The sequence below is a fragment of the Anastrepha obliqua genome, chromosome 5, assembly GCF_027943255.1.
Source record: "Anastrepha obliqua isolate idAnaObli1 chromosome 5, idAnaObli1_1.0, whole genome shotgun sequence".
Taxonomy (NCBI): domain Eukaryota; kingdom Metazoa; phylum Arthropoda; class Insecta; order Diptera; family Tephritidae; genus Anastrepha; species Anastrepha obliqua.
In genome coordinates, this window is record NC_072896.1 from 44,770,844 (window position 1) to 44,915,022 (window position 144,179).

The window sequence follows — 144,179 nt, forward strand, 5'->3', positions numbered from 1 at the left end:
AAATTTGCGAATAACCCTAAATTCGTAACAGTAGATCTATCCTTGATTAGGCGATATGAGATCTTAAATTTTAAAGAAAATCGAATCATGAACTAGCTTTTCAAAGAGATTTTGCAGATAGGGCGATAATTTTGGACTTCCGACTTGCTTCCAGACTTATGTATCGGCATGATAAAAGGTTTTTTCCAATTATTTAAAAATTCACCAGAAGCTAGCGATTTATTGAAGATGATTGCTAATGGTTTTGCTAACGATGTAGCACAAATTTTTAATTATATACGAGGGAAGCCATCTTCTCCAGGAGCTGGCTCACATTTGTCCTAAGTACATCATTAATTGAGAGCTAGAAACCTTTATTTGTCCGTGAGCTGTCAGCTGTATATTCCGGTGTCACATTGACAAACATAAACAGATCGAAAAAAATCTGCTAAAAGGTTTTTTTTTTGTTTTTTTTTTTTTTTGTTTTTACTAGCACGTGCACTCAGACATTAATTAAAACCATTGTACTACACTTGGATTCCCTTTTAATTTTCTTTAAATCTACCCGATCTCCGAAGAAATCTTGATCTTGTGGTGCCAAGGAGCCAAGGTGGTCACTTCTTAACACATTAGCGCCAAAGACCTCAAACCTGATTCGAGCGAAGGCGGGGCACACACAGGAAGTGGTCCGCCGTCTCATCCTCCTCTTCACAAGCTGGGCAGAGTACACTGTCTGAGATGCACAACCTTTCCATGTGCTTCGCCCACAGAAAGTGGCCCGTCATCAGTCCAACCAGCCGTCTGCACTCCCTTCTGCTTAATGACAGGAAAGTTTACGACAGTCGATCGGACATGACAGGTAACATCAGTTTAGTCCATCTGCAGCCTCTCTCAGCCTGTCAAGCTCGTTTGTGGGTTGTAGTAACCCATTTGCTAACCGTGGCTTTGATGGCTGCAGGGAGGGAGTGGCAAAGAAGTTGGTCTCAGAGTCCATCTTAGCTAAGGAGTCAGAGGTTTCGTTTTCCACGATACCCACGTGTCCCGGGACCCATGTTAGCATCAGACTATTATGTCTACCGATATAGTTCAGCCTAGATTTACAGGACTCGACTAGTCCTGATGTGGTTGGGGGGCTGTCTAAGGCCATGAGCGCAGCTTGGCTGTCGCTGCAGACACATATAGATCTGCCTCTCCATCGGTTTTCCATAACAAAGTTCATCGCTTCTTGAACTGCGTACACCTCCGCTTGAAACACAGATGCATGCATTCCAAGAGCAAAGTGCAGTTTTGTCCTGCTGGATTCAACGTAGACCCCAGAGCCGGAGCCATGCTCGGTCCTGGAGCTATCCGTGAAAACAGAGTTTGCCGGGCTCATTCTCTGAGATTGACCACAACTGAGCCTCTGGCAGCACTACACTGTATCTCTTTCAAGTACGACTCTTGATGGCATGGAGTGAAGTGGCATGAAGAGAATCGTTGGATCGAAGTCCATGCCTTCTCTGTTTTCCAATGCCAGACAGGGGCGTTACCAGTTCCCATTGTTTTTCAGCCTGCAGATGACCTTCAAGGCCTCTCCTTGGAGGAAAGCATCAAGTGGAGGCAAACTAATCAGAGCATCTAATGCCGGGCCTGAAGTAGTCGGAAAAACTCTGGTGAAACAGATGGCCATAGTGCGTTGTAGTCTCAGATATTCAAGGTCCTTCTGACTCCCACGAGAGAGAGTTTAGTCATCCAGACCACTGATGCATAGGTGATAATAGGTCTTATCATAGCCGTATAGATCCATATGACCTCGCTAGGAGAAAGACCTCACGTTTTCCCAAAGACACCTTTGCACAGCCAGAAGGCTGTCAGTGCTTTGGATGTTTTTGTTTCAACGTGTGACTTCCAAAGAAGTTTACTATCGAGGATTACTCCAAGATATTTGATTTCTTTGAATAGCTGTATTGTGACTCCTTTTAGATTAGGCAGAACGAGTCCATCAAGTTTCCTCCTTATGGTTAAGAGGACAATACCAGTTTTGGTGGGTTACTAATGTTTTGAATGTCCGACAACGTTTCCCCCAAGTAATGCATATTATCCGGAACTCAAGTAGTTTTCTTTTTACCGTTAATGAACTGCCAAAAAGATTTACAATTTTCTTTGATACCACTCTCAACTTTAGAAATGTAGTTAGTTCTGATATAAAAATTTGTTCAGAACATCAAGATCTTTTTGCAATCGATTCTACGCTTCATAGAGTTTTGCGTTATTTTTTATTATTAGAGGTTGTCAATAACATCATAAAATTGAATTGATAAGCAAAGCATTGCTAGATATGCCCAAAGGTTTATATAATGCCTCTTTCAAAAGATATTCCAAAGTCAAAAAAATATAAAGGGTCTATCGAAAGTGATGCCTAGATGTCAGTAGTGAATAATTCCTATACGGTACCCTTTTTTAAATAATATTTGACAGTTGTGAAGTAGACAGATGTATAATTTTACACGCTGCGTTAAAAGTGTTCAAACTTATTATGGGCGCTCCTTAATAAGAAAATATCGAGAATTTCGTGATTTTTTCGTTGGAAATAATCGTTCGAATGAGTCGACAGTTCAAAGATTGGTGGAAGAATTTCAAGAAACTGGTTCTGTCGAGGATAAAAAAAGAACTGGTACATCGAAAACTGGATGTTATGCTGAGAATATTGCTGCTGTTGTGGAAAATGTTGCTGAGAAACCTTCAACGTAGATATCTCGACGTTCTCAAAAATTAGATATTCATGAGTCAACTGTTGGACCGATTTTACCTGATAAATTATATAATTCTTCACATATAATGGTTAAGAGCGGTAGTTTGCATAAAAATGGAGCAATCTGAAAGAATCTAAACTTTTACATTTTTATTTTAAAACAACATCCAGATGCATATTTTGAAAGACCCTTTCAAAACAGCAAAATGCATCACAGTTCTGAAGCACATTTTATCCATCTTTCTGGCTTTCAAATATACCAATTTTCATTTCACTTATAGCGCTGCTTGTTTACCCACCAAGATCCTCCTGTGGTGCTGTGGTGTTGAAAACTGCACAAGTCAGTAACAGCGTGTGTCCTGCGCCCCTTACTAGTGTGCAAGCAACAGAGACTCAACACTAGCACAGCCGTCGCTATTGACCCTACAAACAGCTCTCGCAAAAAAGGCGCTACCCCTTTTTTCTATGAAGCTACACCGAGCTTATGGCTAAGCAGCTCGTTGTCGTTGTTGACTGCATTCTGTCGGCAGACGCTAGTACTGTCATCAAATTTGGTTGCCAACTCAGCAAAACTCAGCGGGTAGGCACTCACGCACACACCAACTACTCACCCATACAAAGCCACCATTCCTTGGGAGACTTCTGCAGACTGAAGCTTTCACCGTTGTTATTTGCAAATGCTGTTACTTATTTCAAGTGTCAAAAGCAAAACTAAAGCCATTGTCAACATGACTTCGCAACTGGCAAACAGAAGAACCAACAACACCAATAACAATATTCACTTCTAATAAAATGGCGAGAGAATAGAAATGTTTTGTAGCGATAGCTATTATATCCGTTGTTAGTGTTGGTGTTGGCATTTGTGCAATTATCACAGCGTCAAGCGAGTCGTGAATTGTAATTTCTTGCTGCTTTTCTCCCTGTAGCTCTATTGTGTAACTCTAGTTTTTCCAGCGCCTTTCCGATGCTCTTACTGTTGGTGTGTACTGAAGGAAAGGACAATTTGTTTGCTGCTTTTGTAAATTTTGTATGAATTCAAAGTTGTTGGTGGGCCGAAAAGGGTAGACTTGTTTAGTGGATATTGTGTACCTAAATTCAAATATTTTATTTTATTTACAGTTGGTAAGAGATCTCGTAAATAAATTTGTGTAAACTGTTACGAATGGGCTTTGCAATTGCTGACAGATTGGAAAACTAAGAGAAAGGTATAATCTGATCGCTGAAAATCATGCAAAAAGCATAAACGTGTTTTGAGAAGATTCTTTGTATTGCGTGTTTACAATGCAGTGACAGTCAGGTGTGAATTTTCGAATAGTGGCAATACTGACCTAATACAGACCAACATTTTTTGGGCAGAAATGACTGATGTAAACTTAGAATTCCCATGGGAAAATTGCAGTTTTTCTTATATTTGGTATAAAATGATTATTGATTATAATATTTAATTAATTTTCAAGAATTCCCTACATTTAAAGAACACAAAATTTAACTATAGAAATATGCAGCGTGTGTGAATGGTCAGTCTTTAGTCGTCGCATAATAATGCGGTTGGTTCGCTAAAAACAACTATTTATAAGCAAATAGATAGATAATTGCTCAACCAACCGCATTCGTTTCTTCCTCGTGCTAACCGGCGCCAGTTGGATACAGTGAAGTCAAGTCCTTCTCCAATTGACTTTCCTAATTTAAAGAAGAACTTCCTTTCCCTCTGCTAACACCAGCAAGTACGACATCAATTACTTTCAGAGTTTAAGCGTTTGTATCCATCCGGTCGATATGACCTGCCTCGCAGTCACACCGTAACCGAATGGGTCGGTGTGTGACTACCAGTACGCAGGTTCAAGACCCTGGGCACAAAGCACCAATTTATAGAACAAGTTTTTTCTAATGGCAAACGTGCGACTGTCTTTCGCCTATGAAAAAGCTTCTCATAAAAACCTCCTGAAGTTCGGAGGCAGCGTAAAACCGCAAGTCCCTCCAATTGTTGAAAACATCAACACGCATACCACAAATAGGAGGAGGAGCTCGGCCAAACACCGATATATATATATATGTATTACCCGAAAAAAGAAGCGTGAAATGGAAACTATGTTGAAAAGCATTGAGCATAGGTTTCTCAAACCAGGCGATCCTGGACGCAGGGGGAGTAAGTAAGTATCCTTCTTAGGATGCCGTCTTGTCCCTCTACCTCGAAGCAATGCGGAAGCAGTCCCGGGTTGGAGGGAATAATCCAAGAGAAGAGGAGGGATATTTTGAATGGAATCACCACACACATAGTAGAGACGCTTACTATATGATGTGAAGGCATTTTTAACCCAACCTAACCGTATTTTACCCATAATTTCACTTTTGTACGATTTTTACATAGAATATAACGGAACTATTTGTGTTTTCTTTGATATATTGTTCGTTCAACGGAGAAGATACCGTGAGTGTATTTTATCCATTTTTCTTCGCCTATCATCATTTTCTCGATTGTTTTCGACAGGTGTAAATACACCAATAGCGCGTTGCAGAGCTGTTCTCTCTATGTTTCACCTCTTGCATTTAAAAAAGGTGTGCTCCGCATCCTCATACTCGGTATTTCCCACTTTTCCTATTCCCCACAAATACTTGCAAAAGGACCCATGTCCGGACAAAAACTGTGTGAGGTAATAGTTAACCTCCCCATGCTTTCTTTCTACCCTCTGTTTTAGATCGGGTATTAGTCTCGCTATCCATCTACCGTACCGTTAAGAGTTCCATCTGGCCTGCCAAAGTGTGAGCGTTTGAATTCTAATATCGGAGAAGCGTGGTACTTGGATTCCTGTGGCTCCTGTGCTAAAGTATCTATAAGGATGGTTCCGCTGATAACTTACACCGCTGCTTCAGATACTGTTCTGTATGATGAAGCCACTCAGAGAGCGCAGGTGCGTTGCACAGATTGCAGAGTTTTCCGCTGACATTGCACTTTTAGTGAATCTACCCATATTTCGCATCCATATAAGAGAATCGAGTTCGTCGTGTCCATTAAGGTCCAAGGTTTTTCATGAGCTTACCATAAAAAATAATGGATTTCTTTTGACGTGATAACGTCTTATAATTAGATTTAGCCGGCTGCACGCACGAAAAAATGTGTCGTTACCTTGCTCATTAGTGTTACCTTGCTCATTTGTCGTTACCTTGCTCATTTGTCGTTACCTTGCTCATTGCCGTTACCTTGAATGAACTGCAAGCGAAAGCGCGGAACGAACAAAGCAAACGAACGGCAACGTTCGACATCTTGCTCTCTCCTACTTAAGTGAGCGTATATATGTATGTATATGCGCATATGTACATATATAAATTCACGTATTTGTACTTGCATATGCCTTCTTATTGATTATTATTAATTTGATTTACTTGAAGAATTTAAAATAAAACCAAGTTTGTTAATAATACCTGTTGTTTTAATGTTATTATTATTAATTTTTTTATTATATATGAAGGAAAAAATGTATGGTAATATTTACCATATACCTTATAAGATATGTTGTATACTAATATATGTATATAAACATGCATATACATATACAATTTCGCGCAATTTTCAAAAAGAACAAATCTATATGTAAAGATGCATACAAATCATATGGACATATCAAATATACGAATCTATTCCGTACGCAAGCAAATGTAAGCTAATGTGCTTGAACTGCAAGCGAGAGCGCGGAACGAACGACAAAGAGCACAATCGGTCCCCGCGTTCGGCAACGTTCGACATCTGGCTCTGTCCTACTTGAGTGAGCATATATATGTATGTATATGCGCATATGTAGGTATATAAATTCACATACTTGTATTTGCATATGCCTTCTTCCTGTGTGCATGGTAATGAACCATTTCTCTGTTGAGAATAGGACGATGATAGAAAACGTAGGAAATGAAAGGGAGTGTTTCGAGTGTAAAGTATTTTGAAAAAGGCAAATCGATGATGGTGCCTCTTAGTGTTGTTGACTTATTAACGTCTGATGCACAATCGAAATTGAAGATATCTTTCGTGAATTTGATAAGTGTTTCGTCATTTTTCACGTTTGTGTAAATGTAACTTGACCTATTCCATTACAATTCCATTTACCTCCTCCTCTATATCCATACAAAATATCTATCAAACAAATAAAATTAAAATTTTGTTTTGAAAATTGCAACCATTCCATCAATATTTTCTTATGACGTTGTCACGTTAAACTATCGTCAGTAAACCGACTTTACAGACAACCTCTTTTTCCTCAAACTAATATATTTCAGAAAATGTTAAAAGTGCTCGCAGAGCTTAAAATGCCATTCAGTGCCTTTTCTGAAATAAATGTAACACTTTCGGAAGTAGAATTGGCAATTCTAAGTATATTTTATTCTGCACATTTAATGCTTCCCGAAATATAGTTGGAAAAGTTGTGAACCAAAGCACTGACCTTACTAGGAAAACTAAATACTCGTGATGATCGGCATAGAAGTAAGTAGATGTTCAGCAGACTGTTTTTTTTTTATTAGATATTTTAGACCCAAAGCTATTATTCACTCGAGGGCCTGCACACAATTGAACGTGAGTAAAAATTTAAAATTTCCTAAAAGAAATTAAGGAAATATTTTCAAAAGCGTAGTCACACAGGCTACCTAACGGTCAATAGGAATTAAGCTAAAGTGAACTTAAGTCATGTATGTAACTGTAAAAGCTCGACAACGTCTAATGCTGCCAGGATAATTGTCAAAATGAATGACAAGGATACTTAGGGATTTGTTAGCCAAATGTGCGTGATATATGATGTTGAGTATACGAAGATACTGGACACTAACACACAAACATGCACTTACAAACCTACACATGCATAAAACTTCGCACGCAACAAAGCAAGCAAACAAGATGATTAATGACTTTTGAAGTGACTTGCATGAAAAATAACCCAACGCTGTAACTAGGGAATATACTTATACATGTGTAAGGGCAAAAGGGTCTGCAGGCAGCAAAGAAGCTAGCTGGCCATTCGCTCAACGTTCAACGCTCAACCGGATGACGAATGAACCTAACGAGCCAAGGCAAAGCCAGTCGTTGAAGGTGGCGAACAAGAAAAGTGCACAAAGGAGTCAGGGTATAAATTAGAAAAGAACAAACGACCGCAGCCAACGAGTCAGCCGCTACCGACAGCAACAATAGCAACAACAACGGAAGTACATACTCGTACGCCATTACCTCCACAATGTTGCCATATCAATTCTCGACAAGGTCCTGTGCGCGTGTTTCACTCAAGACAGTCAACAACGACAACAACAACGGCAGCAACAACATTAGCGCTTCTCTTGTCAAAATGAATGGCAGTGGAACAAAGGCGGAGGCGAATACGAAAATGAAAACGAAAACGTGTGGGGTCGCGAAAATTAATGACTCGAATGACTTGGCGAAAACTGTTCTAAGGAAAGTGTTGTTGTGGTGAGATTGAAGAATGCGCGAGAACAAATGTGTACAGCTAGAAAAATGTCGGAGAAAAAAGCCATAATGTAAGTTGAAGAAAAATCACCAGAAAGTAGTCATGGGGAGTCATGGAGCTTTTTATTTGCACAATTTTATATTTGTGTGCAGTTTTTCTTCTTTTTTCAGCTTTTATTTACTCAAATATCCAACTCACTGCCTGGATTCGATCTGCATGATTCTTTACGCTATGGAAGGCGACGAATGAAGAAGCGCAAGGAGTAGCAAGTAGTCACGTGACGGCGATGACGTTGACAGCAAGATGACAGCAACAACGATTTGTGTGTGTTAATTGCAGTGCGCGTCAAAAGTCGATGTATCTAACGTGGAGTGATGATGATGAGAATGATGATGACGAAAATGATGGTGGTGATAGTGATAGCAGCTGATATTTGTTGCTGTGGTGTAGAGGCTTCGGATATATGTGGACAGATCACACCAGCAGACAGTAGCGGCGGATTGAGTTTTCAATGTGGGACTAACTGTGAAACATGAAGATGCTGGATTTAAGAGAGATAGCGTTAATTGTACTAGACAGCTCAAGCCGAAACTGTGAATACTTCCATGGCTATGCCGCATCGTTATTTTGATGGTAGGATGGTTCCGAAGACAAGGAACAGTCTAATAAAGAGAAAAGTATCGAAAATTTGAATGCAAGTCTTAGTAAAATCACGTGTCAAGCCCAATGGGAGCTCGCAGAATTGTTACCAATCCAGCAAGTATCAATTTCCAAACACCTAAAAGTATTGAGATTTACACATACGCAGAGAAACTGAGTGTCATATGAGCTGATGCGTTGCAACGTCACAAGGCGATTTCTCACATTCAAAAATGTTTCTTGAACGGCATTGTAACCCTAGGTTTGGCAGCCGCATCGCACATAGAAACAACGATGCCACTTAGACCACGAAATGGGTCCGTTGTGAGCTTATAACCCTAAAAGCAGGAAATCATATGTAAAACGCGGCCAAAGCGGTACATTGACTCATCAATTCAATGCACGAAACTGATACCGAATAGTGATACCAGAGAAGAGTGATATACTATGAACTGTGAAAATTTGAAAAATCACATGGTAGTTCTATAATCAAGACCTGATTCATTTGAAGAGAAGCATTGGCAGAAAAACAACCAGGAAACGGGTTTAGAAAGGAGTGTCACCGATGGGCCTCATGTTGCGACACAGTTAAAAACTATTAAAAAAATTGGAAATACAAACTCTTATCACAATCGCCGTATTCAGCGTCATAAATACTTCTGATTTTCATTTGTTTCGGTCAACTAGTTTGATTTTCTTTCAGGAATGTGATTCCCTTCTACTAAGTGCATTAAAAATTCAAGGATGACTGATTACTACGTTTGGCATTGGTTATGGTGAAAAATAAAATTGTGATAGTAACTTCGGCTGTCACTTTACCAGGTACTCGGCAACAGAATTCTACTCCCTCATTTCATATGCATTCGCAGACTCGTTCAATTAGTTGTTGTTCAGATGGCAACGAAACAAAATCAACTGTGTTAATTTTTTTCGTATATTACCAACACAATCTCAGTATTCTTGTAAACAAACTGGTTACGTCAACCAATCGACGAAATTGTCATGTTAACGGTCTGATGTTGGCCACACCTCACCATTCTGTACATCATCTTAATTTTTTTTTGATAAGATTTATGGATCGATACCATGGTTTGAAAAAATAAATTGACATATTTTATCACATTGCATAGTTCAATTGAAATTGGATAAAATCTACTAGTTAGAATGAGAATTGCCATTGGTCGAACTGTCAACTACGGGCGATAATAATTCTTATTAATACTGGGGAGTGATCAGACGACAAACTAATTACAATATCTGCTGATGTATATTTTTAGTTGCCGAAGGCCCTGGCAGCCAGTGCTCCTAATTTCGTGTAAAAATAATTTATTGTTTTTCCTTGATACAAATAAATAAATAAAAATATTTTTAGTTATAGCGAAATCTATCAAGTTTGGTATCTTTTCCCAGTCAGTAAACAAATTTGAAAATTTACCAAGATTCTGCCTTTTTAAAATCAAACATTACTTTCATAAAATTATATGTCAAAAAATGCATATTCATGGATATTAACGCTTAGTCGCACCCCCTAATAAAAGCTCCTTAAACTACCACACTGAGTCCTCTGGAATCATATATTTATTTTTCAATTATACCAAGTTAATAAAATTTTTAAAATAACTGAAAGACAAATTTGGAGTTATTAAAATGTTATAAAAAAAAGAGGTTGTCTGTAAAGTCGGTTTACTGACGATAGTTTAACGTGACAAAGTCATAAGAAAATATTGATGGAATGGTTACATTTTTCAAAAGAAAATTTTAATTTTATTTGTTTGATAGATATTTTGTATGGATATAGAGGAGGAGGTAAATGGAATTGCAATGGAATACGTCAAGTTACACAAACGTGAACAATGACGAAACACTTATCAAATTCATGAAAGATATCTTCAATTTCGATTGTGCATCAGACGTTAATAAGTCAACAACACTAAGAGGCACCATCATCGATTTGCCTTTTTCAAGACACTTTACACTCGAAACACTCCCTTTCATTTCCTACTTTTTCTATCATCGTCCTATTCTCAACAGAGAAATGGTTCATTACCATGCGTACACAGGAAGAAGGCATATGCAAGTACAAGTATGTGAATTTATATACAAATGTGCATATACATACATATATATGCTCACTCAAGTAGGACAGAGCCAGATGTCGAACGTTGCCGAACGCGGGGACCGATTGTGCTCTTTGTCGTTCGTTCCGCGCTCTCGCTTGCAGTTCAAGCACATTAGCTTACATTTGCTTGCATACGGAATAGATTCGTATATTTGATATGTCCATATGATTTGTATGCATCTTTACATATATGTAGATTTGTTCTTTTTGAAAATTGCGCGAAATTGTATGTATATGCATGTTTATATACATATATTAGTATACAACATATCTTATAAGGTATATGGTAAATATTACCATACATTTTTTCCTTCATATATAATAAAAAAATTAATAATTATAACATTAAAACAACAGGTATCATTAACAAACTTGGTTTTATTTTAAATTCTTCAAGTGAATCAAATTAATAATAATCAATAAGAAGGCATATGCAAATACAAATACGTGAATTTATATATGTACATATACGCATATACATACATATATACGCTCACTTAAGTAGGAGAGAGCAAGATGTCGAACGTTGCCGTTCGTTTGCTTTGTTCGTTCCGCGCTTTCCCTTGCAGTTCATTCAAGGTAACGGCAATGAGCAAGGTAACGACAAATGAGCAAGGTAACGACAAATGAGCAAGGTAACACTAATGAGCAAGGTAACGACACATTTTTTCGTGCGTGCAGCCGGCTAAATCGAATTATAAGACGTTATCACGTCAAAAATATATTATATATACAATGTATTCAAAACAATTAGTTTCAGATATTCTTCTTGAACATAACATAAATAACTACAATTAAAAGTTAAAGCAGCGTAAGTTACTGCACTGAAGAACATTCCACAAAGATCAAACCAAATGTAAACAGTTTTAGTCCTGATTTTCGCTATCGGATCTTTCTGAATAACTGGGTTTAAAATCGGCATGCTCGACATGGGAATATATTACAGAAATAAGATTTCATGAATATCCTGCAGAATCCGGGAAATGTTCTTTTAAATCGCTTCCATATTCATCTTCTTCGAGACATTTAAAAATAAAAGCAAATAATTGGCGCGTACGCTTCATTTCGAAGAAATATGGACCGATGTTGCCGCCAGCGTGTAAAATACACCAAACAGTCAATTGTAATGATGACTCGTTAAAGGCTAGAGTATGAGCTTTACCACTAAACACAATTCTTGGATAAAAAAAGTGCGTGTAGCGTAGTACACATAACAAAGGTGAAACTTTCAAGGCAGACAAAGAAAGAGAGAGACCCGAGAGAGAATGAGAAAGAAAGGGAGAAAGAATATATATCTAAATAAATTCACAACATTTGCAGAGAATACAAATAGACAGAATTTACAAAAAACGGCGGACACAAACCGTGGCAACAACGCGCACCACTCCGAGCGTTTATCACCCGCAGGACCGCAACAACGACACAAATTACCGCAAGGCAATACCAATAAATCCGACGCCGGAATGAATAGCACTTTATAAAGGGTGGTTAAATTTCAAGGGCCGATGTTGAATGTGAACCACACCTAAACATCAACGATACCGTTGGACTTCTTTCTTTGGAGTTATTTGAAAGAAAAAGTGTACATCGATAAGCCAGCAACAATTCAAGAGCTAAAGGATGAGATAATTCGGCACATTAACGGCATAGAACCTCAATTATGCCTCAGCGTCATCGAAAATTTGGACCATTGGATGGAGGTGTGCCGCCGAGGCCACAGCGGCCATTTGGCCAATATTTTGTTCCATACGTAATTAAGCCATACCAATATTATCATAATAAAGAGAAATGATAATAATTTTCTAAAAAAAATTTTTTTTATTCAAAATCAAACTTGAAACTTAACCACCCTTTAGTACGCACAAGCACTAGCCAGGAAACGGAAATAAGCACCAAAACGTAGGCACGAAGAAAAAAGACTCCAAAAAAATTGGGACTAAGAAACGCCCAAACAGCAGGCACCAAGGAAATATAACGCCAAAAAGTAGTCAACAAAAATATATTTCCTACAAGTTTGCACCAGCAAACAAGCGCCACTAGAAATTAGCAACCACAAGGAAAAACTCAGGAAAAATAGCCTAAAGTGTATCTAAAATATATATAAGGAATAGCTCTCTCTCTCCTTTTCCTCTACGTCATATCTTTTTTCTCTCTCGCGGAACGAAAATGCTCAAAACGTTGCATGGCCTTGAAATTTTACTCTCCATTCTCGCTCGTCCATCGACGCCTAAGAAGTTTCACTTCAAAAAACTCATCTTCGACCAGTTTCAAATGAGCCCAATCAACGAGGCTCACCCCTAATCTGTCTTCAATTGTGGCATGAGCTGTATTTGATGGTGTACAAATTTCCACGTAGTCAAAGAACGAGAGCCAACAAGTTGAGAACGACGTCATTTTGGCGCTTTCTTCAACACTTCGCCCTACAGCACCAATATTCTCTTCGGTACGCACATTTCTTTGCCGTATTGACGGTTTTGAATCAAGAAGAGTAAATTTAGTGCGAAAACTATCAATAACAGCACGAATTGCTTGCTCATTAAGCCGATTATGTTGACCGTGAAATGGACTAAGTGATCTATGAACTATGCGAACATTTTTTATTTTATTTTTTTTTTTTCAAAGTAAATTTCCACAATTTGGAAGCGATATTCTGGCATTAAACGAGTCATGATGAGTTGCCAAACCTTTTTTTCCTTGTTTACTCCTCTGGGGAGCATAGGGATTCGACAAGACTCTTCCATCGTACACGGTTTTGTGATGTTGTTTTTGCACCGTCCCATATGATGTCAGCATCTGCAAGTTCGCGCAGCATCGACTTTCTCCAAGTGTTTTTTGGTCGACCGCGACCTCTGCTCCCTTGCGGGTTCCCGTCCAGTGCCATTCTCGTGATGCTATCTGGTGGTTTTCTCAATGTGTGACCTATCCATCCCCACTTTCTGCGTTTGATTTGCCTAAAGATGGGTTCCTCATTCCTTAATCTTCACAGCGCGTCGTTATTGATGGTGTTTGGCCAGAATATTCTGCAGATTTGGATACCTCCCTTACGCGCTTAAGTGTGAGCGAGGAATAGGAAAGAGTATGAGCCTAAAAGGCAATGAAACAGCTTAGGGCATAAACAGTAAGGCATATACCGTCTTTTGAAATGGATAGTTGGTGTAGTTGTGAAATTGATCAACTAACCGACGTATGTAGTCCTGTCCTAGCCCTGAAAATGAAAAATTTCCATGTAATATATAAAGCAATAGTTCTAATGTGCAGAGGGTGCTAAGATATTGTGGTCTAAACCCCTGGTCCCTAGACTCTAGATCAAGAAAATCTGATCTAATTCCAAGCAATACACTTCTAACTGGGCTTTCAGAAAGATATTATATTATTTTTGATAAAGTTAGTTAACGTACCAGAAAGAAGAAAAAAACCCACTAATTTTACTTCTTCAAAAGGACCCCATGCAGTATTCATCGCAGCGCTGTATTTACTCGCAGTAACAATTATCCGGTTCCAAAGGCAGTCGGTTAAACGTTGCCAGAACGACCCGGATTTATATTCGCCCAGAGACTGTCATTCCCGCAGCATTCCCGGTGCAGGAATAGGAAATGTTTATGCTGCTACAATAACAACAACAATATCGCGCAACAACAATTTTAAAACAGTCTTCATAATACATAGTAAGTTTTACAACCCCTGTTATGCGCTGACTTTTTGAAGGCCCCTGTCAACGCCTTTTCATCTCTTTAACAGCCTTCCAACCAAAACTCTCGAAATTAACCGTCAGCGCAGCAGTCTCAAACTGCAAAGCAGCGCGAAGAGAAGCGAACGCCAACGTCAAACGCAGCAATGCTACATTTCTACCGCCAGCAGCAGCTCAGTTGGCGCGATGGCGTTGAGAATGATGGCGGAAATGAGCAGTACGAGTGCATAGCAGCTGTGCAACAACAAAGATTGATGCGTTGAGGAAAATAAATGATGATGGTGATTATTTCTCATTGAGTGTTTTTTTTTTGGCAGCGTTTTTGCTCACTGCTGCCAACGAGTCATGAGTGTAGAACTGTTTTAGACATGGCGGAGCTGAAATGTAATATTGGTATGACAGCAACAGCAACGACAGTGGCAGTGGCAGCGCCAGCAGCTGAAGAGCCATGGCCGTCATTAACAGCAACATCATCTATGAGTTGGCAGCATTGCTACTCAGTCACTCACACACATACACACACTGCCACTTGCGCTTGCACAGTCATTCATCTGTCCGTCAAAGCTTTAACTCCATACAGCTACATATCCGCCCATCTAGCCATCTACCCATCAGGCCATCCATCTCATCCATTGCCAACATCCATCTATTCATTTCAAAGCGAGCGACAGTCAACAGTCAGCAGTAAGCAATCACGAGTCAGCAGCAACAGCCAACAGTCACCAACATATTTTGTGTGATTTTTAACTTTTGACGAATTGGAATAGACAGTGGCAACAGCAAACGAGTCATTGTCGTCAGTAAGCGTGACGTTTTTGCAACTGCCGAGATGTGGTCCAACTGGCTTAGATACTCGCATTTAAACTGATACACACATACACACATACATACATACAATAGTCGTAAGCATTTGCAAGCGTGCCGGCTGACAATTTGTTACATTTGATGTGATGCTTCTGCCACTATACATACTTGTATATTGTTGCTATTGTTGTTGGAGTTTACGCCAAGCCTGCCTAGCAAGATGAATGAGTAAATATTTTTACTTGTAAATGATTTTAGTTTTTATACGGCTAAACGCCCTGTTCCACTCCTGCAACGATTACACAGCAAGTGACAGTGAATGTAGTCCATACAAATTGCGACGCAGCTCCTCGAGTAATCGTTGAGCTAAAAAATATATGCACCCATTTTTTTGTGTATTTTGTAAAGGACAACAAACGATTGCTATTGTTGCTGCAAATAATTGTTGTGATCATGTTTGCTAACTGAATTGATTGCATGGAAATGTCCAAAAAATCAATCTTATTGCGAGGACTGCAAATGATTACAAATATTTATCAAAGTTCAAAATGACGTACGAGTGACTAATAACCAGTAATTATTTAGATTTGGCTATTAGTTACTGGATAAGTGTTGACCAAGGCGGATAATAGATGGACAAACATCTTAATATCGCAACATTGCGAAGGTTGCCTTTTACATTTTGCACCCAATAATGGAAACACAGTAAAATAATAATGAGGATGGCTTTATTGTTTTTCAAAATATTCTCCTTGGAAATCAATTTTGCATTCGGCTGAACCAATTTTCAAAGCACTTTTGCCACTTAGAAGTCGATACCTTCCCAATGAACTGTTTGAAAGCTTCAAAAGTTTTTCAGACGTTGGAAAACGTTGACCTCTGGGAACAAAAAGAATTCATTGTGTATCAAATCAAGGCTGCAAGGCGTATGACGCATTAATTCGACCGACACGTGAGAGCTCGCATTAGCTTGCATGTATATATGACCATAAATTTTTTTTTCTTAGTTCAAATATGTAGAAAAACGTCCATATTAACATTTTGCATTATTATTTTTTAATTTTATATCTGTAAAAGCCTCGCCAATTTTCTAAACATTCCTTGTATCCATAAGGTTGTAAACGGTGTACGCACCAGACAAATAAAATTATTTTGCGGTTGTCTGTAAAGTCGGTTTGCTGACGATAGTTTAACGTGACAAAGTCATAAGAAAATATTGATGGAATGGTTACATTTTTCAAAAGAAAATTTAAATTTTATTTGTTTGATAGATATTTTGTATGGATATAGAGGAGGGGGTAAATGGAATTGCAATGGAATAGGTCAAGTTACATTTACATAAACGTGAAAAATGACGAAACACTTAACAAATTCATGAAAGATATCTTCAATTTCGATCGTGCATCAGACCTTAATAAGTCAACAACACTAAGAGGCAACATCATCGATTTGCCTTTTTCAAGACACTTTAAACTCGAAACACTCCCTTTCATTTCCTACTTTTCCTATCATCGCCCTATTTTCAACAGAGAAATGGTTCATTACATGCACAAAGGAAGAAGGCATATGCGAATACAAATATGTGAATTTATATACATATGCGCATATACATACATGAACGGACGATGGACATATCGATTGATCCCGAATATCACAAGATGGATAAATCGAAAGCATGGTCAGATAGATTTCTACCTGACCCAAGTACTTAGTGGGAATGGATGCTTTAAGGCTTATCTGCATAGATTTAACCACGAAGATGACCCGTACCTTTTGCGATAGTCTAGTTGAAGATGCAGAACATGTTTTCTTTGTCTGCCCTCGTTTCGAGCTGGAAAGAGTAGATTTGAGTGATAGGGTGGGGAAGCCAATAATGTTTAGCAACCTAGTAGATATCATGCTTGACTCAGAAGAACATTGGTCCCCTGTCAGTAACATGGCAAGGATAGTAATTACCAAGCTGCGTCGCAATGAACAACAGCGCAGATTGTTACGTAGAGGCAATAGGCCACACCCCCTCGCGTGAAGTAGTACCTAGTAATACTTAACGGTATTAGGAATCACCAAATTGCGTCACGCTGAACAGCAGCGCAGATTTTCAGGTAGAGCCAATAGGCCGCTCTCCCTCCTAGAATTAATACTTAATGATAAGTAATTACCAAACTGCGACGTGCTGAACATCAGCGCAGATTTTCATGAAGAGGGAATAGGCCGCTCCCCCTCCCGTGAAGTATTACCTAACGGTCGTCCCGCGGGAGAGAAACGGAGCTGAGGTGGGTTTTTAGTGGGTGAGTCGAAAGACAAGTCTCACATTTTTCGGCGTTCAATGCTTTTTGCCACCTCCATAAAAAAAAAAAAATACATATACATCCATATGCAAATAATGAGAACATTTTGAAACTTGTAATCTAGGATTCTACGATCCAGTAGTGCAGCGCAATAGTTCTTTGAGTTATCTTTTGCTGAGATTTTGCAAGCGGTTAGACTATCAGAAAAGATTGCATGGCTTTCTTCATTGTGCCTATGAGCTATGTATGTCAATAGCCTTTAGGATAGCCCAGAGTTCCCCGAAGGTAGACGAAATTACAAAGAATTTTTATATGCGGAATTTGTGTTCTGTCTCTCTAAGAATATCAAAAACGGCACAGCCGTCAGCCTCATGACCTACAGAAGAAGAACAGAAGAAGAATAAATAGAATATCATAAAATGTTAGCAGCTGCCCTTTTAAGGTTAGTACTAACTGAAAAAGAGGTGATTGCAATTAAACCAGTGCCATCTAGGTGTTAGGCCCGGGACTTTTCAGTCCATTATAAGTACTCAAGTAGGAGAGAGCCAGATGTCGAACGTTGCCGAAAGCGGGGGCCCGATTGTGCTCTTTGTCGTTTGTTCCGCGCTTTCGCTTGTAGTTCAAGCAAGGTAACGACGAATGAGTAAGAAACGACGATTGATTTTTTCGTGCGTGCAGCCGGCTAAATCGAATTATAAGACGTTATCACGTCAAAAAAAGCCTAAAAAATCAGGAGGTCATGAAATTGAACAACTTTTAACTACTTTCGTTGATACCGATATTTCTGACTTAGAAGATGAATCAGACGAATATGACCTGACTAAGAATTTATTGCGCTTGAGAGCTAAGAAAGTTGTTTATTAGAAGAGCTTTCTCGAATAGGTCTTTATGAGGCAAACATACAGGATATACTAAAGTTGTGGTTAAATTTTAAGGGCCGATGTTGAATGTGAACCACACCTAAACGTCAAGTTTTTCTGCATTTTATTTGATCTTTTTCAATTTCAAACTAACTTAAAGTTATTCAGGCTTATTATGAAAACGGGCGTTCAAATCAAAATGCATTACGCGCACTTCGTGATTTTTTCGGTCAATTTAATCGTCCAAATGTATACAATCGGAAAAATTGTGCAAAAGTTTGAGCAAACCGGGTCTATAGAAGCTGTGAAAACACCAGTGCATGCTCGTACAGCTCGTACTGCAGAAAATATTGCTGTTGTTCGCGATAGTGTGGTTGAAAAGCCGTCCATCTCGACTCGACGTCGTGCCCAACAATTGCACCTCTCACGCTCGTCGTGCATTTACACGCTTACAAGGTGCAGTTGACTCAAGAACTAAAGCCTCCTGACCATTTCAAGCGTCGTCAATGGTCTGAATGGTGGCAGGAAATGGCAACAGTGAATGACCAATTTTCGAAGAAAATCATCTTCAGTGATGAGGGACATTTTCGCCTGAGTGGATTCATCAATAAGCAGAATTGCCGCATTTGGGCGAATGATAACACAGGCCTACCGCATCTCAGACCCAGAAACCGGACTATATATTTTCGAAGGATTTTGATGCGATAAATCGAAATCTGGCCTCAAAATTGCTCTATCAGCTCGATATATCCTAACCTAAAAGTGCAAAAAACACGGTTTTTTCCCATATTTGAGGTTATATAGCCTTGCAGATGTTTTCTTTCACCAAAAAAATTGGCTGGCATCTTTAAATACAAGTTTTCTTCTTTCAAATGGCGTTTTGTTTGCTCAAATATCATTTTTTTCGCAGAGATATCGCATTTTGAAATTTTCATGTTTCTAAATTTTCCTACACCTGAAAATCGATTGAGATAACATAGACATGATATAGTCGATTACTAATTTTCTTGAATTGAGTCTTATTTTTCTTAAAATTTTGTCTCACACCATAAGTGTGCTAACTCACCAAACCCCTACACTATCTAACCCACGGGTACCGAGTCACACACAGCCCTAACCCCTAGACACCACCCCTGCTATACCGCAAGCAGGCTAACCCACTTAACCCTGGAGACAGTGAGTTCAGTCACATATCTTTCTTGAAAAAAATCTTATTTTTCTTGATGTCTCATAACACAAGTGGGCTAACCAACTTTACTGTTAACCATAATTTGATAATTTTGAGGCCAGATTTGGATTCATCGCATCATAAACCTTCGGAAATCAATAGTCTGGTTTCTGGGTCTGAATGTTGGTTAAATTTTGTCGGCCTGTGTAATCCAAGAGTGATTGCCGAAAAACCAATGCACCCACAAAGAGGCCTGCTTGGTGCGGTTTATAGCCCTCTTGAACCCGAACGGGTGGTATCACAGGCTTGAGTGGGCTCCATTAACACCCGACCTAGCCTACTCTGAATACTCAAATCGACTCAAATCAAAAAAAATAATCTCTAATACTAAATCTCAAGTTTAGTGGCTTGGGACTGGTACCTATAAATTACTGAATTTCAGCACACTTTTAAACAAACAAAATGTAATGAAATGGAAATGAAAAACTAATTTCGTTGTTTGTTTGAAATCTAATTCATGTTAGAAATTTCATTTAATTTTTCGATGTTCGCAAATTATAACCAATGCTCCTTAGCCGAGTTGCGAATCGCTGGCTTCTTAGCTACAGGGCGCCATCTATCTGTGAAGTGCACAGATTAGCGGAAAGTTATATTCACTGCTACCTGCAGTCCACCACTAGGTGGCGGAGCATCTTTACTTTTATGTGTATCGGCAAGTTGTTTTTTCTTACATTTATTGAAAAGTAAAATCGGACATAGTTTGAATAACTGGCTCGTTGGTCTAGGGGTATGATTTCCGCTTAGGGTGCGGGAGGTCCCGGGTTCAAATCCCGGACGAGCCCAAGTAATGTTTCTTTTTTTAAATTTTCTTTTGCTGAGACATGATTAATATGCTTTGAATAAAATTATAAAAAGAAAATTAAGTGTAAAATGGCGAAGCTCTGCTCGTTTATTAAGGGGTTAGGTGGGTTTCAGAGGTTGAAAAATAGAAGATTTTGACTATTTTTTTTTAGTATATAAAATCATATATTTTATTTAAGCAATTCACTGTACCTAAGATACATATGGGCATTTCTCCAATGTCGAATGCGACATTCGTACCCATTCAAAGTGAAAAAAACATATACCAAAACATTATTTTATTTTGACAAAAGGCGAAAGCTATAGCACTTGATTAGCACTATGATTGGTGCTAAGGTTGATTTTGGGAAATTGTTCGTTTTCAAGATAATTACAAAAAATCAAGCCATTCGCATGCGACAAAAACAGAAGTCGCTTTCAAAGCAAAAAAAATCAAACACTTTTTTCAGCGAAACCTGAAGAAATATATTAATGCGACTAATTTTTAAATGTTATGAATTGATGTATCTTAATAATGCTTTTTATTTTATTCAAAAATATTAAGTAGTTTATTTTTTATTTAATTTTAATCATTTGTTTCATCATACTCTTTATGTTTATTTTTTTACTTTTTATGTAATTAGACATGCAAAAGATGATTATAAATGATTTTTAATATATTCAATATATTTATTTTCACAACCAAAATTATAAACTTAACAAAATATCTTCAATAAAGAAAAACAAAAATAAGTATATTAATCTTATATACTATGTAAAAACAAAAAACGGAAACTAACTTAACTGAGAATAGTATTACTAATGTCAAATAAAGTTCTTTTAATGGAATATGCAGTCCTAGCTGCTTCTAACTGTTGGCCATCGCAACAAAACGAATGCAACTGGGATATACCTGGAATATTTTTCACTTCCTTCCATTTTTCGTCCAACTTATAATGAAGAGACAAATTTTCAATTTGAGCAGATGGCATAAAATACATTTTAATTTCATTTGTGTTGTTTTGTGCACATTGATAAAACGATAGTGCATCTGGTAAAACAACGTTTTTAGATTTTGTTATTTGCCACACTTTTCTTTTAATGACGGCTCCAACTCCATCAACGGCTCCCTTTCCGTGAGAACTGGCATTACTAGTCATTAACATAAAGCGCTTAGCTACTAATTTGCCTTCAATTATAATGGCGTCTTTCTTTCCCGAAGCTTGCACACTAATATTATCATTCTGATAAAAAGCATTGACGGCATTAATTAGGCTTTCTGGTACGGTTCTGTTTGATTGGTTAACGTTTTTCTTTTCATCAAACTGCTTATATTTTTTTACCAGGACTTCAAGAACTTTTAGCCTTCTGTGCATGTCTTTTGGTATCGCTTTCTCCACTTTTTTAACAGCTTTCGCCAAGGTTTGTCTACATTCGTAAGATGCGTTTTGGCTTTGACATGCGTATGACATTCCATTTTCTAAGAGTTTTTGGCGCCTCTCTCGTTGTCGTATGCGATTATATTTCCGTTTTTCTTGAATTATATCTTATTTGCCTTCAGCCAGTGCTCTCCACGTCTGTCTAGCTTTCCGCATTCTTTCCTTGTTTCTTAATTTTGTTTTTTGTTTGTAATTTTTTTTCATCATCCTTTAACCTTTCTCTCCACCGTTTACAGTTCGCCTTATTTTTCTCGCCGCCGTTTTTACTCATCTACATTCAAAAATTTTATATTTTGTATTTACATATACTAATAAAGATATTTTCGAACGAAAATTTATTTTGAATCTGTACATTTTACACTTACGATGTCGCACGCTACAAGCTTTAAATAAGTAAAAAGAGCAAAGCGCTGATTATTTTCCAAATTTTTGTTTATTTAATTAGCAATAAAAATATCTATTTGCTACTAATATTTGATGCAAATTGTACAAATACCTTCGACTCACTGATAAGAAATGTTCAAATGTTCGCACGCGACATCGAGTTATACGGTAAATCAAAGAAAAAATTTACCGTAATTGGCAATCGCATCGTTCCTTTTACATTTTCCTTACATTCTTTATATATAAACCGAGACTTAAAAAAGCAAATGTCACGGCATAATATATCTTATCAAGATCATTAATCAAAACAAAACATGCAACAGAAATGTTTAAAATGGAACTTTTGCACTGGTTCGACTTTGCATTCGAATATTTCAAAATGTGGTTTGTACAAATGTATAATTTGTTTACATTAGTTACATTTGATAGATTCCCTATAAAAATATGTTAAAACAACATAATTTTATAGACTTTGAATTTTTTGGCTTCGGTTGACATTTCTGTGGAAATGCCCATATATAAACAGTATTTTGTGAAATTTTTATTTAAAAATTTCGAAAACTCAGCCGTTGGTACCTCATCTTCCTTGACGTCTCAAAAAAAAATGCTCTTGCCGTGGACAGCATAGCTCATTATTGGTTCATCTAAAATCAGAAAACCAAACGGATTTCGTTAGTACATGGATAAATCTCGTTGTTGTACGAAAGAAAAAAAAATCAAAATTTAAATTTATGACAGGCTTTGAACCAAAAAACACATTTTTTAGTGAAATTTTCGACATACATTGGCTAAAAAAAAATTGTTGTAATTAACAAAAAAAAAATCCTTCGTTCAATAACTTGATAATGTTATTTCAAAGATTTGTACAAAATTTGAACTAAATCGCTTCATAACTTTTCGAGATATCGTGCCCACCGACTTAAAAAATGGAGTTTTGAGATAAACACGTATACGAGCGAAGCGCTCAACTGACGTGGCCTAATGGGCGGAACTTCTGAATTGTCTATCTCTTAGAATTTTACTCGGATTGACTTAAAATTTTAGGAGAGTATTTTAAACATACTGTACTATTTAATGAGACAAAAAACAAAATTCGATTTTTTGAAATTTTCAAACCCACCTAACCCCTTAAAGCTACCGGATGGTTTGAAAAGGAACACGTAGGGTAAGGATAAGCTTCAGTGGTATCACATGGACCTGCGAAAGGTCTGAGAGTGTCGCTACGACAACCACCCAACCCACTTACCTACCTATGTATGTGTAAACTCAAGTATTGATAAAAAACAAGTAGAAAACAAAATAAATACATGGATTTTCCTAAACTGTTCGTGCTTAATGTGAGAAACTAAATAAAATTGATCATACATTATAAATGTACATATTTTCTAACCTGTAACTGTATATGTCACTTAGGTATATCTTTTTACAAGTTTTTGGTTATTTCTATCGAAGAAGTACAGAAGAAATAAATACTTTCCATTTAGGTGATATATGTATGTATATATGTATATATGTTTGTGGGCATATAAAATTTATCAAATGGTAGCAAAGTACAAAAAACGAGAGCTAAATATATTCGTACATCCGTATATACAAGCATACATTTAAGTTTTAACAAGTTTGTCAAACATCTTGTGGGCCTGAGATATTTAAAAATATGTACATAGTTACATTCTAAGCTATTCGACATTTATGCAATTATTTTGCGTTTTTTGTTTTATTTGTATACCTACATATATTTGGCCTGTTATTCAAATATGTGTTTGAACAAAGCCATCTCAACTGGCTCGTTGGTCTAGGGGTATGATTTCCGCTTAGGGTGCGGGAGGTCCCGGGTTCAAATCCCGGACGAGCCCAAACTTCGTGGATACTTTTTGTTTTTATTTGCATGATTTTTATATTAACATCGAAGTAAAGAAATATCTATGTAGCAAGTATACACTGTTGGGAAAAATAACAGCAACAAATATTTTCATGTTATTTTTTTACTTCTAATTTATTTTTGAAAACTCCGGACATTTTGTGCCTTACAAGTTCAAACAAATAATGCAAATGAAGAAAATGATATTCTATGTAGGTAGGTTAGATGGCAGAAGTGCCACGGGTGCACCACAAGTAGCTCTAGAGTGCCGATTTGATACCTGCGAAAAATTACAAAACTTTATAAGAAGAAAAACCATCTACAGCCATTCAGTGCTGTTTATGCAGTGGAGGAGACAAATGGGATCTAGGCTGAAAAACTGCCTCAGGCTATTCCCAAAGGGCACACTAAGGAATCTCAAGCGCCTAGGCGTCACGCCAGACATTTACGTCAAATCCAAATGTTCTACAACATAATAAAATTTCATCGAGTTTAAGAAGCATTCACTGGAGAAAATAATGGAAACAAAAAGTTTTACTACAACAAATAACTACTTAAAAAAAATGTGAGCCGTCATGGGACGCCTGGCAGATGTGAACCATCTTGTGTGTACAAGTAATATGCGTAAAAGATAATATTATTACACGAATTAAATATAGCCTAATGAAAAAATGAAGTATTACGAATTTCTTACATAAAATGGTAACTTTATTTAATAAACATTTATTTACATGTGATATCAAAATTCGATATTAATATCAAGCCACAATTTAAATATTTTCATCTGTGACTTCAGTAATAGTTATATTCGATGTTTCCTCTGCCGAAATTACTGTGACGATTGGTCGATGATAACTAAAGTACGTTACAAAAGTTATCAAGATATCTCACAAAATATATATATGTATACCTCAGTATACCGTGGCGACCCGTCGCCACACCGTACACTCTACTACACATAAAACATATATATATATAAAAGAATATATAATGGGTTTTTTAATAGGTGCGCTTCAACTTTTTTCCGATAGGGAGGGCGAACGACGCAATATTTTTTATTTTTCGCTTGCCATTTGTAAACTTCATTAGTATACATTTCATCATGGAACGCTACACACTTGAGCAACGATTGCAAATCGTGCAAATTTTTTATGAAAATAATCGTTCTGTTGCTGCTACTTTAAGAGCATTACGGCCATTTTACGGTCCATTTAACAAGCCGTCCCGTTTTGGGGTTATGTGAAGTCATTGGTCTACAGTAACAAGCCGGCGACGATTTGTGAGCTCAGAGCCAATATTGAACGCGAAATTGCTGGAATTTCGTCCGATTTATGCAAAAGAGTGGTCGAAAATTGGGTTCAACGATTGGACTTCGTAAAACGTGCACGCGGTGGTCATGCAAAAGAAATCGAATTTCATACTTAAATGTATATGTTCAAACTTGATAATAAAAAAAAAATTAGTTAAAAAAGTCAAACCGTTTGTGTTTTATTCAAAAAAGTTCAAAAGTTGAAGCGCTCTTACTGAAAAACCCTATATTATAATTCGGCATAGAACCTCAATTATGCCTCAGCGTCATCGAAAATTTGGACCATTGGATGGAAGTGTGCCGCCGAGGCCGCGACAGCCATTTGGCCGATATTTCGTTCCATACGTAATTCAGCCGTACCATAAAAAAATTGTATTTTATTCAAAATCAACACCGGCCCTTGAAACTTAACCACCCTTTACAAAACCTGGCAACTTTCTACTTTTGCCGTACTACAAGTGCGCCGAAAATAACAACTGTTCAAGGAAAAACTTTTTTGTAACGCGCAAATTTTTATCGATGGTGCAGCAGTTTTTCTTAATCCACAGTTTGAAAAATTTAGGCCCAGAAGTGAAACTTCTTAGGCGACGATGGAGAATAAAATTTCAAGGCCATGCAACGTTGTGGGCATTTTCGTTCCGCGAGAGAGAAAAAAGCTATAACGTAGAGGAAAAGGAGAGAGAGAGAGCTATACCTTATATATATCTTAGGTACACTTTAGACTATTTTTTCTGAGTTTTTCCTTGTGGTTGCTAATTTCTAGTGAGAATAACACTGCCTACGTTTTGGCGCTTGTTTGTTGGTGCAAACTTGTAGGAAATAAATTTTTCTGCCTACTTTTTGGCGTTATATTTCCTTGGAGCCTACTGTTTGGGGCATTTTTTGGCCCCATTTTTTTTGGTGCCTACTTTTTGGCGCTTTTGTCCGTTTCCTGGATAGTGATTGGCAGACAATGGCAGTTGATTGCCAATCATTTGATATGCCCTTTATACTTTGCACTAGTTTATCATAATCTGAAAATGTCATCGCTCCATCTGCATCAGCAAAAAGAAGGTAGTGCCCTTTCACACTTAGCATTCCCAGACGAACAGCACCGCTTTTTCCGCGGTTTTCAATAAGCTCTAGTACTCGAAATTTCTCCACAGCGCATCGTTTGGAATACTTCAATGCAAGTGAAAGTGTTTCATCATTGCTGCCATCACTAACGACGATAATTTTGGAAGTAAACCTTTCATTTTTTAACTTTTTCTCCAGGTAACTCAAGCATTCATCTAGCATTTTGGTCATCTGCTATCGATGGAAAATCCACATTTTGTTTCGCTACTGGATCGAGCGTTTCCTCCTTACTTCTTTTTATAACTGGACAAAGTTTTGTAATCGCTTTTTGTACAACAAAGAGGGCAGACAATACCGATAAGCCGGTGCAAGCTCAATCAGACACGTGAAGCTTATATTATTTCAGAAGCGATTGATTTCAAACAGCATTACTTCAGGAAATAAACAAACAGTAAAGATAAAACGCCACATAATTCGCATCAGGATTTTTGACGATTTGTAAACTACAGCAATTGTTTTAACTGTTGTCAAAGAGCTGTCCTCGTGTCTAAGATTTGATTAAGATTATTCGCCTAACAGCCTGATCAATTTAAAATTTATTCTTGAAACTAGCAGAAAATCGCCGAACAAGCAAAGCTCTTGTCTTATTTATGCCTCTCACAAACAAACTAAACAGGCTATATCGTCCCCTTAGTATAACAATAGCCTATGTACTCATAGGCTATTATTTTTTTTATTGAATATTTGGACTCTCCATCGTCGATTTTATATGTGGTCAAAATTTTGTCAAATTCTAGTTCCACAAAGTGGGTCAAAACGTCAGTCAAAAAATAATAAATATTTACAGACATAACGAGATTTGAGTGAGAGCTACTTTCGACAAAAAGTTTGAAATTCATTTTCTCAAAACATCAAAAAATTTATAGGCTATTTTTATACTAAGGGGACGATATATTCGAGTCGAGTGACGAGAATGTAATATACGTAGCCCGCGAAATTTGAAAATTCACCTTATTTTCTAAACAAACCTGGTATTACTAAGCCATTCACTGCATTTTCACAAACATGTAATTTCTTCCAGGTTTTTTTTTTGTTCATTTGTTTTGTATTGAGAAGGGAGCTGACGTCAGACTTGCATTGGTTATATGTACTTCATAAAACTAGTATTTCAAAGCTCATTATTTTCAAAGCTGCCAAATCTCTCTTCAGATATTAGCTAAGTTTCATTGGATTTCGTTCATACAGGGTAAATCTTGTTTGCTTCAACTTTGCGAATTTTGTTCTGGTGTTACTCGTTATGTCCATACACCTTGCAGTTGTTAGTTTTGAGTCTAAAGTCAACAACAACATTGAGAAGAATGAGAACACAAAGGTATTGACAGAGCACGAACATCACAAGTAATGCATTGAAGCAACACATGTTGCCATATGTGAACGCGGTTTTACTAATACTCATTGAGTATTTGCACACAAATGTAATTTTCGGCAGCTCCTTTCCAGTGCTGCCCATAAATGGTTATTTATGGCAGTTGCTTGACCTATTCGCCACTCGCTAACGTGAATCGAAGACTCATATTATTAGAATTTAACCAAACTTTTTGGGGCACACTTTTTGTCGTAGTTTATACCTTCTGCTCAAATATGAACGAGACGTTATCAATAAAACGGTCCGCGGATGACATATGGCAAAAATAAATTTTTTGTTTTTTGGTAGGACACATCACGTCTTGTTCGCGATTATTTGAACAAAAATAATGTTAATATCGTTCCGCAAGCACCGTATTCGCCTGATATGGCTCCATGTGACTTTTTCCTGTTTCCCAAGCTCAAGTTGCCGCTCCGTGGAAAACATTTTGAGACAATTGAAGTCATAAAAGAGAATTCGAAGAACACACTCGAGCTTGACTTGTTTACAGTAGCACAGAAAACAAACTATGTGACATATCACGCTGAAATTTGCCATGTAAGCTTATAACAGTCCTACCAAAAAACAAAAAATTTATTTTTGCCATATGTCATCCGCGGACCGTTTTATTGATAACGTCTCGTTCATATTTGAGTAGAAGCTAAATTAATTGACACCAAAATTGTTATGGAAATGAAATTGTCTATATAGTTTATAAAACTCGATGGGATCTGAAACAAACCTTTCGTTGCTTGTGTGGCACGTAGCGCCGTCTTGTTAAAAATAAACGTTGTCCAGATCAATACCATCCAATTCGTTAATCATCTCTGGATAGCGCAACCCCCATTCACCGTAACTGTTGCTCCAGCTACATGTTCGAAAAAGTAAGGACCACTGACTCCGCCGGACCATAAACCGCACCAAACATGTTGAAGATAGAGAGGCTTTTCAACAATAACTCTTGGAATTTCTGCGCCCCAGATCCGACAATTTTGCTCGTTGACGAAGCCACCTAGGTGGAAATGGGCCTCACCACTCAAGATGATTTTTCGATGCAGTTACGGATCATTTTCATACATTTCAACGACCTAATCAGCAAATACTCAACGTTGTTGATGATCGGCCGGCTTGAGTTCTTGTGTTAACTGGACTTTATAAGCCTTAAGATCCAAATCTTTATGCAAAATACGGTGTAATGACGTTTGTGTGACGTTGAATGCCTAATTCCAAAGAACGACGAGGAATGGACCAACCTGGGTTTTCTTCAACATTTTCGGCTACAACAGCAATATTTTCGGCCGTTCTTGAGCGACGTGCACGGTTTCTTCACATCACTAACTTGTCCCAACAGCTCGAATTTTTTCACCAATTTCTGTATTGCGGTCCGACAAGGTGCTTCACGATGACCCAAAATTGTTCGAGTTTTACGAACCGTCTCCGCCAAATTTTCACCATTTTTATAGTGAATTTTAATAATTTCAATGCGCTGTTTAAGCGTGTATCCTTCCATTTTTTTTTAATGGCGTAGTTTCTACTTGTCAAATATCGAAAAATGACAGCTTCAAAAGTGACATCTACCGAAATAGCGGGCTATTCAAAATAACCCCTGTTATTGGAAAACCCTTTATATTAAAAATTGTCAGTCTATAGCTCGTTGGTAAGTTGCTTTAAATCGACCACAAAGTTTCTACTGAAATCTCGGACAAACAAGAAAGTGAGTAAACGAGGTAATACAATAATAAAAATGAGAACACTGGCTACGATAGGCAAAAATTCACAAATTCTGTATATATAATATATGAGACGGCTGACCATCGATGAGCAAAGCAATTTTATATTTTGTCTAATTTTCAGCGTTTTTTAGGGCGACACTTAAAGTGACACAATATTCGTCGACAACTTTCCAGAGCTTTTTCTCGTTTATAATAACGAAGAATAATCTTTAATTATAATTATTTAATTACACTGGTTTACAGCCAAAATGCACCAGAGACGCCGTTATGAAATTCCTATGTAAAATCACCGTCTGATTCCGAAAATCAAGGTTATTTTTTATTCTATGGTAACGTTTTTGAGATATTTACGAATTACCGTTATTTCAAAAAAACAAAAAATTGGGCCCACTTAATCATATATATCTCGAAAACGAATTGAGCGATTCCAAAACCGTTTAAAGCTTTTAAAAGGTAATAAAATTTCCTATAAACTGTGTGTAAAACACTTTTTGCTAGGCCCTGCAGATTCAAAGATAACGAACTATCATAACGGATTTTTTAAATTTTTTTAGTAAAAATATAAAAAAAATTGTACTTTGAGAGAAAGGATCTCGAAAACTTTTTACTTTTTCGTGTATTTTTTGTTTTCACTCTAAGCTCTGTTTTATTACAAAAAAAATAAACTTTGATTAAACAAAATCGATGAACTAATACAAAAGTTACAAGCATTCAAGTAAATATATCCATATAGTAAAACTTAAGTATCCTACAAATAATAGCATATGTACTGTATGTATTCTGTCTTAACTCTATGATCTTATTTTATAATTGAAAAAGTTATGTGTCTTGTTTTGACGCTTATTTATATAAGGATCGGTTTCTCTTATGAGAAACCAACAGTAGTCACCCATCATAGCGACATCCCAGAATCCTTGATACCGACTTTCAATCATTTTCATTTGCTGGTGAAACCTTTCGCCATGCTCGTCACTTTCGTCGCCAAGATTTTGCGGGAAAAAATTTAAATGGGAGTGCATAAAATGAATTTTTAAAGACATATTTACTCCTGAAAGAAAATTAAAAAAGGAATTAGATAAATACGTAAGTGACACATTAGCATATAATTTTCTTAGGCTGGGTTAATCTTCCAATTCAGAACAAATTTTGGTCGTTCTTGTTTGTTCGGAGCAGGGCAATAAATTTAGATTAAGAGCTATATATTCTCATGTAAATTTAAAAATTTGCTTTAAAATTTTTTGTTTAGTTTTAAAGTTAACTGAGAAAACGGTCTTATATACATATATATATATATTGTATATATAACGGTCTTATATGTGTTTTTTATTTACCCATTTCCGCATTGTTTTTGATTAAATCGTTCTCTATCAGCTCGAAGGACTTTTGTGTTTGCCTAAAAAAGAAGTAACGACCTTTTCAAAAGAGTCCCACGCCGCTGCCTCCACTGGTGACAATAGTTCTTTGAAATGGGTATTGACCATTATTTTCCTTATTTGCGGCCCCACAAAAATCCCTTCCTTTATTTTTGCTTCTGAAATCTGTGGAAAGATTGTTTTCAAATAATGAAAAGCTTCGCCTTCTTTGTCCAAAGCCTTGACAAAGTTTTTGATAAGGCCGATCTTGATGTGGAGCGGAGTATGAGTATTTTATGTTATCCACCCCAACTTGAAACGCGATTCGTTCTGGCCAATCCTTTATGATGTAGTGGTCTTGACGTGCTCGGCTATCTCATTTGCATAGAAAGCAACAGTATTTTGTGTATCCAGGTTGTAGACCACATAGCTTTCCAACGACTTTTAGATCGGTACATATTTTTCAATCATGTTCTTCGTATTTAATTAATTCAAGCAATTTTTGCATTGTCTCATATGTTTCCTTCGCATTTACTGCATGCGCGATCGGGATAGATGGCTTTTGGTTGCCAATATGCAATAATACGGCCTTTAAACTTAATTAATTGCCGTCTATGAACAATCGCCACTCTTTTGAATCATATGGTTCACCAAACTGTTTAAATAGACCAGCAATGTTTTTGCAATAACAAACACTGTCCTTCTTCGTATAGTACTGGGAGAATTGTTCGTGACGAGTCATATAATATGTTACCTTAACACCGGATGAAACAAATTTAAATTGTTGCATACGAGAGGCGTGTAGTTTGGCCTTTTCTTTTGACAATTCCAAATCCCTTATCCAATCATTGAGTTGTGCTTGTGACAAAGGGTTTCTTTCGTTTTCCGTTTGCAATTCAGTACAACATGATGCCGCGTAATCAGATACTGCTGTTGACAATGAAACTGGAGCCGAAACTAAAGTTAAATTTGATTCTGGCAATGTAGCTTCCGTTGAATTTAGTTCTGGTAATGACACTGTAGATACGCTCGCATAGGTTACTTTTCTTGACTTTCCAACCCCAAATACTTTTGTAGTACAAATATAGCAGTCCGTTGAATGGCAAGTTGGTTCCCTCCTCTTCATTGGTGTAATAAATTTCATATGTCGCCTAAATAGATAGTTTAAGAATCATATGTACATATGACAGAATCATATGTACATATGCTACTATTTGTAGGGTACTTAAGTTTTACTATATGGATATATTTACTTGAATGCTTGTAACTTTTGTATTAGTTCATCGAATTTGTTTAATCAAAGTTTATTTTGTTTGTAATAAAACAGAGCTTAGAGTGAAAACAAAAAATACACGAAAAAGTAAAAAGTTTTCGAGATCCTTTCTCTCAAAGTACAAATTTTTTTACATTTTTACTAAAAAAATTTAAAAAATCCGTTATGATAGTTCGTTATCTTTGAATCTGCAGGGCCTAGCAAAAAGTGTTTTACACACAGTTTATAGGAAATTTTATTACCTTTTAAAAGCTTTAAACGGTTTTGGAATCGCTCAATTCGTTTTCGAGATATATATGATTAAGTGGGCCCAATTTTTTGTTTTTTTGAAATAACGGTAATTCGTAAATATCTCAAAAACGTTACCATAGAATAAAAAATAACCTTGATTTTCGGAATCAAACGGTGATTTTACATAGGAATTTCATAACGGCGTCTCTGGTGCAGAAAAAAAGTTGAAATTTGTGATCCAGTGTTATTAATAATTTTATAATTATTTATTATTATTATTAATAATTTAAAGGTAAAAATGGGCTTAAAAAAGTAATCATTGGGCTCGTCCGGGATTTGAACCCGGGACCTCCCGCACCCTAAGCGGAAATCATACCCCAGTTGAGCCAGTTGATAAATTGGTGCCAAAAAATAGTTTCGATTTATGCATCCTTTTCCTATTGCACTTAAGTGAATGAACAAAAATTCCGTCCAATTAAATATTCCACTAGAAAAATTGGTTACGATCTTTCAAGTATTTAAAAACATAATACAACAACTAAAAGTAGCACTCCCATTTAATTTTATTAGGTATTTGTTTGCACAGTAAATGGCACTCAAGCCTCAACTGGAATTGTTTTGTTGTATTTGGCACCCTAATCCCATGCCGATGGGTCGTTCGCGTCCGGTGCTTCTTTCTCTATACATTCGGTCATAAAAATATCGGCAATTGTTCAATAAAACGCAAAATAATTGTTCAATCATCAAAATTTATTTTGACGCCTTCAAAATAGGCTCCATTCGAAACACAATACACATATGACAACGATTAGTCCGGTCATCAAAGCACCTTTTAAACGCATTTGAAGAGATCTTCTTCAGCTCCTTCAGCGAATTCTCCTTAACGGTCTCTATCGACTCAAAGCGGCGCCCGCGGAGTGGCAATTTAAGTTTTTGGAAAAGGAAAAAGTTACAGGGGGCTAAAACCGGTGAATACGGTGGTTGTTCGATGATATTTGACGAGTTTTCGGTCAAAAAGTGTTCACAATATGAGCCTTGTGAGACGGTGCGTTATCATGGCGCAAGATCTATGCGTTTTCTTTCCACAAATTCGGCCGTTTCCTACTCAAATTCGCTCTCAAACTTCGCATAACTTCCTAATAATTTACCATAGAACCATTTGGAATGAATTCCGAGTACGCAACCACATGATAATCAAAGAAAACGAGTAGCATGACTTTCACTTTTGACCGACTTTGACGAGGTTTTTTGTGTTTCGGCTCATGTGGATAGCGCCATTCAGCCGTCTGTTGACTGATTTGTATGTCAAACTTATATACCCACGTTTCATCACCTTTTGTGATGGGCTGTATAAACATTGGGTCCGAATTCGCTTGCTCAGCCACCTTGATGTCTCCAGCCACCTTTTGCCGATCTATTTTTTGAAAGAAATTCAACTATCTGTGAACGAGTCGAGCAGCCACGCGTCTTGGCGTCTCATGCCCAATGGATGGTGTCAAATGTTGCGAATTGATTCGTGAGACACGCTAGGGTCACGAGCTACCTCTGTCAAACTTAAATTTAAATGATTTACTAGCACCATTTCCTTCACTTTGTCGACAATTTCATATCTACAAGGTGAAGTCCAAAATAAACAAGACTGGCGTCATAAAAATGTTTTTGATCTCGTCATCTTTTTAATAGTGCGTTGAACCGAAATCATCGTTGAAATTCATGGAATCGGAACTGGTGATGAAACGTGGTGTTTCCAACATGAACCTGAACCTAAGCGCCAAACTGCCGAATGGAAGGTCCCAGACGAGTCACCACCCAAAAAATCGCGTTTGGAGCAGGCAAAAATTAAGTCGATGTTCATTTGTTTTTACGATTCCAAGAGAATTCTCCACAAGGAGTTAGTGCCAATGGGCCAAACCGTCAATGCAATTTTCTATCTTGGCGTTTTGAAGCGATTGTTGCATCGCATTCGTCGAATTCGCCCTGAATACCACGAGGGAGGAAGTAGCGCTTATTGATTGACTATAAATCGTATTTTAACCATCAATCATTCGTCTGATATGGCTCCCTGCGACTTCCACCTGTTTGGAAAATTGAGTTTGGCCATGAATGGAAAACGTTTTTCGTCCGTAGAGGCCATCCGAAGGCTTCTACCGACATCCTGAAGGACATTGCGGTCAATGACCTGAAACATTCTTTCGAAAAGCTTTTAGATCGCGCAAAACAGTATATGGACGCCAGAGGTGACTATTTTGAATAAATAAACTCGAAGTTGTCACAACAAAGCTCCTATCGATTCTATTTTAGCTCAGTTTTGTTTATTTTGGAATTCACCTTGTATAATGGATTTAACTTGTAACTTAACTTATGGCCGGTGTTGATTTTGATTAAAATAGAATTTTTTTAGGAAATTATTGTCATTTCACTTTATTATGATAATATTGGTAGGGCTCATTTACGTATGGAACAAATTACGGCCAAATGGCCGCCGCGGCCTCGGCGGCATACCTCCATCCGATGGTCCAAATTTTCGTTGACGTCGAGGCATAATTGAGGTTCTATGCCGTTAATGTGCCGAATTATCTCATCCTTTAGCTCTTGAATTGTTGCTTATCGACGTACACCTTTTCTTTTAAATAACCCCAAAGAAAGAAGTCCAACGGTGTTTCGTTAGCTGTGTGACAAGTGGCACCGTCCTGTTGAAACCACATATCGTCCATATCCATATCTTCCAATACGGGCCATAAAAAGTTTGTTATCATCTCACAATAGCTAACACTATTCACAGTAACTGCCTGACCGGCCTCATTTTGGAAAAAATACGGCCCAACGATGCCGCCGGCCCAAAAACCGCACCAAACAGTCACTCTTTGTGGGTGCTTTGGTTTTTCGGCAATCACTCTTGCATTATCATTCGCTCAAATTCGGCAATTCTGCTTATTGACAAATCCACTGAGGTGAAAATGTGTCTCATCACTGAAGATGATTTTCTTCGAAAATTGGTCTTTCACTGTTGCCATTTTCTGCCACCATTCTGACCATTGACGACGCTTGAAATGGTGAAGAGGCTTTAGTTCTTGAGTCAATTGCTCCTTGCGTATAAATGAAAGTCTTTATGCATAATGTTCATCAACGACGAGCGTGAGAGGTGCAATTGTTGGGCACGACGTCGAGTTGAGGTGGACGGCTCTTCAACCACACTATCGCGAACAGCAGCAATATTTTCTGCAGTACGAGCTGTACGAGCATGCACTGGTGTTTTCACATCTCCTACAGACCCGGTTTGCTCAAACTTTTGCACAATTTTTTCGATTGTACGTACATTTGGACGATTAAATTGACCGAAAAAATCACGAAGTGGGCGATATACATTTTGATTAGAACCCCCTTTTTCATAATAAACGTGAATAACTTTAACGCATTGCTCGCTTGTGTATCTTTCAATGGTTCAAATTGAGTTAGTCTGAAATTGAAAACTGTCAAATGAAATGCAGAAAAAGTTTGACGTTTAGGTGTAGTTCACATTCAACATAGGGCCATGAAATTTAACCACCCTTTATATTATTGAAATCCAATAAATGTTTTCTTTTTAAGAAGTTTATTTAAGAAAAACTTACCTATTTATTACCCTTAAGTTGTCCATTGTCCTCCAATATTGAAATATTAAGCACAAAAGATGTTGTTTTAACAATTTTCAAAAATGAATCTTTATTTTTGTAATTACATAACTTTCGGTAGATAGATTGGAAAATTGGTGTTAAATATAACATATGTGAATTAAAGTATGTATGTATATAAAGAATTAGAGGTAAAGGGAAATACGTACACTACATACAATAGAATTAATATAACATTTAATGAAAAAAAAATCAAAAAATTAAAAAAAAAAATTTAATTGAAAAAAACATTATGTGATTACGCATAGTTATTTATAGATATATGCATTATTTTGTAAATATTTGTAATTTTTATTGGTTACATGTATTTTCTGCAGTTATTTTTATATACATACATATAACTTTTTTATTAAGGTTAACACAAAATGCATAAAATATTTATGATTATGAGCATAATAAAATACACAATGCATACAAATTAAATATTAACATAAATTGTGTAAATACATATTTTTTATAGAATATTTTTCAAATAAAATAAATTTTCACAAATAATATAAAGTACTCGATTAACTTTAATTTGCCCAATATATGTATGTATGTATTTATAAAAGATACAACAAACACAAAAAAACAAACGGCTTTGATTTCAGAATATGCTTCAAAAACAAGAAAACAAATAGGGGCGCGTGAATGTTATTGAACGGCCTGGCCGTTAGAAGGTCAAATATTTGTTAATAAAAACGTAAAATTTTTTTCTAGTTATGGCCATCGGGTCGTCTCTGACTAAAAAAGTTGCTAAAGTAGTATTTTTTCCTCGCTTTCTGGTATGCATTTAATTTAATCATTTTAAAGTGTGGAATTTTCAGGGTAAAAACTACATTTTTTTCCACATATTGTAATTTTTTAAAAAGTAAAAGAATTTAGGTATTAAAAAACTCAAAATCGTATATTAATTTTTTGGAAATCCTTGCACTTCAACAAGAATGAAAAAATTTTCCCGATCAATTATCCAAAATTTACTATCCTCAATATTTGCATTTTATTTAATATTAAATGACACAACATAAATAATTTTGGCAAATTGGAAATTTATAAAAATCAAAAAGTGAATCCAAAATTTGTTTAGTAGTTTTTCTAGTCTTTACTTTTTTTTAATATAAATATGTATGTATGTATGTATATCTCATATTTTGGCATAAATTGTATTTTAGAATTTGAATGAATATTTTGAGTAAATTTTTATTTAAATTTTTTCAAGTAAATATCATTAGCTACGCTACGCATATTTGTATGTTTGTATGTATGTGTAGAAAATATGTGGGTGGCCATTTGTTAAATCTCCAATTCGAAACGGCGCAAATGCTTTTGAATTGCAGTTGTCGGCCTTATCGCTGTTGGGTTATGCGGCGTCGCTATCTTCGTTGGTTTGGAAATTTTCGTATGCTCCACAGCTTCACTTCCGCTCGAACCGGAAGTGGGTGAACAAAGGGGGGTGTGTTCGTGCGAACGCCTACCCAACACTGCTACAGATGAGTTGTATGCTTTTCTGTTGCTACTACTATTGCTGTTGTTGTTGTTGTTGTTGTTTATTACATTCTTCGTATTATTGTTGCCAAATGTTGTGTACTGCTGCTGTTTTTGTTGTTGTTTTTGCCACCTATCATCACCAACATCATCATCCTCAGCATCATCACCGTTGTCGCTGCCATTGTTGCCGCTTGTATGCGCAGCTCCTGGTTTGCGGCAAAATTTTATTTGTGTGCTTGCTGCGATTGCATCTCTTGGACTGCTGGTAGTTGTTGTTTTGCGCACAAAATCCGTAAAACTGTTCAAATTGATGGCATTGCGCTCGGCCACACACATTTGACCGTCTCTCGGCTTTATTACAGCCGGCGCCGTTTTGGTAAGCGCTGTGTTTATTGGTGTTGTTGTTGTCGTTGTCGACTGTGTGTTTACGGCTACATCCTTGCTTTTTCCAAGTTTCGTCATCATTCTGCTTGCCAAATTTTTGCTGTTGTTGCTGATATTGCCGCTGTTCATATTGTTGTTGTTGTTGTTGCTAATATTAATTGCACTAACACTATGTACATTATGTATGCTACTACTTTGATGAATAACATTTTTATTAGTATTGCTAATATTAAAATAATTTTTGTTTTTGTTGTTATTATTAGTATTACAGTTATGATTATAGATATTTTTATTAGCACTAGAAATCTTTGGTTGCTCCACTGGTTTTGTTGTTGTTGTTAATGGTAATGTTGTTTTTGTTGTTGATGAAGAGGGATTATTCGCTTGGCTTAGGTTTGTTATTTCTTCCATATTATTGTATGTTTTTGTTGTTGCTCTTGCTGTTTCTGACTTGTGACTATTGTAAGTATTTGCTGTGCCCACTGCAGCAACAACAGTTGGCGTATCAGCAATTAATACTTGTTGTTCATTTTTCTCTACTCGATTTTGCATTTCACTGCAAATATTTTGTTCTGGTTGCCTTTCAAAATTCGCGCTTTCCTTACTTTGCCCAATTTGCGACTGCCGTTGCTGCTTTGGGTCAAATGACCTGCTCTCGTCCCTCTCTATAGCCGCTTTTACGGTTGTGGTGGTTGTTGCTGTTACTATTGCTAACTTTGGTGTAAGGGATGTTGTTGTTGCAGCCATCGATGCGTGGTTGGATGATGCTGGTGACGATTTGGATGCAGTTGATGGTGCAGCTGTTGTTGCAGTTTGCGTTCTGGCAGCGTTCATAGCACATTTGCGTGAGGTTGTTCTCAATTTCTTGCCGAATGTGGAAGATTTTAAACCTGATTTGTGCGTCAATAAAAGAAAAGGTTGAAAGTAGGCAATTAAAAAGAAGAAAAAACATTTTTAAAGTATGTAAAAATATGTAAAGTTTTTTTAGTTTTCATGTTAGATGAAGCGATGAAGCCACAGCCGAGAACGGTATGAAGATGAGCTTAGTTTTAATAAGTGAAATTTCAGTATGAAAAAATGTTAAACGTGGTAACTGAAAGAGTGTCCTGGACTAACAAATACTTGATGAAATATATAAACACAATAAATTCACTTGCATAACAATTGTACATACATATGTATGTGAGTACATTCTTATATACACCGATGGCATTCTACAAGGTGGCGCGAAATTAATCATTCTATCAGAAGATTCATAATTTTTGCAAATGGCATCGTGAACTAGGCAGCCGCAGTATACAAACAGACAAGCAATGGCTGGTCACAATAAATATTTGAATCAGTCAAAATCATCTTTTCTTTTTATTTAGTCAAAAAGTTAATAACAAAAAACAAAAAAAAAAAAAAATGGATGATTAATTTTGTGCCACCTTGTATAACACATTTACAGTATTTTGTATTTGAAGGAATGAATTTAAATGTTTTTTTCGTCAGATACGACCGAAAACTTTGAGAACGATTGTGTCGAACGATCGAATACCAATTTTTTCTCCCACAATCTGTATAATTGTAAATGCGGGTATATTTCTTCTACGAGTAATAAACCCTAATATGGTTGCATAACACATACCATATGTGCATTAATATTTGTATGTAAAAAGAAAGAAAAAGCTTTATAAGTACGAGTTAAAAATGACACATTCGCTTCGCTTGGCGGTTTTATGGAGATTTTATGACGGTGAGTACAGTAAGCAATGGCATCGGTAACGAAAAGCCTCAAGGAGCTTCCATGAGTATTTACATATTGTTCATCTCTGTTACGGAGCCTTCTCTTTCATAACTCTACTAGAACTCTACGCAACACCTACCCATTTCATTTGACCACAAGAGAAATAAATACATATTCAGATAGCCAATCGGCCCTGAACTCATTATAATCACTTAATATTTAACTCGAAGACAGTAAAAGAATGCCAGAGCTATCACAGCACTTTACAATAAATCTGCTCTGTGTACTGGATCACAGAGAATTAGAAGGCAACTTCAAGGCAGATGAACTAGCGAGATTGGATACCAATGGACAATGGCTTTTGCTTTTTTCAGCGCCTCGAGACTGGTGAATCTTTTAGTTTGAACCTTGCTCTCCAAAGTGGCACAAAGAGAATAATCCATTGGATTCGCGTCTGTTGGATTGGATGAAGTTCAGAACGTAGTTTTTTAGCCATTCTTGACGCACTCGAGCTTTGTGAGATGGTGTCGAGTCCTGTTGAAACGTCCATGGACTGCCACCGAAATGTTTGTCTGCCCACGACTTCAAAGCAACCACCAGGATACTTTCCCGATAGTATTTCGCACTTACCTTAACGCTAGACTCGATGAAAACGATTGGAGAGCGTTCATCTGCGGTTACAGTGGCTCAAACCATTACCTGTGGCGGGTGCTGCCTCCTGGTGGCCAATCGATGACTCAAAAATCTCGTATAAGCCCTATCATTTTGGGAGTTTACGAATTGCTCAATTTGAAAAATTTTCTCGTCAGAAAACAGAATGTTCGGAAATTGACCGATTTCGGCCAAGCAAAGCAACTTCTTCGCTCTCTCAAGTCTGACTTGTTGTTGCTTTGGTGTAAGATCATGTGTCTTTTGGATCTTATAAGGCTTGATTTTGAGATCAAAAGTACGCGGCGAATGCTACGGTCGGACATTTTCAGTTATTTCGCCATTTGATTCACACTTCGTCGGGGATTTCGCACAAGTCGCTTCTTCACTTTTTGAACCATTTCACGTGACGTTGCAGTCTTTTGATGACCACCTCCATGACGTTTCGCTACCAGTATCATTGTAACGAGTAATGGTGCGATAAACAAGAATTTGGCCCCGTGCACGGGCACCAGCTGCGCAAACGGTCTGAAGTTGGTTTCACTTCGAGTGCCGGACCTTGTATTATAGGTCGAGTTTCAATATTGCTCATGTAGATATTTTCATTAATACTGGGGAGTGACCAGATGACAAAATTAGTCATGAAAGTCATAACATGTGCTGATATAAGGTTTCTGTATATATTTGCAATGTTTACAGTGAAATCTATCTATCTTTTCCAAGTCAGTAAGCCAGTTTGAAGATTTACCAGAAATATTTAACAGGGGTTTATTAAATTAGAGAAAAATTAACTTTTTGTAGACGAGTTAGAAAAGCAGTTCAGATAAGATAAAAAGTCACTATTTTATAACAATTAAAGAAGTGTCTTAGACTATGTTCAGACAGGCACCTATTGGGCTATTAAGATTTTTTCAGCAATTTAAGACTCAGTTCTAACCCAATTTACAAAACAAAAATTTAAATTACCAGTTAACAATAAATACTTAAATATCAATAAATTTATGTTAGATTCTCCATGCAAAGTGTGAAGCCTGTTTAATGAGAAAACGAAACATATTGGAATCGGAATGACATTAAAATCTGCTATTTAAAGGGTGTTTTGTTTAGAGGTTAGGTTTTCAAGTTGGCACTACTTTTTTCGTAGATGGTCTTTTTGACAGCTGCCACTTGATTTATGCTGAGTTTGGTTTGCCATTTCATAATGAATAGACTTACACCTGAACAACGTTTGCAAATCGTGCAAATTTATTATCGCATTGGAGTGAACATAATCCACAAGCCATTGCTGAGACGCCGTTACATCCTCAAAAAGTCACTGTTTGGTGTGCTTTATGGGCAGAGGGAATCATTGGTCCATATTTCTTTAAAAATGAAGCCGGCCATAATGTTACAGTCAATGGAGAGCGCTATAGAGCCATGATTAATGACTTTTTCGTGCCTGAATTGGACGATGTTGATGTGGACGACCTTTGGTTCCAACAAGACGGCGCTACATGCCATACAGCCAACGAAACAATCGATTTATTGAAGGAAACTTTTGGTGAGCGCATTATCTCGCGCCGTGGACCTGTGGCGTGGCCTCCAAGATCGTGCGATATAACACCGCTGGACTATTTCTTGTGTGGCTATGTGAAGTCGCTTGTCTACGCAGATAAGCCCGAGACGATTGACGTCTTGGAAGAGAATATTCGGCGCGTTATTGCTGACATACGGCCCCAATTGCTGCAAAAAGTGGTCGAAAATTGGGTCTCTCGGCTGGAATTTATTCGAGCCAGCCGCGGCGGCCACTTGCCCGAAATCAATTTTAAAACATAATGGCAACCCCTTATCTTTATAATAAAGCTAAATTCTTGGCCATAACATTAAATTATATACGTTTTATTTCATCTTGAAAACCTAACCTCTAAAAAAAACACCCTGTCAACAAAATCAAATAAAGAAGAAACAAGACAACGAATTTTCAATGCAAATATGTTTTAATAATAATAATAAATTGTTTACTGTTATTCTCTAACTAAGATTATTATTATTCAATTTATTATTTTGAGGGGGTTTGGCTTCGCGCCCAACTTTGCACTTTTTTATTGAGTTTTACTTCCTCCTCTGGTATCATTAGCGTTTTTGTTTTTTTGTTTCCTTGTTCACTCCTCTCGGGAGCATAGGGCCTCGACAAGACTTGTCTTGCGTTGGTTTCGTTAATCAATTTAATTTCTGACAGGGTAGGTGATTTTTTGTTTTGCTTATGCGTCAGTGCTGGACACGATCACTGCAATTGATTGGCGGCTTCATCTTCATCCCTACAAAACCTACTTGGAAATATATTGTCAATTTAGATAGATGATAATCCAATTTACAAAGCCCTGTTAGAATTCCTCTGATGATTCTCACATAATTGTTATTTAATTCCAAACGATCTTTAAATCGGTTGAGCTTAAAGCCATATATCATTAATTTTGGTAGATCTTCTTTGCCTTTCTTCTACTTCCTGAATAAAAGACGATAAGTTAGCCCAATGCGTTGGTGCATGACTACTATTTGGGAACATGAACATCACGAATATCATATATATAGTAGAAAAAGTTTCTTCTAAAGCAGTCGCTCCTCGGCAGACAATGGCAAAAAAGCTCCTCATAATCATCGTAGGATCTCATGGATCATCACAAACACACCATTCACGGAAACAGTTGCTCTATTTTTTTAAACAATCCATTTACTCCACTAGTCTTAAACCTTATCAAATTTTCATTTAAAGTAGTTGGACGTTTTTTCCTCATGCGAAAGCCTTGTTTAATTACACATGAAATGCATGATGATGAATTACATACGAGTATGTATACATACAAAGTGCTTTTTATAAACTTTACATACAAGGTAAACAAAAAAATTTATTCGGAGACTTATTTAGGAAATAATGTATAATTTGAAAATAAAAAAAAATCGCTTTTAATAATAATATATATAAATAAATATTACATATGTAGCTTAACTTCTGTTCAAAAAGTACCAGAAACTTATTAAGATAATACAGGGTTGCCCATATTCGATGGACCCATCTGGCAACCCTGTATCTTTTGACAGAGACGTCAGATCGCTTAATGATATAGCGCGTTGGAAGCGTCAGTCCAAGCAGATTTTTACAATGGAACAGTACACGCCACGCGAGCGCTCCCAAATTGTTGAAATTTTCATTCAACAACAGAAGTCAAAAGAAGAAGAAGAAGAACAAAATCATCATGTCCGATGAGGCTCATTTCTTATTGAATGGGACGATAAACAAGCAAAATTGCTGTATTTATGCCACTGAAAATCCTGACGATATTCAAGAGGTACCTCTTTATAACGAAAAAGTCACTGTTTGGTGCGGCGTTAGTGCGAAAACGATTATTGGGCCGTTTTTCTTCGAAAATGAAGATGGTCTAGCTGTTACCGTCAATCAGGAGCGTTATCGTGATATGATAACCACTTTTGTGATGGCAATTATTCGTCGAAAGACCATAGAAGAGTTCAAGAACAACATCCGTGAGGAAATAGCCGCTATTCCAGCCGAAATGTTAGCTAAAACGGGCACAATACACCGTACAGGCTCAAGGCGGCAATTTGAGAGATATCATATTCAAAAAGTGATGTCAACAAATCTACTTGATGTGTGTGTGTTTTTCTATGATTAAAAAAAACACATGGGTCCGTCGAATATGGGCAACCCAGTATAAGGGAAAAGGGCTAAACTATTCATAGGTATTGATTTTATTCCCTTCCAAGTAATCCCCATATTAACCGATACAAAAACGTCATAGGCTTATTTTTGAATCCCCATCGATTCCTTCCTTGAATTCCTTTGTATCGTCTCAACCTTCTCACAACGATTTTTGTAATGAGTCCGACTATGAGAATCAAGAAAGTCAATAAGACCTTGCTTTTTTATCGACTTTGCCATGGTTTTTTGAGGTTTCACTCTTCTGAAAAGCCGCATTCCGCTCAATGTTGCTGTATTTCGATGTCATATTCATATACCCATGTCTGGTTACCGACAATAAAGCCCAAAAGAAAGCAATCCATTAGAGCAGCAATGACGTTGTTGAAAAACAAAAAAAAAAAATCAGCTTTTCCCTCTGCATCGATCTGAGCAAGACACTTAAAGTGCAGACCCAATGCAGGCTGACTTTGTGTGCTTGGCTTCAATAACTGTCAAATTGAATACAACAATACTAAAATACATTTAATGATAACAAATGGCAGCTTTGCTTGAAGCGCTTGATGTACGGCAAAGTTTCAAATAACTCAATGTTCTATTTGATAGCACTTTTGAAATTAAGAATTGAACACCAATTGAACGACACCATTTATTTTAATTTGATTTAGCTTCATTTGTGAATCTTAGACAGATTAGAGACATGATTTATTTACACTTCTTTTTCAAGCATGTTTGAAGAAAATTTAATAAATGCCTTTGGGAAACTTAGATACATATACAGTATTGCGGGTCGATTTAAAAATCGCTCACTGCTCTGTGAAAATCGTATTCTGGGGATCAAAATAAGAAACTTTGCCGAAGGAACCATACCTCTAAAACGAATTCTGATGCCTCACAATTTGGGTCGAACGAAAAATCCCACTTTAACCCATTTAGAGTGCTCCAATCGAGTCCAAATGTATGACCGACCCTCACTAACTTTGGACGGCCGATCCACCCATGCCAGTGGCACACCCCCTGGAACTCCCCTGGGGGGCTCCTCATACAATCATTTCAAAATATCACCATTTTTGGCCTTTACATGAGAAAAGAAACTAAAAAGTCAGAATTCGTTTTAGAGGTATGGTTCCTTCGGCAAAGTTTCTTATTTTGATCCCTAGAATATGATTTTCACAGAGCAATGGGCGATTTTTTTACCTCCCCAGAAAAGACACTAAAAGGTCGACCCAAATTGGGGGACATCTGAATTCGATTTAGAGGTATGGTTCCTTCGGCAAAGTTTCTTATTTTGATCCCTAGAATATGATTTTCACAGAGCAATGGGCGATTTTTTTGCCTCCTCACAAATCGACCCGGCCTAATATACAGGTATCATTCTGGAATTGTTCCTCGTTTTTGTAAGCTTGCGCAAAGCTGAATGTGCGCATGTTTTGTCGATCTAAATATAATAATACAATACAATTCACGCACCCAAAACTTTCGTCGCTGTCGTGATTGGCATCTTATCTTGTACCTTTTTACTATTAAAAGAAAAAAATCGCATTATGTTTTACAGCTTCTAGTTAACAATCATGTTTCAAAACTGTATTATATATTTTTGAATATGGCTAACATCTCTACTTCCATTTTCTTTTTACGAATCATTTGATTGCTATGACAGCGTTCAAAGCGCCTATTTGGCCAAGCAAAGCCAGTCCTGCAAGCAAAGCCAGTCTACAATGGGCCAGCATCTTAATATCTGAGCAAAACTGAGGTCGAAGGACAAACTCCAGTACAATTTTCTTATACTTTTCAATGTTTTCATCAGACACAAAGGCGAGTTGGTGGACGGCCAGAATCCACTAAACAGCCTGCTTTAAACTCCTTAAAATACTCTTATATTTGTGTTTTCGAATAAGAAAAAGATAAAATAACGGCGAGATTGGAATACACGAACGAAAGTGGAAATGTATAGGCCCTACAATACGTAAGCCTGTGACTGCCATCAGCAGAATGTCCCTAGACTGGAATCTGCGAGGCTTTCGCCGAAGATGACCACCGAAGGGAACATGGAGTTGATGTCTATATGACGAATTTACTTTATCTGACTCCTCGCTCACTTAGCGGCAGATAAAGTCAAATGCTGCAAATCGACCCCAATGGAATTTATTTGTATCGGCACTTTGCGCCCACAGGCGGCGCAATAGCAAATAAAAATAATATTAATAATAATAATAACCGCAAATATTTTATTAGAAGACAAACACTTGGTTGAAATAAATTCGGCATAGTCAAATTTGCTAAATACACTTATCGACCAAATGTGAACAACTGACAGATATTTGAATCTTGAAAAGAAACAAAATTTATTTGACAACATCTCAAATACGGTGCGGAAAAGAGAAAAAAAATTGGACACCATCTCAACCGAACGATTAAGTGAGAAATTCCGGACATACTGCTGATTTGAAGGTGTATATGTGAGATCTGTATCGCAGTAGTTGACATTCGTTTGAAGCATAATGATCCTTTTTATCTGACGTCAAAAATGTCTACGTTCGTCCCGAAAAAACAGCATTTACGGTAATCGCGCTCCATCAAATACAACTTGTAAAGAGTGGTTTCGACGCTTCCAAAGTGGCCATTTCGACGTGAGTGATAAAGATCGCAAAGGAGCACCGAAACAATTCGAAATTCGAAGATACTCAACTGCAACAGTTAGTGGATGAAGAAGCATGTCGAACCCTTGATATGTCTAAAGAGTTGGATGTTGACAGATCAACCGTCGGACCATAGGTAAACATTTGCCACGTCAATTGAAGGAGGGGGATATCGAGAGACGTTTGGTGACGTGTGAGATGCTCCTTGAACAGCAGAAAAGAAAAGGTTTTCTGCATCGCATTGTCACTGGCGATGAAAAGTAGATCTTTTATGATAAATGATAACCCTAAGCGTCGAAAATATTGGAGCCTGCCAGGTTAACCGGGTCCATCGACAGCGAAAAAAAATATTCATACTTCTAAGATTTTGTTGTGCATTTGGTGGCATCAGAAGATGTCATCTATTATGAACTCCTTAAACTATCTGAAACCATCACTGGCGGATATTTATTGACTGCAGCTAATGCGTTTGAATCGAGCTCCGAAAGACTAGCGGCCGGAATGGGTCGATAGACATGACAAACTGATTTTGCTGCATGGCAACGCCAGGCCACACGTTGGTAAATCGGCCCACAAATATTTAGAGGGATTGAATTGAGAAATCTTACCCCAAGCGCCGTATTCCCCAGACATTGTACCTTCGGACTACCATCTGTTCCGTTTACCGTTTATCCGGTTCACTTCTTACGAGAGCATCGCAAACTGGCTCAATGAATGGATCAAATCAAAAGAAATCGAATTTTTCGTCAGAGGAATCCGTATGCTGCCGGAAAGATGGAGTAAAGTTGTAGCTTCTAATTGCACATACTCTACATAGTAGCAGGGATTATTGAATTGTTTAAATAATTCGTAAATTTGGCTAAGAAAGGATGGAAACTTATTCCCATATCCAATATATAAGTATGCTTATAATTAAATTTTAAATTGATATAGCATCGATGAAATAATTTTTTGAAATGAAACTTCTTTAGCGGCGGTCTAATATTTGAGCGAGAATGGAGAGTGAATTGGAAAAAATGTAACGTTTAGAGATTTCGTTACGCGAGAGAGAAAAAAAGATACAACGTAGAGAGACGGAGAAAGAGAGCCATACATTTTCTATACCTAAGACATAGGCTTCGTTGTAAGACAGAGTATACAGATATATAACATAGAGAGAAATAGAAGGAGAGCTATACATCATAATGTTACGCGACAGAGAAAAAAAAGTTGCTGGTCATGTTGCAGCGCATAATATCAGTAAAACAGCGGTACCAATCGGACGACGCACATCAACAATCTCGCTTAACAACAACAAAACGACGCTAACGCTAAATGATCACATTTACGATGAGTTTGTGCTTGTGCGACGACCACTCACAAGTCTCAGGGAAGCACGTATTCTGAAGTTGTTTACGAATATGATAAAAAACATTCGCAATCATTAGTTTACGTTGCTTTATCACGAGTCACTTGTATTGAAGGCTTGTGGATTATAACGAACGGAAATGATTTTACATTCTACCATGGTAGATGAGCATCAGTCAGTATGCCTCATTTACAAGATGAATTCCGGAGACTATCGTTAAATAGACTGGAAACTGTGTATAAACAAATAATCGATTTCATGACTCAGAGAAGAGGGCTTTCTGTATATACTCTTAATTGTCAGAGCCTACGAGCACATTCCGCAGATTTAACAGACTCTGTCATCCGCAAAGCGAGTATAGTACTTTTGTCCGAAACTTGGTTAAACGAAAACGAGGATATTAGTATACCAAAATTCAATTGCGTCATCAAATATAAGCGACTAAATGTTAGAGCTGGCGGTGTGGCAATCTACCACAATCAAGATGATGGCATAAATATCGTCACACCAAACATGGTCTCAGTCATATTCATCAACAGTCACACCAGTTGGCGATGTTTGCATTGCAGAATGTCAAACGCTGAATGGAAAAACTATTCTCATAGACGCCATCTATATCTCACCGAACCAAAATCTTGATGAAATAATATTATATATTTCATTCACCGCTTACTAGTGGTTTACAGCCACGCAGGTGCAAATGCACTTGGAAGAGGCGAAGACAAAATTCCATTGATTCTCGGGGGAGATTTCAACGTAAATTTCGGATCCAATGATTCTTTGCCGTTGATTCAATTTCTTCGAGAAACATTCGGTTTGCAGATAAACAGTAACCCTAAAGAATCAACAACAAAATCCGGAACTACACTAGATGCAATTTTCACACGTTATCTATTATAGATAATATTGAATCACGTACATATGTATATTTCATATTTCAGCTATCACAAACCAATTCTATCAGTATTACCAATTGAACCACCAACAGATGATAGTATAATGCATATATAGTTAATAAAATCGAATTTTGCTTACACACATTTTATACTGTTGTATTTCTTTTGAAATTATCCCTGTCTCCTTCTCTTCCTCTCTCGCTCTTTCTCTCGCTCTCTCTCCCTCTCTCTCTCTCTCTCTCTTATTCACACTCAATCACACACAGAAGTTTCACTTCTACCACGTGTACGATGCTGCACATGATTTTTTTTAATTAAAAAAAAAAAACAACAATGTTGTATTTTTAATGCTCGATTTTATTTATTTACATATTTTCAAAGTTCCTCCACCATTTGTCGATTTTCAAAATAAAACAAAAAAAATTAAAGTTGAATGGACTCACTGAATCTTATTGAATAATATTTTGAAGAAACTCCACCCACAGAAATACATACATACATACATAGCATGTGCACAAAGAGATTAAAAGTGTAGAGTGAAACACAGATGCAGATAAAAGAAACAGTAACAGAAACAAAGACAATGAAAGAGACAGAGATAGTGGTATGCTATTGTATGCCGTTACCTTCAAAACTCAGCCTACTTTGAAAATAATGCAAATTACTTTGCTTATAACATGGCTCATATGTATAGTAACTGGCATTAAATTCATCATTATCACCATCGGCATTATTATCAAGATTAAGCTCATCATCACCAACAATTTCGCTATTTCCATCAGCACTACGTTCCTCAACTTTACAATCAATATTTTCTGATTTCTTATTTAACAATTCAATCGAAGCGAATTGCTTGGTCACAGGCGTTGTTGGTGCCTCCATTAAAGGAGCTGATGGAGTTGTTGCATTTGTTATATCAATAGCAAGTGGAATTGTACATGTGGGTGGTGAGTACTGTGTTGACATCATTGGCACCGTCTCCGGCACCGCAAGTGCTACACCAGCTGCCATCTCATCGTCTAGCTCATGAAACATAACATGCGCATGCAATTTTGGCTATACGAGTGTCAAGGTTGTTGTTGTTTTTTGATTATTATTCGTTTGATTGTGACGAAATACATTCATAAAGAAAATAATTTAGATAAATAGCTACGTACATGAGTTTCACATTAGTAAATATTAAATTATTAGTTACAATTGCTTGCAAAAAAAATATATAAAAAAAGATTAAATAAATAGAAATTTGAAAAATAAAAATATTGAAGAAATTTAAAAATATAACTATTTTCAAAATTTACAGTACGCAGGAAAATCTTTTTTTTTTGTTTGTTTTTTTCTACAAAATATTGCATTTACTCACCTCACTATCTTCGCATGCGACACCATCGTCCTTGGCTGAGCATAAACCTTGCACAAATTTTGCGTCGGTTATGGGGTCTTCGGAGGCCAAATGTGCGCGAAATTGCTTGTTTCTACGCAAGAAATTGAAAGATATAATTTTTTTCCTAAGATTGATGAAATTTGAAGTTAGTTTGAATGGTACCTCAACTCCAGCTGCTGCATTTGCTGCAAATGCTTCAATTTTTGCGTTGTGCTGCGCAACTTTTCTTCCAACGAAGCATTTTCCACGCATTTTATCGAAAATTTCTCGGAGAATGATAGAATTTCTCGGCGCAGCTCTTCAAGTTCCTCTCTGGAAGAGAATTGAATAAAATATATAAGTAAATGGTGGTAGAGTAATGAGTAATGCAAAAACAAGGGAAAACAAGTTTTTTTTAATAGCGGGCGCGCCTCGGCAGGCAATGGCAAACCTCCGAGTATATTTCTCCCATGAAAAAGCTCCTCATAAAAAATATCTGCCGTTTGGAGTCGGCTTGAAACTGTAGGTGCCTCCATTTGTGGAACAGCATCAAAGGTACGCCGCAAATAGGAGGAGGAGATCGGCCAAACAATCAAAAAGGGTGTAATGAAAAAAAGATTATTTTTCAAGCGCAGATTGCTTTGAAGGAAATTTTGGCAGAGAAAGTGAAAAAAATTCGTTATCTATATATATTTGGAAATGCACCTTTTTGAGGCAATTGAACTATCGACTTTGTTATTCACGCCCACTAAATTAAGCCAACTTAATTAGCATTTAATGGCTTAAAATGTTTTGATTTTGTTTGTAAAAATAGAAAAATGTAAACTAAGAAAAGTTGTCACACTACCCTCATTCCGTCCCAGCTTCTTCTTCTTCTTTCTTGATTTTGATGGCATTTTTCGTGCAGTTGTAAAATAATTTTATAATTGAAAACAAAATTTCATAAGTTTTTCTTAATTTACTTAACATCAATTTTGCTTCCTCAGTCTCCACAGGGTTGCATGAATGGTAGGTAGGTAGGGGAAACGGTTGAAGCAGCACTAAAGCGCCGATTTGATACCACTTTGAGACCTCCAACGGGCAGATATCTACACCCAACCAGTTGATGCCAACTGTTGATGTAACAGAGAAGGTTGATGGGATGTAGTTTGGAGCTCTGCCCCAGCCTGTGAAAGAAAGGAGCACCCAGTGGCCCAAATTGTCTGGCTGCCAAGCCCGGTCATGTACTGAGAAATTACTTAATAGACTGCTTCTCTGAAAGTAGGCATTAAATGGTAGCTTTGCTGCGTGTGTGCCGATCGTCCAATGATCGCTAAGCACAGCTACAAGTTTGGAAATTGAAAGGCGTGGTGTCAACAGGACTACCTGCGTCCTGCATCTATTGCACTAGAGCCATAGCATTCTCGAAATACCATTCGAAGAAATTGAGCTCCATCTGATCTGTGTTTTTCTAAGAAATAAGTTGTGCAATTCCCCTTTAACAACAGTCAGGGGGATGCCGATGATCGGGTGAGAGACGTCTGAAACCAAATCAGTCGACCCCTTCCTGGCAAGCTCAACAGCAAATTCATTCCCTCTATGTACACATATGTTCCTATATCCTGGAATCCAGATCAGAAAAATGCTACCTGCACACCCAAGAGATTTAGTCTCCTTCTTACAGGAGTTGACCAATTTGGATCTGCACTATGGCATCGTCAGAGCCTTCATTGCAGCTTGACTATCGGAAAAAATGCTGCATGTAGAATCTGAATAAATTGTTGCGGTATTAAGTGTGAATTCTTAAAAAACCTCAAAAGACGTATTTGCCTAAACGCCTTAATGACGCAATTAGGGTGCATGCCTGAACATGGCATATGGGAATTATATCAATTCCTGGCCGATTTAGGGTCATAATTTGCAACATAAAGCGGAAAAGAGAGTCACTTTCACTTTCCAGTTCTTTTACTTACTCATTGGCTTTGGCAGTATAGGCGGAGTGTTCGCCCTTTTGGAATTGTTTAAGGAATTCCTGCTTGAAACGCGCTACCTCCCGTTGCACTTCGCTTTGATGAGCCTTACGCATAGCATCCAAGGCAGCCAAGGTAGCCTGATAAAGCAAAAAGATAAACATGTAATTAATTAACTCTTTGTCATAAAAAAGTCAAGCTGAACGCACCTGTGTCTCCTCGGCTAAGGCGGTCTCTTTTTCCAACAGTAAGCCCTCAATTTCCTGACGATGTTTCTCTTCCAAATCGGCAACAATGCGCCGATGTGAGGATTCCATAGCTGAGAGACCTTTTTCGCACAGAGTCTACGATCGCAAATACAGCAATAAGAAGTATTAATAAGTAAAGCTCTAAAAATAACGATCCACCAATCTCACCCTAAGCTGCTCGATTTCAGCTTGATAACGCTGCCGGAAGCTTTCATCATCGGTAGTTACGTTGCTAAAGTCCGGCGAGTGTGCCATCAACTGATCTCGGTATGTATCCTGTAGACACTCCAGTTGTTTACTGTGCTCCAGTTCCAACATTTCCAGCCTTCGCTCGAAACGCCTGCTACGCTCTTTCTCTTTGTTCAACTCCGATTGTAAATAGTCACGCTCCTGCAGCAACACTGCATATTCTTCATCCTGACGCGCACACTTCTCCACCAATGAATTGCTTTCCTCTTCGTGCACACGCACTTCCTCCGCTTGTTCTTCGAGCCGACGTAGCAATGACAGTTGATCCCCCTGCTTGCCACGCAGCTCCTGCTCTTTGGTCTGCAATTTGCCATTTACTGCCGCCAGCTCACTTGCGCGCATCTCCAGCAATTCATTGATGCGTTGCAGCTCGGCGCTGATAGCGCTCTTCTCACCTTCGAGTTTCTTGAATGCGTTACACTGATTCTCAAGCTGTTGCACGTAAGCGCTCTTGTCTAGAGCATGCGCCTGTTGCAATTGCGTTAGCTCGCTCTCATGCTGTTGCTGAAGTCGCAATAATTTCTCGTGCACCTGTCGGCAATGCTGACAGGGTGTGTTGAGCGCGCGGTGTATTTCTTGGCAGAGTTGATCGGCACGTTGCCTCAGATCTCCGCATTTGTGGCAAACATCTTGTAAACTTTCAATGGTGACGGTCGAGCGTGGCATGGATGTTGTGGAGGCGGAAGCCTCGCATTGCAAAGCAATTAGCGAGTCCTCCAGCTGACTGAGAAATGTTGAGATTTCTGACAAAACTTGGCGATCGTTAAAGAAATCGATAGTGTGTTGTTTATAGATGAATTCGAAGTCGGCATCGGCCAGTATATCGGCGGCGTTATTGATTTGTAAGTCATTTGAAAGTTCTTCGAAGAGACTCTCATATCGTTGGAGCGCAGTAATGCCAATTTTATTTGGCTGATTTGTACACTCTCTCTGAGCAAGTTCAGTATTTTCCTTAGCCAACTGCTGTTCGACGTATTCACCGCGCAGTACAATAATGCGGGCATCTACGAGTGCTTTGTGAGCTATTATGTCGGCGAAATCGGAAAGCAACTGCCGGCCTTCCGAAATTTTGCGCTCTTGCTCTAATTGAAGCCGCCACTGACCGCGTTTCATTTTCTGTATGGCCTCTTTGTAGCACTGTGTTAGCTGCGCAACTGCCAATTCCATCTCTTTACGCAGCGCATCGTGCACCGCATCAGCGAATTTCTCGAATGAAAGTCGCTCTTCAGCTGTAAGCGTATAACCGAATGAAGGTGTGAGGGATTGCTCAAAGCGCTCCGCATTACGTAGCATTATATGCGCGATCTCAGATTGCACTAGTTCGGCATTGACAGTCTCTTGAGCCTGGCGCCAGGCCTCTTGTACTGCGCCTTGCACTAAGTCGTTAGAAGAAATGTAGCTTAATGTCTCTGCGGCTAAGCCGCTGGCTAAATTTTCCATTGCGTTGTTTTTATAACGCTTGGCAATCAAGTTTATTTCATTCTGTTGTCTGAGCAGATCATCCATGATGTTCTGATCAATGGGATCGAACGATTCTTTACTACTTGCTGTAACTTTGCGACAGTTTGATAACATCAGTCTCCGTGCTAACACCCCCGCCAATATATCGATTGTGCCAGTGGACTTGAGCGCACATTTCCCACTTAGCTTTGCCTTGAGCATAGTTATGAGATGAGATGTCTCCGCTACTTCAGTGCGTGTCTGTTTCTCACCAAAGAGCTCTGGATTTTCTGCGCGCATGACCGAATCGCGTAATTTGCCGAAGCACACACTTTCAAATGCCACACGCTCAGCCAATAGTTCCATGTTCTTTCGTTCGGTCAGCTCGTTTCGCTCACGCAAAACACGACGCTGTTTGAGTAGTTCAGCGAGTTTAGTGCGTAGCTGTGATTCCAGCTGCGTTAGCGCTATCTTAACCGGATTTGAATCAGGTAGCAGCATTACATTAGGCACTGTGGATTTATCGCCACTTCCACTGATCACGCAGGTTTCGCAAGACTCACGTATGAGTTTAACGACTTCGCTAAGGCAACGTTCCACAAATCGGTAAGAGTCCTTGCGGTCAGTAATGGGTGAGACAGACCGACGACTATGCGATGAACGTAGATTTTGTAGCTGATGGAGGCTTTGCTCTAGGCGATCTCGACTTGTGACCAAAACACTTTCGAGGCAACGCAAACGGTCCATTAAATGCTCAGAAACTTTAGAGGAGTTACGCGTTACACTTTCGATAGTTGGCGTACTGCAAGAGGGTGTAGGCGTGGATGACGAGCTAATAGAACCAGCAACTGAAGTATCCTCTAAACGTTTTTCTAAATCATTTAGACGTAACATGAACTGTAGTGGGTCGCTATTGCTGGCGTTGCTTTCGAGTGAACGCCTTCTAGAAGATTTCTTCGAAATCGAACGAGATGTCTCCGAGCTTGCGCTGGTGAGTTTTTCTATCTCATCGATTTTCGACTCTAGCTCACATACCTTCAGTTCTAGCTCTTTGGGTATGCTCAACTGCTCCTTGCCCTTAAGCGAAAGTGATCTTCTACGCTCCGATTTGGCCATTTTCTGCTTCAATGTGCGTACCTGTCGCTCCGAACTACTGTATTTTAAAGTTAAATCTTGTATGCGCGCAGCCATCATTTGAACTTGCGCACGATCCTCCAGTTCTTTGCGCTCGAGGTCTTGCTTAAGTGACGCATATGAAATTTCTAGCGAATCAAATTGATTTTGTGACTCTTTCAACTCACGCTTCATTGCCCTAATCTCGTTTACGGCTTTCTCAAATCGTGTACGCAACTCGTTGTACTCATCTGCGAGCATATCACGCTCCAATGCAAAAGGATCAATATCGCCAATCTGCGTAAGGTCGCTCAACGAGTCCATGCGTTTTAGCTTGCCTCGATTCAATTGACTGAAACTGTTCAAACTGCTGCCTTCCAATTCGTGAACGCGCTTATAAAGTGCTTCATTCTCATCGATACCCCGTGCTAGCCGATCTTCAAGATCCTTTATCTTTTTTTGGCTCTCTTCCAATTCTTCCGTCAAACGGCCTACAATATCTTCCGCGTTACGTTTGGTCTCCTCAAGCTGCGAAGTTAGATTATCGCGGACAGCCTCCATCTCTTGTAACCGCGCATTTAGCTGTTGCTCGGTGCGCTCCAACGTTGTAAGCAATTCGGACATGCGCGTTTCGCGCTCTTTGGCTTCGTCGCGCAGCATATTACGCTCCTTTTCCGCCACGCTAAGGCGGAATTGTAATTCCTTGTCAATGTTGAGTTCCTCCTGTACGGGATGCATCGCAGGTGGTGGTGAAAGCTCATCCGAACCAACACTGTCCACGGTGCTGCGACGAGATGTTGGCGGTGATGAGTGACTGCGCTTGTGTGATCTTGTGGTCGTTGAGGCTACCGAGCGCGAATACAAACGTTCGCGATTTCGAAGCAACGAAGTTGTAATAGGCGGGGAAGGAGAAAGCGGTGAGCCCCAGTCAACGCTGTCGCGGCGGCCACCCTCAGAAGCCGTGCGATACTCCTCGTCCGAGGAAAAATGCGCTGTCTTTGGTGTAGATGGCGTTGTAGAGGCGCTAACAACTTTGACCGGGGTATTACTAACAGGTTGTAGCAGAACTTGCGGTGTGGCGGGTGGACTAGTTTCATTCAGGTGCTGATGATGGGCGGAAGTGTGCTTGGATGTTGTTGGTGGCTTTTTCTGCATTTCATGATTGCGTTGCGCCTTAATGAAGTCCTTCTCAATTTCACTCTTCATTTTTGTAGTGCCAGCACCGTCTTTAATAACTAACTCTACTGTAGGCGGCACATCACCATCTGTAAGTGGCGCGTTGCCGTTGCCCGAACTACTTGCTGGCAACAAGGCCGGCAAACCGGCAATATTTCGTAATATGGCGATCCAACTGTTGCGTGAGCTGGGCGAAAGACTCGCTAAAATGAGGCGCCGCTGATCCCAAGATGTCAGCTGAAAAGCATAGCTTTTGCTGGCACTCACTTCCGCCACATTAGTCAGACTATTCACATCCAACACGCCGTCCAGCACGCCACGCTCCTCCGACACCGGATCACGATAGTAGAAAAGTGCCGCACCACTCAACGAGAACCAATGCTTCGTCCAGTCACCGGTGCGGTTATCTTGCTTCATTAACCAACCCTTTTTCGCGTTGAGTGACTCTTCGACAGGCGGATTGACACGTAACTCCGCCGTCTTAGCCAGGTAGTTGGTGGAGAGATCGTCAAGATTACAGCCGCCATCCGGATCGCCTCTTTCGTGCGTCTGCTGTTGTTGCTGATTGTGGTGCTTAGGTTGCTGCAAATGTTGTTGGCGATGCTGATTGCTTTCGTGTTTCTGCTGTAGATTTTTCAATTGTAATTGCAATCGTGGACTAGATTTGCACTTATTACTGCTCAGACCAATACCACCAACCCCCTTTCCAATTTCATTTGTACTATTGTTGTTCTTATTGCTGCTATCATTTGTCGAAGTTATAATGTTGTTATTATTGGTGTTGTTAATATTGCTGCTGCTGGATGTCGATAACACTGGCGGTATCTTCTTCACTATGGCCGAAACAATGGCAGGCGTCGAATTCGCTGCCAATGGTAATGACTTTGGTCTCAAACTAGCAATACTGTTCTGTTTCTGTTGTTGCTGCTGCTGCTGATGATGATGCTGTAATTGTTGTTTGTTCGTTGGTCGATGGTAATCGGTTTCATCACGCGAATTTTTCTCTTGTGCCGTCGCCGCCGTATGATGCAGATGACTATTGAGTACATTATTGACAGCTGTGTTGGACCAGCGATTTTTCTGTTGACTTAGATTTGTTATAGTGTTGGCGATGTCTTTGAATGTCTTCTCGTCGCGTCGGATATCCTCGATGAGTAGACATGATGATGAGACTAAAAGTAAGGAAATGAAGAGAAAACAAAAAAATTCTACATAAGTGGTTTGTAAGTATAAAATTTATTGCAAATGCAAGCTAAAGTTAAAATCGCTCTGGGAATGAAACTATTAAAGGCGTTGCGAGCGAAGACAGAGTGACGAAAAGATTAAAGCAATCAGAACAGATACTTATACTTATATTAGAATTTAATGTTGCGAATATGTTCTAAATATCTTAAAACTTAATTTCTTTACCAATAACATTGAAATCGTGCAAAGAATGCCGCAAATGATGGACAATCTATTACTCCTGAAATATGTTCGAGTGCGATGAACGCGAAAAATGTAACTCAATTGCTTGCTAGTGCTTAACTGGATCAGTGAATCCTCATAGCTAAAATTATGAAAATTACTTTCCATAGACATATGTTTCCCAATTTTTTTGATGCGCAATGACTGAGTGACGCAAAAGGCATGCAATGAAGGCGGGCATATGATGTTGCTACCTATCCATGTGTTATTTAAAAGGGTAAAAATAATAGTGCGGCGCATAAAATTCTAATTCTCATTTGTTCCGCCTCCGAGTAAAAGTTTATTTTTAAAACTATTGTAAATGAAAAATATTCTAAACGAAATTCTCTTCAATATAAATATCTACTATATGGGAAAGAACAAGTATTTCTCCTTGCAGTTGCCTCAACTGGCAACGCAACAGAGAGTCCTGCCAACCCAATGATACCAGTATTGGCGCTTTCTGACTCCCCTATAACTTACGAATAGCTGAATTATTTCTGGTCCCTCCGTGAAAAGCTTAATGGACTTAAAAGGCGGCCACTTGGAATCGCTCTACGCTAGTCGGCAGCAAGATTTTTGAAATTAGCAGCCAAAAAAACTCTTGTAATTAAATTTGTATCTACGATACAACGATCAAAGATAAAAGTTAAATATATTGATTTATGAAGCTTGAAGAGGACTTACAAATAGAGAAAGCTTTACAGCACTTCGCTGGCTGTCAAAGATGGCAGCTTTAGAGACGCACAAAGTTGTTCACGTTGAAAGTTTTCTGATAAGGACCTTATTAGGCCCGCACCGCAGATTGAGTGGGTGACTACCATTTTTAACAGAAAATAATGCCAAGAGTGATTTTTAACATAGTCATCCCTCGGTAAACGATCGATGGCATTTCCTTCATGGAAAATCGTCGCAGAAAGATGATTGTCAGATTCAGAGACGGCATGAAACGGTAGACAAATCCACTTAAAGTAAAACAATAAGATGCATAACGCCAAAGAAAGATAATAATTTAGGCCAAATTTCTAAAAAAGGATTTCTGGCGAATTATATATAAAGCTTACAACGAGAATCGTATGAAGGCAATGCCTCTGAAAAGTTGAGAGGCCGTGACGCAAATTTTATAAAAACTTTTTGTATCCGCTCAATTCTTTTTATGTAGGTAATTGGCTCGAGGATCGCCAGATAAAAGCCGCATATTCTAAACGGGCGCTAACAAATGCTATGCAGAACTTTTTAAGCATATAAGGATCTGAGAAAAGTGTAAAATTGTGCCGGATAAAGGCTAACATAGCGCAAGTATTCGGAATTAAATAATCTTTATGGTTACTGAATGTGAGTTTAAAGTCGAAAAATATCCTTGTATCTTTAATTTTGGCTACAGTTTTCAGTTTAGACCCCGAAATATTCTATGGCCTTCGATTTTCTTGAACAAACTACTTGAAAGCATTTGTCTGTATCCAAATATACTCGTACACAATTTTTCTCGCATCGAGAATAAACTCTGTCCAGATCAGAGTGCCAAAAAACTAAATCTTCAACATTCAAGTAAATTTTAAATTAAAATTTTTAAATTCGGAGTAAATTTTAATATCATCAGCATAAATGAGAAATTTCGAAAATTGAAAACATGAACTTATATGATTAATAAAAATTATACAGAGAAGTGGGCCGAGGATACTATCTTGAGGAACACCAGACGATACCTGGATAGGACAGGACAAGAAGTTGTGTTTTCCAGTGCAACTAAGCTCGTCGTACTAGATAAATATGATGCTATCCAATTTAGGAGGTGAAATGGAATCCGAAATACGCTAATTTACTTTTATAAAAAATACAATTTTTATGAAGAGCCTATAAAAAGCCCTCGAAAAGTCAGTGTATTGTACGAGTAGATGGCATCTATTGAAAGCCAGCCGTAAACCTAACGATACAGTGCTCAGAAAAAATTGCAAGTTTCGAAACCGTAGACCTTCGACTAATAAAGTCATTTTGATTCGGGCTTATGAGCCTAGACATAACCAAAACCAGCTTCGTCTTTAGAACCATCTCAGATAATTTCGAAATTGTTGCCAATTCGTAATAGGTCTATAGCTTGTGAAGTCATTCTTATTCCCAGTTTTTAAGATTGGAGTTATGTGAGCTACGAGTACCTCCAAATCTTGTAGAAATAAACTAGCAACGAGCGTTTTATTAAAAGTTACCATTAATGGCTTTGTAAGCGAGAAGCAGTTTTTGAGGAGAACAGGCGAAAAAGAACATCAACATATCCGATTATGGTATTAAACTGTTTTTTATATTCTTGGTATTTAACTAATTTTTAAATTCCTGGTATTAAACTAATTTTAAAATTTTTGGTATTAAATTAGTTTTTATAATTTTGAGTTTTATTCGAAGTTAAAAACTATGTTGAAGATGAAAAACTATCTTCGGTTCTCTTTAAGGGGTTATGGGTTGTCAGAATTAAAAAACAAAATGGATTTTTTTTTTATCTTAAAAATATTGTGTGAAAATTTGAAGTGAATTCGACAAATACTTTTCGAGTTATTTAATACTTAAGGGGGTCTTCTGGTCGCGAGGCCCTGAAATGAAGGGTTTTTTTGGGGATTGATTGTGACAAATCCTGTGAATATTTAAAAAAAAATTTTTTTTTATTTTAAAGGTACATGTCTTGGCTTTTAAAAAATGGTTTTGACTTTGAAAAAAATTAACACCCGCGACCTTGAAATGGCGCTGAAGACGTCCACCTCCAAATGAAACAGGTCTCCATTTTGGTCACGGTTTTTCCACCTGGGTAATCAGAAAGCAAAAATTAGATATGCGTTGTCTTCAGAGTTGCCCTGGTTAAGTTTTCCCGTGACAGATTTTTTAATTTTTTTCAAAAGTTATGCAACAATTTGCAAAAAAAATTTTTTTTTGCTCATTTTTTGAACTTTAAAAGGTTATAAAAATGGAATGAAAAAAAATTTCAAAAATCGTACACGGGGAAACTTAGCGGTAAGTTTTCCGAACCTTTTAAGACCAAAACCATTGAAATCGGAGTATAACTACTATGAAAAGTGTGACCAAAATGCTTAAAAAACACGATTTTCGGGGAAACGCGTTTAAAGATAAAGTTTATGATAAAACGGCCGGAGGAGGGTACACTTCGGTGCCCAGAAAAATGTGAAAAAATGCGATTTTCAAAAAATCCTTTCTGTGGCGTATTCTCGCATACACATACAACAAAATTATGCAAAAAAAAAAATCGATTTTTTTTTCGCTGGAGACCAGAAGACCCCCTTAACAAAAAGCGCTTTTTTAAAAACTGTTTTTAACTGGTGATCACTGTAACTTAAAAACCGCTTGGTAGATTTCAATGAAATTTATACTGATTTATTTGAAAAACATAAAAAACTTCTGGCTGATTGAAGATTTTTTTTTTTAATTATCTAATTGCAGTTTTTTTCTCGATATTTCCTAAGGCCGCCATATTGTTAATTTTGAAAAAAAAGCTTCAATCAGGCACAAGATTATCTATTAATTGATTTTAGATGAATATCCAAGGACTTGTGATGATCACCGCAAGGGACTACTGCAGAAACGAGCTCCACACAAACAGCGATAACTTTTACAACTATTAATTATTATTATTTTTTTTTTTAATTTGCTAAAATCAAATCGAAAAATTAAGTATTAAAACCTTATTTTTTAATTTTTTTAAAATAAAGCAATTAACAAAAAAAAATTATTAAAAATCATAATATTTTCGGGCCTCTGACATCCCGTAACCCCTTAACATTTTTATAAAAGCCTTTTTTTTAATTTTTCGGACTTTTTTCAGAAAAAAATCTGTTTGGCCATTTTTCACAAAATATACCCCATCAGATTTTTCCTTATATTTTTAATAAAATCAGTAATCCCTGTAAGTTTCATAATGAGATTCTCATAACTTTTCGAGTCAGAGCCCTGTTAGCCAAGACTTAGGTAGGTAGGTAGGTAGGTAGGTAAGATGGCAAGAGTACCTCAGGTACACTACAAGTAGCACTTACGTGCCGTTTTGATACCATAATGTGGACCACTACCTGTGAAAGGATTTAGGGAGGAGAGAAAACCGTCTACAGCCATCCAGTGCTGTTGATGTAGCGGAGGAGAGAAAAGGGATCTAGGCTGGAGAATTTCATCAAGTCATCCGCAAAGGGCACGCTAAGGAATCTCAAGCGCCTAGCCGCCAGAGCCGGACTTAGTTTTCTTGGAAACTTAGAGGTTTATACTCTACAACCTGCACCACTCTAAGTTAAGTGGAGTTACGGGTAATTAGAAATACGTGTTGCCGGAATGGCAGGTTGGCCTAAGTTATGTAGAATTCTGTCTAAGTCTTGGCTAACACAGCACTTATATTCAAATACGTACAGCGAATCACAAAATTTCACTTTAGCTTTAGCGAAGCGAATCAGTGATGGAGACAACTCCAGCTCAAGCAAGTCATAGACATAAATATAAGGCCTCTTCTATTTGCCATTTTCCCGCTCGCTATCTCTATGTATGCTCGAATGCGTCTTGATGCCGTCTTGCAAATGGAGAGGCTTACAGTTTTATGCTTACTCCGAACAGTAGATGTTTTTGATGCGAAGTTTCTCCTTGCCTGCCTAGACCGCCATTGGAAAATACTTTTTTATTATTTGATGTTTCACCGTGGGTTTAGAAACCACTCTGCTACTGAATTAGAATATAGGTACGATTATGTTATGAAAAATGGTCGCATGAAAGCTCTCCATGTATGCCTTAAGCACTCAGTAAGTTATTTATGTGGACCTTAATCTAAAACCATATACCCTAAAAACGTTAAACGAATATTTTGTTCATAAATTGGCCCAATACTAAGTCGGGGTACATATTTTTTGACCCCAAGTTGCAAAGTGAATGGGATAGAGAAACAAATTCTTTAAAGAAGAACTTCTTTGAAGTTTGATAGGCTGCCTCCTTCTTTAAATATTAGACTTACATTTAGCATGCGTAGGGTCGTTATCACCTTTGAGCTCTAACACTTTGTCAGCTTTTCTGAACCAAATCAAGCAAATGGCATATACTCCTACCTACTGGTACATATAAATGCACATAACTCAGCGATTCATGAGTGATTGGATTGAAAATATTTTACATTTATGACAGGCGTTGGCTGACAAGGCGGCTTCTAAATTAAAAAAAAAAATGTATTCAGGTGCTATACGATGAGTGAAGTGATGGATAAAGCCAAAGTTTACGAAAACGTATTATAATGCTTTTAATTAAAGAAAAAAAGTTCATAAAAGAATTGGCTAGGTGCTTGTTCTATATTTATATGTATAAGTAGTACATTAGATTTGGCAGAAGCGCTTAAAAATTTGAGCAAATAAATATTTAGATATAATTTTTTATATTAGAACAAAAAAATTAAGTTAGCAAAGACTTTGAAAAGCGCGATTTTTTATAAGAGTAAATAAATTTATTTTTCATCGTACACATACAATTTTTGTTTTTTAGTTGAGCATATTTTTAATTTACGTGTGTCCTTTAAGCACGACGAGGCACTGAAGCATTAATATGGGTAAGTAGAAAAAATTGGAGTCTTAGTTAATAAATCTTAGGCACAAAATACTTTAAGAAACATTCAGTTTGCGCTATAGTGCTCGAATTAGAATGAGGGGAATGATATGGCGATGACAGAATAAATGTGAAAAAAGTGAGTGATTTCATGTCAAGCGATTCAAGTATTTTGGAGGTTTTAATATCAGACGAAATTAACTGCACAAATTAAAAAAAGAATATATAACTTTGAGATTTATTCTATATTGAAAATTTTGGTATAGAGCTTTTTAAAGCCAAATACTTGCAGTTCTTTTTAACACTTGTATGATCTTTTTTTACCAAAAATTTCTTGTTCAAAAAAAAAGGTTTTTTGTAAAAATAGAGAAAAAAATGTTTTTTTTTGTGATTTGAGAGAAGCTTAGATTGTTTCTTAATTTTTTCATTAATAGCTATGCTCAGCAATCCCGGAAAGTTTCATAGTGGCATTCGATTAACTTTTGGAGTTACAGTCGACTCTCGTTAATTCAAACCTGCGATATTTCGAACAAACCTCTATGAATTATTCACTACTGACATCTAGGCGACATTTTTGAAAGACCCTTTTTAGAGAAGAAAAATTTGGCATGACACAAATTTGTATGAATGATTTTTTTTACTATATCAAATTGAATATCAAAATACATAGAATTTAAATTAAATTGATTTTTATTCATTAATATCTATTTTGTCCCCTTCAAAGTAGTCCCCATGAGATATTATGCACAACGTTTTTTCCTATATTCAAAGCACTTCAAAAAATCATTTTTTTTATCTTGTTCAGCTCCTCCTTCGATGTCGTTTTTATCTCGTCAATCGTAGCATAACGTCGTCCTTTCATGGGCCTCTTCAGTTTCGGGAACAACAAAAAGTCACCGGGGGCCAGATTTGGGAAATACGGTGGCTGTGGCATCATTAGATTGTTGTTTTTGGCCAAAAAATCGCGCACGAGCAACGATGTATGAGCAGCAGCGTTGGGCGTTATCGTGATGCAAGAGCCCATTTTTGTTCTTCCACAAATCCGGGCGTTTCTCGTTTCTGGCGGATTGCTTTGCGCAAATTGCGCATAACTTGCAGGTAATATTCCTTATTGACCGCTTTACCCAGTGGCAAGAACTCATGATACACAACGCCCCTGCATCATCATCAATCGAAGAAAACGGTAAGCAAAACTTTTACTTTCGACCGAACTTTGCGCCCTTTTTTCGGTCTTGGTTCGTGCGGCAGCTTCCGTTGAGATGATTGAGTTTTGGTTTCCATGTCATAACCATAAACCCACGATTCGTCACCAGTTATGATCCTTTGAAGCAAATTTGGGTCGTCGTAGACAGAGTCCAACATCTCATTAGCAATGTTCATGCGATGCTGGTTTTGGTCGAAAATGAGCAGTTTTGGTACGAGTTTTGCGGCGACCAGTCTCATGCCCAAATCATTGAAAAAAATCGAATGGCACGAGCCAATCGATATGTATAGGTCCTCAGCAACTTCTCTAACGGTGATTCGACGATTGACCAATACCATTTTCTTTACTTCATCAATTTTTTCGTTTGCAGCGTTCGGGCGTGCGGCACGCTTTTCGTCGTTCACATCTTCTCGGCCTTCTGAGAACATTTTGTACCACCGATAAACGTTGCTTTGGTCCAAAGTAGCTTCTCGGTATGACACAGTCAATTCTCGGAATGCATCCGCTCACTTAATTTCATTTTTCACACAAAATTTGATAAAGGTTCTTTGATCCATCTTTTTGAATAGCTAAAAATCGAAGACGAGCCGAAACACGTGCAAGCAAAGCAGCTGTCAACAATTAACTGAACATTCAAAATGGCCGAACTCGTCGCCATGAGTGAGAGACATGAGTACCAACATATCGCTACAAAAAAATCGAAATTCGGATATACGTTACCTGCGAAAATTCAAAATTCGCGATTATTTTTGAGCACACCTCGTATGTGACATATCCTGGTACGCTTTACACGTCACGTAAGTCAAATGCGTTGCCGCAACGGGCCTTTTAAGCTGTTACTGGGCCAATACAGAACAAGAAAAAGACGAAGGCATTTGCTTCTTTTCTTCTTCTTGATTGGTGAGATAGCCACTTAAGCGATTTTGGCGGAGTTTAGTTATACAAACTTATTAAGTAATATATTATATTTATTTTTATTAATCCACATATCGCCCTCAAATTATTTATGTTTTTTATATATAGGTACAAATGCACATATGTGACCAATATACTGTAGGTATGGATGACTTAAACGGTTAAACGGAGTTCCAATCTTCTGTGCATAACTTCGTTAAACATGAGTCAGACCTCTTTATTTGCACGACATTTGTGCTTAACACCAAAAATCGGTTTTAATGCACTAAAGTTTTTAATTTTTTTTCCTTTTTTTTTACTTGAATACAGATATTTTCATACACAGAAATTATCAACTTTACGCCATAAAAAATACGCGCATGCGCATATTCGTACACTCACCATACTCTATTTACGACAAGTATGTATGCACAGCAAACTGCTTATGACTGCAAGCGATTCAATAAGATTTTCATGCGCGGTTGAATTTTAACAGGTCCGTGAAGAGTTAACAACAAATAAAACATCATACGCACTAAGTGGCTACAGGCGTTTACTAAGCGGCGGCCAGACAGACAGAGTGCCATGCTAACCATCCTAACTCACTAGCGAATGAACAAATAAAAGCAGTTCCATTGTACATACAAACATACACACACCTACTAAATGGGGAGGGAGTAGTAGCAGAGGAGTTGCTGGTTTATATTAGTGGTGGATGAGTTGCTAGCGGGGCCAATAAGCGGAAAGCTGAGGGGCCTAAGTTGACGGTTAGTCTTCCCTTAGCCGAGAGTTTTGAGAAAAAGCCAATATTAAAGCTCAACATTTCGACGCATTAAAGCAATAAATAAAAGCGGATAAATGTTGGTTTTTGTGCTTGAAGAAAACGACCATACACTATGGATTTCTTTATGCTGGTGCTGGTGCTGGTGCTGGTGCTTTACGCAACAATAAGCACACACAAAAATGTTTTGAAAAAGTCAGCAGTTCGCTAGACATCGCTAACTGGTCCATAAGCGCTATAGCTTAGCAGTCTAAAGGATGCGCTGAGCAGTGAACACTGAACGCAGAACATTGCTGGCATTGATCCAATACTAGCACTCATCAGTATTGTTGTTGTTGTTGTGTTGCCTAGTACACATGCACATACACACATATGTGTGTGTTGGTGGCGGTGGTGCAAATATGTGGTAGTGTTTCTGGTGCATACCAGGAGCGCGTAAATGCTATGTTTATCTTGATTGAGCAGCGCCTTTATGAGTTTAAAGTGAGTTGGCGGCAGAGTCTGGACAGACTAATTCGAGACTCATATTGGTGTCGCGTTGTGTTTTGTTGCTTTGCACTGTTTAGGGACGGTGCATGGCTGTTGGTGATAGTCAAGTTAGTGTTGCGTTATGCTCATCATCATGCTGATCACTTTAGGGTGGTACCACAGCAGCAGCAGCAGCACAAACTGCAACAACAACATAGATGAAGATTTGCAGTGCGAATGTGAAAAAGGTTCAAGGTTATTGTGTTAAATGAGGGGTATGCATTTAATTGGTGTGTCGGTAAAAGACTATGACAGCGATGGAATTTATGACGCTTGTGATATTTTTACGCCACACTACACTACACCACACCACACCACAGCACACAACTACTCCACTTAATTTTATAACCAGCTCAGCAGCAGCAGCAGCATCACCATCGCCATCACCATCAGCATCAGCATCATCATCAGCTCAAGCTACGAAATAGCATTGTGTCCTCTGGTGCATCAGTGCAGCATTCGCGTCATCAGTACACACAAATGCATGCATAGTTAAATATCTACTTAAATAGTTGTAAGCTCTATACTTATATTGTAAAATATACATATTTGCAAACATACCAGTACTATGCATTTTAACATTACATTGTTTCACACAAAAAACGCCTTCGCCACACAATGTATAGATAGATATACACCAAATGTATGTTTGTGTGTCAGCAAAGCCAACCAAGCATAAGGTGCCAAGTGTAATTAAGTTGATAACCATACACTTTTTAAGAGCCATAATAAAATGTAGTTTATATAGCTAATAGCTGATAATATGCGTACAGACATGAGAAAATTACCAGTGCGCCCTGCGCTTTTGTTGCAGCGATGATGCGTTCGCATGTAGGTATGAAACAATTTGCAGTTTGTGAGCCATTTGGAAATAGAAGTACAAAATACTGCAATGCTTATACTTAAACTGTGCAAATTCATTGAATTCTATGCTGTTGCCATTAACTGCAGATTAGGCGATTTTAGAAGTCATTAAAGGAGCATAAAAATTAAGAACGGACATAACCTTAATAATTAGTAATTTGTTTAAAAAATATGCGACTAAAAGAAAGAACTTGAAGTCGTACTTAAGCACTCACATATCATAGATAAATAAATAAATAAAATTAATGCGTGCATACTTCTTGTAAAAAGACAGAAACCTTTCCAACCAAGAACCCACGTTTGTAAGGACAAGAATGGAAATAATAGGTTTTCCAAACAGAAGTGTTATTTTGATTTTCAAAGAAAAATGCAATTTTTTAATATAAATGATCGAATGTTTATTGCATTATAAAGAGGAAGGTATGCCGTTAATAGTGGAAAATAACACCAGGCACCACGGCCACGCTTACAGGACAATATCCTTTTCATGAAATTTTCCATAACCGAATCGCCCTGGGCGATTGGCGTAGACCTTCTCTTTCACGTGGCTCCAAAGAAAAAAAGCCAATGGTGTTAAATCACAAAATCTCGGTGGCCAATTGTGATAACCTCTTCGAGAGATAACACGGTCCGAAAATTCTTTCCGTAAAAGATCAATGGTTTCGTTGCTTTTGTGGCACGTAGCACCGTCTTGTTAAAAATAAACGTTGTCCAAATCAATACCATCCAATTCCGGCCATAAAAAATCGTTAATCATCCCTCGATAGCGCAATCACATTCAAAATAACACCTGTTATTGGAAAAACCTTTATTATTAGTGACAAGCAACAAGTGATAGATAGATGGAACAAACATTTCACCGAGCTCCTCAACGAAAGTCATAGCAATGAAAGAGAGGAGATGCATACAGCCGAAATATTGATTGACGGATCTAGTATAATTGAAGTAACCACAGCAATAAATAAATTAAAAAACAATAAAAGGGATGGGAAGACGGAGTCCCGGCAGAGCTCATAAAATATGGAGGGCAATCCTTGCACAAGCAAATACACTATCTTGTAAAAACCATTTGGGAAAATAATAAAATGGGTAACAAGTGAATGAATGGATAACAAGTGATGCTTTCCATTTAAATTCAACCGGGCTATTCGGGTCATGTTCTTCGATTTCGATGTAACTTAAATATGTTGCTCTCTGGTCAAAATAATGAGACACGTATTTTTTTGTTCGCCCGAAAAAATTTTTTTTCAAGAGTTATCGGCAATTTTGTTTTTCGCCTCAAACTCGATTTTTTTTAATTATATAAGAAAATTTTTTTTTTAATTGCCCATAACTTAGTCAAAAATGAACCGATTTTAATAATTTTGGGTTCAAAATGATCGTAATTACATACACAAGCGACTTCATGTAGAAACAATTGCAAAAAAGTAGTTGAAATTTTTTTATTTAGCAAAAAAGAAAAAAAATTGAAATTTTTTCGAAATTCAATATTTCAAAAAGTGTATTTTTTTTTTTTTTATAACTTTTTCCAAATCAAAAGGACATCTCAAACTTTAATTGAGCTGCATGCCTAGTAGCTAAAATGCGTTGTTTTTGAGTAATGAATTTTTGAGTAAACACCCTGTTTCGCACTTTTTGTTTTTCGCAAAAGAAAAAATTTTCAACTACTTTTTGCAACTATTTCTCCATGAAATCGCTTATGTAAGTAATTACGGTTATTTTGAACCCAGAATCATTCAAATCGACTTATTTTTGACTAAGCTATGAGCAATTAAAAAAAAATTTCTTATATAGATTCTTTCCATTTCAATTCAAAAGGGCTTTTCGGGACATGTTCTTCGATTTCGATGTAACTTAAATATGTTGCTCTCTGGTCAAAATAATGAGACACGTATTTTTTTTTTCGCCCAAAAAAAATTTTTTTCTAGCTTTATCGGCAATTTTGTTTTTCGGCTCAAAATCGATTTTTTTTAATAATATAAGATTTTTTTTTTTTTAAATGCTCATAACTTAGTCAAAAATGAACCGATTTTAATAATTTTGGGTTCAAAATGATCGTCATTACTTACACAAGCGATTTCATATAGAAATAGTTGCAAAAAAGTAGTTGAAAATTTTTTATTTTGCGAAAAACAAAAAGTGCGAAACAGGGTGTTTATTCAAAAATTCATTACTCAAAAACAACGCATTTTAGCTACTAGGCATGCAGCTCAATTAAAGTTTGAGATGTCCTTTTGATTTGGAAAAAGTTATAAAAAAAAAAAAATACACTTTTTGAAATATTGAATTTCGAAAAAATTTCATTTTTTTTTCTTTTTTGCTAAATAAAAAAATTTCAACTACTTTTTTGCAATTGTTTCTACATGAAGTCGCTTGTGTATGTAATTACGATCATTTTGAACCCAAAATTATTAAAATCGGTTCATTTTTGACTAAGTTATGGGCATTTAAAAAAAAAAATTTCTTATATAATTAAAAAAAATCGAGTTTGAGGCGAAAAACAAAATTGCCGATAACTCTTGAAAAAAAATTTTTTCGGGCGAACAAAAAAATACGTGTCTCATTATTTTGACCAGAGAGCAACATATTTAAGTTACATCGAAATCGAAGAACATGACCCGAATAGCCCGGTTGAATTTAAATGGAAAGCATCAAGTGTAATAGTGCCAATATATAAGAAGGGCAATAAGACCGAATGTCGAACTTATCGAGGAATATCGCTATTGAACGTTGGTTACAAAGTGTTCACAAATATTGTGTACGAGCGTATACAAGTTTATGCTGATGAAATAATATAATAGATGAATACCAGTGTGGCTGTAGAAGCAAACGATCGACAATTGATCAAGGTTTGCTGGTAAACCAAATTTTTCAAAATTTTGGAGCATAACATTGCTATATTCTGCCTATTTACTTATTTTAAACAAGCGTTTGATAGTTTGATAGTCTAGTCAGAAAGCAAATCAAACACTGTTTCCAAAAACTTGGCATGCCGTTGAAACTGATTGAACTGGTCCACTGCACGTTGAAGAATACTACCTGCGAGGTGCTAGTACAAGGCGAAATGTCTGAACCCTTCCAGGTACTGTCTGGCATTAAACAAGGAGACACATTGTCCGCTCTGATTTTAAACTTTATGTTGCACACAGTTTTAAAAGATATTAACTGGTCCGGAACAATATTTGACAAAGATTTTCAAATATGTACTTATGCTGGCGACGTTCTCATCACGGCAAAAAGCAAAAAACAAACTAATTCGTATATTCAAGCTGCTAAAAACAAAAGCAAAAAGTATAGGACTGTATGTCAACGCCGAAAAAACTAAGTTGATGCTTCGCTCAGCACGTAATATGGATGCCAACAATTTACCTATAGATGTACCTAGTGTAAATGAATTCAAATACTTAGGATTCGTTCTATCAGCGAGTAAAGACACATCAATTGCAATAGATGAAAGAATTAAATCTGCTAATAAGACATATTATACAAATATAAAATTGTTCAGATCAAAGGTTTTATCACGAATGCAGAAAATCAAGATGTATAAAACTTTGATACGTCCGATTCTTACTTATGGTGCTGAAATCTGGACACTGAAAGTTAATGAAATAAACCAGCTATTGCGATTTGAAAGAGCCATATTGAGAAAAATCTACGGTCCTATTCGGCTTGAAAACGGCCAAAATGAAATTGAAAACCTTAGGGGTGGTGAAAATGTAATACGTTAATTAAAACGCAGCGGGTTAGATGGATTGGCCACATCGTAAGAATGCCCAACGAAAGAATCCAAAAAAGGGTCTTTAATTTGCGTCCAAGAGAGGCCGACCAAGAAAGAAGTGGCTTGATGGCGTAGAAGCAGACTTAAAAGCGATGAACATTCGTAATTGGAGAGAGAGAGGCTGAATTGGAGGAGGATTGTTGATGAAGCTATCGTCCACCACAGACTGTGAAGCTAAGAGAGAGAGAGATACTTCTTTTTTAGGAAATTTAGAATAGCGTCGCGCTCGTAAATAGTATACCACCAATTACACAAGTTTACAACCAAAAAATCCCAGAACAAGAAAATCCAATTCTTATGTAAAGTTGATAGCTGAGTCTGAAAATCCATATATTGGATACATTTTTTTTCTGTTATGTTTTTTTCGAGATACCACCAGATAATGAGTTTGGATTAAAGGAAAAAAAGGCAAAATCGGTATATTAACATATTAAAGGCAATTAAATTTTCTATCCTTTGCTTATATATACTTAATGTTTTGAACAAATCAAACGTTTTAAAGAAAATTTCAAAAAAAAGAAAAAAAGTTTTTTGTTTTTGCGATTTACAAGGTGAAGCCCAAAATAAACAAGACTGGCGTCATAAAAATGTTTTTGATGGTGCCATCTTTTTAAGGAGTTAGTGCGTCCCTACCTGACATCCAGTGAAAGCTTGGTGACATTCGGTTCAGTGGAAGCGAAGTTATTGCGTCTAAAGTGTCAGTATGTTTATGTCATCAGTACAAAAATGAGTTTCGAACAAAGAGCTAATATCAAATTTTGTTTTAAAATCGCTAAAACGTTTACCGAAACATTTGAATTGATGAAAAAAGTTTATGGCGATGATTGTCTATCTCGTGCCAGAGTTCATGAGTGGTTGACACGTTTCTGAGGTGGTTGTCAGGACATAAATGACAATGAATATACGGACCGCCCAAAATCAGTAATCACCGAAAACTCCATCAAAATTGTTCGTAAATTTATCAAAAATTAACCGAAATCATCGTTAAAATTCATGGAATCGAAGTTGAATATCTCCAAAGTATCGATTTATCACATCTTAACTCATCATTTGGGCTCACGAAAGGTACTCGTGCACGTTTCATTCCGCACAAGTTAACCGAGGACCAAAAATTGCTCAGAATTCAACATTCGAAAGACCTCATTAAAGAGGCGAGAAAAGACGAGAGCTTTCCTTGCAACATTATAACTGGTGATAAAACCTGGTTTTTCCAACATGAACCTGAAACTAAGCGTTAAAGTGCCGAATGGAAGACCCCAGACGAGCTACCACCCAAAAAATCGTGTTTGGAGAAATCAAAAATCAAGTCGATGCTCATTTGCTTTTACGTTTCCAAGCAAATTGTCCACAAGTAATATAGTTCGTGCCAACGGGCCAAAAGGTCAATGCCATTTTCTATCTTGTCGTTTTGAAGGGTTTGTTGCAACGCATTCGTCGAATTCGCCCTAAATACCGCGAACAAGGAAGCTGGCGTTCATTGCATGATAATACACCATCTCATCGATCCACTCTTGTGACTGATTTTTTGACTAGAAATCGCATTTTAACCATCAATCACTCGCCGTATTCGCCTGATGTGGCTCCCTGTACCCTTCTACCTATTCGGAAAATTGCATTTGGCCAGGAAAGGAAAACGTCCGTAGAGATGCGGCACAGATGCGGCAGCATAACAAAATAAAACAGATCTCAGAGCGTCACTGGCGGTTATTCCGGAAAGTTTTCAATCAAGGTGTTATAAATTATATATATTTATATATAAGTATATATAACTGGCGCGTACAACCTTTACTGGGTGTTAGGCCGACCTCTCGCAGGAGGAGGTGGTGTGGTGTGCGTCTGGATTTTTTTTTTTCACAAATGGAGTTTAAAGTTGTATACCGCCTCCGTCAGATTGTATTTGTTTTTTTTTATAAATACCTTGTTTAATGCAGTAATAAACTCGGTTTGCATTACCAGCCAAGGGGCGACTGCGATTAGAAAAAATCTCTTTCTATTATTTTGGTGTTTCGTGCCCACAGTGGGTTTGAGCCCGGGCACTGCGGAATGGGTGTCACTAACAAAACATTTGGCCCCGCTGGCCGCAAATTGCTTAGAGTAATACATTTTAATTACATGTCGCAAAAAAACCCATATGGATTTTTAGGCTCAGTGACCAATTTCGCATAGGAATTCGATGGACTGATTCTTGTGTAAAAATCATTAACTAAATATTTGTAAGACTGTATTACTAAACCGGAAAAAGGAAAATGAAGGTGAAAAGTCAGAGAGATATACATACGGATTCTGAATAGAAACTCCCAGGGACATTTTGCTCTATTTTCCTCCTATCACAAATGAATTCCAAAGAAGGGAAATAAGGTTTTGTGGAAAGACTAGATATTAAAAATGCAAAAAAAGGAGAATTTACACCAACTGAAACTGTCAAAAAAGCAGAATTGAGCTGCTTCGAAATATGAATTTCCCTATTCCAAAATTTTGGCGAAAAATCTTCTTGGGTGCTTAGAACTGGAATGCTTACAATTGTAGAAAAAGTTTGCCAGTTATATATCGAAATTCGCTTGTACCACAATATTATTGCCCTCTGTGCCTTAAGCATTTTATGTAATGATGACAAACCATTCAGTCTGAAACTTTCTACAAATTTCGCGCCTCTTATTGAGAAAAAGTTCATTCTCTATTGATGCCGATGCACTGCAGGAATATTTTCTTTGCTACTTTCAGAATCACTTAACCACAATAAAATGGCATACTCGTGGTGAAATACTTCACAACACTGAATCTACTCAGCGTTCAAGATAGGTAGAAAATTGTTTACAATTGTCAACAACTCCGTAACACAATTTTACAAGTGTTATGGAAAGATACTACAATTGTACACAAATTCAGGAATTACAAGTGCGTCGCTAGTAGAGATGTCAATCCCGGATTGACGGGATCGCGATATTTTTCATGTCACAAAAATCCCGGTAATTTCGGGCTTTGTAATTTCTTACGTAGCATATGGCGTGATAAAAAAATTCGCTTTTATATCAAAAAAGCAACACTGATAAGCACTTTGAATTTACAACACTTTTGTGAACGCAATTAGCTGGGAGTTTTAGTATTAAATGTTCGTGTTGTATCAAATAATATTAAAATAATATAAGTGAACGGCCGTCCACTTTTGGTATGTAGGACGTGGGCTGAAAAATCCCCGGCCTAAAAAAGAAAACATTTTTTTACTTTAAAATTAGCTTTATTCATCAACGTGATTTTCATCAGGAACAATGCGTTGCTCTATCATTTCAATATCTTTTTTGTAGAACGATTTATATTATCTTTTGCCTCAAAATAGGCCTCAGTTTAAGAGATCACCTCTACATTCGAGCAAAATTTCTTACCGGTGTGCTTTTTTTTAGGTCTGCGGGCAGCCAGTAGCCGCTAGGCGAATACGGTGAATGTGGAAGCAATTCGAAATTCAGTTCAGGTAGTTTTGCCATTGTTTTTACCGTTGAGCCATTGTGATGGTTTTTGATCAACAGTGAGCAAACGCGGCACCCACTTTGGACAGAACTTTCTCATAGTCGAATGCTCATGCAGTATAAAGTCAAGATGTTCTTTTGATATCTTTACGATAGCAGTTAGCTCACGCAACTTCAATTTTCGATCTTACAGAAGGATTTTGTGATTTTTTTTATGTTTTCTGGTGTTACCGCCTCTTTTTGACGTTCACTGCGTTGTGCATCATCGGTGTCTCTAAGACCACGTTTGAAGTCAGCAAACCATCGTTTTATTCTTGTTTCTGATGGAGCGGAGTCACCATAACAGTTTTGAAGTCATTGCTTCGCTTGAACGGTATTTTTCCCCATCAAAAAACAGTGTAAAATTTAAACACGAAATTATTTTTGATCCATTGTTTTGGACATAACCAAAGTAGCCTGACTCTTAGCACAATAACTCACGAACTAATGAATAGAATATCATGAAATTTTAATAGCTGTCTTTTTAAGGTTAGTACTAACTGAAAAATAGCTGAATGGAATAAAACTAATGCCATCTATGTGTTACATAAAAAATAAAATTAAGTTCCGGCACAGGTTTTGTTTCGCACAAAATAGAGTCAGAGAACTCCTTCTCCGTTTTAAAGTTTTCCTGCATCGGTTTTTTTTTGGATATACCAAAGGTTACTTTATCATATCAGCAATTTATGGAATTTTGTTGGAGTTGAGTTGATGTAAAATAATGAATATATAATCCCGAGATAGTAAAAATCGGAAACAATTACATCCCTAGCTACCAATAACAACAGTTAACTTTGTGTTACAGAATAACAACACTTGTTTCATTTACCTATTTGTATACTTGTTGCACTTGTAGTGCTTGTAAAATAGGCCCTTTGTAGTACAAAATACTCTATAGGGCGTTCTAAGTTGGCTTCCCGCTTGTACCAATATCTGCCGTAGTCCAAAACGGTGATGGCAACGTGGTTGAATGTATTTGTTTCGACCATACAGACCCTAGATTCTGGGCTGTGAACATTAAGCATCAAACAGATTTTTTTATAGCGGTCGTCACCGGGCAGATAATGGCAAACCATTAGTGAAGATCCCCACAAATTGGAGGAAGAGCTTTCCCCATACATCTTTGCAGAATATATGCGTAATTTTCGTACATACGCAAAAGTAGGCTCAGGTGAAAGAGCAAACCTTCCACTATAATATGGATATATTATTAGATATTTATATAGTACATATTATAGAGTACTTTTGTTGCAAGCGAAGTGCTACGAAGAATTTCTCTCTCTCTCTCGCTCAGATATCTTTTGCAAACAAAGTCATTAGTTTATAGAAACTTTTCTTAAAAACAACTCACCTAACTCTAACAACTTACCCAAAAATATTACCTTTTCATCACATTAGCGCATACTTATGTAGGTACAGGGTTCTCACAAAACTTGTAATATTATTAATGAAATAAATTTAAAAAATTCGATTTATTTCGGTATTTTATTACATTCCCTCCCATTATTTATGGAACAAGATTTCATTCGTATGGCTGCCTTGGTTTGCTTCCGCAGAAGCGAGTCCTGCCAACCTAATTTTCTAAGACTTTGGCGCTAATTTCTGACTTTAGTTCACAAATGGCAGCATGAAAAATGCTTAGGGAACGCGGGACCGATGGAGATGTTAACATTTTCTCTGATAGTCAAGCCGCGATTAAGGCTCTGACGACGTCATGGTGCAGAAAGAAATTAGTAAACTCCTGTAAGAGATTAAATCTCTTAGGCCTGCAGGCAACATTTCTCTTATCTGGGTTCCAGGACATAGGAACATAGAGGAAAATGAAATTGCTGATGAGTTTGCCAGGTAGGGGACTGAATTGGAACCAGGGACCTTCTACCCGGTTATCGGCATCCCCCTAACAGTTGTTAAAGGGGTACTGCACAAATTAGTTCTCAGGAAAGCGCTGAAAAGATGGAGCTTCATTTCTTCATATGCTATTTCAAAAACCCTTTGGCCCCAGTGCAATATACGGAGCACTCAGAAAGTCTTTTGGACTCCTCACCATTAAATTTCCAAACTGTTTACCGGTCATTGGACGATCGGAACACATGCGGAAAAGATAGAGGTACCATTTAACCCATATTGCAGAAGCTGTGGGGACCTTTCAGAGAAGGAGACTGTTGAGGATTTTCTCTGTAAATGTTCGGGTTTGGCAGCTAGACGATTAAGATCACTGGGTGCGCCTTTGTTCGACAGCCTGGGGCAGTGCGCCAACCTAAATCCCATCAATCTTCTCAATTATATCAACAGCTCTGGCTGGCTGAAGATATCTGGATATCTGCCTGTTGGAGGTCTCATAATGGTATCAAAACGGTGCTTTAGTGCTACTCAAGGAGGACCAGACTGGCACTTCAACCATTTCACCTACCTACCTGCAAATGGCTTGAACGATATCCGCTTTAAGGAACTGGATATTGTTAGAATTAAGAGCATACCATCGGACTCTCAGAACATTTCACGAAAATTTCTAACGAGATCAGCAGTTCCTATGTGGCCGAAAATTTGATGGGCTATGTAGCATGGCGCATCCTTCTGCTAAAATCAAAAATCGGCCAAGTTGATCTCTTCAATTTTAGTCAATAAAAGATGGGTACTCACTGATATGTAACTGACCCGTATTTTCAGTAAAATATGGCAATGAGGCTATTACTCCAAAAAGCATATAAATCTGTTAGTTGTTGCAGATGCTTTGGCTTCTGTTGTTGTTGTAACAGTTCACTAGGCTCTGCCATTGCGGTGTAGTCATCGATCGTCATCGTCTAACTCATCTAACGGTAACCCCAGAAGGGTAATGATGATCATTTTGAACCCAGAATCATTAAAATCGGTTCATTTTTGACTAAGTTATGAGCATTAAAAAACAAAAATTTCTTATGTAATAAAAAAATTCGATTTTGAGCCGAAAAACAAAAGTGTCGATAAATCTTGAAAAAAAATTGTTTTCGGGCTAACGAAAAAATACGTGTCTCATTACTTTGACCAGAGAGCAACATATTTGAGTTACATCGAAATTGAAGAACATGTTCTGAATAGCCACGTTGAATGGAAATGGAAAGAATATTTAAGGAATTGCAAGTAGAGTTTGAGTTTGATAGATCCGTATCCACCATGTGTCGCCAGGAGGTCTTTAGTCTTGCACCTCGCGAATTCCACCACAGAGTAGCCCTGCAAACTTCGCCGACATCTTTGCGCAAAGTATGGCCTATTCAGCCAAATCGTCTGCGAAATAAGACACGATTAAAAAAACAGATACTGTTAATTGCACCACCTTGTACTTGCAGATAAAACACATTAATATACTTTATATACCAGTAGTAACCCATCCACATTCGTTTGACCTCAGAAATTGCATGCTTTACGTATGTGTGTGTGTGTGTGTGTGTCAACACACATACATATATGTAGTATATAAGAAATATTGCACTCGATTTTATACTCATCTGTTATAAACCATATCTGGTCCTCCTTCAATTGAACCCGCCAATGCACGATCAATGAATAATTTTACGCTCATTCATTTGCTGAATTTTTCGCATTTCGTTATTTATTGATTTAATCAAGCGCAACGATTCGTTCAAACGAGCAGCGGATACTCTTATTTATGTGTATATGTGTGTGTATGTAGAAATGTGCTTTTAAGTATCAGCTTGTGCGGCAGGACTTGACATGGCGAACCAACCACCTCGACGATGATCAGCCTACGGCCGGCGGCTATAAGGTAAACCAGTGATCAGCAAAGTGCAGCAAGCGTGGAAATTTTGAAATCACATCGAAGCGGCGATACTTGCACAATGCCATGCAACAACACTACAAACTGCAGTCGATAACTTAAAAAATGTATGGCCATATTTAATGCAACATTTCTTTTATTAATGGCTGGCAATTAGTTTGTGTCAAATGTGGAATACATGTATGTAGTATGTATATATGGATATGTGCATACATGTTTCCATATATGTATGTATGTATGTATGTAAATACGAGTATTTTACAGCCGGGCGGTACCTACAAAGATGTGACGATTTTTGGTGGCTGGATGTACTGCGATGCACACGTGGTTCAATATCTAAAATACACATCTACATACATACATATGTCTGTATATATATTTGAATATATATATGCATTGTATATCTTAATATAAGGCCCAAGTGACCGGTTTGCTTGCTCACTTTGCGAATCGAATCAGATAAATGCGTGTATTTGTCAACTGATTTTCCAGTCATTTTTTAAATGCTGAACGGACTAATGATTTCATTGATGTTTCCAAGGAAAATTGGCAATTTCCTACATACATAACTTAATCAAGCAGATTTAGCAGAGATTTATTTGCAAACGTTTATTTTCAATGATTTTATACAAAAAAGCAGTAGTGAGGGGTTTTGTAACCTGCTTTATGAGTATTAATGATTACGGAAGTTTCTAAGGCAAAAGTAAAGCCCATTTTATGGGAGCATTTTGCAATCTTCCAATAGCAGATAGAAATTAAGCGACATTATTTGTCGTATGAATTGCGAATGATATGAAAATATTATATATATATTGGGTTGGCAACTAAATTCACTCATAGATGGCTTCAGTTCAATTTTAAGGTTTGCAGACGTAGTACAAATGTAAAAACCCATTATGTTATTTGATAGTTGGCAATTTAGCTGTCAATCAGTAAAAAAATTTTTGATCGGTTGCGTAGTTTTCGTTTAGCGTTCATTAAAAAATGGAAAATCAAAAGGAACATTCACTCAAAGATGAAAAACGCTCTGGTCGTCCAGTTGAAATTGATGACGCCCTAACCAAAGCAATAATCAATTCGGATCGTCACAGAACAACAAGTGAGATTGCAGAGAAGCTTCATGTATCACATACATGCATTGAAAATCAGTTAAAACAACTTGGCTATGTTCAAAAGCTCGATACATGGGTTCCTCATGAACTGAAAGAAACGCATTAACAGCTGTGATTTGCTAAAGAAACTTATGAAAATGTTCCATTTTTAAAACGACTGATAACTGGCGATGAAAAATGGATGGTTTACAATAATATCAAGCGGAAATGATCGTGGAGCAGGCCAGATGAACCAACTCAAACAACATTATCACCTGATATTCATCAAAAGAAGATTTTGCTATCAGTTTGGTGGGTTTACAACGAAATTGCCTACTTTGAACTCTTACCACCCAACCGATCGATCAATTCTGATGTCAACATTGAACAACTAACGAAATTAAACAATGCAGTTGAAGAAAAGCGGCCCGAGTTGACAAATCGAAAACGTATTGTGTTCCATCATGACAATGCAAGGCCACACATCTTTTGCCACTCGGCAAAAATTATAATTTAATATAATAATTATTGGAGCTTGGTTGGGACGTTTTGCCACATACTCCATATAGTCCTGACCTTGCACAATCTGATTACTTTTGGTTTCGATCTTTACAGAACACCTTGAATCGTAAAAATTTCAATAATGATGATGATGTCAAATCGTACCTGATTCAGTTTTTTGCTAATAAAAACCAGAAGTTTTATGAACGTCTGAAAGATAGCAAAAGGTCATTGATCAAAATGGGCAATACTTAACAGAATAAAGTCATTTAGTTTCATGAAAAAATCGTCTTTGATTTTCTAAAAAAAATCCGTAATTACTTAGTTTCCAACCTTATAGTTGGCGCTTACACTCTTTTTGGCTATTTGGTCGAGCTCCTCCTGCTATTTATGGTGTGTATCTTGATATTTTCACACAAATGGAGGGGTCTGCAGTGTTACGGCTCCTCCGAAGGCCAGTTGGGTTTTTATGAGGAGTTTTTTCATGGCAGAAATACGCTTGGCGGTTTGCCATTGCCTGCCTACGAACGACAGCTATTCAAAACAACTTTTTCTGTGATTTGGTGTTTCATTCATAAGAAAATATTACAGACTTTCATTTTGAGCAGCAATAAAAATATATGTAAGTATTGGTTGTGTGTTAAAAAGTTTAGTTTTATGAGTTCACTGTGCCATTTTAATACGTCTTTTGAAGAGAAACCGTATACATTTTGTCATTGACATTTTTGTTCTTCCACTCAGCCCTTATACATTTTGACATTCTTTCAAAATTTTCAGTAATTCAGAGCTGTTTTTCCTCACAATCTTAATATTTTATTTTAAAACCTTTTACGTATTATTTGTTTGTTTGCGCACCCTTCTTTTAAGGTGGACTCAACAATTTCCATTTATATTTAGGTTTGGCGAAAGCCTGAACCACGACAGCACCTCCAAATTCAGTTAGTTGAGGTGATAACGATCGCTCTAGTCGAATGACTAGGTGGATTGTGTTGCATCAAAAGTAATTATCTGAAGGCGGTGCACGATACCCCCAGGCAACCGCTCCATATGTTATCATTGGCCTAATAAACATGATGTAAATCCATTTCAGGATTCTTGTGCTACAACGCGAGAATTCTTCCTGAATATTTGCAAACCATGTCAGCCTTCGTTGCTTTAGATGAGGTTGTGTAAGCATGCCTCTTCTAGTTAGACTTGGCATCCAACGCCAGACAAAGACAAGATAAGGCAAAGATACTTAACTTCGCCGACCGTTCCAATAGCAACCCTGTCCATTTTAATCGCTCTCGTTCCTGGTAGAACTCTTTTTCTGGTGAAGGAAATGATAACTGTTTTGGACGGGCTTATATTCATATTCAACCCAGTACACGATCTCTTTGCCAGATTTAAAGCTCTTTGAATTATGTCGCAAAAGGTATTCTCTTACTTGCCTCTTCCTATGATTACAGCGTTATCCGCGTATACTTTGCAAACATACATACATACATACTTACTTACACACATACATATTTACATACACACATATATATAAACGTACCCACGAAATAATTACTCATTTAAGCTGAATTCCATGTTACGGGGACCTTTAATAACCCTGCAGGCCCCGTTCAATTCCTTTGCATTGCAGGTAATGGTCTATGGATAAGTTCGTGCGGTTTTACAACAGATGGCGTAACTTGATTATTATTCCATCGATCCACATTTCCAAACATTCATTGGAGAGCTACTGTCGTAAGGCACAAACGTCAGTATAAGTTTTTTATTTGAAGCGTAAACAACAATATTTTTACCACACTTGAAAATGTCGAATTTCGTGCCAAATAATGTGTTTTTGCGGGGAATTCTTTAATATGAAGAAAAAAGCAGCCGAAAGTCATCGTATCTTGGTGGAAGTTTATGGTGAGCATGCTCTAGCTGAGCGAACGTGCCAGAAGTGGTTTGCACGCTTTAAAAGTGGTGATTTTGGCCGCGCCGCCAAAGTTCATGGATACCGAATTGGAGGAATTGCTCGATCAAGATCCGGCTCAAACGCAAGAAGAGGTTGCAAAAACTTTGGGAGTTGATCAATCAACCATTTCCAAACGTTTAAAAGCCATGGGAATGATCCGAAATTCAAATTTCGAAAAAAACCGCACGAACTTATTCATAGACCTATTATTATTTTTACAGAATCTTAGCAGATCGTTATACTTTAGGAAGGTTACATTAATCTTGTCTACTCCTTGGGTAGGAGTTTCAGAAGTAGGAGGCTAGTCAAGATAATTTCTTAATCATGATGAGTGGCTGTAATATAAGGAGCAATCAAAGTAAATGGCCAAATAAAATCTCCTGTACCACCTTGTGCTTTGAATTTACATTATCTGTGCATCCATTGAGACTTTGTATTCAAAGTTACATTTGCTTATTATTTTCCTGTCCTTTGGGACAAAACTCTACGCAAGAGATGTCTTACGCTTAATAAGTAAAGTTCTTTCTTACTTCTAATATTCTTTGATATTTTTTTATAGACTGTTCAGTCGAACGCGAATGATCAGATTTCTTTACAGGTTAATTTTTCCCTGCCGAGAGAGCACTTTGCCTTTCACTGCCTACTTATTATACGTGGGCTTAAGTTATTATTTGACGGGTAGTTACCTAAAGAGGTACATCTTTTTACCGCTTAGAAATTGTCTGAATGATGTGAAATAAATCTTTTTTCCTTGGCGACAGAATAACTCGTTGGGAAGTATTGTCTCCCTCTTATTATAAATAAAAATATGTATTAAATTTTGGCTGTAATTACTCTTCTTCTTTATTTTGTCAGCAACTAACTAACAAACTAAGTCTCTCTCTCTCTCTTTGTCTTTCTTCTCATTTATTTTCGTAAACAAACTAACTTAACTACTTCGTGTTGTCATAAAAAAAGTGTAATACTCTCTATTTCTATGATATCAGAATCAGTTTACTTATATTACATTAGTCGGCAAGCAAATGTCGTCTCTTAAATAAACGGAAATGTTTAATATGGAAATTAAATTACGTGGTATTAAAAAATGAAGATCCATAAAATATTTCTCTCCCTCTATCTCGCTTACTAAGGTAGGCGAATACCACAGTTGTCAGCACGGGATCATAATTTCCAAACATTATCTTTGTCGTCGTTATTATCACTCATTATAGAATACAGCCGTCCCTCACATGAGAAACAGAAGCTTACCAGAGAGCCGCCCAAAATGAGCCCGCTGCGCTTGGAGTTTCGTATAGTTCTCCAAGCTCTGCTCACCTTTAACACCTTCAAGAAAACTCATAGGACATACTAGCTTTTATACCGCGCCCTCCGATTCTGTCGCTTTTCGTCGGGGTTTGCTTATTTGCTAAGAACATATTCCCAACGAACCTGCTATCTGCAATCTGCCATCCCCAACGATAGCTTAGAGTCCAGCTTAGTCGTCCGCACCCAAAGAAGCGAAGACCTCGGAGATGCTCGGGATATGTGAGGCCTTTCGAGCCGGGCCCCCTTAATCTCAACCCGGATTTTAGTCGCCTCTTACGACAGGCATGCCCTACCGTGAATGTATTATTTTCCCGGACCCGCTGGGCTTCTATAGATATCTCAATCTCAATCCCAATCTCTAGCTCTATTTCTATTTATATCTCTATCTCTATCTTAATCTCTATCTTAAGTTCTATCTTAATCTCTATCTCTATCTCTACCTCTATCTCTATCAATATTTCTATCTCTATCTCAATCTCTATCTTTATCTCTAACTCTATCTCTCTAACTCTAACTCTAACTCTATCTCTCTCTCTCTATCTCTATCCCTATCTCTATGTCTATCCCTATCTATATATCTAGCTCTACCTCTATCTCTATCTATATTTTTATCTCTATCTCTATCTCTATCTCTATCTCTATCTCTATCTCTATCTCTATCTCTATCTCTATCTCTATCTCTATCTCTATCTCTATCTCTATCTCTATCTCTATCTCTATCTCTATCTCTATCTCTATCTCTATCTCTATCTCTATCTCTATCTCTATCTCTATCTCTATCTCTATCTCTATCTCTATCTCTATCTCTATCTCTATCTCTATCTCTATCTCTATCTCTATCTCTATCTCTATCTCTATCTCAATCTCCATCTCCATCTCTATCCCTATCTCTATCTCTATCTCTATCTTCATCTCTATCTCTATCTCTACCTCTACCTCTATCTCTATCTCCATCTCTATCTTCATCTCTACCTCTACCTCTATCTCCATCTCTATCTCTATCTTAAGCTCTATCTCTATCTCTATCTCTACCTCTATTTCTATCTCTATCTTAAGCTCTATCTCTATCTCTACCTCTATCTATATTTCTATCTCTATCTCTATCGCTATCTCTATCCCTACCTCAATCTCCATCTCTATCTTTATCTCTAACTCTATCTCTCTAACTCTATCTCTCTCTCCATCTCTATCTCTAAAACTAGAACTAGAACTATCTCTACCTCTATCTTTATATCAACTTTGTGTTAGCTTCCATTCCGTTTCCTGATCAACGGAAAAAACGAAATCTCCACTGTAGCGTGCCTTGGAATCAACTAAGCCCAACTGTAGCATAATAAGCATTCTTAGACTGAAAATTGTATCCGCTAAATAAGAAAAAAATCACGTACTAACGACCATAGCTGCAGGATATTTGAGTTCATGCGAAATTTTTATACCTATTTATATTGTACATTCTGCTCTAAATTATAGGCTACAACGTTGTCTACTCCATTTCTCAGGTTGCACTAGCGAACCCACTCTGCAGTCGAGTATTAAAATTATGCAGCGAAAAGTGTTATTTTAAAAATAAATAATGAAGTGATTCCTAGCCAACTTGAAGGCGATCGGATTGTTCATGTATTCGACAAGTAAAGAGCATATTTTCATCTTATTAAAAATTGATATTTGAAGCAACGCACCTTTGCTGTTGGCCTCTTTGCTATCACCGCGACCTTTGTCATCCTGCTGCGTCTCCTTTTTGCCACTGTCCACTTCATCAGCTACACGCACACCAACATGAATAGCGTCGTCCTCCTCTTCCTCCTCGTCTTCGCCCGTTTCAACGCCATCATCCTCTTCTTCCTCATCGTCGTCGTCATCGTCTTCCTCATCATTGTCATCCTCCTCATCTGCAACATTGCGATAGTCAATGGTGCGAGGCGTCGTCGACGATGATGACGCCGTTGTCGTCACGGTGTTGGCTTTGCGCTGCGTAACGTTGTTGCCGCCACTGCCAATTAGCACGCTGGTCGATTGCATGGACGTCAATGCATCCTTGTGGTATGAATTATGGCGATTGCGTGTCGGTACGCCTGCAGCAGCAGCGGCCACCGCACTATACGCGTCTGTATTCATTTGCTGCAACATTGTTGTAGTCGCCTGACCGCCTGGAAATGTGGCATTGCGTTTATGGCGCCCTTTAGATTTTGGAAATGCGGCCAGTATATTTAGCCACCATTTGGACTCCTCAGGGCATGTGCCCTTCACGAATGTGACCCGATCCGGGGCGGTGATGGCAATCGAATTGGTATGGCCCGTCACATCTTCTGCCATGGCGACCTCGAGTACTTTGGTCATATCGATGCAGGCTTGTGGCACAGTTTCGGGCTGTGGAAATTTAAAAAGAAAAGTATATAAGTAGTAGTTATCACCACAAAGATACCAAAATAAAAAGCTAAAGTTGTTATGATGCAGATTTACTTACACATATACATATGTACATATACAAATGTGAGCAACTTGATAGAGCCAATATGTTTCTCGAAAGATTAAGTTTTCATGTCATATTGGCAGCCACCAGACCTACCTACCTACCTACGTTATAGAGACTTCAAATTCTTTGTAAGATACAGGGTGGCTGATGAATTTTGCTACATTAAGAAACTCAAATAACTTTTTTTTTAGTGTATGGAATTCATTTATTTTTTTTCAAGTTGAAGGTCATTAAATTTTATTAAATGTAGCTTAACTAGTTTTAAAAATAATTGAATTTAAATGCCCCCCATGCTCGTTGACACAAGTGCGGCATCTTAGTAAAAAGTTGTTCATTGCTGCTTTGAGAGTTGCGACAGGAATAGCCGCAATTGTTGCCCGAATGGATTGTTTTAGTTCATCCAAATTTGTTGGCTTTGTTTTATAAACTTCTTGTTTACATAAACCCCACAAGAAAAAGTCAGGTGCAGTAAGGTCAGGCGACCTGGGGGGCCAACGAAATTCGGAGTTTCTTAAAATCAGTTTATTGGGAAATTTTCGTCGCAACTCTGTCATAACAGTCCGGGCTATGTGAGACGTTGCCCCATCTTGTTGAAACCACACAGAGTTGAAAGGAATTCTTCTTCGGCGTAGTTCTGGATAGAAAAATTCTTTCAGCATTTTCAAATAACGGTCTCCAGTAACCGTAACGGTGTGACCATTTTCTTCAAAAAAATAAGGCCCGACAATACAGCGTGAAGAAACCGCACACCACACTGCCACGCGAAGAGGATGCAATTCCGTCTCGTGGAGTATCTGTGGGTTAGAAATACTCCATATTCGACAATTTTGTTTGTTCACATTGCCGTTTAAATCGAAATGGGCCTCATCAGACATGAAAAGGCAGTTTAACATGTTTTGGTCTTCTTCCACCATTTGCAGGATCTTCTGACAAAATTCCAAGCGAATCGGCAAGTCTGATGCATTCAGTTTGTTAACCATTTGAATTTTGTAGGGAAATAAGTCTAAATCTTTGTGCATTATTGTTTGCAAAGACTGTCGGCTGACACCAAGTTGAGCAGATAAGCTTCTTGTTGAAACCCTTGGATTGCTTTGTATAGCTGCAGCTACAGCAGCGATCGTTTCCTCCGTCCGAACTGGTGGGTTTCGATGATAAGGCCTTCTTGCGACTGTTCCTTGCTCAGCAAAATTATACCAGTCTCATTATGGTGCATCTGCTCGGGGGATCGCCGCCAAACAACCGCCTGTACTCTCTCTGTACCAAAACTACGGACTCCAGTGCGTGATAGCGGCGGATTATCCAAATTCTTGTTTGCGTGTCTCAGTTATCCATTTTAATAAATTTTAAAGATCAATCTGCAAATTAAAACAAAAATAGAACAGATAACTTAAAAAGAAAAAAAGTTATTCAATTTTTTTTTGGTAGCGGCTTTCATCAGCCACCCTGTATTTAGTAAAATTGGAGGCATTTTGAGTACTTTTGAAATTCATAAATTAATTTACAAATAAAATAAAAATTAATTATCCATGTAAGTAGAATATAATAATATCGAGGGTAATCGTTTAATATGGTTTATGGAGTTCTAACTTTAAGAACTAGGAAAATCTGAGTGCATTATTTTAACAAAGAAGTAGTGCGGGATAGCAGTCCACAAGCGGATAAAAGTGTAATTTTCAAATACTTCAGAATTCTGCTCGCATGGTTAAGTATAGGTCGGTATTTCCATATTAATAAGCAACTGACTACCTGCTCACTGTCATGGAAGCAAATATCTACTCCAACAGCCATGCGGCAATCAGAGCACTTGGCTCGAAGACGGTTCAGTCGAAACTGATTGGGAAATGCCTTACTGCACTTTCGATCGCATCCGAATTCTTTCATATAAGTCTCATTTGGGCACCTGGTCAAAGCGACATTGCAGGAAACTGCGATATGGATTAGCTGGTTAGGCAAACGACCTCTGTGTTAGTTTCCCCGCGAAATGAGAGGATTGGGTTCCCTTTGACTACCTGCGGTCTGCTCTTGGAAGAGTGGGCTTCGGATCAACTCAGCGAGCGCTGGGCAAGTACATAAACTTGTGAAGTCGCGCAATCATTTCGGCCACGTGTGCATCGGAGGCGTTCGAGGGATCTTCTAAGGTTGACAAAATTTCAGCCAGCTCTCGAATTTTATAGGTGCCCTTACAGAACACCTGAACACTGACCGCGAGGCATGCATGCTGTGAGACTCGGCACCATTTGGGGTCCTTTTTGCGTCAGTTGTATGGAGGGTGAGATGATATCATCTCAGTGTCTTCTCCTTAGCTGTCGTGCTCTCGCTAGACTAAGATTTAGCCATCTTAGTTCTCATTTCTTTGCTGCGCCTGCTAATATAGGCCTTAATATTAGTCCCTTAACGAACTTCATCAGTAGCATGAAGTGATTAACACAACCATAACCACACAAGTAATTTTTGTATTGCTTTTGGGACAGTTTTTCTGTGATGCTGATACAGATGGCTTAGTATCTCAAAATAAAAAAGCTGCGGCGTGCTTCTCATTTTCAAACTGATAGACTGCGTATACTGGCACTGAACCAGTTGTTATGCCTTCAATAAAGATTTTGCAATATGGAAGCCGTGTATGGGATCGAAAAGACAAGGCATGCTCAGAAGTCGGGCAACCAAACAATTTATTTGTTTTTGCTGTAAATGTAAAATTATATGTGAAAATATGAAATATCTTTGAAAAATATTGTCTACCACAACGGATTTGAATAATAGCACAGTTGGGCTTAGCAGAGTAAAATTATGACAGTTTGCCACATAATTTTTCAACTAAGAAGTAGTACTAAAATCTGAGGTCGGGCCTTCTTTTGCGTCGCAAAATATAGTACCAATTGTCTCCCTTCTCCAAAAGTAGGTTTTTCATGGATTGTCGTTCTCAGAAATCCAACTCAATAAAAACCATTTAATGCATTCTTTTCAAGCAAGTTCCGCTTGTAGAGGCTAAATTCGAAAAATCAGAGCCTTTAAGGGGTAAGGAGTAGTCAGAATTTTCAAAAAAATTTAATTTCTTTTGCATTTTCTAAAAGTATAATATCTTAAAAATATTATGTGAAAAATTTAAGTGAATTCGACAAATACTTTCCGAGTTATTCAACAATTAACAAATGAAACTAAAAAACTATGTTTTTTGAACTGGTGATCTGTGTAACTTAAAAACCACTTGGTAGATTTCCATAAATTTAATACTGCTTTTAAAAAAGATAAAAAACTCGCTTGATCGAAGGATTTTTTTTTAATTTCGACTTTTTTTAAACTAATTGTTTCTTTATCGTAGGTTTTTTTCTCGAAAATCTGAAAAATATTTCCTGAGGCCACCCTATTGTTAATTTTGAAAAAAAGCTTCGATCAGCCACAAGATTATCTATTAATAAAACTAATTTCTCTTGTCCGATTGATTGCAGTTGAATCTCCAAGGACTTGTGATGATCACCGCAAGGGATTTCTGGAGAAACGGGCTCCACACAAACAGCGATAATTTTTACAATTATTACTATTTTTTGTTTTTTTGGAACTTTTGCTTAAAACAAGTCGAAATATGATGTATTAAGGCTATGTTTTTATTTTTGTAAAAGAAAGCAACTGACTAGCAAAAAAAAAAATTATTAAAACAATCATCAATTTTTCCGGCCTCTGACTACTCCTAACCCCTTAATTCCCCTTTTGCTATAATATTAAAATAAACTGATTAATATTTCTACGAGCTTTCGTTTTACATCCGTTTTCAAAGGCAACAAACTAATTACGGTATATACCTATGAAATTCGACTTTTTTTCAATTTCAAACGTTTATTAAAAAAATGGTTACAAATTTAATTTACAAAATAATAGCCATTGCTAGCGACACATTTTCCCCATCTCTCAGGCAATTTGTGGATGCTGCGCCAAAAAAATTGGCCGTATTTGGCCGCAAACCAATCATCGAGCCATTTGTTGGCTTCTTCGTGAGAATTGAAGCGCTGCTCGGAAAGTGCGTGGCTCATCGATGTAAACAAATGATAATCGGAAGGCGCCAAGTCTGGTGAGTAAGCCGCATGCACCAGCGGTTCCCAATCGTACGTCTCCATCAATTCCCGGCTCGCTCTTGTTCGATGTGGCGGTGCATTGTCATCAAGAAAAAATACTTTGTGACGCCGATCGACATATTCTGGGCGTTTTCGGGCGTGTATAGCGCTGTTCAAATCGGCCAATTGTCGTTGGTAGCGTGCACCGTCAACTGTTTCACCTGATTTTAATAGCTCGTACCAAATCATACCACGCTGATCCCAGAAAACACACACCATTGCCTTGCGGCAGAAGCGATTTGGTTTGGCCTTTGTTTTTGGCTTGTGTCCGGGCGGACCATACGATCGTTTACGCTTGGAATTTGGGAAATAAACCCATTTTTCATCACCGGTAACGATTCGATGCGAAAAAAACTTCCTTTTGAACCGGGAGAGCAGCATTTCACAAGTGGTTTTTCGATTTCCGCAAATCGTAGGCACGAAATTCGACATTGCGACAAAAATGCATTGTTGTATGAAACGGAACAAACAATGAACTGAATATTGTTTACAGATGACATACGAAAAAAACAAGACATTTGGGAAGGTTTAAAAATACTCCTAGCGACATCAATGGACTATTAGCTGAGCGTCTCATTTCATAGGTATAAGCCGTAGAGTGGTGTCTCTTTTTTCTTTCCAACAGTCTCAAATAAATTGCAACTAAAAATATTTTCCTGAATTTTTGGGGAAATCATTATCGATTCCGAAATTTTCTTTTAGTTATTTTCTAATGGCCTTTCCCTTTCTAGTCGCACGACCAATAAACAAATCCAAAGCCAGCCAGCCAAGCTGCTCGTTAATATGAATTTATATGGCACGTTTAGTGCACTTTTCTTGCAACGACAATTGGGAGTGAATAGCTAGTTTATGCCAGTAGGTCCTTGCCTTTGGCACATATGAGTCTGCAGCATAAAAAATAAATCAAAAGTAAATAAATAAAAAAATAAAAACTATTTCGCTGCTGCCTGCTGCTGGCCTTCACCGCTGGAGGCACACAATGAGCAGGCCTAACAGCCACTAAAGAAATAAAAACAAAAACTTAGTAACCCGCCAACAGGCAGCCTAGTTAGCAAGGCCAACAGTCAATAAGCAGCGGGCAACGCTCACTTGATCAGCATACCTTCTCACAAACATACTTCCAAAAATATATATGCATACATATACGAGAGTACAATGCACGTGCATACTCGTTCCCAAATGCATGTATGTATGTGTGTACAAGTGTAACATACAACTATGGCACGCAAGCTTTGACAGGTGCTGCAGTGGGGTGCCAATTAGTATACAATTTCATAGTATTTTGTATAGGCCTCAATGTGGCCTTTTTGTATATTTCTTGGTTGAATAGATTTTTGCCACGCTGAATTAAGGTAAAGACACCCTTTTCAAAAAAGAAAAACCAAAAAAAGTTGTACCTAAACGTATGAGTGAGCGTCGAATAATGGTGGTAGCGACAAAAACACGACCGCCGCCAGCGAATGGTAATGAAATTGGTAAATCGAAATGGAAATGGTTTCATAGAAAGTGGCTTTTGATGCTAACTTTTTTTGTAATTTTGCTTATGTACTTTCAAAGCGTATCGAACGCGCAAACACAACTCGAAAGGGCACCAAAACGAATGCGGTTGCAAGCAATGGAGGCTGCAGCTAATAACAAAATGTTTATTGTTAATGTGTTTTTAACATTTATTGAGCTTCGACAAAAATTATGATCTTTTGAAGTGGGTTCCTTCCTTCCACACATTTGCCTCGTTTTCATTTGTGATTTGCAAGTAGAATAGGGAAAGCGGAAAAAATTTGTTATTGTAGGTTTTTAACAAACGACAGGTGTGTACTTGTGTATACATTAGGGTGGTTCGTAAAAAATTAAATATTTAATAATAATTATATTATTTTTTTTATGTTGTATAAAAAAAAGGTTTACGCAAAAATTTCAATAATTGAAGTAAGTTTCAAAGCTCGCTATCAAATCTGTTTCTGAATCATTCCCAAAGCATGCAATCGCTTGGAAATGGATTGTTGGGTAACTCCTAATACTAAAGCAGGCTTTTCTTGCGTTTGACACGGGTCCTCATTGAGGAATGCCTCCAATTCAGCGTCTTCGACGGTTTTTGGCCTTCTTTCACGCGGACGATCGTCAACAAAAAAATCACCGTCTTTGAAGCGACGAAACCAATCTCGGTACGTTGCTTCACTTAAAACCGCATCTCCATAAACTTTTTATAGCTCTCAATGCGCTTCAGCCGCCGTTTTTTTTCGAATGAAAGAGGAAAATCAACACTTCCGGCAAATGACGATTATTCGGCTTAAAATCAAACATTTTCACAAAACCAAAAGTGAAGTGATGCCAAAACAAAATCACTAATGCGTCGAAGCAGTTTGTTTACCATATGTCTAAGCTTGGTTTATGACGTTTAGGTTATGTTTGAATCGACTAGCACACAATACTGGCGCCATCTATTGACAAACAGCCAGAACTTAGTTCCGCACCTAATATTTAAATGAGGATTTTTAACCTCCTCTCAAAATAGGTCGAAAGAGACAGCTTCCACTATGAGACAGCTAACAGAGCACACCTTGACCATATCAAACTTATGAAATAGTCATTGATATCAAAGGAACAAAAGCTCAAAATATATAAAACTACTTGCAGCGCGGTAAGACTCAGAGACATAAGAGGCTGGCCAACAAGATCGAACGGTCACAGCAAGATCCTCCCACACGGACCATCGCTGCTCAAAAACAAATCAGACTACACAGTCCTCGACCTTAACTTCAAGAAAGCATTTACGGTACGTTTTCCACCGAGAGTCGAATGGGACAAAGGGAAGGTGATTGGAAGATACGATATTGAAATCTACACTGACGGTTCTAAGATGAATTGTGCTGTGGGAGCTGGCGTCGATTCGGAGTCACTCGACCTATCTCAGTCAATTTGACTTCCTGACTATGCCAGCGTGTTCCAGGCAGAACTATAAGCGATCAGAGAAGCATGCAAATCACTAAAACTCTACAAGGAAGTTGGTGCAAGAGTAGCTATCTTCTCAGACAGTCAAGCAGCTATAAAGGCCTTAGACTCCACGTCCAAGAATGAGCAGCGAAAGAAGGACCAAACGAGTTTTTGAAGCAAATCCAGAAGGAGTAAGAAGGAGAAGACGGCCAAGATGGCGATGGTTGCAAGGCGTAGAAGACGACATACGTAAGATGAGAATCTCACAACATAGAGCCAGACCGAACTATCGAGAAGAATGGAGGCGAATTGTAGAGGAGGCAATTGCCCCCTGGACTGTAATGCCAATATTATGATGATCGGAAGATTTATTTTTTTTGCAAATGGCGTCTTATGCAAATCATATTTGGCCTTTGTGAACTAGAAAGCTGCAGTATCCAAACAGATAAACAATGGAGCTCGTAAAGGTAAAAATAAATCTTTCCTATAAATCACTCAAAAGTATTTTTCTTTATTTAATAAAAAAGTTATTCAAAAACGAGTATGGGTGATTGATTTTGCGCCACATTGTTCAAAATAAAGTTAGATGGCTAAAATGCTCCACAGAAATTTTGTATACCTATATGTATAATTGGCGCTTCCACCCTTTATCGGATGTTTGGCCGAGCTCCTTTTCCTCCTGTGATGTGCGTCTTGATGTTCATCCACAAATGGAGGGACCTACAGTTTTAAGCCGACTGTGAATGACAAATGGTTTTTTGTGAGGAGCTTTTTCAGAAATAAATTCGGAGGTTTGCCATTAACTGCAAAGAGGCCACCGCTACTAGAAAAAGCCTTCTCTAAAATGTGATTTCATATGAATGGTGCTTCATGAACGGAGATTCCAATCTCTGCACTTTCGAATGGTAGTCACGCACCAGCAGCCGCCTTTGGTATATGCATACTAGGGTGGTCTTTAAGGCAAATTAACAATTTTTTTCAGTCTCTACGACTCAATCGGTCAACGATGTTTTATAAATAAATTTCGGTTCCGGTTGGATTCTGTTTAGGAGAGTCGCATAGGTGTCAAAGCTAAGATTGCCTTCTGAAAACTCAAAAATTTGAAAAAAAAAAAACATAACAGCGCAAAGAGGCGGGATATACTTTTCAAATGGTATTTATAAAATAATAGTTTTATTAGTTTTTTCGTAGTTTTTTGTGGCAAAATTTGCGAAAAAAATGGAAAAAATATTCCTTGCGAATATCTCGAAAGCGCTTCTTTGGGAAAATAAATGATAAATCACAAATGCACAAACTTAACACTTTATGAGCAGCTCTTACCATAGATAAGCTGGATCGGTGTTTTCATTTTCAACTTAACAAAAAAACGTATTTCGAGAAAAACGCGATTAAAGTTTTCGTTCTAATTCATTTTTCGTTCGACGCTCATCACTTCACTTACTTTATAAGAACGTTTTAGACTTTCTATTAAGCTTAAAGCATTGATATTCTTTAGATTGTAAATGAATGTTTAAAGCAAAAAAAAGGAAAATTTGAAAGTGCTGGAGGAGCTGCCCTCTTAAAAAGACACGCAATGGCGGCATGAGTGTAGAGACCAGTTTATTTGGATGTGATTGAAGACGATCTCAGTATTTGCTGGTTACATTTTTTTATTTATTAAAGGAATTTTTAAGTCCCGGTGCGTGGACTGAAAACGTTGCAAAATTTACATTTTTGAATTTGATACAGTTGGATTCATAAGCCCAGACTGGTTTGAGCACATATTTACGGGGATTTGCGGTTTACTGGCTGTACATGTTTCGAAATATTAATCCTAGGGCTTTTGCTTTGGCAACGCCGTGCGTTTTCCACATAAGGCGTTTATCCAAATATATTTGAAAAATACCAAACGACCCTTAAATATGTATATACAAAATCTGGTTTATTCGAAATCGAGTATTTTACAGTCACTCATTCAAATATGTAGTCAAGCATATGGTGTGCAAAGCAGTTAACCAATGGAATAGTGTCAACTGCCGAACATCTGAAATGTACCCTTTGAATTATGTCGCCAATTATCACAACAAAACTACATAAATATGATGAAAATTATGCATAAATTATCCATGACGCGTAAATTAAAAAACTAGACATAAGAATACATAATAAGTTGGCATCCCAACATTCAGGCATGCGAGCAACCCAGTGAACGTTTACGCATGACTCGCATTGCGATTATTGGCCGATTAGAAGATGCACCTTACGCGGGAAAAGGTAGCGCGCAAATGACTGAATTTTGAATTTTTGAGAATTACTGCTACAAACAAGCGAGAGTGAAGTTAAAAATAGTCTATAAAAAAATAACAAATCATAAATAGCTAAATGAAAGTCAGAAAGACATAAATGTTGGTGAATTGGCAATCGTTGCGAATTGGATTTTTATGCTCGTTAGGCTGAATATTTCGAATAGTAAAGGCGCGTGCAGGTATCTGTCGAAATTTGCATTCATTACCGGTTGTTTTAGCGCGCGCTCCAATACATACATACCAGTATAAGCCCTGTCTGTCTGGCCATACTGATTTGACGTGTCTGGCTCGTGTAAAGGTACCATAAATTCTTGTTTGCTTGCATAATTTTGATTATGCGTATGTATATTTATAATTGATATGTGATTATTAAGCAACAATTATGGCAACCGAAATTTATGCACATTTCGATGGGAAGTAGGCGTGGTTGATTCGACAGCTGTCAACAGAGCGAATAGCAGTGAATTTTGTTTCAAGTTTTTATTTAGAGTTAAAAACTAAAAAAATTTATGATATGAAATTTAGTTTATCTGGCATTACAGAACAGAATTATCGAAGAGACTCGGATTTTGCAGCAACTGCAAATAGAAAAATTTCGCTAATAGGAGATCTAGGTATACACAGTCTGTCAAATATGTATGTATTACGCACGCAGTGCGGCAATAAGGCTGAACACTCTAAATAAGTGGTCAAACACGGATTATGGTCACGGTAAAATCCTGGCTGGCTCTTTGGGAAGTGTGGGAATGGGACGATATGAGACAGGGCGAGTCCATCCATGTATACACAGATGGCTCAAAGCTCGAGGGCAGGGTCGGCGTATGTATATATTCCGAACATCTGGGGATCTCCTTCAGTTTTCGGCTCCCCGACATCAGGTTGAACTGATGGCAATAATAAAAGCCGAGACACTGATACAGTGTGATGCGATATCCGGAAATGATATCTACATTTTCACTGATAGCCAAGCGGCGATAAAATCCCTTACAAAACAGGCGACAACCTCCAAGGTAGCCATGAAATACCGTACATCTCTTAACGAGATGGCTGAGTCATTTCACCTACAGGTAACATGGGTTCCTGGCCATCGCACTAAATTGACTGATGAGTACATAGATAATGACATAGGGATACCCTTACAAACATGTAAGCTACTCATCCTTGAAGAAATTGTAAAGAAAGCAAACGAAAGATGGCGTAATGAAGCCATCTGCAAAATCGCCCGTCAACTGTGGCCGACTCTAAATGCTAAACGCACAGAATCTCTGCTAAGCCAAAATAAACACAGTCACTGCCTAATAGATAGACACGCTCAAAGGATGGGTGTGCAAACACATGACATCTGTAGAAGTTGTTTAGATGAGGAGGAGGAAGAGACAATCTCGCACCACTGTACCACTGTCCTGCTCTATCCAGACGCAGGCTTACTATTCTGTGTAGACAATTTTTTAATGAGTTGGAAGATCTCAGTTCTACAGAAATCAGAGATATTTAAAAATTTTTGAAAAGCACACATTAGTTTTAGGAGTGATAGGGACAAGCTCCCCCCGCGGCATCACAATGGGCTATGAGCCTGAGTGTGTCGCACAGGACAACTGCTTCAACCTAACCTAACCTAACCTAATAGAGAATGCTGCTGAAGCGGCAGCTCTCGGACGGATCTATGTAAATCCGGGTAGTTTCGGTAACGTAGAGTCGACTATTGGAGGGATAGGCATCTAAAGAATGAAGTCATTGCTTCTAATTCAATCAGTTGATAGTGAAATATAAGTAAACGAATGATATCACCACCCGAAGGAGTTGGTGTATGACTGCCATTCGGAAGTACACGAAAGCTCGGTCACGAAATACGAATTGACAGAAAAAGTTTTTTCTAGTGGCGGTCACCCCTCGGCAGGCAAAAGCAAATCTCAGAGTGTATTTCTGTGTTGGAAAAGCTCCATCAGCAATTCACTCTTTTTGTTGTGAAATATTTAATTTGTACTTTAAAATAGATAAGTATTTTTAAATGGGAATCTACTTACGTGCTCATCCACCGAATATGTCAGCTCGCCATCATCGTATAAAACAAACCATCGCCGCTGCCATCTCTGTAAATATAAAATAGAAATTCATAAGAATAAGTAAATGAAAATTTCATAGTTCAAAAACATGTGATATAGTCATACATACATACATACATATATATATATATATTATATATTATACATACATATTTACATTTTCTCCATATGTGACCTGGTCTATGAAAAGGTACCTTACGTGACAAAAAATCATTTTTCACTTTTTTGTTGATTCGAATAGTGTGTGGAAGGCTCTTTAAAATGGTGAAAACCAGAAAGTCATAATATGTTTAAAAGTTTGTTAAAAGTAAAATAAAGAAAAGTACAAATACGAAAAAGACTGATTTTTTTGTCATGATACAAATTAGAATAACGAAGACAATAATTTGTGCAAATTAAAAACTGAACCATTCCTGGACAGTCTGAGGTGTAATGAATACGATACTGAAGTCTGTTTTCAAAAAATTTGTTACAAAAAATGTTTTCATAACTTTATAAAGTTACAAGGGTTTTTAAAAGTTTAAACTTTAACTGCTGTGTTCTCGAATACTTGTTTTCGCACGTAAGGTACCTTTTCGTAGACCAGGTCACATATAATGAATGCTCGATATTTGGAAGCTTTTGAATATTGAAACATTTCATTGAAAATTTCAAAATAATGATCATTTTCGATACATGTTTAGGACTATTTAGGCAACTGGCAAAAACCATATTCTAAGAATCGCCTTATTCTACTGTGTGACGCTGATTCGTGGACATAGCGAAAAGGATTCTATGAATGATTTATCCCTTCGCGTTAACCACGTCGAATGTTACAGACGGCAGGACGATGAACTGTATGAGCATTAGTCACTCACTTTAGCGAGTCCATTGACTAGGTCATATCTTACGAATTGCTACAAATGTTCCAACCCGGAAAGTATGAGGTATGAAAGTAGGATGTACATAAGTAATGACAGCCGCGTTTTGTTCGACATGGCCAAAATCGTTTACGCAGTTAATGCACCAATAAAGAAGAGAAAGAAAATATGGAATATCTCGGAAATACCAGGAAGATGCTTTTTTTCTTTGTCGAATAAAGAAGAGGAAGAAAATATAAAATATTTCCTCTTCCTGGTGGCAATAAATTTGTTTTTAGAAATTGAATCGGTCGGAATATTGAAAAAATTGTTTACTGCTTTTGAGTTAAATACGTAGGCAGCAACATAACACAAAATACGTATAAAGTAGTGTTCAACAGCCACCTTTTTGCAATGCCGTTGAATAGAAAATGGTATAAAAATTTCAATGCAAAAAGGATAATAGGAGAAAATTGCAATTTTAAAAAGTTCGATAGCCACAACAATAGCACTGATTGTTGACATTAGCACTGTTATGTTCATTCATCATTGTTTTACAGCGCTTATGCTAGTACGTAGTTACATACACACTCACATATATTTGTAAGTAACTAAGCGCTCGTTTTCAGCCTTTGATGTATTCATCCCCGTGCTATTAACAGCCGATTTTTTTTCAATGACTAAATAATGCCAATTGTTTATACACAAATATCCTCCTACGCTCTCTTCTGCACACACAAACATTTTTAGTACGACGAGTTGCATGCAACCAGAGCCGCTCGACGTCAACACGATTTGGTGGCAACGTCAACATTGTTTGTGTTTATTTCGCTACGATATTGTTGGTATTATTATTGTAATTGCTACAACGTTTTGTGAATTTTTAACGCATGTTTTATTGTTAATAATTGTTCTTGCTTTTGTTAATACTTCTCGCTTTTTTGCCGTTGCTCAGAGTTATGGTTGTTGTTTTTTCTTTTCTTTTTTTTATTATAAATTTGTTTTTTTGTGACGTTGCCGCTAATGTTATTTTCTGAAAAGTAATAATTCAGCTGGAACCGCAAATTACAAATAACAACAGCAACAAAAACAAGCAATAGAATGATAATACTAACAATACAATACAACAACAGCAATAACATGGGCATCTGCATGTAGGATTTCCAGTGCATTTGGCCACAAATGCGGGGGCAATCAAAGCATGCAAATGCACACATACATGCATTCATATGTAAGTGTGTGTGTGTGTGCATTAACACGCCTCATATCACTCAGCCAAAAGCGTATGCATGCAATAGGTGCTTATGTACATACACACTGGTGAGAAAAATAATGGAAACGAAACCGAGGCATGCCCTACAGATTTGACTATTTTTTAAGAAACCGTCCAATTGCTTTTGTGTTTACTGTAAAGTTTCGTTCACTAATGCTCCATTTTTATGGTAAATTGGTTGTATTTTCTGTTTATATTTCCACTAATTTTTTAACATTGAATTGTGATAGTCAAGTGTTTTGGGTGTAGTACTAACTGCACAGCAGTGAAATTTTGACAGCAACATGCATTTGGCTGACCGTGAAATGTTGCTAACAACATTGATTGACAAATGAGAAGAAATGCCAAATGTATTACCATTGCCTCAAAAGCTATTGGCAAATTTCGGCAAGAAAAGTGTTTCCAAATCAATTACACAGGCCGACAAAATTTAACCAACATTCAGACCCAGAAACCAGACTATATATTTCCGAAGGTTTATGATGCGCTGAATCCAAATCTGGCCTCGGAATTGCTCTATCAGCTCTGGTTTTCGAGATATCCTAACCTAAAAGTGCAAAAAACCCCATTTTTGCCCATATTTGAGGTTATGTAGCCTTGCAGATGTTTTCTTTCACCAAAATTAAAGGATGGCATCTTTAAATACAATCTTTCTTTTTTCAAATGGCGTTTTGTTTGCTCAAATATCATTTTTTTTCGCAGAGATATCGCATTTTGAAATTTTCATGGGCAAAAATGGTGTTTTTTGCACTTTTAGGTTAGGATATCTCGAAAACCAGAGCTGATAGAGCAATTCTGAGGCCAGATTTGGATTCAGCGCATCATAAACCTTCGGAAATATATAGTCTGGTTTCTGGGTCTGAATGTTGGTTAAATTTTGTCGGCCTAGTTCCATTAAACACGAAAGATACGATTATCGTAAAAACTCAAACTAATAAATTAATTTTAGTTATCAATCCGAATTTTGCATGGACAGAGAAGCAGATATTAGTTTAAATTATTTCGGATACTTTTCCTTGTAGACTAGTGTTATCATCCATATATACTGACACAAAAAAAAATTAAGAATATTTTCCAAGTTAGGTACTTCATTCGTAAACTAACTGTCATTTTTCCCTCAATTTTAAATGAAATAGCGTATCTTAAATTTTTTATAGGCTTATTCACTCCGCTCGGGAACATAGGGCCTCGACAAGACACGGCTCTGGGCTGTTGTTTTTGCGCCGTGCCTTGTGATGTCGGCATCTGCTAGTTCGCGCAACATCGACCTTCGCCAAATGATCTTTGGCAGACCGCGACCTCTGCTCCCTTGCGGGTTCTAGCCTAATACCATTCTCTTAAATAGCTGTGAAAAAAATTTGCTGGCATTTTCCGTAGTATTTTCGTGAACTGAGTACTATTTTGCCGTGAGATACATATTAAATTTCATGCATATTTCACGGCAATGCAATTTGTATAGATTTTCAGAACAATTTCACGTGAAACGCAAAACTTAGTATTATGCTTAATATGCGAGTAAGCAAAAAAAAATAATATTTGAAATTTGAAAAAATATATTGAAACAATTACATACGGATGAAGGTTAAACACCTTTGGAATGAAGGGGACGCAAAAACAAAATAAGCCTAAGAAGACAGAAAACGTAAAATCTCTGCCAGTGAGTACAAAATGCTTATCCGGCATATTGAAATGGACCCTGCAGGAAAAAGTTGCAGGTCGAAAAATTAGAAATAGACGCAAAGAGGATGCAATGAACACCCAAAAAAAGGTACTGTTACTATAAAAATATTTAAAATAGAGACTTTCTTCCGTGAACCAAAATATTTAGAGCGCACAAACCAGCTTTGTTTGTTCAGATGCAGAGCGGGACGTTCGAGGATAAAGCTTGTATCCCCAAGTATACTAAAAAAACAATCAAGGATGCTAGTTGCTCCAGTGCCTTTGATTCGATGTAAAATTTATGTATAAATATTCTGAAGAGTCTGAAGGGCAATGATCCCAAACATGTGGCTTTCTGGTTAAGACATGATTTCATGAGAATAGAGTTAAGTTAAAGTTGAGTTAAGGTTAAGTTAAAGTTAAATTAAAGCTAAGTTAGAGTTTAGTTAAAGTTAAATTAAATTTAAGCTAAAGTTACATTAAAGCTAAGTTAGAGTTAAGTTAAAGTTAGGTTAAAGCTAAGTTAAAGTTAAGTTAAAGTAAAGTTAAGTTAAGGCTAATTTAAAGTTAAGTTAAAGCTAAGTTCAAGTTAATTTAACGCTAATTTAAAGTTAAGTTACAGTTATGTTAAAGTTAAGTTGAAGTTAAGTTAAAGCTAATTTAAAGTGTAAGCTAAAGTTATGTTAAAGTTAATTTTAAATTGCAGTTAAAGCTAATTTAAAGTTAAGTTCAAGTTATGTTAAAGTTAAGTTAAAGTTAAGTTTAATTTAAGTTAAAGTTAAGTTAAAGTTAGCTTAAAGTTAAGTTAAAGTAAAGTTAAGGTAAAGTTAAGTTAAAGCTAATTTAAAGTTAAGTTACAGGTATGCTCAAGTTAAGTTCAAGTTAAAGTAAAGTAAAGTTAAAGTTAAGTTAAAGTTAGCTTAAAGCTAAGTTAAAGTAAAGTCAAAGTAAAGTTAAGTTAAGGCTAATTTAAAGTTAAGTTACAGTTATATTAAAGTTAAGTTGAAGTTAAGTTAAAGAATTATTGAAGAAAGGAAAAAAATGAGCGTACCAGAGTAAGCTAAAAGCAAATAAGTTCTTTGGTATAAAATTTATCAAAAATGGTATTTCATATCAGCTAAAACTTGTGCCACACTTGTGAATACGAGGAACAGAGGATACATGGAATGGAAGGGATAGTCAGAATTTTTAAAAAATTAAATTTTTTATTTCTTTTTTCATTTTAAGTATAAGATCTTAAAAATATTGTGTGAAAATTTGGAGTGAATCCGACAAATACTTTTCGAGTTATTCAACAATAACAAAGGGCGCTCGGGCGCTCCGTAGCGTTAGAGAGCAAAACTTTAAATGCGTTTTTCTCAAAACTAACTTTTTTGAACTGGTGATCACTGGTGATATTTTGAAAAATATAATGGTGATCACTGTAACTTAAAAACCGCGTGGTAGATTTCAATAAAAATTTTGAAAAACATAAAAACTCGTGCCTGATCGAGGGATTTTTTTTCAAAAATTTCGATTTTTTTTAACAATTAATTCTCGGTTTTTTTTTCTCGAAAATCTGCAAAATATTTCCTGAATCCACCATATTGTTAATTTTGTAAAAAAAAGCTTCGATCAGCACAAGATTATCTATTAATAAAACTAATTTCTCTTGCCCGATTGACTTTAGATGAATCTCCAAGGACATGTGATGATCACCGCAAGGGACGGGCTACACACAAACAGCGATAACTTATACAATCATTAATTTTTTTTTTTTTTGGAAATTTTGCTTAAGTCAAGTCGAAACATGATGTATTAATGCTATGTTTTTATTTTTTTTGTAAAATAAAGCAACTGACTAGCAAACAAAAATTATTGAAAATCATCATTTTTTTCGGGCCGCTGAATACCCCTAACCCCTTAAAGAAGAAGGTGAAACCACAAAATATTAATAATTTAAATCCTTAGATTTGTTATCAAGCAAAAAACTGTTGAAAATATAAAATATTACTTGTTTCTCCAACATAAAAATTAAAAATTTTCCTTTAAGTTATAAATATTATTTTTCATTATTATTCATATGTATACATAATGTGTATTATCTTTATGTTATGCCCATTTTTAATAGACATAAGCATAATTTATGTAAATATTTCTGAAAATAAACCCCACTTTGCCTTGTTGCTTATATTTCTCTCACCGCTGTATATCTATAACAGACACCCATTGCCTATTTACACATACGCAGATGTGCGCGCATCCAGCCAGACATACATTGGCATAAACACTTCGTGTGTGTATGTACGTCTATGTTTCTAGTGCCTTTTACATTGTACTGTGCAAATGCAACAAATCAAATATACGCGCTTGCATTCAAAAAGGAAATCACTCGTAATTGTGATTTTTATGCAAATGCCAATTTAAATCACTCGCGCGCATGCGCTCAGCAAAAATAGAAAAAACAAAACCAAAAAACGGCACAAAAAACGGCACAACAAACAAATAACAATCGAGCGTTCAACTGAAGCACACACAAACATATACCCGTATGTACGAGTATGCACCTACATAGGTATGAATGTGCAACCCACCAGCCAAACAAAGCTAGGAATAACCGAACCAAACATCCAGCCAACCTTAAAACTCTTTGCAATATTTGTTGTTATTTGCTGACGATAATGATAGTGTTGCTAATGAAGTTGGTGGTTGCTTGTGATGCTGTTGTTGTTATTCGCATGTTGATTACATTTTGTCTGTGAAGGCGTTGGTGCGCGACCAACCTGATTTTTCTTTTTTTTCGTGCAATATTTTTTTCCACTTCATCTGCATAAATATTGTAATATGTACCTAGACATAAGTATGTAGTACATGTGTCCGTATGTAGCTTCACAAAGTGTTTGGTTGTTTGGTTTCTTTATTTGTACACTTTTTTTTTTTTTTTTTTTTTGGTTTGCTTGAACGCATTTCGCAGATTTATGAATTATTGTAATTGCGCTCGAAAACATTTTTATGTGGCATGATGCACACAAAATATGGGAACAAGAAATAAAAAATACGTACACATGCAATAAAAGAAAATAATCATTTTTCCGTTTTTCCGTCTGTCACAATTATGAGTTTATATGGACATGTGTGTACAGCTACGTTGATTTGCTCATAAAAGCTGGCATTAACCACACAAAAAATGCGTTGAATTTTTGGGCTCGGCTGTGCTAGAATAATAAATAATGCGAGCGAAACAAAGTCAACAATTTTGAATTCACAAATTGGCATCTATAAAGTATGTTATGAATAATGAAGACATATTTTCCATATTCAAAATGACACTGGCTGAGCTAATTTCAGATTATACCCGGACGGTGCGTATGAGTTATTTATCGAGGGGAGGGTTCGCGTTGTATGGATTACATTTGCAGATGTACATCTGTATGTATGTATGCATGTATGTATGCAGGAATTATGCTTGAAAATTATATGAAAAAGAAATTTAATTGATTATAGAGCGTTAAAAGCAGAAATCTGTAGTCACACGCAATAAGTGGATGAGTTGAAAATCAAGCTTTTGATAAAAAGTGCTTTATATGTAGATATAGTGGCTCGATAAAGAACTCGGCCACTCAAGTGATATGGTTTTAAATCAAACAAATATATTAAGGGTGGTTAAATTTCAAGGGCCAGATATTGGGCGACTTCTGTTGCGAGCTTAGGAGCGCTCAAATTTGGATTTTTCTCGATTTGTTGCCCTATCCACCGTTCATTTATATCCGAAAACGGTTTTGGTCGTCCCGATTTCTTCTTATTTTTCACAAATTTTGTTTCTTTGCAACGTTTTATCACGTCGTACACAGTCAAACGAAATCTGTCCACTATTTCTGCGATTTCCCCAACGGTTTTACCCTTTTCATGATGACAAATAATTAAATTTCTGACTTCAATTGAGCTTTGTCCCCGCTGTCTACCCATGTTTATAATTTGAACTTTTAGTCAATAAAACCGGATGAAATTTTATTTTAATTTACTACGTTTGGTTCTTTCTTTGCACTGTTCTACTGAGAGTAAATTAATTGTGGGATTCGCCGTTTTAACAATTGCAGTAATGCCAGACGTCCGACTTCTTCTTTCGATACCAATTTTGCGAATGCTGCTTGATACATTTTTTATATCAAAGAGGTAATGGATTTGTAAATTATTATTACTATTTTTAAAATCCTATTTGAATACCCAGCAGAAAAATATAAAAATAAATATATTTAACTTGCATTTCTTATAAAAATTTTGAATTTGAAGCTGTATGCTATGTATGTCCGAGTTGTTTATTGAGCCACTGTACATACAAATAATTGCAGTTTTGGATCAGCCAGTACAAAGCCCCTACTTTGACCGCATTGAAAATTTGTGGAGCGATATTAAGGTAAAAGAAAATATTTAAAAAGTCAGTGAACTTTGGCAAGGAGTACAGGAAGCGTGGAAGCTTGAAGTTAATAGAATAGATTTTTACTTTGCAGATGTGAAGCAGTTCTAAAAAAACAATGAGTACTCAACAAAATACTAAACAGATAATAAATTAAACAAATTTTACCAATTTGAATAACTTATTTCAGTTTTTCTTGCAGGTTGATAAAAGTGCGCTATTTCGGTGTCCAGTTTAAAATGTGATAAATTCCGATTTTTAGATTTTTATTTTGCTTTTTTTTTTTTTGATAGTACAGAAATAAAAGAATAAATTTTCGCAAAAATAACTGTTTTACTAGGTCATCCAGTAAAAATAATCATCATAATAGACCTCTTCGTTTTGCCAAGCGTTAGCAAGTAGCGAATAAATGAAGCAACTGGTATAAATCGAAGGATGGATCCAAGATTAATAGTTTCGGTTTCGTGACTTTCGGGGAATCGCGTTATTTGGGACAGTGATTTGGTAGTCACGCGACTGTGACCTAAACAAAGTCAGTAATATTTCAGAACAGAAATTTTTTACCGAGTGAAATAACTAAGGCATTATTGATTTATTTGCTAGCACTAATATTAAATTTTATTAAATCGAATAATGATGATTACTTTTTATTTACATTCTTTTTTTTATAGAGAATAGCATCCAGTTTCAGCTGTTATGGCTATGCACAGAATATGCAATAAAATTAAAGAAAATTAAAATTTGCACAAGTGGGCAAAGTTCAGTCCGAAATGAATTTATTTTTAATTTTTCTTTGTGTTTTTATTTATTTTTCGGTTAATAGTCTCTGGAAGAAATCTACTTTTCATAACACAAAAGCAACAAGTTCAACGAATTTTTTAAATGGAATTTTTAGAAACTAGCTTTTAGTGTGAGTTTTCATCAAAACAATTAAACAAAGCAAATTTAAAAAATGTCAGCGATAAATAACAATTTATCATAGATGGAGGTGCCGGGGTTTGAACCCGGGACTTCTCACATGCGAAGCGAGCGCTCTACCACTGAGCTACACCCCCACACACCAAATGGCTGCCCAATGCTTGTTTTGTCATTTAGCCACCTCGCCCAATAAGCAACAAGTGGTGTGGTCAAAAATAACCAACTCACCACAGTGTACAGACAGCGCATGTGTAGAAACAAAAGTTAAAAATAGCTTTGGTGAGAAACCAAAATAGCTAGCGTCAAATAGCAATAGTAAAATACAGAGTACTGAGAGAGAGAGAGTCTCAACTATCAACTCAATTTTTTCACCGAAATACTACCGTAGTACGGGAATACATACATACATACATACATATAATACGTACTACACATTTTCAATTCGCTTAATGGATTTGAAAAAGCTAGTGAAGGCAGCCACGTATTGCTTGCGCAGCTACATACCATATGGAGAAACAGTGAAACCTCACATAAACGGACACTTACGGTTTTGGGAGTTTGAAGAACAAAACTGAAAGAAGAAATTATAAATATACTTTTTCTTACATGAAATATTTTTTCCATTGACTTTTTAAGGGGCATTGAATTTCTTCCATGTTTATTGTAGAAAATAATTGCTCATGCGTGCATACATACATATACATACAAATACATACGCATTCATGATCATGTCTGGGAAATTTTAGAACGAAAAATTAGAAAAAATCCGATTTCAAGCGCTTCAGTACTCAAAGAACGACTAATAGAAGCTTGGAACAATATAACTTCTGCAGAGTCAACAAATTTAGTCACCTCGATGCCACGACGGCTTCAAGCTGTAATTGATGCTAATGGTGGACCAACTAAATACTAAGAAGCAATATTACTTAGACTTAAGTGAAGTTTTTTACACTGGAGTGAGATATTTGTGTACTGTATGTAGACTTTTGTCAACGTTGGTTTTAGGTTGTTTTGCCGTAGCTCTACTATTTTATGTTAATGTATGGATTTTTTTAAGTTTATAATGATTAGAAAAAGCGTTCAAATAAAACTGTGTAAACACATTTTTCAGTAAAATTTTTGAACTTTCAATCCAGTGGAAATGGGGGGTGTATGTAGACTTTTGTCGGTCACTCTATGTATTTACTTGTGTTTGTTTTCATTTTCGAAAATTCGAGTTTTACCCTGTTTTTACTAAAAAAAAAAAAATCACAAAAAGCCCTTATTCTCGATGCCATTCCTGACTGATGACTGCAATAATGTCGTCACTGCCAAAAGTTTTCAAGCAGGTAATACTTTTTTAAGGCGCCAGAATTAAATTTAACTTTCCATTCATCCTGGACGGAGGCTTATTCGGTGTCTCGCCAATATTAACTTCAAAATTGACGACTTTAGTATTAACGGCCGCATCAATTAATAAAAGTCGCTAATGCGAGCCTTGCTGATTTTTGTTCAAAATCTTTATCATTGACATTGAGTGACTCGGAATATCAACTTCCGCATCAGAGTCAGACATTTGGGTCTGCGTTCATTCAAACTAAAAGCGAGAAAAAATTTTAAATTGGAGGTTTCGTCACATATTCTCACATGTTTTACACCAATTTCTAATAATGGAAATATATGTATCTGCATGTACATTAGGGTGGTCCAAAAATGCATGGGGAAAAATTTATATTAAAATTTTTATGCTGCCGCCCCCCATAATGGTAAAGAATGAAAAATAAAAAGACCCGTATTTTTTTTTTTTTAATCAGACCATATTTAATGGTGCCGCCGGGGCTTTGAAATATCCCATGTATTTTGCATGGGAAAAAAATACTTTTTCGTAGATTTCATGTAAAAACTTGGAAAATGAATATATTTTAACCGGATAACTCAGTTTCTCTTCATAATTGGTCAGGGAATAACAACCAATTATGAAATAATTAATTTTTTTGTATTAACTATTTTTTATAGAACCCCAAAAAGCCCCCATAAAACGAAAATCTAAGAAAAACTCGAAAAACAATATTTTATATTACTTTTATGAAAATAGTTAATACAAAAAAAATTAATTATTTCATAATTGGTTGTTATTCCCTGACCAATTATGAAGAGAAACTGAGCTATCCGGTTAAAATATATTCATTTTCCAGGTTTTTACATGAAATCTACGAAAAAGTATTTTTTTCCCATGCAAAATACATGGGATATTTCAAAGCCCCGGCGGCACCATTAAATATGGTCTGATTAAAAAAAAAAAAAAAATACGGGTCTTTTTATTTTTCATTCTTTACTATTTTGGGGGGCGGCAGCATACAAATTTTTTTGGACCACCCTAATGTACATATGTAGATTTCGGCGATTCCTCTTTGTTATTCTACGCTCTTTTCGATCATTGATGAGTCTCGCGCCCGCTTATCATAGGCTTTCATTGCTTACTTTCTATTTTTGCCCAGGAATATATTTTGCTATTAAAATTTTAGCGTCCACGGGAAACCAAGTGTCAGCGTCCGGTTATTACAGTGCCCGCTGTTCGGGGTGGTATTTATTCTAAAAGCGCAACCATTGCGGGAGGTTTCCACAAATAGTAGTTTTACTGTAAATTGTTGATATTTCCATATCACATATAAATATCGCATCATATTTTTGAGGAGAGATCTAGCAAAATATAAAAGTTATCAAATAGCAGTAGCAAAAAAAAAAAATAGACACTTGATTTTCCAAATAATGACACGCGCCACAGTATTAATGCATTAATTGGAGTTGGAGGTGCCGGGGTTTGAACCCGGGACTTCTCACATGCGAAGCGAGCGCTCTACCACTGAGCTACACCCCCCGTTGGGGGGTGCCTGTCTAATTTCATAGTTCATATTTAGGAGGGGGTCCTATGGTGGAAGTCTGAGTGGGGGCACTTAAGTATGCACGTGGCTTTGTACATACATACATGTGTGTGTATGTATGTTCAACTCAGATATTGTTAATGAATTATTTGAAATGAGTCCCACTGATGTATTAAAAAGACATTTGTAGTTCACTAAAAAACAATTAAAAATAATTATAATAATTTCAGATGAATAAAAGTTTGAAATTTTAGCTTATAAAAAAATTTGATCAAATAATGACGCAATAGGGTGTGGTCGTGATGAATTATTCGATTCATTATCAAGTGATGCGCAATGAATTTGTAATCAATTGAATGCTCTAATTCTTGACCAAGCCTCTTCGTGGATTTAAAAATACACATATATATTGATGGGTCATTGATGTGGAACTCACTTGCACAATGCGATAGCGAGGATTGAGCGCTGGTTATAAAGGGTTTTTCAATTGGCGCGGGTCGATTTTGGCGCCCTGTGACAGCCATTTTGTTTTGGTGATATCTGTCTAATCTTTTGTTTATTATTCAGTTGTTTATGCCAAATCATCATGGCAAGTTACACGATTGAACAGCACATTCAAATGATAAAACTTTATTATCAAAATGAGTGTTCATTAACGCAAACGTTGCGCGCATTGCGCCCATTTTTCGGTAGACGTGGTGGCCCTTCAAAGTCGACTCTTCAACGTTTGGTGGCCAAATTTGAGACGACCGGGTCAGTAAACAATCAGCCAACACCCGTACGTTCAAGAAACGCAAGATCAGCCGAGAACATTGCCGCGGTCCGTGAAAGTGTACAGCAGAACCCGAGGCAGTCTATTCCTCGCCGTGCACAAGAACTTGGCCTTTCGCAGACTTCAACTTGGCGAATTTTGCGTCGGGACTTGGGCCTACACCCTTACAAGATCCAACTGACCCAGGAGCTCAAAGTTGATGACCATAGACAACGCCGTTTGTTCGCTGACTGAGCTTCGAATCGTTTGGAAGAGAACCCCAGTTTTGGGGGAAAAATCATCTTTAGTGACGAGGCGCATTTTTGGATGAATGGCTTTGTTAACAAACAAAATTGCCGTATATGGGACGACACCAATCCACACGAGGTTCATTAGGTGATAATGCATCCTCAAAAAGTTACCGTTTGGTGTGGATTTCGGGCCGGCGGCGTCATAGGTCCGTACTTTTTTGAAAACGACGTTGGTGAGGCAGTCACCGTCAACAGCGAGCGCTACACAACGACGATAACCAATTTCTTATGACCCATATTGAACCATATGGACCTAGACAACATGTGGTTCCAGGAGGACGACGCTACGTGCCACACAGCAAACGCCACGATTGACATTCAGCATGAACGATTTGAGGGTAAGGTTATCTCTCGCAGGGGTGATGTGAATTGGACACCAAGGTCATGCAATTTGACCCCGCTAGACTTTTTCCTGTGGGGTTTCTTGAAGTCTCAGGTCTATGCAAATAAACCACAATCGACCGATGCTCTAAAGGTGAACATAACACAGGACATCGCTCAAATTCAGCCGGATCTATGCGGAAGAGTCATTAAAAATTGGACCACTCGGATCCGTTCCACCGTAAGAAACCAAGGCGGGCATTTGAATGATGTCGTATTCCACACTTAATGGCATATATGCGCCTTTCAAATAAAAAAATAATTTTGTCAATAACTCACACACAGCTTGTTTTATTCCATTTCAACATCTACCCGCCCTTATTGAAAAACCCTTTACAATGCCAAACTCCAGCTAGCAGCGCAAAAAACTGAAGCAGTCTTGTTGAGCAAAAAGAAGAAGAGGGAGAGTTTGACGGTGAATGTCGGAGGTCTCAACATCCACTCCAAGCCGGCTATACTGTACTTAGGGGTTATGATTGACACGCGCATGAGCTTCAGAGAGCACGCGGTGAAAGTCAGTACGAAAGGCGCCGTATTTGCAAATGCTCTAACACGGTTGCTGCCGAACCGCAAGGACAACAAATTTTTTGAGCAGGGAATTAAAAATTTGCCTAAACGTTGGAAAGACATTGTAAATAATGAAGGAAAATATATTATTGATTAATAAATACTTTAAACATCTTTTTTATTAATTTTAAAACCACCTTTAAAAAACGCACGAACTTATGGACTGACCTGATATTTTGAAAATTTTTCTTGAGCTGGTATTAGAAAAGGAAGTAAACGAATTGACGATTTTTAGTTTTCGCAGTTGAAAATATTGATATTTTCTGCAATATAATATATTACATTTTTCTTTTTGCAGGATATGTGGAAAATATTTTGAAAATTTTTCTGGAATTTATACCAGTTACCAATTTTCTTGAAAAAGCTCCAGCAGTTTAAACAAAGTTTCCACGATACTCCAGCAACGAGTGACAAACTTCAAGGATCACAGATGCGCGTCCCAATGCACTTAATCCTAGCAAAGAGCGCAGACTTCCATTCACATAACTTACAAAACGATATTGACATTTGCTCCGTGTACAAAGTTTAAATTGGAACACCTCATTTTTGCTGTTGAATCATTGACGCGCTGAACCTCATCAAATTTAAGATTATCATAGAGTTTTATTTTATATACCAATGCTCGACTGTTACATTTATCATTTAGGTGCGAAGTCAATTCGAAAAATCCATGTAAATACGTAAATAAAGCAAATTTTTGTTGATTGTAGGCATTTACTCCTATGTATCTACATATGTTCGTGTATTCTTGTATGCAACCAAATGTGTTGTGTGCCAACGAAATTCGAATCCCACCCGCTACAAAATACGTCAGTAAGTTTATTCAAAAACTTATTTATTTTTATCTTATTTTTAACTATTTTTATATATAATTTATTTCATAGGTCTAATGTTGCAATTGCGTTGAGTTGTTTGAGTGCAACTTGTCATTGTAGCTGAGCGAATGCATAACTGATTATGCGCAAGCAAATAAACTCATATAGGTACATACATATGTATAAAAGGTAGGTGTGCGCACACACATACTTACATATGTATATGCAAGCACAAATGTACATATATGTACGTATTTACGTGTCATATTCCATTCGAAACGGAAAAGAAATCTCAAAAGTCAGCGCCTTTTAGCGAAGCCCACTCTAAGATTCTATTTTAACTTGGCAGGTCAATGCTACAGTTTCCAGACTCAGAAGCAAACCTGTAGGAAGATATGCAGGCATAAATAAATGTATAGTCATCTTTTGTAGCAGTCAGGGTATGAGTTCATAAAAGTTTTGCAGGAGATGGTTGATTTGAAAATACTCCATTTCGCCTGGTTTTCAGACCTTAATACAGGGGAACTGCCAGAATTTTTAAACAAACAAGTTGTAAAAAATTGAACGAATCCCTAGGCTAGCGAAATGCGATTAGAAATGATGGCGACATATTAGAGAAGGGATGGGATATACAACATCCTGGGGGTTGAAACAGAAAAATGTCTAATAGGAAACCTTTGTATGCCCTCCCGTAGATGCAGCAGGAATTGCTAGAACTATAAAGAGGAAGAGATGGTTTTAACTCATTTGTAATAGTCCTACACTGTGCATAAGCGGTCCATTTTTTTCAAGGTAACCGAAATTTGATGGAAGCATCGATTTAAAATTATCAAAGAGAATCGTCAGAAATCCTGATCAACCGAACTACCCAAAAAAAAAAAAAATAAAACAAATAAGTTAATTTCTTTAATATTAACTTTAACGAAAACTCTAAAATGAAAAAAAAAAATGTTTTTGCGAAATCGTTTACTAAGAAATTAAGTTAAAAGAGCTGTTAAAGATGTAATAACATTTGTTATGAACTAATAGAGTTCTCAGTAATAATGAAGTATACACAAATATTAAACAAAATTAGAAAAAAAATTTAATTAAAAAAAATAAATGTAAAAATGTTTTTAAACATATATTTAATTTTCATTATTTTCTATTATATTAATTTAGTTTTTAATAAAAATAAAATATAAAAAAATGACAAAGCAAAAAAAAAAAATATTAAGAAAGTTAATTTAAATATAAAAAAACAAAGAAAAATTAGATAACTAAAAACAAAAATGTAAATAAAGAAATTCCCACGGATTTTTTAAACAGGTAGTTTATTTTTAAGTATTATGTTTATTAATGGAGTCCTCAAATAATTACTATAAGGAAATTTATTGTTAAGAAAGTTAAGTAGTTAAAATATAGAAATAAAACAAAAAACCAAAATTATTAAAAAAAAAAATTTTATTAAAAAAAAATAGTTCATAAATTTGTTAAACAGATAATTTACTTTTATTGGTAGCAATTGAGTTTTTAATAAAAATTAAATATTAACCAATAACAATAATAAAAAAATATTTATTAAGAACGTTAATTTCAATATATAAAAACAGAAACTACTACAAAACTAAATTACTAAAAAAATGATTCTAAAATAAAGAAAATGGCCCTCAAATTTTTAAAGATATCATTTTTGGTATTAGTATTATTTTTTTTAACTTAGTCTTTAAAAATAATAAAAAAATATTATTTATTATTATTAGAAGGCTATTACGCACTGCGATCAGAGCTGATCTATTGTGAAAGGCCTATTTTTGTAACCCTAGAGTTTTAGGCTTTTTAAAAATTTTAGCACAATTTTGGGTTTGTTGTTCCAAAGATTGGTGATGAAGTCTCTGTCTGCCCAACGCAGGACATTCACAAAGCACAAGTTCTGAGTTTTCTATGTCCATTTCGCAAAAGCGGCAGGCATTGGTCTCAGATAGACCAATATTATTTAGATGATACCTCAGGCTGCAGTGACCTGTAAGATATCCTGTCAAAAGACGCAGATCTACTCTGCTTAGTGAGCGGAGCTTGTCAGATATTCCTTTGTTGGGACTTAGGAATAGTTTGGCTTGACGCTGACCGCCACAGTTTAGCCAGTGTGCAGCAAATTTTCTTTCTTCCCATTTCCTAAGGAATTCATTAATGTGGCCTTTTGTCAGTCCACAGAAAGGCTCAGGACCAGTAAGTTGCATATTTGCTCCTTGTTTTGCAAGGTCATCAGCCATTTCATTTCCCTCATGTCCTTCATGTCCCGGAATCCAGCCTAGTGTTACTATGTTGAGGTTTCCTAACGTGTTGAGAAGGTTTAGGCAATCATTTATCAATTTAGAGGTGATAGTTATTGATAGAAGGGCTTTTAGAGCCGCTTGGCTATCTGAAAGTATATACCTAGATGTGAGTACCTCTCTCTTTCCTGCTAAGGCATTCTCTCACACATATTTCAATGGCATGTATTTCTGCCTGGAATATTGTTGAAAAATATAAAGTTTTCATTAAGAAAATTAATTTATATATACAAAAATAAAAAACAAAACCAAAAAAAAACTAAGTATTGTAACTTAAAAAATAAAATTAAAATAAAAAAGGTTCACGAATTTGATCAACATAATTTTCTTCTCATTAGTATAATTTTTATTAATTGCGTCTTTAATAATAAAACACAAAAAAATATATATAATATAAAAAAAAATATTAAACCAAAAATATATATTAATATAAAAAAAATTATCAAGAAATTTTATTTACAAAAAAATTTGAATAGTAATGCGTTTTTATTAAACAAACAAACTATTAAAAATCTTTACTATGCAGAAAAATTAATAGAATTAGAAAAAACAAACATTTTTGACAATACCAATTAGAGTTATTTAGTTTTTAGTAAACAAATTATCACCTATAAATCGCATACTAGTTTTAATAAATATTTATTTTTGGTAAACTTTCTAGGGTATCTTTGTTTTATCTAAAAAAAATTATTCTTGAATGGAATTAAAAGAAAATGTAATTTTTCTTGGCAATTTGAGGTAGAATAGCCCGCGTACTTAACAAATACATAAATAAAAAAATATATGTATGTATAAGAACCTTGCAGTAAAAACTGGGGCAGGCTCCTAAAGAACTAGTTCCGTACCATACACTTTCTAACTGTTCCCGAACTAATTTAAAACAGATGAAGAGTGACACGCTTGGTGCTTGTTTTTTGCGACAGTGGCGCCGTTACCTTACTTATTAAATCGCGACTGCGAAATCCGAAAATTAATAACGTTATTTCGTCCATCTCGAGCTTGATGCCAGTAGCTTGAAATGATCTTTGAAAAGGTCGAGCCAAGGAGCAGCAGAAGATTTGGTGGCTCCTAAAACACTCAGGCTAAAAAGCCCGTTGTATTTAAAGCTCTGGAAAGGGGGTAGATAGTCAAGGAGGGAAGGAGAAAAGTATCAGAGAAAGAGATAGGAAAGAATAGAGACAGAGATAGAGATAGTTAGACCTGTGAGAATTTTCCAGGCAAATCTGTAAATATCCTCCAGTTTTAGAGAACAAATATTACCCATTCTCATGACATCGAAGCCCAAAATTCGCAGCCTTGCTCTAACAAAGGCAGGACACTCACAGAAAAAGTGCTCAGTGCTATCCGCCTCCTTCAAGCATGACAGACACGTTGGGTTCTCAATGATTCTAATGCTGGTCATATGCTGACCCCATGGGTTGTGTCCTGTAATGATGCCGACCATCAACCGAACGGCTTTCCTTTCAAGGTTTACTGGAAAGTTTTCCAGTTTTCTGTTCGGACTTGTCACAAAACACTTTGCAGTTCTGCAGTGTTCTAGACCGGACCATCGCTCTTTATGTAGATTGCCTACATAATCGCTGATCCAATTCATGATTCCGGCGGAACTGATTCCGATTATTGGCTCTGGCCCTTTCGGGGGCACCGCTGATCCACGGTTGGCCAATTCGTCGGCAATTGCGTTTCCTTGAACACCGGAGTGTCCCGGAACCCATATAAGTACAAGCCTGTTTTGTCTTGCGATAGAATTAAGCCTCTTCTTACATTCTTGAATAATCTTTGAGGTTTGCTTCGCGTTCTCCAGGGCCTTCAGTGTCAGTAGCTTAGTGAGTAGTCTACAGTCTTTGCTGCGGTAGGATATGGTTTTGAATAATTGAATATATAGCAAAACTTGTTGTTTTGGGACTTTTGAATATCAGCAAATTATTTAAAAAAATTAATAAAGAATTTTAGCTTCAGCTTTTATGATGTATTAGGCATTAGGCGTTAAGCCCCTTCATCTGCAAGAACAAAAAAAAAGTATATATAATATATGCCCATTCAAAGCATCAAACTCAAGATCTCCGCCTATGCTTTTTACTCTATCGGCTAGTACGATTACTCAATCAACACATCTTGAATGAATGAATGTAAATGAGGTTTGCACTTCGACCTCGTGGCATTTTGTGGCCTTTGCTCATCATAATCTTTTAACCCAGTTCCCTTAATAAACCAAAGATAGAGCTGAGTTAGGCTGAGCGTAGGTATGTGCCTTTCTGCTGGCCGCACCTCCGACCGAGATATCTCAATCTGCTTCGGACTATAGCGTCACATTCGAGATGAGGTGTGCTGGAGTCTCTGGGGACTAGTTGCAGAAATTGCAAGAGTCAGTGTACAGTGTATCCCACACCTTGGCAGATGACTACGCAATCTGCAGCTACCTGTGAGAATGCACGTGAACACTCTCAATTTATCCTTAAGCAGGGTTATGAGTTGTCTGAATGTTTTTGATTATATCCCCCAAGTAAGAACTTCACCTGGCGTAAGCCCATCACTTGGTTCCGTCTCTTCACTTCTAAGCTTTTCCTTGCTGGTGTATTGTCCCATAGCAAGAAAGGGCTCGAGTACTATCAATAGCAAGATCGCAGCCTCTCTAGCCATTGCATGCGCTACTTTGTTCCCACTTATATCCCTGTCTTCTGCGACCCATATGAACCAGGTTACGATAGCGCATTCCTAGTAAGTTTAATTCCTTCATGCACTCAAGAAGAAATGGGGATTTATCCTCAAAGATTGACAATGCCACATGACAGTCGCTCAGAATGGCAATTCATTCATTCCGGTCGACCAACATATCTTAAGTTGCGGTTAAATTTTTTCGTGCTTCAGAATTTATTGCCCGACAAGGAATTCGTTCAGAATGCGTTTCAAGGTTGTGCAGAACGTGACGGATTGCCACCCTGTAAGACTTTACCGCGAAAAAGTAGGCATTGGAAATTGTCTAATTAGACCTTAGCTAGCTCGAAACTAGTTCAATTTACTGCTGGGTACATATGTAAGTACATGTGTTATGTGTATGTATATGTGATATGAATAGCTGCCGACAACTGACTCCAATTACACTGAGTGCCGTTGCTGTAGCCGCATATATGCGCTAATTCAGTTATAAATGCAATTGCATGCCCGTACATGCACACATACATACATACATATGTACAATCTGTCAAATGCATACACGCTTACCGCAAAAAATGGAGAAAAATTAGAAAAATAATGGAAACAACTATCAATCAAACACAAGACAAATAAAATAGTGCTGTCAATGTGACGAAAATAAAAATAGGTATGTCAAACATTCGCACACATACACATACATACATAAATACATACACACGCATACATACATACATACTATATAACATTTGCGCTCATAAGTAACTTGATACGTCGCTTCACCGCTTGCCTCTATGAGCTGCAACTTTGACTTTACAAAAGTTTTATTGCGGAACTTTTCCGTCAACACTATTTTCGACTGAGGGTTAACTATTTATGAACATATATTACATACACCCATATATATATATATGTATATGTGTCTGCATATTTTCTGTCTATGGGCTGTTTTTTTGTTTGTTCAACTATTTGCTTGCATTGTGAGAAATTTTTTATTATAGCGTCAAATGCAAGAAAATCTTACTTGTGCATTAATCAGCATAGTTGGAGAACAATTGCTTGTTGTCGATTGACGGCAACTATTCTTATTGCTCAGTTGTTGCAATGCTTCACTTTTATTTCATTTTGCCTCAGCCTTTTGTTAGTTAAGTAACTCAAACATTCGAAAGAAAAAAATTAAAATATGTTAACTCAAAAACAGCTGTCGGCGCCTTTGCTGTCATAAATACTCATGTGCAAGTGCAATAATTGCATGTTCGTTTACAAATATGCGCCTTTGACAGGTGTAGGACAATTGTTAAAAATATCTCAGGTGTTGACAGTTGTGTGACATTCGCAATATGAAAATCCTAATTATTGCGTTGGAGATATGCATCGGAAAGAACATTCATATGCATGAATTTATGTACATACATATGTACAGGGCCCGCCATCTATCGTTACGGATTTGAACTAGGTATTATTTGAAGAATGGTAAGACTTAGCTGTCATCTGAACGAATATGGTTGTGATTACGCCCAAATAACGTTGGGAAATATTGCGACATTACTTTGAAAATCATGGTAATGTTGCAGAATGTGTACGAAAATTACGTTAATTACTTTGCAAAAAAAGTAAGAGAAACTTGGTTGCTTAAACCAAACCAACGCGTGACCGACCAAAAACCGTGCGTACATCCGAAAATATTGCTGCTGTGGCCGAGAGTGTTCGTGAATCACCAGGAACATCAGTTCACCGTCGTTCTCAACAATTGGACATTTCGGATACATCATTGAGACGAATTTTGCGTAAAGACCTTGGTATGACGCCGTACAAAGTCCAATTGGTTCGGCAGCTGAAGCAAACCGACCACCCAATACGTTTTCGCTTCGCTTCATGGGCTTGGGATCAACTTGAAGAAGATGAAGACTTTTACCGAAAAATCATCTTTTCGGATGAAGCTCATTTCCATCTCGGCGGGTATGTTAACAAGCAAAATTGCCGCATTTGGGGCTAATAAAACTCGCACGCACTCGAAGAAAAGCCGATGCATTCACAACGAGTCACTGTTTGGTGCGGATTTTGGTCGAGAGGCATCATTGGTCCATTTTTCTTCGAAAATGAGCGAGGAGTGGCCGTAACCGTCAATGGAGAGCATTACCGGGCCATGTTGAACGAATTTTTGTTCCGAGAAATTGAAGAGGAGGATATTGGTGGCATTTGGTTCCAACAAGATGGCGCTACTTGCCACAGAGCGAATGCAACGATCAATCTTTTGCGCACTGTCTTCGAAGATCGCATTATCAGCCGAAATTCTGATATCGTTTGGCCGCCTCGGAGCTGCGATTTGACACCGTTGGATTATTATCTTTGAGGTGCCGTCACAGGCCAGTGTTATGCCAACAAACCAGCAACAATTGATGCACTGAAGACCAACATACGCGATGCCATAGCTGAAATACAGCCGCATACAATCGAAAATATGTTGAAAAATTGGACCGATCGTATGGGATGGTGCATGGCTAGCCGAGGCAGCCATATGAATGAAATTGTGTTCCATCATTAACCGGAAGGATTGTACTTCAAAATAAAAAAAACAGTTTGGAAAAATATTGAGTAGTTTCTTTTTTATAGCATTTTTAATTCCGTAAAGTTATATGGCGGACCCTGTATATATGGTATATGTATCGGGTGTTATTTTCAGTTGGATGATAATTATCCATGCCGACAACTATAGTTTTACAGCTGAGAATGGCTTTGTTGACACTTCTGTTGCGTTTATAGAGCATTGGCGCCATCATCGGTACTTATTTCTTTCGAAATGACGCTGAAGCTGTCGTTGCGGTAAATGACGAGCGTTATCGAGCCATGCTGACTGAATTTTCGTTTTCAGAAATACATCAGCTAAATATTGACGACATATGGTTCTAATAAGATGACACAACTGGCCATTCAACGCGCTTAAAACTCGATTTATTGCAATATTAAAGCCAAGATTGACGTCATACGACCAAAATAGGGCTGATCGAACGGAGCGTAGCCGCAGCGGACAGATGCCAAATATTATAGTCAAAAAGTATATGCCAAGAAATCTGCTAGATTATAATAAAAAATGCATTCTAACAATACGAGTACAGTAGATTCTGTTTTTATGCGGTACATACGTTCCGCAAGAAACAGCATATAAAAGCTACCAGTTCTATAGTAAAACTATAGATACGTTTCAAAAGTGCTAAGAACCGCATAAATCTGAAATAAAATCGCATAAAAAAGGCTACTAGTCCCATATTATAACTATAGATACGTTCCATAGACCACATGAATCTGAAATAATTAAATAAAATCGCATAAACAAAAAGTTGTATTTTTGAAAATTATATCTTTATTTATGAAACGTTAGAACCGAAAACTAAATTTATTGTACATCGTCAGAAATAGAATCAGACAATACCCGCATGTTGCGCATTCGTTTAGGATTTGGCGTAAAATCACTTCCGTCACTTGAGGAAATGTACACGTCTGATCTGGATGGTGATGCAGGCGGTTCAATACTTGTAGGGTTAACATTTTTGATGTAATCTGTGTTGAGTTTTTGCTTAGCTGATTAAGAATCTTGTTTATACAATTCCCGATAGGTCGACATGCATAAATTAAGTTCACGTTGGAATTTCAAAGCCCGCTCAGTATCTGGATCATTGGTCAGATAATAATTTTCTAATTCGCTGCACATCTGAATTCCTTTTCGATTCACATTTGACGTAAATGGTTTTATTTCATCTTCCGATTCGATGTCTTTTCCAGAATCACCAGCAATGATTTCCATTAAGTCTTCATCATTTAGCTCTGGGTCCAAAAGTAGCTCATCAATATCTGCGTTGCATAATGTTTCAAACCCCTCTCCACCAATTTCATGACCTAAAGATATAATTTCTGATATTGATATTTCTTCTGATAGACTTCCCCTTTGATCGCATTCTGGCCAAACCGTTTTCCAGCAAGTATTTAAAGTGTGTGGTTTTATAGCTTTAACTGCCAAGCCAGCATAATTTATGCAGTCCAAAATCGAAAATTTTTTCCAGGCATCCGTAACTGTTATCTCTTCATTCTCTATCTTGTCCAAAATGTGCTGAAAGGTCAACTTTACATAATGTTTTTTGAAGTTGCAGATAATGCCCTGGTCCAATGGTTGCAAAATGCTGGTTGTATTTGGTGGGAGAAACACTATCTCGACATTGGCATGTTCTATATGCGGATGACCTGGCGCGTTATCGATAAGCAAAATCACTTTGAACTCGAGACCTTTATCCAGCAAATATTTTTTAACTTCCGGCACAAAATATCGATTAAACCATTCTGTGAAAATTGCAGTAGTCACCCACGCTTTTTTGTTGGCTATCCAATGAACAGGCAGTTTTGCCATGTCTTTGCCCTTCAGGGATCGAGGTTTTAGTGATCGATTTACAACTAAAGGTTTTAATATCCGATCCCCGGACGCATTGCTGCAAAATAAGAAGGTGACTCTATCTTTTGCTGCTTTAAAACCGCTTGCAGATTTTTCAGATTTAGCAATATAGGTACGACTAGGCATCTTTTTCCAAAATAGCCCAGTCTCGTCGGCATTAAAGACTTGATCTGGGCTATATCCTCCATCTTCAATAATTTTGAGCAACTTCTTTGGAAAACTTTTAGCTTCATCATCATCTGCTGATGCAATTTCACCGGTAATGTTTACGTTATGAAATGCATTACGCTTTAAAAACCCAGTTAACCATCCTGTACTGGCTGAGAACTCTGCTATGTTGAGATCGCTGGATGAAATAGTAGGCTCCGAATTTTTCAGCTGCTCATACAATCGAAGTGCTCGTTCTTTAATTAGTGGGCCATTTGTGGGGATTCTTTTCTGGTTTAAATCTTCCAACCAAATTAATAACATTTTTTCTAATCTTTCTTTTGTAGTGCCTCTTGAATACGACGCTTTTTTAGCATTCAACTCTGTTCCACTAATTACCGATGCCCTTATTGCAGCCTCATTCTTCTTAATTGCTCTTATAGTAGATTCACCAAATTTAAAATGTCTCCCAACAGATGCATAACGTTCGCCTGCTTTTAAGCGGTCCAAAATTAAAATTTTAGTTTCCAGGGAAATTGCATTTCTCTTCCTTTTTTCTTTTTTGTTGGACATTTGTAACCTTTAAAATTTAAATTAAATTGTGAATGATTAAGAAGCAATTTTTTTGAATATAAAACGCTTTTACTTACACAAAAACAGCTGATAATTTAAAGACTCGTCCGTTTCTCTAAGCAGCCTGTTGATTAATAATCCTCATTCTTTCAAAAAGCACGCAAGCAAGCAAAAGCAAAAAAAATAACTGTACAATATACATACATACATACATACTTAGAAGTAAAATAACAACAACAATAGAAGATCAGCAATGGCAAAACAGCAAAAGAAGCTAAAAACCGCACTATTTCAAAACCGCATAAAAACCCGCATAAAAACAGAATCTACTGTATACATATCTATTTTGCATTATCATTTGAAGTTCTCACGCTCTTAAAAAATACCCGTCATACTAGGTTCTTCAATAAGTCTTGTGAAAAAAATACAGGTGCAAATCGTAATGGAAAATCGTCAAGTGACTGAAAGAGATTTTATATAAACCCTAGAAGTAGAAGCATCTCATTGGGCAGTGTAAGCAATAATCAATATTTTGACTGACGTATTGGATGCCCGAAAGATGTATGCACAATGGTGGTCGCATTCCCTAACAATGAAACTAAAACACATTCGAGTGCGACTTTCTCAGCGACATTTAGAGCGTTTTCAAAAGAATAAAGTGGATTTCGTCTCTCGATTCGTCACTATGGATGAGACTTGGGTCCATCATCATGATCTTATCTCAAAACAGGGGTCTAAAGAGTGGTATGAACCTTGTTCTTCGGCTCCGCAACAAAGCACGTGTCTAGAAATCGGTCAAGAAGGTTTTGGGATCAGTTTTTTGGGATGAGAAAGGAATTTTATTTGTGGATTACGAACTGGTATAACAGTAAATTTTAGATATTATTTTGGCTTATAGACCCAATGAAGGAAAAAATTCGTGAGAAAGTATCTAGTTTCCAAAAGAAAAAACTATTTTTCATCAGTACAATGCCTCAAGAGCATTTTGACAATAGCTGAAAGCCATGAATTAAAGTTCGAATCGTTGGAGCATCCACCATATTCACCAGATTTGGCCCCCAGCGACTTGAATCTGTTTCCAGACATAAAAAAATTCATGCGTGGAAAGCGTTTTTCAACCAATTGAGCTGTGGACACGTATTTTGCAGCCCTTCCAGATTCTCACTTCAGGGACGCAATTCATAGATTAGAATCTCGTTGGAAAAAGTGTATTAATGTTCAGCAAGAACAAATTTGAGAACAAATTGACTTTATTTGCCTAAATAATAACTATTCAATGCATAATATATGTATATAAATATCAAGATTATACCCACTGTGGACTTGGACGTATATGCGCTGCACTTTCAGTAGCAATTCCATCTCTATATATCTTCATACGACATGATTTGCAAACGTATTTACCGATATATTGATTGAATTTTACATCCCAGTGAGCGGTTATTTGGAATAAATTATGACGTACGCAATTATGACCTTTTCCCCCCAACGGATTGCAACACACATCAGGTCGAACCATTTTCATAACAATACATAATAATTTTTTTCTAACCTCAAAGCATAGACAACATACTAGGAATCACAGCGCACTGACACTAGAAGTTGCGGTGACTGTACGACTCTGCAAAGCCATGTTCATGCAAGTTCGTTTTCGTGCGTAGTGCCTCGACTGACAAAAAATTCGATATCTTCAGAACGGATTGGATGAACAAAGTTTTTTTTACAGATTATTAAAGGTTAGCGTTGTGCGCTTAATCTGACTGCAATATTGTCCATTTAGAGCGTGAAGAACGCAAAAATAATTGCGATTTTTCATAAAAATTATTGTTAAAAATTATTGTTTCAAGAAATACACAGTCTTTGGACCTTAAATCGGTAGAGTAAACATTTTTCGGTAACCAAAATAAATTTCATCAAATTATCAATTGTAGTTTCTGAGATATTGATTTTACAAGAATATCATGCAAAAAAATTCAATTGTTATATTAATAACATAAACAAAAAGCGAAATAAAAAAAACTATTCACAGCAATTATTATGTGACGAATTCTCTATCCAAAAATGCATTTGATTTTAAAATCGGGAATTTGATGGAAAATTCGGGGCCCACTTGACGTGGTTTGACTCTATAATTAATAAGGAGAAATAAGAAAATATATTTCAAACCATAAAATTGTGTTTTTCTTATCGAACCGCAAAACTTATTGAACAAGCAGCAACACAACAGCATTTCGCTAAAGTATTTGAGCTCTTCTCTCCGGTAGCAGAATATGAAAATAGGCCGACGGAAACAAACGAAATAAAAAAATTTTTTTAATATTACAAAAACTGAATAAATTTCTTCGAAAACTGCGATTTAAAAGAAATTTTTACGAGAAGCTTAGGTCCTTATATGGAAAAACATTGATCTTGCGCAAGAAAGCGAAAATGTGCAACCTTATGTACAATAAGCCGCTAAAGCAAATGGTTTTTTAAGCTTTTGTTTGTTCAATTAATCTACTTATATAATTTTAAAAATTTATACAAACTCTGAACAAAAAATGAAGCCGAATCTTCTGCGCCTATGAACCCAGGAATATTGTTTTTTAGCCACTGCAGGGTGGTTTTTGCCTTATGGGCTGGAGCGGAATTTTGCGGGAGATCCAATTGAAGAGAGTACTGCTCAACTTCTTCACCACGCCTTCTAAAACATCCTCCTGGTACACTTTTGCCTCGGTCCTAACCCCTTTTTCGCAGAAATGAAGAGATGTAATGCCTTTACAAGACACTCCCCACCAAACCATTGCGGAGGCTGGATGGTGGCCACGCTGAACTTTTGGAACAATAGTTTCCGTGTCTTTAGAAGTTTTAGCATAGATTTTGTCGTTTCGCTTATTAAAAACTACTTCAACAGTGAAAATTTTCTCATCTGTGAAAAGAATATTTTCATGGCCATTGACCGCGTGCCACCGAAAAAGCTGCTTGCAACTGTCGAGTCGAATTTTCTTCAAGCGCGTTTCAAGTGGAGATAATTTCTTATTAATCTTGACATGGATTTGGTCGATACATTCATTTCCCGGTCCATGCTTTTCTGCTTTCTAAAGGGATTACTGCGAATTCTTTCTCGAGCGGTTTTTATGGCTGCATTGATTCGAAACATGCGAGGACGACCAATTCTTTTTCTGTCTATCACTTCAGACGTTTGGGAAAAACGATTGATCGTGGGGTAACCAACAAACAATCTCGAAATATTAAGGTTCTTGAGCTATTTGTGAATCTCACTTGCACTTTTACCACATTTATGTAATGCAATCACTGCAATGCTCTTTTCATTAGCTCCCCACTCCATTGTTAACAAGCGAAATTTGCAACGAAACTGAGTATAATTTATGAGTAGAGAATGCATTCGAATGCGAATTTGTTCTCGCCCTACGCAGTGTAAAATTTTACACAGAATTTATGGCAAAACTAAGTACTCATCAAGGACGACATTGCAACAAAAACTTAAACCAGCTTATTTTAACGAATTAGACACACAATTTTTTTAACAAATGCTACTAAATTTTTCAGTAAATTTATAATCTAAAATTTGTAAAACTACATATTTAAGCAACTCATGACGTGAGTATAAGTATTTAAAGCCATTTTTGTTAACTCTAAAGTCCTCAATTAAATTGATGAGAAAATGAAAAACACGGATGGCATTATTACTATGTAAAATCTATATTTTCAGGTGAATATGAACTTTGTTTCGGGATAAATATTACACTCGCACTGTATTATCAAATACGCTATAGAATTCGTTTTCTTTTATAAGTCATAACTAAAATAGTGCAATTTCCAGTGTGACAGCTGATTTTGAAACGTCAAATATGGTCATTCAATACGACAGCAATTAATGCAAAGTTTTTTATTTGTATCTTTTCTGACACATACTCCATAATACTCGTAGTACTGATTATCTATATTTACTCGTATATGTTATATACAGTAGAAACTCGGTTCTTGCACACCTCGACACTTGTGACACAATTTTTTTTTCACTGCGTACTCAGTACTTAGAAAATTTTCACCTCGATACTTGCAATATTTTTTGATTTGTCTTTCTCTTTTGCTCAAAAGAAACCTTAGCTTAGGAGCATAAGATCCATATGGAGAGAATAACGTATCATTGCTTGTACATATGCCGCTGCAAATCATGAAGTAAAAATAATGGTTATTGTTGAATCGGTGAATTCGCGTTCATTACAAAATTTTACTGATATGACTGTTGTCTACAAAGGAAGTAAAAGTGCCAGGATGACCTCAGCTTTCTTCGAAGAATAAACATTTGTTCCAAAGGTATGTTAATTTTTTTGCCAAAAGAAAGAATCCTACTTTAATCAAAAATTGCTTAAATAAATAAAAAGTTCCTTCGTGCGCAAAATCGTCCGGAAAAACCACTTCTTCGAGTGTGTTAAAGCGAGTTAAAGAGCTACGGCAGCCAAATATCGGTTATGTGTTTTCCTCCAAATTATACGGTTCAAATACAGTCCATGAATAGAAACGTTATAAGGCTTACTGACTTGAACTAAAAAAACTTCCTCTTAAGGCACATTGTTGTTCGTGGGGAAACTATCGATGAGTCACTGCGAAATATCGACGTGAAAAATTCAATATGCTTTTTAGCTACTGCAACCTCAATTCAGTCATCGTTTCAAAAACTGTTTGAAAAAGCGTCTGACTGAGATTGTGACGATAGCATTCCTCTTTCGGCGTTACGATTACAAACAGCTGAAGATGCCTCCAATATTCAATTCATTGCAACTTTGCTTCGGGAAGTAGAATCATTGCAGAAAGTCTTCCAATCTGAAATCGAGCAATGGATTGTTGAACTCATTCGGAATGCATAACTGTAAATGAAGAATACTGTAATGAAGTACACGACGAAACAGTCGGTGAAGAAATTAACAACTTCATGCTAAATACGAAAAAATTACATCCAAGGAGGCAATATCGGCATTCAATATAAGCTTGCATTGGGCAGAGCTAAACAATGCTGGCTTAAAAGATTTTATGACGCTGCTATGGGGCTCTGAAACAGTGTACAACTGAACAAGCGAGGATGTACAGAAGAAACCAAACTCGAAAATTTCTTTAATTTCAAATGAAATTTACCTAATAAAAAGAAATAAACTTCGATTGCTATCAGTATAAAAAAACTATTTTAATTTGTATGCAAAAAAGTCTCAGTACTTGCGACAATCATGTCACGAAAAAGCTCCTCTTAATCACCAATTGCCGTTCGGAGTCGGCTTAAAATTGTAGGTCTCTCCATTTGTGGAACAACATCAAGGCGCACACCACATATAGGAGGAGGAGCTCGGCTAAACACATAAAATGGGCGTACGCGCCAATTATTTATTTTGCTTTTTTACTTGCGACAACCTCGAAATCACCGAGCTCGGTTTTCATTACATGCAAGAATCGAATTTCTACTGTAATTCCCATGGTTTCTCGGTGGAACAAAGAGCCTCGATTATCTATGTAGTTGATTTAAAGTGTTTACGATTGACAGTGTTCGGGTTTCAGTAGTGTATATATAATATGTATGTAGGTATACGTGCGGAACGTGAATTGTAGGTCGATGTGCAGAATGCTTTTCTTATTTATTTCGGTATTATTTTTTGCCATTTCACTATCATAACAACAAATGACGTCTTACAATACATATCTGTTTGATAATGAATGAATAGCCGAACTCCCGGCAGAGAATTTTTGCTTCAGAACGACTGTAATGTAATCAGTTGTCAACTACTTCGTTACTCATTTCGCAAGTAGTAGCGACAACCATCTGCCTAGTGTAGCAGCGTGCAAGCCGACTGGGATGTCGTGTGACGTCTGCAGATTAGATGCTATTTATTGTTGCTGATTTGATTAGAAGACAAGCGTGCTAATATAGTTTAAGTTGTAATGAAGTGTAAATTATTCGATTTGTAAACTGCGGTACAATCACATTTACATACATACACGAAAATAAATACATATTAAGAATTGATATTATTGATATTATTATTGCCTGCGTAGCACGCCAGCTCTCTACCATGACAGCCATTGAGGGAGCAGCAGCAGCAGGAGCTCGATCTTGAAACTTGAATTTCCATCGTTAAATTCGAAGAACACACTCGAGCTTGACTTGTTTACAGTAGCACAGAAAACAAACTATGTGACATATCACGCTGAAATTTGCCATGTAAGCTTATAACAGTCCTACCAAAAAACAAAAAATTTATTTTTGCCATATGTCATCCGCGGACCGTTTTATTGATAACGTCTCGTTCATATTTGACTAGAAGGTATTCATATATATTGCTGGCAATGGAGCGCATAAAGGTCAAACTAAAGATTTCCAACACTGAAAATCATTATTTTTTTTATTTAGTTAAGAAGTTTTCAAAAACAAAATTGGATGATTAATTTTGCGCCATCTTGTATGTAGCGGAAGTCGTATCCGATGGCGTTCTTTTCAAAATAACAATTTCCATCATTGAAGATCATTTTTTTTATTTAGTAAAAAAGTTTTTCAAAAACAAAAATGGATGATTAATTTTGCGCCACCTTGTATATAGCGGATAATCGTATCCGATGGCGTTCTTTTCAAAATAAAGATTTCCATCATTGAAGATCATTTTTTCTTATTTAGTAAAAATGTAAAAAAAAATCGATGATTAATTTTGCGCCACCTTGTATATAGCGGAAAACCGTATCCAAAGGCGTTCTTTTCAAAATAACAATTTCCATCATTGAAGATCATTTTTTTTATTTAGTAAAAAAGTTTTTCAAAAACAAAATTGGATGATTAATTTTGCGCCACCTTGTATATAGCGGAAAGCCATATCCGATGGCGTTCTTTTCAAAATAAAGATCTCCATCACTGAAAATCATTATTTTTTTTATTTAGTTAAGAAGTTTTTCAAAAACAAAATTGGATGATTAATTTTGCGCCACCTTGTATGTAGCGGAAAGTTGTATCCGATGGCGTTCCTTTCAAAATAAAGATTTTCATCACTGAAGATAATTTTTTTTTTTATTTAGTAAAAAAGTTAAAAAAAAAATCGATGATTAATTTTGCGCCACCTTGTATATAGCGGATAATCGTATCCGATGGCGTTCTCTTCAAAATAACGATTTCCATTACTGAGGATCATTTTTTTTTTATTTAGTAAACAAGTTTTTCAAAAACAAAAATGGATGATTAATTTTGAGCCACCTTGTATATAGCGGAAAGCCGTATCCGATGGCGTTCTTTTCAAAATAAAGATCTCTATCACTGAAAATCATTTTGTTTTTTTATTTAGTAAAAAAGTAAAAAAAAAATGGATGATTAATTTTGCGCCACCTTGTAAATAGCGGAAAACCGTATCCGATGGCGTTCTGGAGGTTTTGAAACATATATATATTTTAATCATCCAATTATGTTTTTGAAAAACTTGTTTACTAAAGAAAAAATAATTTTCAGTGATGGAAATCTTTATTTTGACCTTTATGCGCTCCATTGCCAGTCTGTCTACTACTGAAGCGTCACATATGCTTGGGGTACGATGGACTTTTAAAAAAATTAGAAACCTTCCGATAGGGTGTTTAATTTTGCGCCACCTTGTATATATAAATAATTGATATTTATATGGAAAGGAAGAACGAAATGACTAGAACATGATTTTAAATTCATCAATTCAAATGCCATGGCTCGGCACTGATACTAGATTTCTCTGCAGGGATCACTCAAGGCTGAAAAAGTGCGAATTCATCATGAAATGCAGATTTTTTTGTGTAATAATCGGAGTGAAATGAATGAAAAACACGCCAAAAAAGAGTTATAATCCCGAAATAACCTTAAAGTGCGCTACTTCTGGAACGTTGTTTTTGCAACATTTGTATGACATTTACTTGACACTTTGACCGATCCATTTATGCTAAATTGACTATTTTCGAGTTGTTGCCTTTTTATCAACAGTTTGTATAGGAAAAATTAAAACTCATGCTGGCTGTTATAAAAACATTTATACTGATTAAATTTCAAACAAACACAGAGTTAACTCAACTTAAAATAGCTTTGTGTATAATTTAGTGCATAAAATTAACTACTTACGCTAATAACGGTGAGTGGGCATAAATGCATGATTTAGTTGCATATGCACCTGTGCGGCAGAACAGTGGTGTAATGAGTAAGGGGGCTGCGGGTATTTGCCGCTTTGAATGAAAAATTATGGAAGCTCTTAACAAATGCATTGAAGAAACCGCTTCACTCATTCATTTATTTTAAATTTTCATTTATTTTATACTTCGTCATACATGCAACGGGTGTTTCGTGCTTAAAACACGAAAAGATTCTTTGTGAAATTTTAGTATTGTCGAATTTATTATTCATAAGAATCAAGCATTAATCAAATGACGTTCTATCCAATCTTCGATAACTCTATTGCTGCAATATGAGCAATGGCTTGCTATGTTTTGGCTTTGAGGGCATCGGTTGATTGCGGTTTACAGGTTTACGAGCCGTTTCAGGTAGACAATTTTGCAGAGTGCTAAATGCTGATTTTTTGAACAAAATGTGTGACCTCTGTTGAATATCCCGAAGCCCAGATGGAGAACAAACAAAACGTTGGACTATATATGGACATCAACTCTGAGCTGTTCAGTCAGTTGGGGCTTGTACGAAGTCTTGCCTAATCGAAGTCTGCGAAAGGTCAAGTTCGTATGCATTGAGCCAGTCTTGCCAGAACCAATCGCAGCAGCGTACTAAAACGATGATCAAAAAAGTAATAGATAGTAATAGAAAAATAATCCGCAATTATTTCACGTGAGCAAATGTTCAGAAACACTCACCTTTCCATACTGATGTATCAACAGGATTTAATTGACTAAAACGAAAACAAAACACTCACTATCACACTGACATGCTCATCACAGTGACAATTCTCGAACTGAATAAACTTCTAACAAAGCAGTAAAGCTCATTCAGAAAGGCAGAGTCAAATAAACGTCAGTAACACAGGATATCACTAATTAACATATATTCTTGCAACATTAGCGGGTTTAATATTTTAAGCCTTTATGGCCAATGCGCACGTTGCAAGTTGCAACGTCTTGTATCATATTGTTATACATATTCAAAATTGACGATGTGCAGTAGCGGAGAAATTATTGTCAAAAGGGCATGTTTACTTTTATGGCTGCTGCTCGCCCTCTCTCGTTAACAATGGGACTTACATAAGCAGCGATGGATAAAGAAGGTTTCCCAATGCGTCTTTTATAAAACATTTTTTTCAAAATTTGGCTGAAATTGTAATTTAAAACATGAACAATTTTTTTCCTGTTTCCTCTTAGAATTGGAAATTGTAATAGATTTCATATGAAGTGTAATAGCGTAATAAACTGAGAACAAATGTAATAGATCTATTACAATTGTAATAGACTGGCAACACTGCGTGGAGCTCGTGTTTGCCGCCCGCCCTCACGCTTTCACAGATAGCGGCGATGTTCTCAATCGACTGGCGCTCCTGCGGCTTACGGCTATTGGCTGATTGTTTACTGCGCTGACAAGAAGAGGTATCCCTGAAAAAGTTATTGTACCTATAAGGGAGAGCTATAATGACGCAAGTTGCTACATCCTTCATAAAGGAAAACTTACGGAGCCTTTTAACGTGCTAAGTGGAGTATGTCAAGGCTGCACCCTGTCACAAACTCTTTTTTTCTGTCATCGAAGACGTCTTGAGCGCTGCTTTTAGCAACAAAAACCAACAGAGAGGCATTCAGCGGCAGATAAACAACACATTCCTGAGATACGCTGATGACATCTGTTTGCTCCCATACAAGCTGTGTGACCTCAAATTGCTGACACAAGCCATACAGGAGAAGTTGAAACCAAACGGCCTTAATGCCAATGTCGGAAAAACGAAAGCGCTACATCTCAATGGCACCACATCGGAACCACTGATTGCGGGTGCACAACAGTTCGAAACCGTTGACAAATTCAGATGCCTTGGCTGAGGTGAATGTCAAATGTTGAATTAACAAAGTTAAATCATCTTTCGGCATCGTCGCTCCATTGTGGCAAAGCAAAACAGTATCAGCGCTCTCTCCAAGCTGCGTATCTTCAACTCGAACGTAAAATCCGTTCTATTATATGGCTGCACCACCTGGAAAGTAACTGCGAAGATCACGAATCTGCCTTCATCGGATTTTGCGTATTTTCTGGTGCCGGACAATAACTAACGCACAGTTGTTGGCGCAAGTTAACCAGGTCGACGTTGTTTCAGAAATCAAAAAAGGAAATGGCAATGGATTGGCTACACGCTATGGAAAAATTACGACAATGTCGCTAAACAAACGCTACGCTGGAATCCATTTCAACAGCCTGGTAGAGGAATCTGACTTGCATATTATTATAAAATTATTTTCAAATATTACCTAAAATGATTAGATTAAAACTAGAAAAACAGAGTATGGAGACATTTTTGGAAGTGTGGTACAGAAGTTTGGGTCACAGCTCTTAAATCCAATTTGAACATGCTGCAACGTGTCCAGTCGAAGATATCTACTTAGCACAACAACTAATGCACAAAGCCAAACACTGACATACACCGCAACTTAAGCATCGATTCAATTGACGAAGCAGTACAAACCGCGAGCAGACATAAGCAGACTTCTGACGCACACAAATCGGACGATAAGAAAGCTTTCTGCTGAAGAAAAATTCCCGCTGAATTAAATGAAAACCACCAACTGACCTTTTGTAATGTAATTAAAAAGCTAAATCGTGCCATACGATTTGAGGTAGTATACGGCATTATAGTGGGTGCTTATATAATATAAGAATTCATATAAAAAGAAACATCTGGACATTTCGAGATTAATATCCTTCCTATTGACGAAATGACCTGTTGTAATTGGATCTAAAGGGTGGTTAAATTTCAAGGGCCGATGTTGAATGTGAACCACACCTAAACGTCAAGCTTTTTTCTGCATTTCATTTGACATTTTTCAATCTCAGACTAACTCAATTTAAACCATGGAAAGATATACAACTGAGCGACGCGTTAAAGTTATTCAGGCTTATTATGAAAACGGGCGCTCAAATCAAAATGCATATCGCGCACTTCGTGATTTTTTCGGTCAATTTAATCGTTCAAATGCGCGTACAATCGGAAAAATTGTGCAAAAGTTTGAGCAAACCGGGTCTGTAGGAGATGTGAAAATACCAGTGTATGCTCGTACAGCTCGTACTGCAGAAAATATTGCTGCTGTTCGCGATAGTGTGGTTGAAGAGCCATCCAACTCAACTCGTCATCGTGCCCAACAATTCTATCTCTCACGCTCGTCGTTGAAGAACATTATGCATAAAGACTTGCATTTACACGCTTACAAGGTGCAATTGACTCAAGAACTAAAGCCTCTTGACCATTTCAAGCGTCGCCAAGGGTCAGAATGGTGGCAGGAAATGGCAACAGTGAATGACCAATTTTCGAAGAAAATCATCTTCAGTGATGAGACACATTTTCACCTTAGTGGATTCGTCAATAAGCAGAACTGGTGCATTTGGGCGAATGATAATCCAATAGTGATTGCCGAAAAACCAATGCATCCACAAAGAGTGACTGTTTGGTGCGGTTTATGGGCCGGCGGCATCACTGGGCCCTATTTTTTCCAAAATGAGGCCGGTCAGGCAGTTACTGTGAATGGTGTTCGCTATCGTGAGATGATAACGAACTTTTTATGGTCCGAATTGGAAGATATGGATTTGGACGATGTGTGGTTTCAACAGGACGGTGCCAATTGTCACACAGCTAACGAAACAATGGCTCTTTTGCGCGAAAAATTTGATGGCCGAATAATCTCACGTCGCGGCGATGTCAATTGGCCGCCAAGATCATGTGATTTGACACCGTTGGACTTCTTCCTTTGGGGTATTTTGAAAGGCGAGGTGTACGTCGATAAACCAGCAACAATTCAAGAGCTAAAGGATGAGATAATTCACCATATTAACGGCATAGAACCTCAATTATGCCTCAGCGTCATCGAAAATTTGGACCATCGGATGGAGGTGTGCCGCCGAAGCCGCGGCGGCTATTTGCCCGATATTTTGTTTCATACGTAATTGAGCCATATCAATATTATCATAATAAGGAGAAATGACAATAATTTCCAAAAAAGAAATGTATTTTGTTCAAAATCAACACCGGCCCTTGAAGCTTAACCACCCTTTACATTTTTCGAGGCCAATTTTATAAGCATGTGAAGCAGTCAGCCGTTTAGCAACCAGCGATTTAGTACACATTTTTTCTCATTTATATTTCATAAAGCTTGAATGAGAAGCTAAACAGTGCTTTTATTGAATTTGTTTTGAGAATAAAAACCATTTTAATATATTTTTGGGCGTTTCTCTATAGCAGAATCATTAATTAATTCCATTCAAATCTTTCACGAACATTTTTTTTAAACATTCAGGTTTCCCCAAACTAAAACGACACCAGTGAAAATCTACAAAAATATAGCAATTTACTTTTTTTTTTGTATTTATTAATTTAATTTTATTATTAATATAATATTATTAATATTAATATTATTTATTTGCAATATTTATTTAGAGTCAACTTATCACGACACCAGGGCTAAAGTAAACTTTGAATTAAATTATTTTGTAACTTGTTTATGGCTATGTTACAACTACTATGAATTCTCTTAAATTTCACCCCTACAAATATTTTCCACCTTACGCCTTTATTTCACTCTCGCAATGCAGTGCAGTAGTGCGTTGAACTACTTATGCATATGTACAAATGTTTATAAACACAAGAATCTTCCATATATGTGCAGTGGAATCCCCCATACAAGTAAACATATATGTACATATATACGCATATGCATGCATTCATACATATATATACATCGAACAGAAATCAAAATGATTTGATAAGGGATAGAGGGGAAGCAGCAAAATATTGAGTATAAGTAAAATGTTTAACCACTGATAAGGTTTCGTCACATATTTGGTGAGATTACGAACAATTTGTACAAACGACGAATAATACTCACACCCCAATGTGGTGTGTGTGTTGTGTGTGTGTGCTCACTCTTCCACGTAGAATGACTTAGCAAAAATTTACCAAAAATTTCAGCACTCTTTTATCGCAGCTGTGTTTAGCTCACCATAGACACCTCAGTTAAAACTTGCACGTTAAGCCAATCGGTTGTGTTTATAAATAAAAGTTAAATTTAATAGGTACAGTTGAAAACCAGAAAGTTAAGTGAGAAATAAAAAATATACACAAATAAGATAAATATTCATAAGGCAATGAGCGCAAATAATATGGAGGAAGTGTTGATGGAATTGACTGGCAAGAATATTGTTTATGTTGGTGGTTTTGGTGGCATCGGTTTAGAAACATGCAAACAATTGTTGCAAAAGGGTGTAGCGGTAGGCATTCTGTGAAAATAATGATTCTGTGAAAAAATTAGTATCTTTACGAAGACGTTGTTTTTTTTTCTCTTTACAAACCATACAACTTTACAGAATCTCATGATACTCGGCAAAGCATGGAATGAGTCAGCATATAAAGAGCTCAATTCAGTCGATCCCCAACGCGTATGCCAATTTATTGAGTTTGACGTCACCTGCGGTTTGGAAAGAACGCGCACAGTGTTTGCGCAAATAGCGGAGAAATTTGGAAACATCGACATGCTAATTAATGGTGCCAGCATATCTGATGAGAAAGATTACAATTTGATTATTGCCACAAATTTTACCGGCACAATTAATGCTACACTGGTCGCCTACGACCTTATGGATAAGAGTAGAGGGGGCAAGGGCGGTGTTGTTGTGAATATATCTTCGGTAGCTGCGCTGACGCCATTCCACGTCTTGCCTATATACAGTGCGACGAAAGGAGGAATTCTGAACTTTACGAGAGCGCTAGCGGTACGTACATATACATACATAATGATTGAGAAATGTTGCTACGTGCATGTGATATAAATTTTATAATATACGAGTATAATAGGCGCGTGATTAACCCCTTGCTTTACGATTAAATCTCGAAGAATAGTACGCGTGCACACAATTTAATTTAGCGCAATTCGATGAGTAGAATTATCACAAAATAACTCTTAAAACCGTTATCTGTATTAAGGTAAATTTAGCTAGAATATGAAAAAGACCAGCTGCAACAATAATACTATTTTCATTTGAGGCCCGTCATTTTCGCTCAAGGGGTTAATTAGAAGTGATATGCTTCGGAATATTTACATAAAAGATATTTGAAAAAAAAAAACCTGAAAATTTTTAATACAACAGACGGGAAGAAAACACAAAGAAAGCAAGAATTTTCAAAAATAATCAAAAACAAACAATCGTTTGGGACAAAGTACAAAGTTCAGCTTATTCGCAAACACAAACCAAGCGCGTAAAGTACAGGGTGGGCCAAATAAGACCTACTAATGTTAAACACAAATAACTTTTGCAATAACCATTTATTTTGGTTAATTGTTTTTATACATTGAATATATTTTATGGAAATTACACAGTATGTTCAATAAATAACATAACTTTTCAGATGTACAATAAAACACGTATCGTACTGTGTTTGAAAGTTATTTCTTTTTCAAAATAGTCTCCATTTAACTCGATACAACGTTCAGTATGATCAACCAATTTCTGCATGGACTTTTTTATGTCATCTAAGGGAATGTTCTTTAACACCTGTGTCACGGCTGCTTAAATGATTCCAGCCATTCATCATAAAACGCACCTTTCATGGCAGTTTTCAATTTAGGGAACAGAAAATAGTCGCATGGTGGTAGATCAGGAGAATACGGAGGGTGGTCGATGACACAAATATGTTGTTAATAGTTTGACCTTCTGCAAAAAATTCCTTGTGTACAACACCCTTGGAATCGTAGCACGTGATCAACATTGTTTTGATTCTTGACTTCTGAAAACGCAATTTCTTTGCTTTTGGCTTCCTTTTCGTCTTCCATTCTGCAGATTGACGCTTAGTTTCAGGGGCATATTTGAAACGCTATGTTTCGTCACCAGTTATGATCGAATCAAGAAAATCTGGATCGTTTTCAGCTGTTGAACTGATGTTTTTATAATGCTCTACACGAGCGATTTTTTGATCTTCATTTAATTGATGTGGAACAAAGCGTGCACAAACCTTTCTTTTACCCAAATCGTCAGTTAAAATTTTCCAAAAAGTACCAGTAGATGTATATTATTTAATTCTTACAGTGAAATTTCCGTCAACAGCAATGATTTCGCGGACTTTTTCCACCAATTCAGTACGATTACTTGCTTCTGGACGACCAGATCTTTCATCATCATTCAAATATTCACGAGCATTTTTAAATCGTTTAAACCAATTATATTTTATTATTAATATACATTTGAACGAGCTAAACAATCATCACCATAAACTTTTGGCATCAATTCGTACGTCTCACTAAATGTGTTTCCAAGTTTAACACAGAATTTAATATTTGCTCTTTGCTCCATTGTATTTTTACGACACAAGCACGAAACATACTGTCAATAAAAGGCGCGTAACTTTTTAACCTGCCAAACGATTTATATGAAGTTGGCTGCGGTTGAAAGCTGACGCTTGTACCTTTTCAATATGATCGAAGTTTAATAAATAGCTCTACGTGTCCCATGATTTAAATAAAAAGTTCTGTTATTTATTGAACATACTGTGTATGTATGAAATATTACATCAGACAAATGCCCACCATTTTCCTCGATACAAAGATTGGCTCTTTTTAACGCGTTTTCCATTACACCACATAATGTTTCTGGTTGCAGGCTCAGTATTTCGTCTTGAATATTTTGCTTCAGCTGTCTAATAGTCTCTGGTTTATTAAGATACACTTTGTCTTTTAAATATCCCCATAAAAAGAACTCGGGCGCAGTCAAATCTGGTGAACGATGTGGCCAAGGGAAATCTGAATTTTTGGAAATCAGACGTTCGCCAAAAATTTGATGCAGCAGTTCCATAGTTTGTCTAGCAGTATGCGCAGTTGCTCCATCTTGTTGCAACCACAAATTAGGATACTGCTCCGCCATTGGCCGCAAAAAGTTTTCAATCAATGTTCTGCAAGAAGCTCCTGAAATCGATTCCGGCGTTTCATCCTCATTTTCGAAGATATATGGACCGATAACTCTAGTGGCCATAACATCGCACCAAACAGTACATTTAGATGGGTGCAACTGATGTTGGTGTGTAGCCCTTGGATTTTCAGAGCCCCACAATCTACAGTTTTGTTTGTTGACCTAACCATTTAAATGGAAATGTGCTTCATCCGATATCAAAATATTATTTACGCTGCGTTAAAACAATTGATCGTTGACAAGAATAGAAAAACTCGATCATTTTAACGCGTTGTGTTGTACTGTAGGGTTCCATAATAAATTTCCAACAATTCAGTTATAAGCTATAATACAAAAATAGAAAAATAAATATGTCTAAAAATAAAAAAGTTATTTGTGCTTAACATTAATAGATCTTATTTGGCCCACCCTGTATTAAATTTCTTTTCAACAATAAATGATATATATGTAGATTTCCACATATAAAATTAGAGACATCTAAGACAGACTTAGTGGAGCCGAATTTTACGAAAATATCCTCAATAACCGTCTACAGCTGAGTAAATTCACTTTTCGGTACTTTATCAATGCGGTATAAACTGAATAGAGACAACGAGGCAGCAAACCTGATCAAGTTATTATTATTCCCTGAAACTATAGCCAGATATTTAAGCATACACTTTAGTTTATGGCATGAATATTTATTAAAAAGTAAATAAATTTCCGTAAGTTTCAGCTGATTTGTCGTTTTATCGGAGAGATAAAAAATAATATATTCAGACTTGTAGTAAAATGTTTACTGAGTGACCGAATATCGAAGAGAAATGTTGCCAAACAAGGTTTGAACAAGAAAAAGATTGCATGACCTTGGCGGCCAATTTACGTCTTCTTCGCGTTAGATAGCAATAAGGTATACCCCCCACAAATAGTAATACTTCCATACGAAATTGTTACCTTCAATGATCTATGAATGAATTCACCTATGGTGCTTGCAGTTGCAGTGCGAACCTATGCGAAAAGAGTTACCTTTTGTGAATGTATTGTCACTTGGTGAAGTTATGTGAGTTAGAGCCAACTCATGTACGCCAATATGGCAAAGTGTTAAATTATGATATTTCGACCAGAATTGGTGAGTTCTTTCAAATATCCTGAAGTCTAAATAGAGAACAAACGATGGTGCATATGCTCCTGAGTTTTAAGCTTCTCAGTTGTATTTTTTTACTGTCTCAAAATGTACCTAACTCAAGCCTAGTAAAGGTGAAGTTCGTGTGCATGGAGAAAAATTTACTGTCCACCCTCACATTTTCATAGATAGAGGCGATGTTCTTGAACGATCTGGCTTTTCTTCGGCTCTCCGGCGTTCCTTTGGCTTATCTAATCGGTCGTCTCGATTTACTATTTAGTTTAAAATGTTTATATATTTAGAAATTCGAATTAAACTTTGCAATAAAGAGCTTAGTGACTTCCATCACTAAAAAGACAATGGGAAACCTTTGAATGCAATCCTACCATGAAAAAAAAGAAATAAAAAACAAAACAGAAATAAAAAAATAAAAATAAAATAAAAAAGGAAAATCATTCGAATTTCATAAAAGTGGTTTTGTCAGAAGTCGTGCATTGCTGCGCCTTAATAAAAAATATAGTATTTAAAAAGAGAGGTAGCGCTCGAAAATCATGAAAACCTCACCATTTTTAGTATCGAGCCTGCAAATTTCACCTCTTGCATTTGAATAATACTATCAAATGACCACGAAAATAATTTTTAAATATTGAAACTGGCTCAAACGTTCTTTTTAAAGACTTCTTAGCATAAATATGCGCCTTTTATTCGACGCTGTGTTGCATTGCGTGTATTTGATTTGATTTTGGAATTGTAAGTTTTGGTTAAACATTTATCGTTCCATTTTGTAATTTGTACTTAAACTCTTTTACTAAACAAAACAAAAAAAAAAAATATTTCTCTACTTTCATATTTATTTTTAATTTATTAAATTTTAAGAAATTTTTTAGAAAGGTGGCAACCTACTTTAAAATTATGTCTGGATTAAAGCTTTTTCAAACTCAGTTCGTTTGATACTTTAGTATTTGGTGTTGATATTGTAGTATCTATTTCTCATTTTAATTTAAATTTTAAGGTGGGTGACCCTGGGGTGACCCTTTTAAAAATATGTCTGAACTGGACCCAACGCAGTTCGTTTGAACCAATATTATAGAATTTAGAGCTTAATACATTTTAATTAAATTATATATTTAAATATATATAAAGATGGTAACCCTATTTAAAAAGCTGCAGTAAAGCTTGCTCAGACTCTTTTTATTTGATACCAGGTGTTCATTTTATGTTTTTAGGACCTCATTTTGATCGATTACGTCTCCGGAGGATACAAATAGGCATTTAACACTACAAACAGGTGTATAAAAAGGGTGTTTTTTAAGAGCTCAAGAACTAAAAATGATAATAATTTTTGGAATGATTTTTTTTACTATAATCTGGTCGATAATTTCATGGCATTTATTTTTTGAATATGAAATCCAGCATATGTCCGCCGCAGCTCATCATCATTTTTTGGCTCTACAGTTTTTTGTGAGCTTTGGCCTGCTGCACGTGAGACCTCCATACGTCTCGAATGCTTGCGACTTTTTTCCAGTCCGTTATACTAAGTTTCTTGATGTCGTCCTCTAGTTCGTCGGCCCATCTTGTTCTCGGCCTTCCTCTTGCTCTAGTGTTGAACGCTCTGGCTTCTACGATTTTCTTCTGCCGCAGCTATGAGTCATATAATCCATTCGATTGGTCCAATTTTTGGTTAGCTTTCGTAATAAATCTGGCCCTATAGCGTCAATGGTGGCTTAATATTGCAATAAATCGATTTTTAAGCGCGCTGTATGGCAAATCGCGCCAAATGTCGTCGCTGTTTAGATGATTAATTTTTGGAAATACTACCTTTTCCAATAAATCTAAGTGAGGTCAATCAAACGATTGTCATTTGGCATCCATTCTTGCACGAGCTTTTTTTACAGGAACGTAAGTCAAGATCCTTGCGTAAAATTTTCCTCGTAGTCGAAGGAAAAAGGCCAACAAGTTGAGAACGACGACGAACCAACATTTCGGCGTTTACTTCAACACTTCGCCCTATGAACTTGGCGAACAGAATTTCCATAATTGGAAAGCGTTGTTGTGGCGCTAAAGGATTCATGATGACTCGCCAAACATTACTGAACAGAAATGCCAACACAGTTTGCTATTCTTAGCTGTCAAACCATATTTATCGATATCGATAGTTTTCATGCAGCTAAAAAAACGATCTTTATATAGGAGAGAGACATTCAGATCCGGATTTCATTGTGTTTGGTGTGAATTTCATTGTGTTTCAAAAATGTTTAATCCGTTATAATTTGGTGGGTATTTTAATACTCATGAAGCAGCTCTTGCGTAAAATGATACATACAATCGTCTTTATTTTTCAACGTACAGAGAAAATGGGGCAATTAACTGTATTTGAAAAAGTTTTCTCATTCCTTAATGCTCTCTGATCCCCTATTTATGACTGAAAGTAAATTCCTAACCTTTCCCCTCTTAAACTACGGAGGGAACACTTCTCGAACCTATTAATAGTGACGGGTGCGCATGTCACAGAGAATGTGAAGATCCCGATACCCCAATCGTTGACGACGGAATTGTCGTTCCGCTACCCGACCATGACGAGGTGAGAATAGCGATAACACGGCTAAAGAACAACAAAGCTGCGACGGACTGCCGGCTGAGATATTCAAACATGGCGGCGAGGAGTTGGTAAGGTGCATGCATCAGCTCCTATGCAAAATGTGGTCGGATGAAAGCATGCTTGCCGATTGGAATTTAAGTGTGCTCTGCCCAATCCATAAGAAGGGCGAACCTGCAATTTGTGCCAATTACCGCGGGATTAGTCTTCTAATATCACCTATTAGGTTTCAGCGATCGTATTGTGTGAAAGGCTGAAGCCCACCGTCAACCTACTAATTAGACCTTGGCTTTAGACCTGGAAAGTCTACCATCGACCAAATATTTACAATACGCCAAATCTTGGAAAATACCCATGGAAGGAGAACCGACACACACCGTCTTTTCGTCGATTTCAAAGCTGCATTCGACAGTACGAAAAAGAGTTACTTGTATGCCGCGATGTCTGAATTTGTTATCCCCGCAAAACTAATACGGCTATGCAAGATGACGTTACTGAACACCAGCAGCGCTGTCAGAATTGGGAAGGACCTCTTCGACATCATCGGCCTTAACAACCGCGCTGTTTGTTCTTCCTTCTCCAAACTGGATAAAGAGGCAAAGCGAATGGGTCTGGTGGTGAACGAGGACAAAACGAAGTACCTCCTGACTTCAAACAAACAGTCGGCGCACTCGCGTATCGGCACCCACGTCACTGTAGACAATTATAATTTCGAGGTTGTAAAAGACTTCGTTTATTTAGGAACCAGCATTAACACCGATAACAATGTCAGCCTTGAAATCCAACGTAGAATCTCTCTTGCCAACAAGTGCTACTTTGGACTAAGTAGGCAATTGAGTAGTAAAGCCCTCTCTCGACGAACAAAACTAACACTCTACAAGACTCTCATCATGCCCGTCCTAACGTATGGCGCAGAAGCGTGGACGATGACAACATCCGATGAGGCGGCACTTGGAGTGTGCTCCAATTAAGAAGAGAGAGAAATTTCTAACCATTTGGTTCACCTGACCACTTCACTCCATATAATATATATATATATATATATATATACCCTTTTTGGGTGTTTGGCCGAGCTCTTCTTCCTATTTGTGGTGTGCTTCTTGATGTTGTTCCACAAATGGAGGGACCTACAGTTTCAAGCCAATTCCGAACGGCAGATATTTTTATGAGGAGCTTTTTCATGGCACAAATACACTCGGACGTTTGCCATTGTTTGCCGAGGGGCGACCGCTATTACAAAACACTTTTCCCTAATTTTTGTGTTTCACCGCGATTTGAACCTACGTTCTCTCTGTGAATTCCGAATGGTAATCACGCATCAACCCATTCGGCTACGGCGGCCTCCATATAATAGTTTTGGGAATTTGAGGCCGCCGTAGCCGAATGGGTTGATTTTGAGAGGGTAAATGGCATCACAAAATCAGTTAACAAAGATAACACTTATAAAAAATATTCAGTTTTAAAGTTTGCTAATGCAATGTTGGGATTCAGCTTTTTATTAATTATTTTTCCCCCATATCCTGCTACAGTTTTACAAATGTCAAAGGAAATTATGCAGTAAAACGTATGAGTTAAAAGTAATATATTTATTAATCATTTATAATTTATTTAGTATTTTTTTAAGATAATAAAATTAAGTCACTTATTAATCAAAGTATTTAGATATTTTCTCTGCCACTGTCGCTAATCATATCCTAATTTTATTCTCAGCACTTGGAGCCAAAAACAGGCATCACTCTCTACACAATTTGTCCCGGCATTACCGACACCAAACACTGGGACAATGTACATTGTTTTCAAGGCAAATATCTCGGTTTGAAAG

At 37.0% G+C, this 144,179-nt stretch overlaps 3 protein-coding genes and 4 non-coding genes across 8 annotated transcripts in view; 3 read left to right on the top strand and 4 right to left on the bottom strand.

The window, feature by feature from the left end:
• The first annotated feature begins 20,487 nt into the window (after window positions 1-20,487).
• Window positions 20,488-20,559, top strand: Trnap-agg (transfer RNA proline (anticodon AGG)). The gene has a single exon. It is a non-coding gene; the product is annotated as a tRNA-Pro (tRNA).
• Window positions 20,560-24,164: 3,605 nt separating this feature from the next.
• On the top strand, window positions 24,165-24,236 carry Trnap-agg (transfer RNA proline (anticodon AGG)). Its single transcript has one exon. It is a non-coding gene; the product is annotated as a tRNA-Pro (tRNA).
• Window positions 24,237-36,583: 12,347 nt separating this feature from the next.
• Window positions 36,584-97,666, bottom strand: LOC129249333 (protein outspread). Of its 2 annotated transcripts, XM_054889094.1 has the most exons (9): window positions 97,605-97,666; window positions 85,465-86,152; window positions 52,802-57,783; window positions 52,595-52,729; window positions 52,389-52,525; window positions 50,620-50,769; window positions 50,437-50,548; window positions 49,703-50,132; window positions 36,584-39,015 (listed from the first exon to the last, which is right to left on the bottom strand). In XM_054889094.1, exons 2-9 carry the CDS (start codon window positions 86,120-86,122, stop codon window positions 37,547-37,549), a joined length of 8,073 nt encoding a protein of 2,690 aa, XP_054745069.1. In that variant the 5' UTR covers window positions 86,123-86,152; window positions 97,605-97,666; the 3' UTR covers window positions 36,584-37,546. The 2 variants fall into 2 exon arrangements, with proteins under 2 accessions (XP_054745069.1, XP_054745070.1); XM_054889095.1 differs by lacking the exon at window positions 49,703-50,132 and having other exon boundaries at window positions 38,904-39,015.
• Window positions 97,667-106,790: 9,124 nt separating this feature from the next.
• Window positions 106,791-106,862, bottom strand: Trnaa-cgc (transfer RNA alanine (anticodon CGC)). Its single transcript has one exon. It is a non-coding gene; the product is annotated as a tRNA-Ala (tRNA).
• Window positions 106,863-109,510: 2,648 nt separating this feature from the next.
• Trnaa-cgc (transfer RNA alanine (anticodon CGC)) lies at window positions 109,511-109,582 on the bottom strand. The gene has a single exon. It is a non-coding gene; the product is annotated as a tRNA-Ala (tRNA).
• Window positions 109,583-120,574: 10,992 nt separating this feature from the next.
• On the bottom strand, window positions 120,575-122,288 carry LOC129249335 (tigger transposable element-derived protein 1-like). The gene is made up of 2 exons (XM_054889096.1): window positions 120,779-122,288; window positions 120,575-120,603 (listed from the first exon to the last, which is right to left on the bottom strand). The coding sequence occupies exon 1, from the start codon at window positions 122,285-122,287 to the stop codon at window positions 120,959-120,961; it is 1,329 nt and encodes a 442-aa protein (XP_054745071.1). The 5' UTR covers window position 122,288; the 3' UTR covers window positions 120,575-120,603; window positions 120,779-120,958.
• Window positions 122,289-135,736: 13,448 nt separating this feature from the next.
• Window positions 135,737-144,179, top strand: part of LOC129249336 (alcohol dehydrogenase) — an 8,803-nt gene continuing 360 nt past the window's right edge. Inside the window, exons 1-3 of the mRNA XM_054889097.1 lie at window positions 135,737-135,971; window positions 136,068-136,472; window positions 144,068-144,179. The exon at window positions 144,068-144,179 is cut by the window's right edge and continues 360 nt beyond it. Of these exons, the coding sequence (XP_054745072.1) occupies window positions 135,849-135,971; window positions 136,068-136,472; window positions 144,068-144,179 (640 nt within the window). The 5' untranslated portion in view covers window positions 135,737-135,848. The remainder of the gene's footprint in view (window positions 135,972-136,067; window positions 136,473-144,067) is intronic.

Excerpts from the sequence above, each read along its gene's own strand:
- LOC129249333 (XM_054889094.1), bottom strand. The coding sequence starts at position 86,122 with ATGACCAAAGTACTCGAGGTCGCCATGGCAGAAGATGTGACGGGCCAT. Across the intron at positions 57,784-85,464 it reads CAAAGAGGCCAACAGCAAAG|TCTCATCATCATGTCTACTC; the intron begins GTGCGTTGCTTC and ends CCTTACTTTTAG. Across the intron at positions 50,549-50,619 it reads ATGCAGCAGCTGGAGTTGAG|AAACAAGCAATTTCGCGCAC; the intron begins GTACCATTCAAA and ends TTTCTTGCGTAG.
- LOC129249335 (XM_054889096.1), bottom strand. The coding sequence starts at position 122,287 with ATGTTATTAATTTGGTTGGAAGATTTAAACCAGAAAAGAATCCCCACA.